A 143106-nucleotide genomic window follows, 5' to 3' on the forward strand; every position below is an offset into this window, starting at 1 on the left:
CACAATGAGGAGCTACACACACATACACAGACACGCACGCACCCCCAACCCCACCCCCTAATCATGACACACTGACCGACACCCTTTCAATGCAGGCTTATTAAACCCTGTCTGTCTCTCCCTCTTTATTTGTCTTTCTGTCTTTCTATGTTTCTCTATATATACTATCTCTCTCTCTCTCTCTCCCTCTCTCTCTCTCTCTATGTCTCTCTTTCTGTCTCTCTCTCTATGTCTCTGTATCTCTCTCTCTCTCTCTCCCTCTCTCACTGTCTCTCTGTCTTTCTCTGGCCTTTCCTCTGTCTGGTTGTAAAGCCTGCTGTACATGTGTTGTCCTGTAGAGTTTCAATAGAGTTGCTGCCACAGTTCACCTCTCTTTCACTGATAGTTGCCATGGTTCACTGTGAGTGTGTGTGCATGTGTGTGTGTTTTTTTTGTGTATATGTGTTTATTTGTGTGTGTGTGTGTCCGAGCAGGAACCTTGAATCTACCTTGAATCCAGAAGGGCAGTAAAGAGGGAATTTCCTGCTTCCTGCCTCCAGGTGAACGCTCAAGGTGACGTCTCCATGACAGTTTGTCTCCTCACAACTGTGGAGGGAGGGAGGGAGAAAAAGAGGGAGGGAGAAAGTAGGGAGGGAGGGATAAAAAGAGGGAGGATTGAGGAAGTTCAGCTTCTGTTTCGACTAACAACACATACAATTGTGCATGCATACATACACACACACACACACAGACATATTAGGGAACTAAAGAGATTGTGTTGTTGGAAAATTGAGTCAGAGAGAGGAGATATTCATAGGAGATGTTTCATCAGATCAACTGACCTCTCTTATACTGTGTCTAAGAGTCTGAGTGTGTGAGCGTGTGAGTGTGTGTTTGCAAGTACTGGTGTTTTATAAGCATGGTGTGCATGTGTGTGTTGTGTTTTGTCTTGTTGGAGTGTGCTTGTGTGTGTGTGACTGAGACATTTAAGGATGTTGCTCAATAGTAACGTTTCCTTAATGCTTACTCAACCTGCTTACTGCCACACCACACACACACCCAAACACACACATACACACTCTCTTACACACACACAAGCAGACACACTTACACACCCACACACACATACATACACACACACACACCAAACACACATACCCTCAAACACACACAAAACACATACAGATACACACCCCTATAACCTTTTAGTGAGGTAAACAAAAGAAGCATCTTCACAATACAACAACACAACTCTGGCCACACCCTGACACAAACACCCTGCCACACACACCCTGCCACACACACACACACCCTGCCACACACACACACACCCTGCCACACACACACACACCCTGCCACACACACAAACACCCTGACACACACACAAACACCCTGCCACACACACCCTGCCACACACACACACACCCTGCCACACACACAAACACCCTGCCACACACACACACACCCTGCCACACACACAAACACCCTGACACACACACAAACACCCTGCCACACACACACACACCCTGCCACACACACACACCCTGCCACACACACACACCCTGCCACACACACCCTGCCACACACACACACACCCTGCCACACACACACACCCTGCCACACACACACACACCCTGCCACACACACACACCCTGCCACACACACAAACACCCTGCCACACACACACACACCCTGCCACACACACAAACACCCTGCCACACACACAAACACCCTGCCACACACACACACACCCTGCCACACACACAAACACCCTGCCACACACACACACACCCTGCCACACACACACACACCCTGCCACACACACAAACACCCTGCCACACACACACACACCCTGCCACACACACACACACCCTGCCACACACACACACACCCTGCCACACACACACACACCCTGCCACACACACACACCCTGCCACACACACACACACCCTGCCACACACACACACCCTGCCACACACACACACACCCTGCCACACACACACACACCCTGCCACACACACACACACCCTGCCACACACACACACCCTGCCACACACACAAACACCCTGCCACACACACACACACCCTGCCACACACACACACACCCTGCCACACACACACACCCTGCCACACACACACACACCCTGCCACACACACACACCCTGCCACACACACACACACCCTGCCACACACACACACCCTGCCACACACACAAACACCCTGCCACACACACACACACCCTGCCACACACACACACACCCTGACACACACACACACACCCTGCCACACACACACCCTGCCACACACACACACACCCTGCCACACACACACACCCTGCCACACACACACACCCTGCCACACACACAAACACCCTGCCACACACACACACCCTGCCACACACACACACACCCTGCCACACACACACACACACACCCTGCCACACACACACACACCCTGCCACACACACACACACCCTGCCCTACACACACACACCCTGCCACACACACACACACCCTGCCACACACACACACCCTGCCACACACACACACCCTGCCACACACACACACACCCTGCCACACACACACACCCTGCCACACACACACACCCTGCCACACACACACACACCCTGCCACACACACAAAGACACAGAGAGAGTGGGGGAAGGACTCATTCAGACACAACAAGTGGCTCCAATCATCCCATCACACACAACAAGTGGCTCCAATCATCCCATCACACACAACAAGTGGCTCCAATCATCCCATCACACACAACAAGTGGCTCCAATCATCCCATCACACACAACAAGTGGCTCCAATCATCCCATCACACACAACAAGTGGCTCCAATCATCCCATCACACACAACAAGTGGCTCCAATCATCCCATCACACACAACAAGTGGCTCCAATCATCCCATCACACACAACAAGTGGCTCCAATCATCCCATCACACACAACAAGTGGCTCCAATCATCCCATCAGACACAACAAGTGGCTCCAATCATCCCATCACACACAACAAGTGGCTCCAATCATCCCATCACACACAACAAGTGGCTCCAATCATCCCATCACACACAACAAGTGGCTCCAATCATCCCATCACACACAACAAGTGGCTCCAATCATCCCATCACACACAACAAGTGGCTCCAATCATCCCATCACACACAACAAGTGGCTCCAATCATCCCATCACACACAACAAGTGGCTCCAATCATCCCATCAGACACAACAAGTGGCTCCAATCATCCCATCAGACACAACAAGTGGCTCCAATCATCCCATCACACACAACAAGTGGCTCCAATCATCCCATCACACACAACAAGTGGCTCCAATCATCCCATCAGACACAACAAGTGGCTCCAATCATCCCATCAGACACAACAAGTGGCTCCAATCATCCCATCACACACAACAAGTGGCTCCAATCATCCCATCACACACAACAAGTGGCTCCAATCATCCCATCAGACACAACAAGTGGCTCCAATCATCCCATCACACACAACAAGTGGCTCCAATCATCCCATCACACACAACAAGTGGCTCCAATCATCCCATCAGACACAACAAGTGGCTCCAATCATCCCATCAGACACAACAAGTGGCTCCAATCATCCCATCACACACAACAAGTGGCTCCAATCATCCCATCAGACACAACAAGTGGCTCCAATCATCCCATCAGACACAACAAGTGGCTCCAATCATCCCATCACACACAACAAGTGGCTCCAATCATCCCATCACACACAACAAGTGGCTCCAATCATCCCATCAGACACAACAAGTGGCTCCAATCATCCCATCACACACAACAAGTGGCTCCAATCATCCCATCACACACAACAAGTGGCTCCAATCATCCCATCAGACACAACAAGTGGCTCCAATCATCCCATCAGACACAACAAGTGGCTCCAATCATCCCATCACACACAACAAGTGGCTCCAATCATCCCATCACACACAACAAGTGGCTCCAATCATCCCATCACACACAACAAGTGGCTCCAATCATCCCATCACACACAACAAGTGGCTCCAATCATCCCATCAGACACAACAAGTGGCTCCAATCATCCCATCACACACAACAAGTGGCTCCAATCATCCCATCACACACAACAAGTGGCTCCAATCATCCCATCACACACAACAAGTGGCTCCAATCATCCCATCACACACAACATGGTGGCAGAGATAGAGAACACAATGGCTTGCTGCAGATCCTGTTACTGGTCGGCTGGTTCAGGGAATCACATTCAAGCTGCATATCTGGGAGGGGGGGGGAGTTTGGGATGAGTACAACTCAGTGGTAGAACATGGGGATGGGTATAGCTCAGTGGTAGAACATGGGGATGGGTATAGCTCAGTGGTAGAACATGGGGATGGGTATAGCTCAGTGGTAGAACATGGGGATGGGTATAGCTCAGTGGTAGAACATGGGGATGGGTATAGCTCAGTGGTAGAACATGGGGATGGGTATAGCTCAGTGATTACAGTCAACTAAAGAGCAAAATATTGCAGGTTCAATTACCAGCCTGTACTTTGCTTTGTATAAGTGTTTGCTAAATTAACACATTGTTATATAATATTTCTATATTGATTATTACATTATGTAACCGATGTGAATCGGTGAAACTCACTCCTCAGGTATATAAAGGGCCACCCGACGGGCCTGGCGGAGTAAGACCACGTCCGTTGCATACCCGTTACAATTAGATTATCATATGGATGATTGCATGAATGCATTCAACTATTATTATCGTATGGATGATTACATGAATGCATTCAACCATTATTATCATAGTGCCTTCTGGGTTTAGGCTGTTAGAGAGTCAGTTTATTGCTACAGTCAAACATCTCTGGTATGTATACAGTATATATGAAGAAAAAAAAAAGCCAGGATTGAGCAACACTAGGGTAGAGGTTAAAGTAGGGTATTTTATGGTATGGTATGGCAGTAGCGGACTGGCCATCAGGAGAATCGGTAGAATTCCAGATGGGCCGAAGCACTTTTGGGTCGAAGGGCCGCCGGGAGGCCCATCATTTTTTACTACTAATAAAAATGTTGGAAGAAGATTGAGCAACACGGTTTGCCGGCCCCCCTTTCCCCCAGGCCGGTTGGTCTATTCCAAATGAACGTCTATGCAGCCCTTAGTGCCGCTTATACACAACAGTGACACTGACAGATCGAAAGTTAGCTATAGAGACAATATAAAGATGGAAAACCAGGTTAAGAAACGTAATTACCTTCACTAGACAATGTTTTACCAATTGGACAAAAGGCTGTGTTTGTTTGTTTTACATCAAGCTCAAAAAACTACTTTTCACTCAAATCAGCCAACATAATTCGCTCGTGCGCTACGTGCGCTCGCATTAAGCGTGGAAGTCCCAAAGCATCACATCAGGCACAGAATTTGCATGTATTAGCAGGGCGCTCGCTGTGGTGGCGTATACGGGACCAGTTCTGGTAGGCTGGTCTGGATCAAAGTCCAGGGCCTATTTTTACTCCCAGGCCGTCCCTGTGGTATGGTATGGTCTGGTAGAGGTTAGGGTAGGGTCGAGGTTAGGGTAGAGTAGAGTGGAACAGGGTAGGGTCGAAGTTAGGGTTAGGTTAGATAAACCAACTAATTCCAACCATTAGTCTTGAACCCATGGTTTTTGTTGGAGCAAGATGGTAACATTTAATTTAGTTAAAAAATGAAAAGTACATTAAAATGACTGCCATGCTGGAAAATAACATGTCATGTACCAGCTGTATGTGTGTAAGTGTGTGTGGGTGTGTGTGTGGGGGGGGTATGTACATGTATGTGTGATTGTGTGTGTGTTTCTGAACATTTGGCCTCTAATGAGCATGTTTATCTCACTGCCATCTGCAGGTATGGGGGCTTTGCTTAGAATGTTTATCTGTCCAAAGCCATCATTCTCAGCATACACGCACACACACACACACACACACACACACACACTCACAAACACACACATTCACACACACATATACACACACTCCCAGTGCAGCTACAATGTTTCTAGTCTGTCCTGCTCCGGCCTTGTCCTAACAGTGGCATTGTTCTTGCTGTCATGCTGCAGTTGGCCAGATCAGACTGTGTGTGTGTGTGTGTGTGTGTGTGTGTGTGTGACTGAATGTGAGAGTGTGTGTGAGTTTGTGAATGTATGTAAGTGTGTGTGAGTGAGTGTGTACATTTATTTGTGTGATTGGGGGTGTCTGTGTGTAAGTGTGGGTGGATAAGTGTTTCACAAGGACCTGATGGGTGAGAGAAAGACCCTAACCCAGACTGGCCAGCACCCTGACCCAGACTGGCCAGCAACCTAACCCAGCACCCTAACCCAGCACCCTAACCCAGACTGGCCAGCACCCTAACCCAGACTGGCCAGCACCCTAACTCAGCACCAGGAACTGTCTTGAATGAAACATCTCACACACACAAAACACATTGAGGTTTCTGACTACTCAAGGTCACATATTCTTCTTCCTGCACTCAACCAGACTAGTCCCAACCCAGACCCAAACCCTCAAGACCCAGACCAGACCCAGAAAACAGAGAGAGAGAGAGAAAGAGAGAGCGACAGAGAGAGAGAGAGAGAGAGATCACTCATCTCTAAGGGTGCAGCCTCCTGGACAGATTAGAACTTTATTGAGAAAATTCCAGGTCAGCTTACTGACGCACAGCCAGCCGGCTCCAACCCACGATTACTGAACACGGGTCCTCCAACATCCAACACACACACACACACCACAAAAACACACAAACCAAACACACACACCACACACACACAGCAGGGCTTGAAATTAACTTTTTTACTTGGTGGCACTGGTGCTCCCAACTTTCAAAAGTTAGGAGCACCACCAAATATTAAGGAGCACCAAAACAAAAACATGTATGTGTAGATTTACAGGGCTTTCAAGTTTTATCTAAAGATTGTCGTGAGATAAACCTGCCATTGTTTGGGGGTGGTTGTTGTTTCTGGCTGTTTAACTTCAGCAGAAACACTTAACCCTAACCCTAACCTCCCTATGCCTGCGCCTCAGCCATACATTTTTGCAGGACAAGTTAACCCTTACTTCTCAGAGTGAGAAATACAAGGTGATGCGTGAGAGCATGAGAAATGGTTGAAATACGTTAGTGTCATGGCGAATATGTGAGACTTGTGAGCCCTGGATTTATTTTGTGCGCTAGTTAGCTCCTTGTCCCGTGACAACTAGGGGTGTGGTAGAGCTGGGGAGATGACGACCTCTGGTGGTGACCAGGGGAAGTTCAAGTGGTGCAGGTGAAGTGTAGCCTGGCTGCCAGCCCAACTTCTCCCCGCCCACAAAAAAATTTGGTCGGGAAGTTGAGTCTGGAGGGTCTCGTATTGGGGTACAACTACAGAAAACCAGAATCTGGGCGTACCAATGAAATTGCCAGGACGGGCTTCATACGATGATGGACAGATGATCAACAGTAACGTAATCACCCACGTCACAAAAGAGCGCTTAAGTTGAATTTGTTTTGAACAAACAACATATTACGTTGCTCTGATTGGTTGTAGGTCTATCCAATTGAGCGAAGAGGCATTTGTTTTCCAGGCTCGTTTGAAACACGCCCTGTAGTCAAAGCGCAACGTAGAGTTCTCAGACTCATATTCTGACTAGAATTATGAGTATGACAACGTCAGGCTAGCTGAAGTGGAGAGAACGCTACAAACACATTTAGACAAAAACTTGTTGATCATGTTATCAGAGATGGCAATTTACCCACATCCGTCACTCAAGTATAAGTACAGATACTCATTTTCACTCAAAACTGGTAAAGGTTGAAGTACTGACACTTTAACTCAGGGTTAAAGTGAATAAGTGTGGGCTCTGACATAGACTTAAGTAAAAAGTAGTGTAAGGCTAGTTGTCAACCTGCTTGACAGGGTCTCAACTTGATGGCTCGCACACCACATTGTGTAATTTTACTGTAGCATTGCTAGTCATATGTTGATAAGGGTCAAGAAGTGGTCTGATTGGTTGTCCTTGTTTATAAAGGGAAATGTGAAGCATTGTTCTGTGGATTCTTCCTTACTTTGACCATTCTTGCTCTGATTTAACCCATAGAGTCAAATAACTGTAATAAATTCTAATTGGTATTGGCATTATTTGGTTCATGCTAATACATTGTTCAGTTTCCCATCTTCCTTTAAACCATAGGGGAATTAGTTTTGGTTGTTAGGTCAATATTTAACCCCCTACAGTAGCCATTACTTCTACCTGTTTTTAGGGTCACACTGGTAACTGGACCTCACATCATATTAATACATTCATACAAAAAGACACTATAGACTGTAGACATTTGCCAGGAATCCATGCAAACATCTCTCTCATATATGGCCAGGGGTGATCTCTATTCTCAGTCATGTCCACATCGCTAACTCCCTCTGTCTCATCCATAACATACTTTTTTTCACACACAGTGAAAAGAGAGGAGAGAGGAGGAGAGAGGAGAACAGAGAAGCCTAAATCAGAGGAGATTAGAGCAGAGCACAATAAAGTACAGTATAGTACAGAAGATTCTTCGTCAATGATGCAAACCTTAATTTGGAAACATTTTGGGGAAAATATTTGTTCAAAATGTTCAACCTTCAAAACCTCTTTTTGAAACCAACAAAAAAAAAAAAACATTTTCAACCTTTCAAACCAGGGACTCTTTAAGCCTGACCCCTGTGACTCAGTACCCCTAACCAGAAGTAGAAACCCAAGTTTTGGGTCTAAGACAGACGGATACACACTTAACATTCACATGATGACACAGGTATCACTCGCCAGTCATGAGTTTAATCATTTAAATATACATAGACTTTCTCCCATATTAAATACCCCAGCTTCCACCCTCCTCCTCCTGCCTCCCTCCATACACTGCTTCAGCTCTGCGTCCCCCTCTCCACAGAGGGGACGTATCCAGCTGAAACCACAGGTGCAGTATATGACCATTTGCGAACAACAATTTAAATACAGCTTTGTTCCTGTATCTTTGCTGCCCCCACAGTTTTGAACAGAATGAGAACATGTAACAACATGTTCCTCTGTCTGGCTACACAAACAAATGGTTTCTTCTGTTGTTAACAACATGGTATAATCCCACGCCCTTGAGTGGTCTGTACCATGATGCTTGAGAAGAGCACGTCTATAGAGGTGTTATTTCCATTTGATAGTACTTGTTATTTCCTTCCATCACAAGTATCCCTCCCTCCAGGAAACATACAACTGTGGTTCTTATTACTGATGGATTTATTCCTTTTTGTGAATGAAACACATCGTTGAACTGTTCAAATACATCACAATATATAGAATTTGCATATGTTATCATATTAATTTACAAACATACAATGTACCATAACTACAAGCAGTGGCGGTCCTAGCACATTTGGTAGAGGCTTCTTTTTACTTGAGTATTTCAGGGCGCACACTTCTTTAACTTGAGTGAAAAAGTTTAGTCAGTACTTTCAGTTTTTTTTATATGAGAATCTGTACTTCTACTTGAGTGAAGGATGTGTGTACTTTTGCCATTTTTGATTACAAGGTGGAATGTAAACTAAAATCGATCAAATAGAAACATAATTAAAACACAAAACTATTTTAACACTGGTTATACCATGGAAATGTTCCAAGCTAAGGTTAGGTACTGTTAAAAATATAAACATTGTAGCCATATAATATTCAACTTAGGAACGACGAATCGGTAGTAGGACAGAGTTGCACGCAGGCAATGACAAGACGAAAATCCCAGCGCAAAGGGTCTTTCTATCTCCGCTGGTTCATTGGAATGACGTTTCTTATGTTTTAAATCAGCTGATTCTCTTCACAAGTCGGATCAAAAAATAACTGCCGAATCTGTCAACGTATTTTGACGGTTCGAAAAAGAATAATTTGACACTGTCATGATTTATCGAGGTAAGTTATTGTAAAAGCTAGCTGTTTTGTTTTTGAGAAGTAGCTAGCTAGCTGAACAGCTGTATTTCTGCTAAGTCAGTGACATCCCCGGCCTGCTTTGTTTCCATTCCACAAGCTAGCTAGCATTAGCCTTGATAGCTCTACAGCTTCAATACTCAGCATAGGCAGAAGCTAACGTTAGCTTGCTAACATTCACAAGTTACCCATGTTATTGATAGCGGGGAGATTTGACAACAAGGTTTCCACCTTGTTTTGAATGCTAGTGTGCTAGCTATTACAATACAGTAGAACATTCTCGTCACAGTCAAAGCAGAAAGACTAGGAAGCCGGCGATAGTGAATTGAATACTTTCAATTTTTGGGGGGATAATAATTTTTTACAAGTAAGTTTGTTTACAAAATGATTGTTGATTATGAACGGTGTCATAATTACATAATTACATCTACATAAGCTAAGCCTTGGAAAATGTAGCTAACGTTAGCCACATGTTGCTAACGTCAGCTAATATTCATTGTGCAACAGTAGTGTTGCCTCTGCTTGCACACTATGCATATCTCATCGAAAAGAAAACGAATATGCCGGAGACCACATCTGCTGACTCGCTAGCTATGTCTTGTCACTTCAAAAGCAAGCTGTTTAACTTATCTCTCTCTCTCTCTCTCTCTCTCTCTCTCTCTCTCTCTCTCTCTCTCTCTCTCTTTCTCTCTCCTTAGCTATCTATTGATGGTGTTCACCTTAGATAATTATGAAAGTGATATCGATAACGTCACTTTATATTGATCTATTGAAGGATCTAATAAAGGAACCATCATTCCTTTAACTGTTAACCTTGTTAAAAGGTTTGGATAGTTCTCTAGCTATTGTTTTATCTCCTGATTACCAGATCCATGATACTCTGTCAGCATGCAATGTCACTAAATACCTATTTTCCAACCTGCGTCTTTCTCCTCCTTAGGGCTGTATTTGCATCCAAACAACTTCACCTCTGCTCTGTAGTCCTACCTCCATGGACAAGATTCTGGAGGCCCTGGTGGGCTCCTCCCACTCGGTGCCGGTGAAGAAGGCCATCGTGAAGAAGGTGGTGGAGGCGGCAGAGAAGGAGGCCACAGAGGAGCAGTGCCAGGCGCTGTACAGCCTCACCGCTCGCCTCATCCTCCTGGGAGAGGACACCTTCCAGAAGCAGGTGGGCTTCCAGGTCCTGGAGGCCTACGGCCGCTACCACCGGCCTGCATTCGAGCGCTTCTTCACCCGAGACTTCATCCTGGGGCTCCTTCAGCAGGGCTACGGGCCCCTGGACCGCAAGGACCCATCCCTGGTGGACTACATCCACTGCTGCCTGCGCCTGCTCATCAGCTGCCCCTCAGTGCTGGAGATCTTCCGCCTGCTGCAGACGGAGGTGCTCAGGATGGTGTGTGAGAGGCCCAACCCCGCCCTCTGCGCCCGGCTGGCCACGCTGCTGTCAGACTTCGGCCAGTGCGTCCCCAGGGACAAGGCGGCCATTTTGTTCTGCCAGCAGCTGGTGAGGACCATCGGCTACTTCCACTGCCCGGCCAATCAGGAGCAGGAGCTGAGAGAGTACGTGGGTCAGGTGACCAAGGTGGGGACGCTGCTGCAGAACATCTGGAAGGCGGAGCCTACAATGCTGCTGCCCTCACTGCAGGAAGTGTTCTCCATCATCTCCACCACAGGTGAGGCCCTCGGGTGTTCTCCATCATCCCCTAGTGGAGCTGCAGGTGGACTACCACATCATAGTGTAGATGTCTCATGTCTAGGTGTCTCTCCCTGCCTGTAGACCCATCCTTCGAGCCGTCCATTGCCCTGGCCAGCCTGGTGCAGCACATCCCTCTGCAGATGATCACCGTGCTCATCAAGAGCCTCTCCACTGACCAGAACGTCAGGGACGCCAGCATGACCAAGGCCCTCTGCAGGTGTCTGTCTGCCTCTCTGTCTGCCTCTCTGTCTGCCTCTCTGTCTGCCTCTCTGTCTGCCTCTCTGTCTGCCTCTCTGTCTGCCTCTCTGTCTGCCTCTCTGTCTGCCTCTCCTGTCTGCCTCTCCTGTCTGCCTCTCCTGTCTGCCTCTCCTGTCTGCCTCTCCTGTCTGCCTCTCTGTCTGCCTCTCTGTCTGCCTCTCTGTCTGCCTCTCTGTCTGCCTCTCTGTCTGCCTCTCTGTCTGCCTCTCTGTCTGCCTCTCTGTCTGCCTCTCTGTCTGCCTCTCTGTCTGCCTCTCTGTCTGCCTCTCTGTCTGCCTCTCTGTCTGCCTCTCTGTCTGCCTCTCTGTCTGCCTCTCTGTCTGCCTCTCTGTCTGCCTCTCTGTCTGCCTCTCTGTCTGCCTCTCTGTCTGCCTCTGTGCCTGTCTGCCTCTGTGCCTGTCTGCCTCTGTGCCTGTCTGCCTCTCTGTCTGCCTCTGTGCCTGTCTTCCTCTCTGTCTTCCTCTCTGTCTTCCTCTCTTTGCCTGTCTCTATCTGCCTGTCTGTCTCTTCGCCTGTCTGTCTTCCCTGTCTCTCTCTCTCTCTCTCTCTGTCTCTCTGTCTGTCTGTCTGTGTCAGGCACGCAGATTCCTCACATTTTTAGGGGAAACTCACCTTTTTGAAACCGAAATGGGTAACCTACGTGATCCGTGTAGATCCGATGAGAAAATATTAGGGGGGAGGGGGGGGGGGTTGTGGTCAACAGAACATTGTACCCGTGCTTTGCAACTTTACAACTGGCTCTGGAACCAATTATCACTCCTAATGCCTAAACCTCACAGCCAATCAGAGGCAGAGTGGGGAGAGGTTTACAGACCCATCTTACATCATTCTAGTAGAAACCATTTTAATACAATATTAACAATTATTTGATGTGTGTTAGCTTTACAGTAAGTGATGCTTTTGACTTTAAAATAAAATATAGTATATATAAAATAAAGTAGTTCAACACAGGTAATCCCGTTTGTTTAATTGTTTTTTTTATGATGTATGCTATACAAAAAACTGTCTTTATGGTTAAAAGAACATTGTGTACAAGAGCACAGATTCTCTTGCGTTCTGCAGAGAAGGGAGACTGGCGTTGGTCACAGTTTGGAATTGAAAGGAGAAAACAGGACAACGGTGGATATCGCTTTTTTTATGACAACGTAGTTAAGGGGGCAAGCGTGTGTTGCTTAGGCGGCCGCCTTAACTGGAAAGTGCTGCGGGAAACCCTGATTGAGCCTCTTAATTTTTCTCTCAAAGTGCACCAGATTGATGCTTTTAACTTTAACATTTATAAATCTGTCTGTCTGCCTGCCTGTGTCAATATGTGTGTTTTGTCTGTCCGCTTGCCTCTCTGTGGCTGAAACCAAACAATCATCCTTCAGTAAATAAATCAACCAACACTAAACTATCCTTCCTGGTGTGTGTGCAGGATGATAGACTGGTTGTCGTGGCCACTGGCACACCATGTGGACACCTGGGTGATCGCCCTGCTGAAGGGGCTGGCCTCCGTGCAGAAGTTCACCATCCTCATAGACGTCACCTTGCTGAAGATAGAGCTGGTAAACAACACACCACACACCTCTGTTGATGTGGACTGGGCCTGGTAGCTGAGATGTTACTTTACACTGTGTCTGGTAGCTGAGATGTTACTTTACACTGTGTCTGGTAGCTGAGATGTTACTTTACACTGTGTCTGGTAGCTGAGATGTTACTTTACACTGTGTCTGGTAGCTGAGATGTTACTTTACACTGTGTCTGGTAGCTGAGATGTTACTGGTAGCTTTGTCTGGTAGCTGAGATGTTACTTGTAGCTGTGTCTGGTAGCTGTGTCTGGTAGCTGAGATGGTACTTTACACTGTGTCTGGTAGCTGAGATGTTACTGGTAGCTGTGTCTGGTAGCTGAGATGGTACTTTACACTGTGTCTGGTAGCTGAGATGGTACTTTACACTGTGTCTGGTAGCTGAGATGGTACTGGTAGCTGTGTCTGGTAGCTGAGATGGTACTGGTAGCTGTGTCTGGTAGCTGAGATGGTACTTTACACTGTGTCTGGTAGGGATGGGCATTTTAAATTGTCTTAATCAATCGTCGGGAGAATTAACAATCGATTTTCGATTAATTATTAACATTTTTATATTAAAATTCACTATTTATAGGCTATATTAAATTGCAGTGAAAAAAAAAAAAACACAACGTGTTTCCGCATTGAGATCTGTATTACAAAAAGAAGAACTATTTCTGTAACTCCTAGAAGCGGAGCCGACAGCTAGAAGCCGGTGCTCAAACACAACTGACCCTAGTTTTTTTCCGGCTAGTTAACAAAGCTTCATAAAAACCTTCGCCCTCAACAATACTTAAGGGTAGCATATCCATCTCGATGGACTTGCAGATCAGTTGGGTAATTTTCTCTGCTCGTTGTGCATCGCAGCTCCTCCGTGCTAACACCGAGAGCAGGATGCACCGCCACTAACCAGGGTCGGATGTACGTTCTTCATGTGGTACAGCATTTGAGTCGTGGAGGAGTTGTATTTATACTCAGCTTTGCAGTGTTGGCAGAGAACAAAGTAATTTTTAAGTCAGAATGGTCTCACGCTACACTTCGCCGTGACCTCTTCATGTTTTCTTTTGAAATACATGGAAACTCGCCGGTAACTGAGTAGGCTTGTGGCGTTTTTTTCCAAACATTGGCTTTGTTTGGTAAAATGTGTAATTGCTGCCACATAGCATTGCATTCCTTCAAGACACACACTACGCAACGGAACACGCATTAGTTTTATCGATGAACAAATAATGTCATCTACGAAATTCTTAATGATCGATCGTCAATTAATTATGCCTGGTAGCTGGTATGTCTGGTAGCTGAGATGGTACTGGCAGCTGTGTCTGGTAGCTGAAATGCTACTGGTAGCTGAGATGGTACTTTACACTGTGTCTGGTAGCTGAGATGGTTCTTTACACTGTGTCTAGTAGCTGAGATGGTACTTTACTCTGTGTCTGGTAGCTGAGATGTTACTGGTAGCTGTGTCTGGTAGCTGAGATGGTACTTTACACTGTGTGTGGTAGCTGAGATGGTACTTTACACTGTGTCTGGTAGCTGAGATGGTACTTTACACTGTGTGTGGTAGCTGAGATGGTACTTTACACTGTGTCTGGTAGCTGAGATGGTTCTTTACACTGTGTCTAGTAGCTGAGATGGTACTTTACTCTGTGTCTGGTAGCTGAGATGTTACTGGTAGCTGTGTGTGGTAGCTGAGATGGTACTTTACACTGTGTCTGGTAGCTGAGATGGTACTTTACACTGTGTGTGGTAGCTGAGATGGTACTTTACACTGTGTGTGGTAGCTGAGATGGTACTTTACACTGTGTGTGGTAGCTGAGATGGTACTTTACACTGTGTCTGGTAGCTGAGATGGTACTTTACACTGTGTGTGGTAGCTGAGATGGTACTTTACACTGTGTCTGGTAGCTGAGATGGAATGGAATGCATTTATGTTACTTTACACTAGGGGTGGGCGATATGGCCAAAATCTTCTATCACGGTATGAGTAATTTTATATCACGGTTACGGTATATATCACGGTATAGTAATTGTTCTGTAAATTCAATTAAGAAATGGTACAAAGTAACCATAGCGTACTTCATCATCGCACTCGATTATTTATTACGAACAAAAACAACTGCCTCACGAGACAACACTTGAGTTAAAAACAAAAGACTCAAAAAAGTTACGGTATGAGTACGAGTACGAGTGTTACGATTGGCTGATGCCAGTCATGCCATCCGCGTGGTGACCTACTCACAGCTCAATACGGATCCGTAATGCCCTCTGACGAAAATGTAAAAATGAGCGAAAGCGATCAGTCTGAGTTTTACTATCCATATAACTTGGGTTTCGGTGTATCAACCTCGTTAAAGCTTGGTCGATACGTTAAAGCCTCAGTTTGATATATCCCGGCTTGACCTCACTCTCAGTTACTGTAGTAAGTAGTTCAAATCAAATCAAATCAAATCAAATGTATTTGTATAGCCCTTTTTACACGCAAGCATGTCACAGAGGGCTTCACATACGCCCATAGAACTGCCCCTCAACCAACCTAAACCCTCAAGGAAGACAAGGAAAAACTCCCAGAAAAACTCCCAACGGGAGAAAAAATGGAAGAAACCTTGGGAGGAGCAATTCAGAGAGGGATCCCCTCCTCCAGAGACGGTTGGCAAGAGAGAGGAGCAGAACACAAGCTAAACATAGTCATACAGTGTCAATGGGTTTTGAAACACCAAAAATCCATTGTTCGGCTTTATAGACGTTGGATGGGACCTGGAAACTCGCTGTTGGCCGTCATGGAGGCTGGTTTCCGGTTGACGACCTGGTCCAGCGTTGGTAGACCGACGACCAGGCAGGTCCTGACAGCTCAGACCCCCCACACCACAAGGGATGTGTGGGGGGGACAGAGAGGAGAACAGGGATTAGAGAATGCCAGGAGCAGCTAACAGTTTCAGTCGTAATAGAATGAGATCCCCACCGGTCAAGTGTGGACTAGTGCAGCAATTTAACAAAGCTAAGAGGGTATTTGATGCAGCCCCACACACCAAGACAGCGACAGCCCCCCTTGGTTGGAACATGAAATCTGTTCCAGGGGAACAACTCTAAAATAGGTTATATTTATACAAATAAGGATGAAAACAACCAGCCCCCCGTTGTCTCCAACTAGTAAACTATAACAATTAAAATATACAGCAACGGAACTATTACAGTAACAATATACAATAACAGGTTTACTTTATTTGTAACATTTAAATGGGCAGTGTGAACATAAGCTAAAATTACAATTTAAAAGTTACATGTGATACACACATAGGCAAACGCACACCCCAGGTTTACATAGAAAGTACACACATTTAACAATCATAGGATTGACTAAACAGGAACGTTTTTAATCTAGTTTTAAATGTCGAAACAGTATCAGCCTCCCTAATCCCTAGTTAGTCTTCACTAGTCATCCTAGATAAGAATGCTAGCAACGCCACCAGTGTAATTTTACAACAATAATTTTACAGCACGAGACATAACTTGAACAACAAATCGAATTGGTTACCTGCAGAATGGGTCCTCAAATATATAATTAATTAGCATTGGCATGAATGTGGTCTGCTTAGACAAAATACACTCCACATCAAAAATTCCTGTCAGACCAACACAAATGTGCTTCAAGGTCAAATGAAAATAGAAAATCAAATAAAAGTTTGACTACAATTCTAAATATCGCAAGAAAGCGATTTATATGATGGCTTATAAGCCATCATATAAATCTTGCGATTACAATACAACAACCAGACATTTAATTGACACGTGTAATACAAAAATATAGTATTAGAGTATACCGCGGTTGAAACGGTATAGCCAAATGTCTCCCGGTAGACACATTTCTACCGTCGCACGGTATATACCGTCATACCGCCCAGCCCTACTTTACACTGTGTCTGGTAGCTGAGATGTTACTGGTAGCTGTGTCTGGTAGCTGAGATGGTACTTTACACTGTGTCTGGTAGCTGAGATGGTACTTTACACTGTGTCTGGTAGCTGAGATGGTACTGGTAGCTGTGTCTGGTAGCTGAGATGGTACTGGCAGCTGTGTCTGGTAGCTGAGCTGGTACTGGTAGCTGAGATGGTACTTTACACTGTGTGTGGTAGCTGAGATGTTACTTTACACTGTGTCTTGTAGCTGAGAGGTTACTTTACACTGTGTCTGGTAGCTCAGATGTTACTTTACACTGTGTCTAGTAGCTGAGATGTTACTTTACACTGTGTGTTGTAGCTGAGATGGTACTTTACACTGTGTCTGGTAGCTCAGATGTTACTTTACACTGTGTCTAGTAGCTGAGATGTTACTTTACACTGTGTGTGGTAGCTGAGATGGTACTTTACACTGTGTCTTGTAGCTGAGAGGTTACTTTACACTGTGTCTGGTAGCTGAGATGTTACTGTACACTGTGTCTGGTAGCTGAGATGGTACTTTACACTGTGTCTGGTAGCTGAGATGGTACTTTACACTGTGTCTTGTAGCTGAGATGGTACTTTACACTGTGTGTGGTAGCTCAGATGTTACTTTACACTGTTACTGGTAGCTGTGTCTGGTAGCTGAGATGGTACTGGTAGCTGTGTATGGTAGCTGAGATGTTACTGGTATCTGTGTCTGGATAGCTGAGATGGTACTTTACATTGTCTGGTAGCTGAGATGGTACTGGTAGTTGAAATGGTACTGGTAGCTGTGTATGGTAGCTGAGATGTTACTGGTATCTGTGTCTGGATAGCTGAGATGGTACTTTACATTGTCTGGTAGCTGAGATGGTACTGGTAGTTGAAATGGTACTGGTAGCTGTGTCTGGATAGCTGAGATGGTACTTTACATTGTCTGGTAGCTGAGATGGTACTGGTAGTTGAAATGGTACTGGTAGTTGAGATGGTACTGGTAGTTGAAATGGTACTGGTAGCTGTGTATGGTAGCTTAGATGTTACTGGTATCTGTGTCTGGATAGCTGAGATGGTACTTTACATTGTCTGGTAGCTGAGATGGTACTTTACATTGTCTGGTAGTTGAGATGGTACTGGTAGTTGAAATGGTACTGGTAGCTGAGATGGTACTGGTAGTTGAAATGGTACTGGTAGCTGAGATGGTACTGGTAGCTGAGATGGTACTGGTAGCTGAGATGGTACTGGTAGTTGAGATGGTACTGGTAGCTGAGATGGTACTGGTAGCTGAGATGGTACTGGTAGTTGAAATGGTACTGGTAGCTGTGTATGGTAGCTTAGATGTTACTGGTATCTGTGTCTGGATAGCTGAGATGGTACTTTACATTGTCTGGTAGCTGAGATGGTACTGGTAGTTGAGATGGTACTGGTAGTTGAAATGGTACTGGTAGCTGAGATGGTACTGGTAGTTGAAATGGTACTGGTAGTTGAAATGGTACTGGTAGCTGAGATGGTACTGGTAGCTGAGATGGTACTGGTAGTTGAGATGGTACTGGTAGCTGAGATGGTACTGGTAGCTGAGATGGTACTGGTAGTTGAAATGGTACTGGTAGTTGAGATGGTACTGGTAGTTGAGATGGTACTGGTAGTTGAAATGGTACTGGTAGCTGAGATGGTACTGGTAGTTGAAATGGTACTGGTAGCTGAGATGGTACTGGTAGTTGAAATGGTACTGGTAGTTGAGATGGTACTGGTAGTTGAAATGGTACTGGTAGCTGAGATGGTACTGGTAGTTGAAATGGTACTGGTAGTTGAAATGGTACTGGTAGCTGAGATGGTACTGGTAGCTGAGATGGTACTGGTAGTTGAGATGGTACTGGTAGCTGAGATGGTACTGGTAGCTGAGATGGTACTGGTAGTTGAAATGGTACTGGTAGCTGAGATGGTACTTTACATTGTCTGGTAGCTGAGATGGTACTGGTAGCTGAGATGGTACTGGTAGCTGAGATGGTACTGGTAGCTGAGATGGTACTGGTAGTTGAAATGGTACTGGTAGTTGAAATGGTACTGGTAGTTGAAATGGTACTGGTAGTTGAGATGGTACTGGTAGCTGAGATGGTACTGGTAGTTGAGATGGTACTGGTAGTTGAGATGGTACTGGTAGCTGAGATGGTACTGGTAGCTGAGATGGTACTGGTAGTTGAAATGGTACTGGTAGTTGAAATGGTACTGGTAGTTGAAATGGTACTGGTAGTTGAAATGGTACTGGTAGTTGAGATGGTACTGGTAGTTGAAATGGTACTGGTAGTTGAGATGGTACTGGTAGTTGAGATGGTACTGGTAGTTGAAATGGTACTGGTAGTTGAGATGGTACTGGTAGTTGAAATGGTACTGGTAGTTGAGATGGTACTGGTAGTTGAGATGGTACTGGTAGTTGAGATGGTACTGGTAGTTGAAATGGTACTGGTAGCTGAGATGGTACTGGTAGTTGAGATGGTACTGGTAGTTGAGATGGTACTGGTAGTTGAAATGGTACTGGTAGCTGAGATGGTACTGGTAGTTGAGATGGTACTGGTAGCTGTGGATAGGTGATACTCAGTGGTGGAGTTGTTGACAGCAGATCAACCCTGCGCCTAACCCTAACCCTAACCCTAACCCTAACCCTAACCCTAACCCTAACCCTAACCCTAACCCTAACCCTAACCCAACCCTGCGCTTGTCACTGTGGATCAGAGTGTCTTCTGAATGAATAAATTACAGCTGTGTAGCTGGACCTGTAAAGAGTTTGTTAGTTGGTGTGTATGTGAGCTTGTTTGTGATGTGTGTGTGTGTGTGTGTGACCCTGTTGTTGTGGTGTGTGTGTGTGTGTGAGCTTGTTGGTGTGTCCTGTGTGTGCAGGTGCTGAACCGGCTGTGGTACCCCATCGTGAGGCAGGGGGCGCTAGAGGTCCTCGCTCACATGCTGCTCAGCTTCCAGCATTCTCCTGAGGCCTTCCACCTGGTACCTTCCTATACACACACCCTAACCCACCTGGTACCTCCTGCACTCACCCCAACCCACCTGGTACCTCCTATACACACACCCTAACCCACTTGGTACCTCCTTCACATATCCTAACCCACTTGGAACCCGTTGCACACAAACCCTAACCCACCTGGTACCTCCTGCACACAAACCCTAACCCACCTGCTACCTCCTGCACTCACCCTAACCCACCTGGTACCTCCTGCACACAAACCCTAACCCACCTGGTACCTCCTACACACACCCCCTAATCCACCTGGTACTCCCCCAGGTGCTTCCTCATGTGCTGCCTCTGGTCCAGTCTCTGAGGAGTGACGGGCTGCCTAGCAGCAGTGCCTTCCTGCTGCAGTTCACTGAGCTGGTCCACTGCATGATGTACCAGTACTCTGGCTTCCCAGACCTCTACGACTGCATCCTGGACGCCATCAAGGTGAGGTCCACACAGGCACAGCTCTTGTTAATATGGAGGCCATCAAGGTGAAGTCACAAGGAAGTAATAAACACAGTAGCTAAGGGTTAACAACCTGAGTGTAGGATTGAGAGAGCAGTAGCTAAGGGTTAACAACCTGAGTGTAGGATTGAGAGAGCAGTAGCTAAGGGTTAACAACCTGAGTGTAGGTTTAAGAGAGCAGTAGCTAAGGGTTAACCTGAGTGTAGGGTTAAGAGAGCAGTAGCTAAGGGTTAACAACCTGAGTGTAGGTTTAAGAGAGCAGTAGCTAAGGGTTAACCTGAGTGTAGGATTGAGAGAGCAGTAGCTAAGGGTTAACCTGAGTGTAGGGTTAAGAGAGCAGTAGCTAAGGGTTAACAACCTGAGTGTAGGTTTAAGAGAGCAGTAGCTAAGGGTTAACCTGAGTGTAGGATTGAGAGAGCAGTAGCTAAGGGTTAACCTGAGTGTAGGCTTAAGAGAGCAGTAGCTAAGGGTTAACAACCTGAATGTAGGGTTAAGAGAGCAGTAGCTAAGGGTTAACAACCTGAATGTAGGGTTAAGAGAGCTGTAGCTGAGGGTTAACAACCTAAGTGTAGGCTTAAGAGAGCAGTAGCTAAGGGTTAACCTGAGTGTAGGCTTAAGAGAGCAGTAGCTAAGGGTTAACCTGAGTGTAGGCTTAAGAGAGCAGTAGCTAAGGGTTAACCTGAGTGTAGGGTTAAGAGAGCAGTAGCTAAGGGTTAACAACCTGAGTGTTGGGTTAAGAGAGCAGTAGCTAAGGGTCAACCTGAGTGTAGGCTTAAGAGAGCAGTAGCTAAGGGTTAACAACCTGAGTGTAGGGTTAAGAAAGCAGTAGCTAAGGATTAACAACCTGTTCTGGTTGTTAAACTTCTCCGGAAGTTCTAGACCTGGGCTATTTTTTCACGGAAATATGTATCACTGTCGTGTGCATATAAGCGTAAGCAAGCGTTTTGTAACAATTACAACTTGTCGCACCATAACGATTTGCACAAATGCTCTCAAATATATTTTGAGGTTGCACAGATATAATTTCAAGAGCATATTAGACCAAAATGGTCACAATTTCGAGCCCAGCAGTTAATGGTGTGTGTCTGCTGTGTGTGTGTGGTGCCTGTGCTGTATGTGTGTGTGGTGCTTGTGCTGTGTGTCTCCAGGACCTGCCCAGGCCCAGTGAGGAGCAGATGAAGCTGGTTCTTGACCAGGCAGCCTGGACGTCTCAGCCCAGCTCATCTGGAGTGGTGCAGCTGGCAGGGCGCTCTGAGACTGGACACACCGGCCTGGTTAACCTGGGCAACACCTGCTACATGAACAGCATCATCCAGACCTTGTTCATGGCCACAGAGTCAGTCACACATACACACACACTCTCTCACTGCCACACACACACTCTAATGGTCAACCAACCTCACCTCCCTCCATCTCTCAGTTTCAGGAGGCAGGTTCTGTCGCTACGTCTGAACGACGCCCACACACTGATGAAGAAACTACAGCTGCTCTTCGCTTTTCTGGCCCACACTCAGGTCTGCTCCCTCCCTCCACCCTCCATCCCTCCCTCCATCCCTCTCTCCCTCCCTCCCTCCCTCCATCCCTCTCTCCCTCCCTCCCTCCCACTCTCTCTCTCTCTCTCTCCCTCCCTCCCTCCCTCCCTCCCACTCTCTTTCCCTCCCTCCCTCCCCCCCTCTCTCTCTCTCTCTCTCTCTCTCTCTCTCTCTCTCTCTCTCTCTGTCTATCCATCTATCCATCTATCCATCCATCCATCCATCCATCCCACTCTCCCTGCACCCCCCCAGGGCTCCAGACTAACCTTTTTTACCAGGAGCACAGTAGCCCCTGATTGAAAATTTTAGGAGCGCAAGAGGAGAATTTAGGGGCACACCTTATATTGACCTGCAATGCATTTATTAATGTAACTAGAGATGGTACAATTCAGTGGCAATTTTCGACCCTTTTTTAGGAGTGCTCAAGCACCCTTAAATTTAATCTCACCACCCCTAAAAATAATGTTTTTTTTATATTGTTTATTATAAATTGATGCTGGTAGTTCATGAAGAATGTGACATCCTTAGTTATTTAATTCATTCAATATTTTGCATAATAATACATAAATGTATTAATTGTCATCCAGCGAAATTAGGGATTTATATTAGCAAAGGGGTTTATGTCTAGCACTTTTGCAAGGCACTGTATTCATGTCACATTCTCATTGGGGACTGAGCACCCCTAAAGGTCTGATCCTAGAATCGCCCCTGGTACAATTTCTGGGGAAATTGTGTGGTGTGCCTGCGTCGGATGCAGATGGGTCCGTTTTGTACTGTCATTTTTACAACTGACAGTGACACACCATATAAGCTTGAGTTTAAGTACATTATTTAATGTGACATAACGTACTGTATGGAAGTCTTAGCTAAATGACTTAAATGTATGATGCACTTTTCGATCAGTCCTCTGACACAACAAAACGATACTTGCTGAGTATAACAGCGCAACAGCTCAAACACAGGCAGGGATACAGTAGCAACGCTAGTGCTAAATAAGTATTTAGCTAGCTGGTAGGCTCCATGAAGCCATGCAAGTAGGGCTTGTGAAACTGCTCACCAAAAGAACGAAGGGTTACCCACTTGTCTGGCAGATTAAGACATGTTCGTAGGAACCTAGCGAAAAATAGCCTAAACCTTCCAAGACTTTTAGCTAGGTTTATAGCTACCTAACGAAAAATAGCCTCAACTTTTCTAGACTTTTAGCTACGGTACTAATGCTGAGGGCACGCTGATATCGCTGCCTTACTAGAACGTCGTATCTATGCGTCGTGGCTAACGTGTGTTGACATTGTGCAAACCCAACAAATTCCAAATTTGTAGGTCACGCGAGTGCTTGTAAAAAAATGCTCGCACTGTCTCAAAAACTGGGCGCAAAATGCGACCATTTGGTCGCAGTCTGGAGCACTGCCCCCTCTCCCTCCACCCTCCATCCCTCTCTCTTTCCCTCCATCCCTCCACCTCCATCCTCCCTCCCCTCTTTTAAAGGGTGTATGTGTGTGTCCTCCAGAGGGCAGCGTTCTCTCCCAGGAGCTTCCTGGAGGTGTCCCGCCCCCCCTGGTTTAACTCTGGCTCCCAGCAGGACTGTTCTGAGTACCTCCGCTTCCTCCTGGACAGGTAACTGTCTGTCTGTCTGTCTGTCTGTTTGTCTGTCTCTCTCTCCTGGACAGGTACCTGTCTGTTTGTCTGTCTCTCTCCTGGACAGGTACCTGTCTGTCTGTCTGTCTCTCTCTCCTGGACAGGTAACTGTCTGTCTGTCCGTCTGTCTGTCTCTTTCTCCTGGACAGGTACCTGTCTGTCTGTCTTTCTCTCTCTCCTGGACAGGTACCTGTCTGTCTGTCTCTATCTCTCTCTCTCCTAGACAGGTACCTGTCTGTCTCTCTATCTCTCTCCTGGACAGGTACCTGTCTGTCTGTCTCTATATCTCTCTCTCCTAGACAGGTGTCTGTCTGTCTTTCTCTCTGTTTCCTTCTTTCGGTCCTTCCTTCTCTTTAGAACAGCTGTACTAACTCCAACCCATTATAGCCTCCTCCCTCACACCAGTGACACACACCTGTTTCCTGTCACCAAGGTTACACGAGGAGGAGAAAACCCTCCAGGCCCTCCTGCCGGCCAAGCCAGATGTCGTCTCCCCCAACGGTGACCCTGGTGGTGAGGAAGAGGGGGGCAGGGCCACACTAATCGAGCGGATGTTTGGCGGGCGTGTGAGCACAGAGGTGCGCTGTCTGACCTGCCACAGCGTGTCAGAGAACCAGGAGCCCTTCACAGACCTGTCCCTGGCCTTCAGGCCCTCAGACGAGCCCCGCTGCCCAGCCCAGGGGTCCGTTAACGGGGGTGGCGAGGAGAGAGCCGCCTCGCCCGCCCACACTCCTACACCCGCCTTCTCCGCCGGCCAGGTTGGGGCTGCAGCCGGCGAGCAGCCCGCACTGTCTGTCCCCGACCTTGTGAACTACTTCCTGGCCCCGGAGATCCTGGACGAGGACAACGCCTACTTTTGCGAGCGCTGCGGCGCGCTGCGGCGTGCAGAGCGGGGGATGAGGGTGGTTGCGGCGCCCGAGTACCTCATCCTCACGCTGCTCCGCTTCTCTTACGACTCCTCCTGCCACATCCGACGCAAGATCCTGGACAACGTGTCCATCCCTCCTCTCATGAGGCTGCCTGTCCATGCCCCCCTACCCCGACACGCCTCTTCCCCCTCCTCACCTCTGCAGTTGGACTCTCCAGAGAGCAGCGAGAACCTGGCCAAGAAGCTGAAGCCGTCGCGGAGAGAGGAGGAGGAGGAGGGGAGGAGAGAGGTAGAGGAGAGGATAGAGAGGGGAGAGGAGAGGGGAGAGGAGAGGGGAGAGGAGAGGGGAGAGGAGAGGAGAGAGGAGAGGAGAGAGGAAAAGAAAGAGGGAGAGGAGTGGAGAGGGGGAGAAGGAGAGGGGGGAAGAGAGGGAGAGGAGGGAGGGGGTGTCCAGTCCATACCGTATGTCCTCAGCTCAGTGGTGATGCATTCTGGGATGTCGTCGGAAAGCGGTCACTACTACTCCTACGGACGCAACCTCACGGGGGCGGAGCCGCAGATGGCTAATCACTGCTCCCTGGGGGCGGAGCATGCTGACGGGGAAGCAGAGTTGAGCTTAGCCCCACCCAGACAGGAAGTTGGAGTCTTAGGGGCTGGCCACGAGGCCAAGGATTGGCTGCTGTTCAATGACAGCAGAGTGACATTTACGTCGTTCCATTCGGTGCAGAATGTGACGAGTCGTTTTCCCAAGGACACGGCGTACGTGCTGGTGTACCGCCGGCAGCACACCCCGGCCTCGCACGGTAACGGGGGAGGGGCCAACGGCTTGAGGCTGGGGGCGGAGCCACCACTGCAAAAGGAGCTGATGGACGCCATCACCAAGGACAACAAGTTGTACCTGCAGGTGTGTCTCACCTATTGTGACTCTCTATTCTCTCTCTCCCTCCACCTGTAGGTGGGTCTCACCTGTAGTCTCTCCCTCTCTCTCCCTCTCCACCTGCAGGTGTGTCTCACCTGTAGACTCTCAATTCTCTCTCTCCCTCTCCACCTGCAGGTGTGTCTCACCTGTAGTCTCTCTCTATTCACTCTCTCCCTCTACCTGTAGGTGGGTCTCACCTCTATTCACTCTCTCCCTCTACCTGTAGGTGGGTCTCACCTGTAGTTTCTCTCTCCCTCCACCTGTAAGTGGGTCTCACCTCTAGTCACTCTCTCCCTCTACCTGTAGGTGGGTCTCACCTGTAGTTTCTCTCTCCCTCCACCTGTAAGTGGGTCTCACCTGTAGTCTCTCTCTCTCCTTCTGTGTGTGTGTGTGTCTTAGAGGTCTGTCTGATCTATCTGTAAAGCTTGTGTTCATGAGTCAGTCTGCTGTAATGAACTCCTGAGTCATTGAGCGGTGCTGCCATCCCTCCACCAGGGGCGCTCACTAAACTGGGACTGGGACACAGTCAGGTTAAGGTTTATGTGTGTAATCAAGTACACTGGCAGTCTTAGGCCCTGCTCTTGTCAGTTCAATCTAAACCTCTAATTATAATTTCAAACTAGCATAAACACATTGTAATCCTTAATGAGCTACTTTTACACTAACATCCCCCAGCGTCTGCAGTCACGTGTGGACACTGCTCTTGCTTCGGCTGCTGCCTCACCTATGACCTGTGCACTCATTGGCTGACCTCTTGTTTGCGTCCATTAGGAGCAGGAGCTGACCTCTTGTTTGCATCCAATAGGAGCAGGAGCTGACCTCTTGTTTGCGTCCAATAGGAGCAGGAGCTGAGCGCTCGGACCCGGGCCCTCCAGGCGTCCTCGGCATCCTGCTCGTCCCGCCCCCACGGCCCCGATGACAACGACCCCCCTGGCAGCTGTGGGCCCTCGGGGGGAGGAGGGGGAGGGGGAGGAGGCTTCAACACCGTCAGTAGACTGGTGTTCTGAGGGAGGGAGGGAGGGAGGGAATGGGAGGAGGAGAGAGAGGGGAGACAGAGAGAGGGGATGTGAGGAGGAGAGAGAGGGGAGACAGAGAGGGGATGTGAGGAGGAGAGGGGAGACAGAGAGGGGGGGGGATGGAGAGAGAGAGGGGAAGGGAGGAGGAGAGAGAGGGGAGTCAGAGAGAGGGGAGTCAGAGAGAGGGGAGACAGAGGGAGAGAGAGGAGAGAGGAGAGAGGGAGAGGGAGACAGAATGGAGGGATTCTGCCTTTTCTTAGCTGTAATGGTTTCTATCTTTGGGGATAAGAGAACATGTTTTCCAATATGAAACATTTGTATGCAATAAATGTACAGACAACATTGAAAATCTGCTTTCAATAATCATGGAATTTAAACCAGTTTCTGTGAGTACTGTGTACAGTGGCTATTGGTATGAAAATACAATTGTTATTCATCGTTTAATACAAAGATGTTTTCCAAGCTGTTTTCCAAGATGTATTTGCAGGTATGATGATTTGCAGGCTAACATAATATAATTTACGTTTGAGGTTATTCTTGACAACATTGATTCTGATACCATAACTGATTACTAACTGTTAAGTTATTCATTCAGGGAGATTTTTCTTTGTGTAGATTTGATGTGCCTTTTTGATACATAATGCAGATTTTACCAACTGAATTGGACTGGAAGTGTACCTCATTCTTGCTGTACAATGTTCATAGTATAAAATGTTTCTGACATTTTAAACTGTAAAAACATGTTGTTGAAAGTGTCTTTTTTTTGTTTGTTTCTTGTCACAGACCAGCTGCTAACCCTGCTCGCCCTAACCCTGCTAACCCTGCTTACTCTACTAACTTGCTAACCCTGCTTAACCCTGCTAACTCTGCTAACGCTAACAACCCTAACCCTGCTCACCCCTCGCAGGCTAATGCAGGGCAAACTAATGCAGCGCAGGGTAATGTAGCCTAGTGTACTTTGCAAATGGGATGATCTTTTTTTTTTTAACTTGTTTCCGCTTCTGTATTGGAGATTCTGTCTCCCTTCTACTCAATCTAAAAGCATTTGGTCCAATCAATGCCACTCAATAATTCATCCTCGCATCCATTAGAGTTCCAGTTGATTGGTGTGTGGGTTAGGGGTAGGGTTAACTGTTACAATGAGCGTTTGGTAGAGACGCTGTTGCACTGAACAATCACACTGGTATATTAATCTGTGTATCGGGGACACATCAGATTTTATCTGATTTAAATATAATGAAGTTCTGCACACTACAAGACCATGGTTAGGGTTAATCTGAACATTAATTATAGCTCATCCCAGCTTTTAGTTTTCTGATTTTGACACATGCACAGATGATAAATGATGATAAATATCTGAGAGACACAACATGATTATGACTTGGTATGGATTAGGAAGAAGGTGATATTGTAGCACTTATAGAGGCTGAAACTATTTGTAGAGGAAGCCACCACACCAAACATTAATAGTGAATGTCCCTTTGATGATTCATGTCCCACAGTGTCATGTAAAAGTATCAGGGGTTTTAATGCTTTTCTCATAAATGTTTAAGTTGATCACAAATCCATGATTTCTTGAACCAGGCATTTTAATTTGGTTTAAATAAACAAAGTGCCTCTCCCATTCTCTCTCTCTCATTCTCTCTCTCTCTTATTCTCTCTCCCACACCCTGTCACCCTCTCTCTCTCATTCTCTCTCTCTCTTATTCTCCCACACCCTGTCACCCTCTCTCTCTCATTCTGTCCCACCCTTTCCCTTTCTTCCACCCTTTCTCTTATACCCTCTCGCTCTCATTCTCTCTATCCCTCCCTCTCTCCCACCCTCTCCCTACACGAGTCTATGGGACTGTGAAGTTGTAATTTCTGCTGTTGTTCTTTCCCTAGTGACAAGCATGTCTCTGCAAAATACCACTGACAGGAGGAACTGTTTCTATGGCAATGTATCCCAGCCCTGAAAGATGTGTTTTAGTGACAAATTAGTTCACAATGAAGTACACACACACGGGTACATTTACATTTATTCATTTAGCAGACGCTTTTATCCAAAACGACTTCCAAGAGAGAGCTTTACAAAGTGCATAGGTCACTGGTAATAACAACAAGTTGGCCCCAAAGCATTGCGGGTAGCCAAAAACAAGAAGCACACATTGTGAACAACCAAAAAATAAGTGCTAAAGGGAAGAAACCATAAGAGCATGTAGTTATGCAAGTTACAATTAAACAACATTAATCTCTAAGTGCAAGTGTACCTGTAGAAAAGCAAGCAACAGTAATATAAAAATAGAAAATAGGATTAACTAAATAGAATACAACAGTTTAAATCAGCTACCACTAACCAACAAGAGCAACAGTCTAAGCGAGAGTCATTGTGATCCTTGAGGAAACTAGCATTGGGTTCAGAAAACCATTCCTAAGTACCGTTGTATTCCCGGAACAAGTGCGTCTTGAGCCTTCTATTGAAGGTGGGGAGACAGTCTGTGTCTCTGATGGAGGTGGGGAGTTGATTCCACCACTGGGGGGCCAGGCAGGAGAAGAGCTTGTGTTGGGACCGGGCGGTTTTGAGCGGTGGGACCACCAGGCGGTTGTCTGAAGAAGACCGTAGGTGGCGGGTGGGGATGTAAGGCTGCAGGAGAGACTTGATGTAGTCGGGTGCAGTCCCGTTCACTGCTTGGAAGGTCAGTACCAGCGTCTTGAATATGATGTGGGCCTTTATGGGTAGACAGTGGAGGGAGATGAGGAGCGGGGTATACGTGGGAGTGTCTAGGTAGGTACACACACTTAGACACACAGCCTCCTGCACACAGCCTCCTCCACACAGCCTCCTCCACACAGCCTCCTTCACACAGCCTCCTCCCCACAGCCTCCTGCACACAGCCTCCTGCACAGCCTCCTCCACACAGCCTCCTCCACACAGCCTCCTTCACACAGCCTCCTCCCCACAGCCTCCTCCACACAGCCTCCTCCACACAGCCTCCTTACACAGCCTCCTCCACACAGCCTCTCCTGGATGCAGGGGAGGTTCTACATGGGGGCCTACAGGGGCCAGTGCCCCTGTATAAATGTCCCCGGCCCCCCCTGTGGCCCCCCTGAGCTGACTGAATAAAAACATTTTTGTTTTACAAAATTGCTTTGCAGCCTTTTTTGCCCCAGTGAATAAAAAAAGTGATAGAAACATCTCAAGGTATTGACAGAGCTGAGGCGCTAGAAGAGGGAGAGCCAGAGCCGTTTGTATGATTTTAATGTAAAGCAAAATTAGTAAGTTATGTTTAAATATAATTTGTTTCCGTTTTAATGTGCCCTTCTGATTAAACACTGGCCCCCCAAGTAAAATTTGTCTAGAACCACCTGGATGAGACCAGCGCTGCTTCTGAAGCATCCTGACTTCATCACGGTGGTCTGACAGGCGTAGAGAGCTTGACGTCCTTTAGGGCACTGATTACCATAACAATGCTGTTCCAAGATTCCTTATATAGCTCACCCACCCACCCCGCCCAGCATCTTAGAGGGTAGGAGTTTTGACAGACAAAAATCAAAGACCCAAAAAATCGATATTAACCATTTACTGAGGCATGCAATAATAACAGAAATAATTTGAGGTGTTATTGTTGTAAGCCTACTCTACGTTTGGTATCTCTCAGCCTAAATATGGTTGACTGGTTCGGCAGCTCGGCACCGCTGGAGGTGGTTTTCTCGAGCACATACCACTGCGTGCGCACTATGGTAAGTGTAGTTTGCACGTCTGCCATAATGGACGTGCCCTAGCTAACACAAGCAGAGTTTGTAGTTTTTGTCGGCCATCGTTGCACGTCAATTATTTTTCTTTGTATCCTGACCTTATGAAATCAAACATCATTAATAAAAAGTACGTAAGCTTATTCGGAAGCAAATGGCAAACAATTGAGAACTACATGTCCCATGGTTGACTCTCCATTTTTTCTTCCACGCCGCCTCTCCCTCCACACGGCTCCAGAGGCGGCGGAGTTTAGGAAAAGACTAAGCTGTCAATCATAATTAAGGAACCACGCGGACTGAAACTGGGAGGAAGGCCCACAGCATTCTTGGTGAAAAAGCACCGTATTCGTCGTGGGATAAATATGCGTCCGAAACAGAAGAAAATATACACCCAGTTGCGCAAAGAACGGTTGGTTCCACTCTGATTGAAATTGCAAAAACCCATAACAGAACGTGAAACTTGTCGAGTTTCACTTGCTGGCGCCAGGCTTGATTCGACTATTCTGATTGGAAAACGAAAACAAGCGTCCGGTGTTCGGCAGGAGGCACACTCCCGGAGGAAGGCAGCCGCGGAGGTTTGCTAAACGACGACAACTTGGAAATGTGTGTGACTGTTCAGGATTCTTATTAGACTATTCGTTGTTTGGTTGATACGTCTTCCCTGTCGGTGAGTCGCAGAGAGACTGTCAAGGGAAGAGTGACGGCATTATTCTTTTACCGTCTCCCGAGTCTGCTAATGCTACATTTGAACTTTTGGTACTTTGTTTGAAGGTTTTCCTGTTTATTTTCCAGAGCCCCCAACTTCGGCTTCCACAACCCAAACTTGTTGACGTAAGGAGCGAAGATGAGCGGGGGTGATGTGGTGTGTTCAGGCTGGTTGAGAAAGTCGCCTCCTGAAAAAAAGTTGCGACGTTACGTAAGTGATTTCAACTGTATCCATATTGTTGCCTCCATGCAAATGTAACCGCGGTGTAACAGCGTCCGCTCTCGCCGAATCACTGCTCATGAATGAAAGCGGCTGTTGACCCGTTTGTTTATTTGACGTTTAAACGGAGGCTGGTTTGATGAAGTCAAATTAAGTTTTTACTTGAAGTTGAAGGAAAAGCACGTAATGCAGAACACACCCAAACTATCAGCGGGATCCAATGCTTTTCCAGTCACGAGACTCACGTTCACACGTCTCAGGCACTCGCGCGATGCACCCGATACTGGGAGACATCGCCTTCATCCATCTGGAAAGTCAAATAATCTTATTTGTATTGTGATAGTTGATGCGCACGCCTCTGCTTACAAATGCCAACGGCCGCTAGCAGAACTACGCAGATCAATGTTGTGAAACTATCCCACAGAACTCATGCTGGGCAGGAATGTGTGTGGTTAGGATCCTTAGTTCCTGGTCGGCTGCTCATTAGCATATGTTGTTTCTGCTGGAGAGGAAGCGATCAAGGTCTTTATCTGTCTGAGTACAGCTCCTGCAAGAGTTGGTGACACAGAGAAATGGACAAGCACTGTTTTGCAAACTGTATATTAATGTTGACAGGCCAATATAGGTTACCTCCTGTTGAAAGTAATAACGTGTGTGTGTGTGTGTGTGTGTGTGTGTGTGTGTGTGTGTGTGTGTGTGTGTGTGTGTGTGTGTGTGTGTGTGTGTGTGTGTGTGTGTGTGTGTGTGTGTGTGTGTGTGTGTGTGTGTGTGTGTGTGTGTGTGTGTGTGTGTGTGTGTGTGTGTGTGTGTGTGTTACCTCAGCTGTATCTGAGCTGATATTTGATCTGTTATCTGGATAATTCTGTCTCATCACCATGGTGCCCAGGACACATGCTGGAGAGGAGGCTCGTAGAGCTGCCAGCCCTCCTCACCTCATCCTCCTCACCCAGCCCTCCTCACCTCACCCACCCAGCCCTCCTCACCTCATCTTCCTCACCCAGCCCTCCTCACCTTCCTCACCCAGCCCTCCTTACCTCATCGTCCTCACCCAGCCCTCATTTTCCTCACCCAGCCCTCCTCACCTCATTTTCCTCACCCAGCCCTCCTCACCTCATCTTCCTCACCCAGCCCTCCTCATCTTCCTCACCTTCCTCACCCAGCCGTCCTCACCTTCCTCACCCAGCCCTGCTCACCCTCACTCCAGGTCTTAGCTTACAGCTGGTGTGTTGTCTTAGTGGGATACTGGATCTCTGTTGATATTTGCATAAGGGCCCGTCTACTAGCAGTAAGGCTGCACGTTTTCATAGCAATCACTGTTTCCAAGAAGCGCCTGTCTCTCTAGAAGTAATCTCTGCCTGTCAATGCACCGGCCTCATGCCAGCCTATCATCAGGAAATATCAAAAGATATCCTCTCTGTTTTATTTCACACACACATTTTACAAGTTTGTGTGTCTTCTAGGGCTCCAGCACCACCCTCCAGGGTGGAGTTCTCCACAAGCGCAGACCCCAGATCCTCTCCTCTGACTGTAACACAGTTAGCTCTCTCAGTGGAAACTCCTCTGAGCCATACCAGCGTGTTGGTGTCTTGTCAGTACTTGAAGTGGTTGGTGAAAGGTAGTTGCTGTGTCAGAGGACCCGGGTTTGAATCCTGGAGGGGTGAGGGAGGGAGAGAGGACACTGTTGGGTGACGGGAAGACACCTGTAACTATGGTTAAAGGGATCTGCTCACCTGCAAGTCTGGCTCCAGGAGTGTTACTGATTGGTCTGTTGAAGGTTCAGTTTGACCAATCACAGCAGCGGCAGGAAACCAGGTAGGGCAACCAGCCAATTACATGAAGGACTTGGGTTAGGTCAGGTGACCAGCCACTGCTGAAGCTCTATTACTGGGCAGATCACAGTAGTTTCCATGTAGTTGGGATGATGATGATGATGCTACTAAGGGAAGTCCCAGTCAGGGCTCCATCCCTGTCCCACCCAACATTTTCCCTCCTTCCTTTTTTCTCCCCCCTCTCCTTTCCTCTCTTCCTCTCCCTCCTCTGTTCCTACAGCTCATGAAGGTACTGTAGATACAGTATTTCCCACCACACTGCACTCAGCAGGCCTGAAGGCCATGTAATGTGTCACACTGCGTGAAGGATCCTCTGCTTGTTGGCTGTCCTGAGCAGCCTCTCTGGGACAGACAGGCTGCGGAGGGAGCTGCAGGTCTAGTGGCTCTCTGAAGCACTCTGTGACCTTTGACTCATTCAACCAGGGAAGCCTACTGGTGTTCCTCTGAAAGACCGCTATTGTTAACTCTGTCTCTCTCTCTCTCTCTGTCTCTTTCTCTGTCTGTCTTTCTTGGTTACAACTTAACCGAAGCCCTCTCCCCTCCAAACATCAAATCTTCCATCTTTCTTTTGCTTTTTGTCAGTAAGACTATTCGAGTTCTTGTCTCAATACAAGTTAGTAGTAGGATCCAAAATGGTTGTTGTGATGTAACTGGTGTCTAGCTGGCAGTTTTGACTGCCCAATAAAGATATTTTTGAAGTCAATTTGTCTGTGTCTGTCTGTCTGTTTCTTTCTCTGTCTGTCTCTGTCTGTCTGTCTGTCACTCTGACTGTGTCTGTCTGTCTGTCTGTCTGTCTGTCACTCTGACTGTTGGACTGCCCTCTGGCTGTGTTGCTGTTCAGGCACATGTTCCTGTGAGCCTGTGTTATTTGATAGGAGTGCCGGGGGTCTTTAACAGGAGAGGCTGGAGGATATGATGTGTGTATGATCCAGGGGGAGAGAGGCCAGGGGTGGAGAAGAAGTAGGGGGATGAGAGAGAGATTGAGGCCAGGGGTGGAGAGAGGCCAGGGGTGGAGAGGGGTCAGGGGTGGAGAGGGAGGCCAGGGGTGGAGAGGGAGTGGAGAGAGGCCAGGGGTGGAGAGGGAGTGGAGAGAGGCCAGGGGTGGAGAGGGAGTGGAGAGAGGCCAGGGGTGGAGAGGGAGTGGAGAGAGGCCAGGGGTGGAGAGAGAGGCCAGGGGTGGAGAGAGAGGCCAGGGGTGGAGAGGGAGTGGAGAGAGAGGCCAGGGGTGGAGAGGGAGTGGAGAGAGGCCAGGGGTGGAGAGGGAGTGGAGAGAGGCCAGGGGTGGAGAGAGAGGCCAGGGGTGGAGAGAGAGGCCAGGGGTGGAGAGAGAGGCCAGGGGTGGAGAGAGAGGCCAGGGGTGGAGAGGGGGGCCAGGGGTGGAGAGAGAGGCCAGGGGTGGAGAGAGAGGCCAGGGGTGGAGAGAGAGGCCAGGGGTGGAGAGAGAGGCCAGGGGTGGAGAGGGGGGCCAGGGGTGGAGAGGGGTCAGGGGTGGAGAGAGAGGCCAGGGGTGGAGAGAGAGGCCAGGGGTGGAGAGAGAGGCCAGGGGTGGAGAGAGAGGCCAGGGGTGGAGAGAGAGGCCAGGGGTGGAGAGAGAGGCCAGGGGTGGAGAGGGGGGCCAGGGGTGGAGAGGGAGTGGAGAGAGAAGCCAGGGGTGGAGAGGGAGTGGAGAGAGAGGCCAGGGGTGGAGAGGGAGTGGAGAGAGAGGCCAGGGGTGGAGAGGGAGTGGAGAGATGCCAGGGGTGGAGAGAGAGGCCAGGGGTGGAGAGAGAGGCCAGGGGTGGAGAGAGAGGCCAGGGGTGGAGAGGGGTCAGGGGTGGAGAGAGAGGCCAGGGGTGGAGAGAGAGGCCAGGGGTGGAGAGGGAGTGGAGAGATGCCAGGGGTGGAGAGGGAGTGGAGAGAGGCCAGGGGTGGAGAGAGAGGCCAGGGGTGGAGAGAGAGGCCAGGGGTGGAGAGAGAGGCCAGGGGTGGAGAGAGAGGCCAGGGGTGGAGAGGGGTCAGGGGTGGAGAGAGAGGCCAGGGGTGGAGAGAGAGGCCAGGGGTGGAGAGAGAGGCCAGGGGTGGAGAGAGAGGCCAGGGGTGGAGAGAGAGGCTAGGGGTGGAGAGAGAGGCCAGGGGTGGAGAGAGAGGCCAGGGGTGGAGAGGGGGGCCAGGGGTGGAGAGGGAGTGGAGAGAGAAGCCAGGGGTGGAGAGGGAGTGGAGAGAGAGGCCAGGGGTGGAGAGGGAGTGGAGAGAGAGGCCAGGGGTGGAGAGGGAGTGGAGAGAGGCCAGGGGTGGAGAGGGAGTGGAGAGAGAGGCCAGGGGTGGAGAGAGAGGGCAGGGGTGGAGAGGGAGTGGAGAGAGAGGCCAGGGGTGGAGAGGGAGTGGAGAGAGAGGCCAGGGGTGGAGAGGGAGAGGGGAGAGAGTCTGTTTAGTTTGGTTGCTGAAGCTCTTCGGGGGTCATGGCTTGAGTCTGCTTGTAGGGGTGTGTGTTAAACCCAGTCAGGACGGTACACACGTACGGAGACTACAAAATGTATGACATTTCTCGGCAGAAACATCTTTCGACTAAGGCTTAGAGGTATTTTTGTCTATTGTTTTTGTATCAGATTTTATGTACTAACATTTAGGTTTAAGCTTATGAAAAAAAACAACAGTTGCATTTCTGTAGAACAGTGTTTTTAGTGTTCTCGCCTTCCTGCGATGGTGTGAGGTTGGCTGTACCTCCCACACAAACCCAAGCCTGAGATTCCCCAGCTAAAGAATCAAAATGTTTCTCTACAAAAAACCCAAACCCCACAGCTCTAGTTTTCCATCTGTCCTCTTTCCCTCTCGTTCTCTCATTCAGTTTCTTTTTCTAACACTTCCTCTTGCGTTTTTCTTGTCTAAGTGACAGAATGGCTCATTTAAAGAGAGGTAGGTAAGAAGGAGGGAGGTAGGGATGGAGAAGGGGGGGTAGGGAAGGAGAAGGGTGGGGGGTTAGGGGGAGGCAGGTGAAGGGGAGGCAGGTGAAGGGGGGCAGGTGAAGGGGGGGCAGGTGAAGGGGCTGTATCTCCCACAGCATCGGTTGCGTGGTGTTATCTGTCATGCTGCAGGAGGAAGTGGAAAAGGTAGAGACCTGCTTGGTTCCTACCTAGGTTCTAGGAGGAGAACCCTGAGGTCTCTGTGTGTGTGGTTTTTAGCAGGAGAACCCTGAGGTCTCTCTGTGTGTCTGGGTTTTAGCAGGAGAACCCTGAGGTCTCTATGTGTGTCTGGGTTTTAGCAAGAGAACCCTGAGGTCTCTCTGTGTGTCTGGGTTTTAGCAGGAGAACCCTGAGGTCTCTATGTGTGTCTGGGTCTTAGCGGGGAACCCTGAGGTCTCTGTGTGTGTCTGGGTTCTAGCGGGGAACCCTGAGGTCTCTGTGTGTCTAGGTTCTAGCGGGGAACCCTGAGGTCTCTGTGTCTGGGTTTTAGCGGGGAACCCTGAGGTCTCTGTGTCTGGGTTCTAGCGGGGAACCCTGAGGTCTCTGTGTCTAGGTTCTTGCGGGGAACCCTGAGGTCTCTGTGTGTCTGGGTTCTAGCGGGGAACCCTGAGGTCTCTGTGTGTGTCTGGGTTTTAGCGGGGAACCCTAAGGTCTCTGTGTCTAGGTTCTAGCGGGGAACCCTGAGGTCTCTGTGTCTGGGTTTTAGTGGGGAACCCTGAGGTTTTAGCTGAGCAGGACTGACAACAGTCTGTAGACTCAAGTGATTCCTCTCAGCTGTTAGGGTTAGCCTCTCTTCCTCCCCTCCTCTCTTCTTCTCTTTTCCCCTCTCTTTCTTCCCAAGCAGTAGTTGCCTTCCACAGGGCAGGCTCCGTGAGGAGCTGCCGGCAGTACAGGGCTGCAGCCAGGGTGGAACAACAAGCCCACTTTTCTCCCCCCTTATTTGTCAAGTTGAGGATTCGTTAAATCAGCTTAACGTGTGGTACATGGAACAGTTGTTCTAGCTAAACCCTCATGTGGACAAGGAAGGAAACAAAACAAACAAGCATTTATAATGCATTGGCTAGCACTGATATAATGCATTGGCTAGCACTGATATGTTAGTCTTCCACGCTAGCTAGCACTGCTATGTTAGTCTTCCACGCTAGCTAGCACTACTATGGTAGTCTTCCACGCTAACTAGCACAGCTACGGTAGTCTTTCACGCTAGCTAGCACCGCTACGTTAGCCTTCCAGGCTAGCTAGCACTGCTACGGTAGTCTTCCACACTAGCTAGCACTGCTACGTTAGCCTGCCCAGTGTAGTTAGCACTGCTACGGTAGTCTTCCAGGCTAGCAAGTTTCCTAAGTGAGTGCTGGTGCTATGGAAATTATGTGGGTTGGGCCATTAATTATTAAATGTCCATTACAAATAAGTGTTAAAGATATAAAATATTAATGGCCGCCTTACTGCAATGCATTGTCTGCAACTGTTCATCCTCAGCTTGTTGAGATGTAGCTGGCTAACCAGGTTAGAATCAGAATCAGAATGGGTTTTATTTGCCATGAAAGTTTGCACAAACAAGGAATTTGCTTTGGTAGGAAGGTGCATACATGAAACATATAGGAATCTTAAATTTAAATATGAGAACTAACTATTTCTGAGGGTATATAACTAGCAGTAACTAAGTGGAATTAGAATTAAAGTAAAATGTACAATAAAATATAAGTTACAACATAAAATTACAAGAAATACAAATGGTACAAGATACAATTGTGTGATGCAGTGCAAAAAGTAATGTGTTTTAGTCATGTAAGTCAGTGTGAACCCTGGCCTTGTTGAAGAGGCCAACAGCGTTATGGAAGACACTGTTTTTGTGGCGTGAGGTTTTGGTCCTGATGGACCGCAGCCTTCTGCCGGAGGGGAGGGACTGAAACAGGCAGTGTTTCCTCTAGGACTTTTTTTAGCAGTGGGTGCAGGTCTGTCCGAACCCCCCCCCCCCCACTCATAAAGTATGTTCTAAATGGCATAAATGCTGCCTATTAATAATTGAAGTAACAACTAATTGTAAATGGTCAGTAGCCTAGCCTATTGATTAAGGTACTCGAAAGCATGTACACTGTCTGCTTCATTTGATCTTGATAGGCTAAGTACGGTGGCCCTGAAGTGCAAATCACACCCCCTAATATGAGTACATCCCCCAAATGAAAACACTTCCCCCGAATACGAATCAACTCCCCCCAAATCGGATGACTTGTTCACCTCCCCCCAATACAAAAACACACTCCCCCAAATGGAAAACGACATTACATTAACTCAAAAACACATTACATTAATTACTCTGAACGGAAAGGGTAGGTACTACACTTTAGCGCTGATTGGAAGCAGTAGGCTAACAAGAAATATGAAATTGATCGACAGAAGTAGGCCTACAAAATGCAATAGCCAGGCAGAGTTACGTGCAGCAGAACATTTGTTTGGCTATCGAAGAATGTAGCAAATAGTAGGCTACTTAGGCAAAAGTTTTTCGTGTTAAATGTAAAAATCGATAGCCAAACAACTATCCAGGTCCACGTTACTCTGTCATTGTGGCATTTCGTTCTTCTGTAGTGGACTATTAGTTTGTTCTTCTGAAAAGTCCTGCCTTCAACTGCGTTTTTAGCGTGCGCATAGGCTACTTATATCGTGAAACGTTAACAGCATATCTGAGATTATTTCATAGGAATGACCCTGATTAAAATAAAGAGTAGTGTCATGACTCTGAATTGTAAACATTAATGTTTCCTCTTTCCTTCCAACCAAAACGATCAAGTTCATGATAATGACAGAGTTACGTGAACTAGTTGTTTGGCTATGTTTAACACGCAATTTATGCTTTTGCATACGTAGTCTATGCTACATCCTTCGATACCCCCCAAAAATGTCCTGGTGCACGTAACTCTGTCAGGCTATTGCATTTTTTACTTCTGTCGATCAATTTCTTAGCCTACTAGCATCCAATCAGCGCTAAAGTGTAGTACCTACCCTTTCCGTTCAGAGTTAATGTAATGTCGTTTTCCATTTGGGGGAGCGTGTTTTTGTATTTGGGGGAGGTGAACAAGTCATCCGATTTGGAGGGAGTTGACTCGTATTCGGGGGGAGCGTTTTCATTTGAGGGATGTACTTATATTAGGGGGTGTGAATTGCACTTCAGGGCCACCGTAGCTACGCATTCTGAAGCAAAAAATAACAATAAACCCAATATTTATTAATTAAAACTACTTCAGCGTAATAATGCACCTAAAATACAAATGTGAGCGAGGGCAGCAATCGCTATTGAATCAACAGACCTGCAATTTAGCTAGCAGGGGAAGAATACAAACAATGAAAATCAACAGTTAACTTAAATAAAATTTGCAAGAACTATAGACTAATACAACAGGCTTAAATGAACTGACAACATAAGCTATACGACTTACAGTTCTCAAGGACTCACACACGCGATCTCAGCTGCGTTGTGAAGCGTGTGTCCTTGCTATTTTCCTACATGCACTCTAACAATCACTGATGATAGATGGCATAACATTTTGTACAGCCCTATTTCTGATACCGTGGCGACAGAAATGTAACCGTGGCGGGCCGCCACAACAAAATCAACATGCAGCAAACACTGGAGTGTCCAGGGTGGAAAGAGTCGGCCACAATCTTCCTCGCTCACCTCAGGGTCCTCGAGGTGTGCAGGTCCTCGAGGGAAGGCAGCAGTCTCAGCAGTGCGGATGATACGCTGCAGCCTGCTCTTGTCCTTGGCAGTGGCAGCAGCGTACCAGATGGTGATGGAGGAGGTGAGGATGCAGTGCACCATCATTGTCTTTGGCAGGTTGAATTTATTCAACTATCGAAGGAAGTACATCCTCTGTTGTTTTTTCTTGATGAGGGAGCCGATGTTCAATTCCCACTTGAAGTCCTGGGAGAGGATAGTGCCCAGGAAGCGGAAGGACTCCACAGTGTTGACTGGGGAGTCACTCAGGGTGATGGGGCTGAGTGGGGCTGTATTCTTCCTGAAGTCCACAACCGTCTCCACTGTCTTAAGAGCATTGAGCTCTAAGTTGTTCTGGCTGCACCAGGTCACCAGGTTGTCAGCTTCCCACCTATAATCAGACTCATCCCCACCAGAGATGAGCCCAATGAGGGTGGTGTTGTCCGCAAACTTCAGGAGTTTGACGGACGGATGACTGGAGGTGCAGCTGTTGGTGTACAGGGAGAAGAGCAGAGGAGAAAGGAAGCAGCCCTGGAGAGAGCCGACCAGGAATCAGAGACTTGTGTTCCCAGCTTAAGGCACTGCTTCCTGTCAGACAGGAAGTCTGTGATCCACCTACTGGTGGAATCAGGCACGTTCACCTGGGAGAGCTTGGCCTGAAGCAGGGCGGGGATGATGGTGTTGAAGGCAGAGCTGAAGTCCACAAACAGGATCCTGGCGTAGGATGCTGGGGAGTCCAGGTGTTGTAGGGTGAAGTGGAGGGCCATGTTACCTGTGTCATCCACAGACCTGTTGGCTCTGTAGGCAAACTGCAGGCTAACTCCCCTCACAGTCATCACACCTGACATGAACTCATGAGGCTCAAATGACACCAGCTCAGCAGGCTGACCACCCTGTGTGTGGACACTGTACCATATCAAGTTACAGGGGCTCCCCTTTGTGTCTGGGTCTGTCTTTTTGTCTCTGTCTTATTTTTCATTTCTCTATTAAATTATAACGTCTGTCTCCAGTTTTCTGTTCTATTCTATAAACATGCTTTATTGACATGCATATTCAGGTTCAAGTGTGGCTAAAGCAGTCCACCGAATAGGGACAACATGTCTTTATTAACACGCATCTGAGGACTTTATCATCATTAATCCTAAAACAAACATCCATACAAATATTATGTAATCACAAACACTTGTTCTCATGCAAGGGCTTCTTCTCCCACGATGGTCACATTAGACGGGAAACGCTAGGTAGTCTGGCTCGGCCTGGCCCGGTTACGGGAATGTTGTTTTTACTCATCAGAGGTGGAGCTGTGCAACTCCTGCAGGAGAGGTGGAGCTGTGCAACTCCTGCAGGAGAGGTGGAGCTGTGCAACTCCTGCAGGAGAGGTGGAGCTGTGCAACTCCTGCAGGAGAGGTGGAGCTGTGCAACTCCTGCAGGAGAGGTGGAGCTGTGCAACTCCTGCAGGAGAGGTGGAGCTGTGCAACTCCTGCAGGAGAGGTGGAGCTGTGCAACTCCTGCAGGAGAGGTGGAGCTGTGCAACTCCTGCAGGAGAGGTGGAGGTGTAGTGACATTCTCTCTAGAATCTCCTCCTCAGGACTATATTTATCCTGCATTCATGCCAGGAGCAGCCATGACATCATCTGCTGAAGGACTTTTAGTGACCTTACGGCCATATGGACAGTATGTTTAGGTGAACTGACCCAGTTCATACTCTGGCTGTTAAATGTAGTGTTGTTAGTGAGTGCTGTTTCCTTGGTGAGTGTCTGGGAGCTGGAGGTGTCTGGTTCTGGTGTAGCTGTGCTCAGAAGGGCAGCAGGCTGTATTAATAGACTGCTGTTGTCATAAGGACCCAGTCTATTTCCAGAGTTGTGGCTTTGGTAGTCTGGTCTGCCCTGTCCTGGTGTACTCTAATCTACTGTGCTGTAGCATAGTGTGCTGTACTGGATTGTACTTTGCTGTGTTTGTGTTATGTTTTACTCTGCACCCAGTGTGTGTGTGTGTGAGAGAGAGAAATATAATTTAAATCAATATACCACTCCATCATGGAAGCCACTCCAGAGGGAAGAAGAGAGGGAGAAGGAGGGGAAGATGGCGGGAGAGAGAGAAGGATAGATGCAGCGGGGCTCCTTTATCAAGAGTCGACCACTCATCAGAGGGAGAGGAAGGCGTGGCTCCCTGGCGGCCCTTCTTCCTGTATGAGCCACTGATGGCAACCAGATGGCTGGAGAGATGAGGGAGGGAGAGAGACTAAGGGAAGGGTGATGGTGAGCGAGAGAGAGAGGGAGGGGGAACCCTACATACAACACAGCTGGTCTCTGGTCTCTTCCCCCCCCCCCCCACACACACACACACATGGGGGAAAGAGAATTAGAAAGATGTAGGAAAGGAGAGAGACAGGAGGAGGGGGTTGAGGGTGGGAGATGGGAGGGAAGGAGAGAGACAGGAGGAGGGGGTTGAGGGTGGGAGATGGGAGGGAAGGAGAGAGACAGGAGGAGGGGGTTGAGGGTGGGAGATGGGAGGGAAGGAGAGAGACAGGAGGAGGGGGTTGAGGGTGGGAGATGGGAGGGAAGGAGGGAGATGGGAGGAGGAGATGAACTGAGGCGAACTGTGAAATGCCGCCCCTGCCTGTGTAATTTCTCAGGTTACTGAAGGAGATGAGGGCGGAAAGGGGGAGAAGGGAAGTGAGAGACAGAAGGTCGGAGGAAGAAAGGAGGGAAGGGAGAAAGAGGAGTAGAGTGAGCGGGAGGGGAAGTCCTTTAACTGGTGGTCTCCAGTGACTCTTGCGGCCACTGTCACATCAGTGTTGTGCTGCGGGACTGGTGCATCTCTGACCAAGACTCTAGCCAGGGGTTAGGATCTCTCTCTCTCTCACACACACACACACTCACACACCCACTCTCTCTCGACTGCCCGCCACTATTAAAGGGTTATCCACGTTTATTTCTCTTCTCCCTCTGTCTTCTTCTCTTTTTCTGTCTCGCTTGTTCCTCGTGGCAGTTGGATAACAGAGCAGGTTGTGGTCGACAGACAGCGCTCAAGGTCAGTACACAGTTGAAGAATCCAACCATACTCTTGAACGCTTCCCCTTGTAGATGGTATAAAGACGTTTATGTGTTGTTGTTCTGGCTGGGGGGTTTAGCACTGTCTGGCCTGTTAACACGCTGTATCAGACACACACACACAGCAACATGCGCGCCCCACACGCGTCATCCTGGTTTGGGGGTTCATGTTATTAATGCTGCTTGTGTTGTTTGGAGTTTAGTGTGTTTTGACATTTGACCATCTGCTGTTAACCCAGAGTAAATGGAGGATTGTTCACAGTTTGATCATGTGAACACACACACTCACATACACATACACTGTGGTCATGTGACCAGGGCTGACATGCCAATGGAATGTGTTGAATTCTAGAGATGCAGATTTGACGGGCTCATGTGACTTTTAAAGAAAGGAGGGGAGGGAGCGGAGAGTGGGGGTGGGGAAGGGAAGGGGAGTGGAGAGTGGGGAGGAGAGGTTGGAGGAGGAGTGGGGGAGGTGAGGAGTGGGGGAGGAGGAGAGTGGGGGTGGAGAGGGGAGGTTGGAGGAGGAGAGTGGGGGTGGAGAGGAGAGGGGAGGTTGGAGGAGGAGAGTGGGGGTGGAGAGGAGAGGGGAGGTTGGAGGAGGAGTGGGGGAGGTGAGGAGTGGGAGAGGAGGAGAGTGGGGGTGGAGAGGGGAGGTTGGAGGAGGAGTAGGGGTGGAGAGGAGAGGTTGGAGGAGGAATGGGGGAGGTGAGGAGTGGGGGAGGAGGAGAGTGGGGGTGGAGAGGAGAGGGTGGGGGTGGAGAGGGGAGGTTGGAGGAGGAGAGTGGGGGTGGAGAGGGGAGGTTGGAGGAGAAGAGTGGGGGTGGAGAGGAGAGGGGAGGTTGGATGAGGAGAATGTAACCCAGGTCCTCATGTTGGACTCCCCAGCAAGACCAGTACAGAAATAATCAAACATTCTTCATACATCAAGAATAAATATACACACATTAGTCTTACAGACAGTGTTAGTGTTATACAAAGTCACACAGTGGTTTTCTTCACTATGATTCTGTTTCAGCACAACCATTAGTTGAAGTAAATATTGTCATTGTCCCTCCTGTCATCAGTGTTCCGCAGGCTCTCTCCCTGGCCATACCCCTGGCCTCGCCCCCCCCCTGCAGGGTTGCCAGACTTATCAAACCCCACCTGTGAGTGCCCAGGGTGGGAGACTGTCATGAGGGTCAAGCTCAGTGAGACTGGGAGCTGCATGATGGCCAGTCTTCATTGGTTAAGCTGGTAGCCATATTGTTAGGTGTGTGTGTGTGTTGGAAGGAACAGTCAGCCTTTGTTGCCTACAGCTTAACTTGTTAAAGTACAAAATCAATCAGGTGGATTTGGTCTGGAACTCTGCTAACACTTGTCCAGACTAAACACAATTAGACCCCCCCGACCCCCCCCCCCCCCCTGAACTTACTGGACAGAATTATGCAGCCTCTACACAGAGGGAGGGAGGGAGAGAGAGAGGGGGAGGGGGCTAGCAGGAAGGTAGCCAGACACGTTCGAAACAAAACAGTGTTTAGCAGCTCTCCTCACTCCTCTACCTCCAACTCTCTCGTTCAGCAGCGGACCTCAGTGCTACCAGGTAAAGCAGATTTCCCGTTCTCTACTTCCCTCTTTCTCTCCTTCCCTCTTTCTCTTTCTCCCTCCTTCTCTTTCCTTCTCTCTATATCTAAGCTGCCATGTGTGCAGGGTGTTTCTGATTGGACGAGCCTTCGTCACACTAAGGAGATCTTGTCCTTCTCAATGTGTCTGTTTACACGCATGTGAGTGTGTGTTCCTGAGACTCGTTCGCAGACACAGAAAGCTGGAGGGTGGAGGCTGCCTCCTGTTGTGGTGAGGGTTGAGGAGAGGATCTGGTGGTGGGAGGAGAGGAGCAGAGAGGAAAGCTGTTAGTCAAGGCAGGAGCAGAGAGGGAAGCTGTTAGTCAAGGCAGGAGCAGAGAGGAAAGCTGTTAGTCAAGGCAGGAGCAGAGAGGAAAGCTGTTAGTCAAGGCAGGAGCAGAGAGGAAAGCTGTTAGTCAAGGCAGGAGCAGAGAGGAAAGCTGTTAGTCAAGGCAGGAGCAGAGAGGGAAGCTGTTAGTCAAGGCAGGAGCAGAGAGGAAAGCTGTTAGTCAAGGCAGGAGCAGAGAGGGAAGCTGTTAGTCAAGGCAGGAGCAGAGAGGAAAGCTGTTAGTCAAGGCAGGAGCAGAGAGGGAAGCTGTTAGTCAAGGCAGGAGCAGAGAGGAAAGCTGTTAGTCAAGGCAGGAGCAGAGAGGGAAGCTGTTAGTCAAGGCAGGAGCAGAGAGGGAAGCTGTTAGTCCAGGCAGGAGCAGAGAGGAAGGGTTGAGATGGTGTAGAAGAGGTTCTGGTGTCTCTTGGGAACTCTGGTGTTGCTGCAGAAGTGAAACCTCAACACTCAAGGAGGTCTGGAACACTCTCACGCTCACACACTAGCACACATCCGACATAAGGGAAGTGTTTCTGCCCAGTGTAGAGAACAGACGAGCAGGAAGAGCAGAAAATGCCAACAAAGTGGAAACTTAGCAGAGAGGGATGTGTTTTGTGTGTATGTGCTGCTTCAGTTGTTCTGCTTAGTAAAAGCTGTGTTTCCTGTAGCAAAGAGCACAGCAGTTGTGTGGTGGTGTGGTTCTTCCTGACTGACCCCTGCCATGTGACCTCTGTGCTTCTGCTCAGGGCTGATGGGAGCCGTGTTCATGTTTAAGCTCCCAGTCTCTGGTTAATGCTTCACCCTGTGGGGGCGTTGTGTGTGTATGTGTGTTTGTGTGTGGGAAGGGGGGGGGGTCTGCAGGGTGTCAGGTTGCAGGTGGGCTAGACATCAGCCCACTGGGCCAGGAAGAGGGTCAGGCAGAAGGAAACGTAACATGCAGGAAGAGAGGCAATGGAGGGGGCCATCTCTGAGTCTAAACCTGGTCAGGCCAGGAGACCACTATTTAGGTATTGATCCGTCTCTCTCTCCTTCCCTGTCCCTCCCTCCCCCTCAGTCCTCTCTCTCTCTCTCTCTCTCTCTCTCTCTCTCTCTCTCTCTCTCTCTCCTTCCCTGTCCCTCCCAAATAAAGGTGTGCATCATTGATGAGGACTGCTTTAATTGACTGTTTTAGGCTTCTCTGTTCTCCTCTCCTCTCCTTTCATTGTGTGTGAAAAGGTACATTCTGGATGACACAGAGGGAGTTAGTGATGTTGACATGACTGAGAACAGAGACATTCCTGATCCCCCATGGCCATACATGAGGGAGAGGTTCAAAATGATCAGTGTCAAAAAGGATTTCCTGGTGAATTCACAGCGTGTCTAGTGTCTTTTGTATCAATGTATTCATATGATGTGAAGTCCAGTTACCTGCGTGACACTAAAACAGGTGTAGTAATGGCTACTTTTTACTTAAGTATATGTCAGAGCCCACACTTCTTTACTTTAACTTGAGTGAAAAAGTGTAGTCAGCACTTACCAGTCTTTTTAAACATGACTGTACTTCTACTAGTGAAGGACGTGTGTACTGTTAGTACTGTGTACTGTTAGGGTTAGTAGTGTGTACTGTTAGGGTTAGTACTGTGTACTGTTAGGGTTAGTAGTGTGTACTGTGAGGGTTAGTACTGTGTACTGTTAGGGTTAGTAGTGTGTACTGTTAGGGTTAGTAGTGTGTACTGTTAGGGTTAGTAGTGTGTACTGTTAGGGTTAGTACTGTGTACTGTTAGGGTTAGTAGTGTGTACTGTGAGGGTTAGTACTGTGTACTGTTAGGGTTAGTAGTGTGTACTGTTAGTACTGTGTACTGTTAGTACTGTGTACTGTTAGGGTTAGTAATGTGTACAGTGAGGGTTAATACTGTGTACTCTAGTCTTCGCCTCTGAGGGAGCGAGACAGGGAGCTGGAGAGACGGAGCTGCAGATACAGGGAGCTGGAGAGACGGGGAGCTGGAGAGAGACGGGGAGCTGGGGAGACGGGGAGCTGGGGAGACGGGGAGCTGGGGAGAGACGGGGAGCTGGGGAGACGGGGAGCTGGGGAGACGGGGAGCTGGGGAGAGACGGGGAGCTGGGGAGACGGGGAGCTGGAGAGAGACGGGGAGCTGGAGAGAGACGGGGAGCTGGGGAGACGGGGAGCTGGGGAGAGACGGGGAGCTGGGAAGACGGGGAGCTGGGGAGAGACGGGGAGCTGGGGAGACGGGGAGCTGGGGAGAGACGGGGAGCTGGGGAGATGGGGAGACGGGGAGCTGGGGAGAGACGGGGAGCTGGGGAGACGGGGAGCTGGAGAGAGACGGGGAGCTGGGGAGACGGGGAGCTGGAGAGAGACGGGGAGCTGGGGAGAGACAGGGAGCTGGGGATAGACGGGGAGACGGGGAGCTGGGGAGAGACGGGGAGCTGGAGAGAGACGGGGAGACGGGGAGCTGGGGAGACGGGGAGCTGGGGAGACGGGGAGCTGGGGAGAGCTGGGGAGACGGGGAGCTGGGGAGACGGGGAGAGACGGGGAGACGGGGAGCTGGGGAGAGACGGGGAGACGGGGAGCTGGGGAGACGGGGAGCTGGGGAGACGGGGAGCTGGGGAGACGGGGAGCTGGGGAGAGACGGGGAGACTTGGAGCTGGGGAGAGACGGGGAGCTGGGGAGAGACGGGGAGACGGGGAGCTGGGGAGACGGGGAGCTGGGGAGACGGGGAGCTGGGGAGAGACGGGGAGCTGGAGAGAGACGGGGAGCTGGAGAGAGACGGGGAGCTGGAGAGAGACGGGGAGCTGGAGAGAGACGGGGAGCTGGAGAGAGACGGGGAGCTGGAGAGAGACGGGGAGCTGGAGAGAGACGGGGAGCTGGAGAGAGACGGGGAGCTGGAGAGAGACGGGGAGCTGGAGAGAGACAGAGTAGTTATATTACACAGCAGCAGTTGCAGTACAGGTTATTTGCAGCCATGGAGGAATGCACAAATGTTCAACCCTGTACGAAACACACACTGGAACGCTGTCATGTGTGTCTCTGTGGGTCACATGCCACCACTAAGACAGAACACCCAATACTGGTGAAGGGGTGACCTGACTCTACACAGGTGAACCTGCGTGCATGTGGGCAGGCAATGGGTGGTGAGGGCACCAGTTCAGCAGATAGTTCACAAGTTCAGTGTCTTACTTTTGAATTTGTTTATAAATGACCCTCCATAGAGGTGAAGTCATTTGCCTGCTATAGATGGGGTGTAATGTGTTACGGACATGTTAGTGGTGGTGAAGAGGCATACTGGTGTGTGATTCTAGAGGTGATCATATCCCTGCTCCTGCTACGGGGGAGGGGCTGATATCAGGAAGTGTTCAGTCAGGATCTCCTGGAGAAAATGTATTGTCTACCCAAGGTGCAGAGGATATTGGTAGGAGTGTGTGTCCTTGAAGCTTTGTGGTGTGTGTGTGTGAGAAGGATGCTTGTGAGACATCCCTTATCTTCCCAGAGGCATGTGGTGGTACTAATGGTTAGGTTTAGAGTGGTAGCGGTTAGGGTGGTAGAGGTTAGGGTGGTAGAGGTTAGGGTGGTAGAGGTTAGGGTGGTAGAGGTTAGGGTGGTAGAGGTTAGGGTGGTAGAGGTTAGGGTGGTAGAGGTTAGGGTTTGGGTGGTAGAGGTTAGGGTTAGGGTGGTAGATGTTAGGGTGGTAGAGGTTAGGGTTAGGGTGGTAGAGGTAATAATAGTCAGTACTAAACATTCCTCACATGCATTTTCGTTGAAGGATTTATTATGACATTAGATTACAAGTAAACAATTTGTTGTTGAAATTATCATTGTGGTTTCAAACCAGTGTAGCTCACTGCAACACCGTAGCCTATGCAATACACTAGTACAGTAGCCAACAAAAACATCTCCACAGCTGTTTAGGAAGTCAAACGACGGCAGAACATGTTCGGCACTTCCTTTACTTAGCCTATATAAGTATTTCAGTAGGTGAAACTATCTGACTACCAACCTGAACTTTATTGCCACAGCCTAAACTTTGTCAATCTGTCATGAAAATAATTAATATCAGCCTTACAATGGAACGTTAAATCGAATTCAATCAACGCAATCGCTACCAAGACGAACACAGCAGTAGTCTAGTACTGTACTGTAGTAGTACAATTTACCGGGGCAGCTTCTCCACACGGTTCTCATTTTGCCTTGTTACTGACAATGATTGCTACCAGTGAGCTTTTTATGAATGAGCAATTTTCCACTAAATAAATGTCAAGCTTATTTACGTTTTTGGGGGCATATTTTCAGTTAGCAGATGGTACTGTTTGAATCGCGATTCCATCTGAGATAGCTACTGACAGTAACGTCGTTGTTGGAATAATCTCTCCACCTTCAAGAGAAGGCTCAAGACGCACTTGTTCCGGGAGTACAACGGTACTAGGAATGGTTTGCTAGTTTCCTCAAGGATCACAATGAGTCTTGCTTAGAGACTTGTTGCTCTTGTTGGTTAGTGGTAACCGATTTAAACTGTTGTATTTGCTGCGAAATATTCTATTTTAGTTAATCTTATTTTTGATTTTACTGTTGCTTGCTTTTCTACAGCTACACTTGCACTTTGAGGTTCATGCTTTTTAATTGTTGCTTGCTTAACTACATGCTCTTATGGTTCTTCCCTTTGGCACTTATTTTTGGTTGTTCACAATGTGTGCTTCTTGTTTTGGCTACCCGCAATGTTTTGGGGCTTGTTCTTGTTGTTATTATCAGTGACCTATGCACTTTGTAAAGCTCTCTCTTGGAAGTTGCTTTGGATAAAAGCGTCTGCTAAATGAATAAATGTAAATAATCTTCAAAGGGGGTTGTTTATTAATGAATGAATGCAATATAAGTAGGCCTAGGCTAAATGCCTGAAAATATAATGAGAAATGAAAAACTTAAAAGGACATTTAAGTCATAGAGATTAGGTAAATCTTTACACCGGTCTGCCACATGTATTCGGTTTGATTCAACTATGAGGCTGCTCATCACCATTCCCTCTTGCAGGGGAAATGCGAAGACTACTATTTAATTCTACACTTTACTCTTAGTATTTTGAGTTGTAAATGAGCAGCAAAAAAATGCTTTTAAATCTATGTAATCTTTATAAATAACGTATGCATTTTTATATTAAATATACTGAAATATCAGTTGTAAAAATGTCATTAAAAAACGGCCCAAACGGTCATTAACAATTTCCCCAGAGATTATACCCTCTAGTTATTATTATTCTTCCGCCATGGATTCCTATGGCAGGCCCTAGAAGCGCTTGGTCGAAAGTTGTGAAATTTGGCACACTCATTGGGGACAATCCCCTGGTCCAATTCACAAAGTTTCATGTCTCATACTCGGGAACTCTACTTCCACCAACGGGTCAAAGTTGGAGTTGCGTTTACACAAGTAACTTTTGAACCGCATGCCCAATTGTCAAAAATGATATACTCCAAGGATCAAATGCCCACCATGGCTTCAATTTCCGGTTATATAGATTTTCAGCCATTTCCGGTTTTATCAAAAACCTTTGAAAGCCTGCAGCTCCTACAATTTGACAAATCTTCAAAATTACCACATATGCTCTTCAGACCAAGCCTCACTAACGTTATGGTAAATAATTTTGATCCCCAAAACCGTTTGTCCGTGACAGCCAATCAAATTCAGCAGAAAAGCCACCAAACAGGAAGTTAAATCATATCTCAGCAGTTCTTTGAGGCAGTGACACCAAATTTGGTATGCCTACTCTGAACCTTATTCTGAGGATGCTTCCAAAAATGGTGTTGTGACTAAAAGGGGGCGTGGCCGGAAGCATAAACGTGTTTTGGCTAATAACTGTTGAAGTTTTTACCTTAATAAAGTCATTTCTTTGTCTCTTGATGTCTTGTGAGATCCCAAGCCTGACCATTGATAATGTTTCATAACAACCGAATTGACGCAGCCACCGTTTTGGATTTCATGGAAAAGTGTAAAAACCTTTTGGATGCCCCAAATTTTGTCCTATGTTTACCAAATTTGGCAAAGATTATCTTCAGACCCAGTTGCACAAAAGGTATCAGATGGATTTTCCATTTTATAAAAAGTTTTTTTCGGTAGAGCCATTTAAAGGCGGCGGCAAAGCCGCCAAACAAGACATGATAGCTTATCTCAGCAACCATTTGTCCAATTGTCACTACACTTGGGTTCCATCATTCCTACAAAGAGCAGAGGGCTGGGGTGCTATACCAGAAAAATCATTGGTATGTTGGTAACTAGGTGTTGCATGAGTGCAACAGGATGTTGTGACTTAATTGTTGCACAAGTGCTATGGAGGCTATGGTGCTATGTCCTGCTGTGGACTGCTTGGCCCCTCCATTGCTGCTTGCAGCTATATTATTCAACTTGAACTTGAAAAGAAAAATCTGTTCATCCTGCTCATTGTTTAGGGGCGTGCACGGAGAGAGGGTGGATATTATGGAAGCAAATCAGTGACATTATGTTTTGAATTGCAAAAGGCATTGGATAATTAATATTGAAATTTAAACACCACTGAATTTGTTGGTTTTGAATTCACCTTTTTAAAATTGAAATATGAATTTATATTTTTATGAATAAATATGAGCTCCACTTGTTGCTCATATTTATAATGGTTAAATAAAATAGGAGCAATTCATAATCTACTCATGTTCAGTTAATCAGAGAAATCACTTATAAAATAAATGTAGCAATTGAATTATCTCTCTAAAATTATCTCCGCTAATTTTAAAACAATAATTTTGCCAGATTAATGTTATGGAATTTGCATATTTAAAAAATATAAGCAAAGTTGGGTCCTTTCACGAGCCAGAACTGTTTGAGAATTTGTCTTGACATCCACAAGCTTGTCCTCCGCTTGAGGACCCAACAACACGCTTGATCCTCAGTTTGTCCATGTGTTTTTTACATTTCTCTTCTCCCTGGCGCTTTGCCATAATCGTTTGTTTGACTAGTCGCTATGTTGTCTTGAGCGTTGCACTAGAAGCAAAGAGTATAGCACTTCTAGTTGCTTCAGTGCTTCTATACTCTTTGCCTGAACTAGAGAGTATATAGCACTTCTAGTTACTTTAGTGCTTCTATACTCTTTGCTAGAACTAGCCGTTTGAAATTGGCCGGGTCTGTTTTGGCCGCTTCTCTGATTTCCGAGAGGCCTTTATCTTGATACACAGCAATAACACAATAGAAACGTTTATCTTTTCATAGAGCTTACCCACTATTATTACACTTGCAATAATTTGTATTTGTGGTGATGTCTAACAGTTTGTATTTATTTATTATTTATCTTTAAACCCTCAAACTAGAGTGAGCTTGGCAACCCCTCAGAAATCTTCAGCGACCCCGAGGGGGGGTTGCGACCCACATGTTGGGAATCGCTGCTCTGAAGGACGCAGCAACGTGTGTGTGTGTGTGTGTGTGAGAGGGGGAGAGGGAGATACAGCACAATATGCTGCTGTATCTGTGTAGGGAGGGGGGGTTGACAGTTGGGCTGTGGGTGTGTGGTTATCTTCTGGGGCCTGTCGCCGTGGAGACTAGGACCAGACCCAGCCAGGCCGGTCTGTGGTGCTACAGTCCAGATGTTGTAGAACAGTTAGATAACACACACACACACACCCCCCGCACACCAGAGATGGCAAAAGTACACACATCCTTCACTCAAGTAGAAGTCCAGATACTCATGTTTAAAAATACTTTTCAAGTTAAAGTAAAGAAGTGTGGGTTCTGATAAAGTAGCCAATACTGCTACCTGTTTTAGTGTCTCGCTGGTAACTGGACCTCACACCATTATATGTAATGTGCATATAAACATACATTAATACACTAGACATGCAGCTCATTCGCTAGAAATCCTTTTTGACATCTAGAATTTCAAACATCTCCCTCATATATTTAAATGGGGGATCAGGAATGTCTCTATTCTCAGTCATGTAGACATCACTAACTTCCTCTGTCTCATCCATAACGCAACTTATGGAGAGGAGAGAGAGATCATGCCACCAAATTAAAGTAACGAATCTGGTTTGAAAGAAGTAGAAAGTACAGATATTTGTGTAAAAAATGTAAGGAGTGAAAGTAAAAAAAGTTGTCCGAAAAATGTATGGTGAAGTTAAGTACTGATGCCAGAGAAAATCTACTTAAGTACAGTAACTTTGTTCCCTTCCATCTCTGCCACACACACACCCACATCACACACACCTCCCTCCAGACACGCCACACAAACCCCCTCCCTCTTAAGACTTGAAACATAAAGGCCAGTTGAGTCTCTTTCACAGTAACTGTCTACTGTCCTACACTTGTTCTTTCATTCTGGCTCCTTATTGCCCCCTCCCCTCCTTCTAGCGGGTTCACTAGGTCTCTGTCAAGAGTGACTCCACTTAGATGGCATCTTCCCCCCTCCTCCTCCTCACCCCACTCCCCCACTCATCCTCACCCCTTTTCCCCTCCCCCTCCTCTTGTCCCCCTTCAATGATGTCTCTGTCCATCCATTGGGGGGGGGGGGGGTCTTCCTGCCTATCGGCCAACGAGACCACAGTAGGGGTGGAGGGGGAGGGAGGGAGGAGGGGACAGCTGCAACGCGGGGGTATCCTGTCGTCCCTGTCCCACTCGGTCCCACTCCCCAGCCAACTAGCCACACACATACACTGGTGCCGTCTCCAGAGTGGAATTGTGACTCTCCAGGACTGTGGCATTTTTTTTTTTACATTTACAAAAACTTTTATTGGGCTGGAGCATTGAGGAAGTGGAGTCCCGTTGTTAAGGGTGTGCCGGAGAAGCGTAGCCTAGGGCATGGAGGGGAGCAGGGGGCTGGCGTGGAGCAGCTGACCCCACAGAGGCTCTCCTCTGGGCTGAGAACCACGCAGACAAGGTAGGTCCTGCAGCTGACACAATGAGGAGGAATATGAGGTGTGTTGGACCCTAACCAGCTAGCTTAGCTGTTACAGGACCTAACCCTTGGATTCACCACAGAGGCCGCTTCAACTGGGTACCACCGTTGGTCATTTTTCTGGGTTGAGTCATTTCAAGAGCAGCGTAGTGTGGTGGTTGTCACGAGACAGTAGAGCTCAGTCACGAAGGGGGGAGGTCTGACCTAACCCTAACCTGCTAGCTTAGCTGCTACAGGACCTAACCCTAACCTGCTATCCTAGCTGCTACAGGACCTAACCCTAACCTGCTAGCTTAGCTGCTACAGGACCTAACCCTAACCTGCTATCCTAGCTGCTACAGGACCTAACCCTAACCTGCTATCCTAGCTGCTACAGGACCTAACCCTAACCTGCTATCCTAGCTGCTACAGGACCTAACCCTAACCTGCTAGCTTAGCTGTTATAGGACCTAACCCTAACCTGCTAGCTTAGCTGCTACAGGACCTAACCCTAACCTGCTATCCTAGCTGCTACAGGACCTAACCTGCTAGCTTAGCTGCTACAGGACCTAACCCTAACCTGCTATCCTAGCTGCTACAGGACCTAACCCTAACCTGCTATCCTAGCTGCTACAGGACCTAACCTGCTAGACTAGCTGTTACAGGACCTAACCCTAACCTGCTAGCTTAGCTGTTACAGGACCTAACCCTAACCTGCTAGCTTAGCTGTTATAGGACCTAACCCTAACCTGCTAGCTTAGCTGTTACAGGACCTAACCCTAACCTGCTAGCCTAGCTGCTACAAGACTAAACACACGTCTGTAATGTGGTAAAAATGATGTGAATCCACCAGTGAGTGTGTCTCTGTGGCTAAACGAGGCCCCTCTACCCAGGACAGGGTGTGGCCATGGTAACCCAATCCCCTGCCCCCCCCATCCACGTCCCGGGGGGTAATTGGACCCCAGACTGCTTTGTCATGGACCACCACACTCTCCCTCTGGCACTCTCTCCCTCTCTGTCTCTCTCTCTACGTCTCCCTCTCTCTTTCAGTCTCTCTCCATCTCCCTCTCTCTCGCCGTCTCCCTCTTTCTCTATCTCACACTCACTCTCTTTAACACACACTCTCTCTCTCTGTCTCTCTTACACACGCTCACACACACACACTCACACATAGTGTATATGAGATTTTGATGTTGTTCGTTGTGTGGACTGGAACCTGACCGGTGCTTAGTATGGACTAATGGAAAATGTAGTTTTATCTTATTTGATATTGTAGTTTGATCTGGGGAAAGTCTCCAGGGCTGGTGTGGATGTGGTGTCTCCAGGATGTGGTGTCTCCAGGATGTGGTGTCTCCAGGGCTGGTGTGGATGTGGTGTCTCCAGGGCTGGTGTGGATGTGGTGTCTCCAGGATGTGGTGTCTCCAGGGCTGGTGTGGATGTGGTGTCTCCAGGGCTGGTGTGGATGTGGTGTCTCCTCAGGATGTGGTGTCTCCAGGGCTGGTGTGGATGTGGTGTCTCCAGGATGTGGTGTCTCGCAGGATGTGGTGTCTCCAGGATGTGGTGTCTCCAGGGCTGGTGTGGATGTGGTGTCTCCTCAGGATGTGGTGTCTCGCAGGATGTGGTGTCTCCAGGATGTGGTGTCTACAGTGCTGGGGTTGAGAATAGGAGCAGGATTGTGGAGGGTGATGGCATGCTGACCTTTACATTCAGTGTGTGTGCCTTCTCTGTTTCTGTATCTGTCTCTTTCTCCTGTGGTTATCTTGGGCACAGGGGGTTCCCATTCGCTTGTTAATTATTTTGGCGATAATTTGAGAGACGGAGAGCCAGTCTAACAATGTTATGGTGTGGGTGTGGCCTGTCTAACAATGTTATGGTGTGGCCCGTCTAACAATTGATGCGTTTGACATGGACTGACTTCATGCAGCGCTGCAGGCGGCTGACTAGAAACAGTGAATTCTGGTTAGACTTTTTGTCCGACTTGAGACAGCGCCGAGGATACGTCACTGTGACGTCGCCATCAAAGTACCGTGAGATCTATACGAGAACTGCCGGCTGTGTAGCCGAGCGCATTTTTTCAAGAGCAACTGCACGGGTTCTAGTGATGACACAGGTATTTCATGATTGGCCAGACTCACACACGACAACTTTGACGCGTGTTTTGTAATTATTCTGACAGCTTCCGTTTCGCCAATGCTCAAAGCCGCAGTCCATGTCGAATGCACCTATTGTTATGGTGTGGGTGTGGCCCGTTTAACATTAGGTGCGTTCGACATGGACTGCGGCTGCATGAAACGACCGGCGAGAGTAGCTGCTTGCAGTCGGGGAGGAGTTGAAAACGGCTCTGTGAAGTCGGACATTACAGCTTCTCAAGGTTTGCTGCGTTGACGTCAGTCATGGCCGATCAAGCGCTGTTTGCTTACTTTACTTTATTTATAATTAGGGTTCCACTGGTAGGAGGTAACCTATTTTATTTGTCAATATTCCTATTAATATTATATTTCTCCATGAAATGTCTCAATAGCTCAAAAAGTCCTTGGCCCGATTTTTTTCTAATTTGGCCCAATGATACAACAGGTCACTCACTACTTCCAGATCGCTAATGGCCCACGGTCACCATAGGTGAACACCATAGGTGTTGCTATAAGCCATGCCCAAAGTCTACGTGATTTCCCCTGCCATCGCCTCAATATTTTTGTTTTACTTATGGTTTTTCAAACCTAATAGGGTTCAAGATGACATCACTCTCAAGTACCATAAACAATTTCACCTGGGTATGTCAAAATATGATTGAATTAGAGCTGTTTAATTAAAAATCCTGTTAAATTTGCTGGAAAACTCCTAAACAGCATACCCAAAGTAAATTGAAAACTGTTCATGAACCATTTGGAGTACATGCATGACTGTGGTCTATTTTGAAAGATGAGACTCTGATGTTATTTCCCCTGTTGTCAGGACCCCGGTAAGTCCTACTGGTGTTGAGTAATAGAAGCTTGAACACAAGGAAATTGAAAGTTTCTATTTCCGCCTAGATTTTGTTTTGAAAACAGAGGCCTGAAGAGGCCTAGAGGTGGTAGGTATTAGCTGGATGACAGCATTGGACCACAGCTTGAAGCCTTAGCCAATTCAGCTCAAAAGTTGAATATAAAACCACAAAAAATGAATGTTATACACATGTTTTTCTAAGGGTACATCCAGGCATTGTCTAGAAGTGCCCTTTGGAGACTCCAAAAGGACCCTTGGTAACCATGGCCACATACCTAGCATAAAAAGGCTACAACTTTTGAACTCTTTCAGCTACAGTCATAGGTTTGGGCTCTAATGAAAGGTGACACTCAGAGCTATCATATCCTATATTCAGATTCACCATTAGTGTTGCTGAAACAGAGTAATGAAGCATAAGAGTGCTTTTTACATCCTTGAAACTAAACTTTGTGCACATAAGAGTCAAAACAAGTGTTATTGTGGAAAAGCAGTTTATATAAGAAAAGCACACCAAACTATTTACATACAGTGAACATTATTTACAAACTATTTCACAAAATGTTTTGAGCAACATGCCATGCCAGTCATTGTAGCTGTCACGTTTGGGGACAAAGCACAAAGCCACATCACAGGTTGAGCACTTCACTGGTGTTCACTGTACACCACAGTGCCTGCACTCCAGCCAAACAGCGGTTCTGTCTCCACTGATATGCACTGGCCTGTGACTAGCTGTGAGTTGAGGCACGATGGAAGATGAGGGGCCGGGTGAGAGGTGAGACCCCAACGCTGCCACCTCAACAACAAGGATCTCTCTAAAGGCATCTTGGGTCAGAGGCACCTGTCTTTTTCCTTTTGCAATGTATTTGTGAAGGAGGAAGGCCTTCACAATCCCAATGTCCAGGAAATGATAGAAGAAGGTCTTGTACCATCTCTGGGTCTTGTGGAGTACTTTATAGTATCTTATCAGTGCATCACAAAGGTCCACTCCACCCATGCACTGGTTGTAGTCCTTTATCACAGGTGGAACTGGGATGTCTTTCAGTACCCTGTGCTGATCTGCACCTTTGACCCTCCTCTGCACCGTGTCCTGTGCATGTGCCGCGTGGAGCGTTGAACACAGGAAGACGTCCCATGTGTCTTGCCACTGGACAAAGAGGAGGGAGTCGTTCCTTATCCAACAAATGCTGCCGTGGGAGATTTTGCGTCCAAACTGTTGACTTTTTTTCTCGGGAATCCAATTCTGTTTGTGCAGATGGTTCCACATGCCCAGATCCTCTTCTGAAGGAGGTCTTGGAAAAGGGTGGGACTCGTGTAGAAATGGTCAACAAAGAGCTTGTACCCGGTGCCCATCAACTGTGTGTCAATTAGCTCCATCACTGACTCAACTGAGTCCCTTGCCACTGTTTCCCTGGAGCTTTCCCTCGTATACTAAAAAGTCCCATGTGTATCCGCTCTTGGAGTCAGCCAGAACAAACAGTTTGTATCCCCAGCAAACAGGCTTATTTTTCATATATTGTTTTAGTCCAATGCGAGCTTTGGAGGCAACCATCCTCTGGTCAATGGCAATATCCTGGCCTGGGTGATAGTTCCTTTTGCAGGCCTCTCTAATCTCCTGGTAAACTGGGTTGATCTTGCAAAAACGGTTAAAGGCTGCTGTGCCTCTCCTCTGCTCATTAATAGCGAGTCTTGAGTTCAAATCTCCATTCAGCCTAATGCCTAATTCACCTAATGTTATGGTGTGTGTCTGGCCAGAGAAGGTCAACAGCAGCAGCAGGAGCAGGAGCAGCAGCTTTTAGCCACCATGTTTGTAGTCTGGGGGGGCTTCGATGTTTTTTATATGACTCATGTCTGTCCCTTCTCTACCTCCCTCCTCCTCCTCTCTGTCCTCCCCTCTCTCCTATTCCTCCTCCCTCTCCCCCTCGCCCCTACTCCTCCCTCTTTCCAGGCATGGAAGAAGCGCTGGTTCATTCTTCGGAGTGGCCGTCTGACAGGTGACCCAGACGTGCTGGAGTACTATAAGAATGACCACGCCAAGAAGCCCATCAGAGTGATCGACCTCAACCTGTGTGAACAGGTACACAGATCTACATATTTAGCCATAACACTATGAGCTAAATGCTAAATCCTGCCTCTTTTTTTACTGTTTCTCTACATGCCAATGCTACAAAATAAATGCTAAAAACTTGTCTCATTTACACTGTAGAGCTCCATGCTAATGCTAGTTTCCACCCCTAGGTGGATGCAGGTCTGACGTTCAACAAGAAAGACCTGGAGCACAGCTTCATCTTTGACATCAAGACCATCGACCGCGTGTTCTATCTGGTGGCAGACACGGAGGACGACATGAACAAGTGGGTCCGCTGCATCTGCGACATCTGTGGCTTTAACCCCACCGACGACGGTAAGGGGGAGAGGGGGAGGGGGAGAGGGGGAGGGGGAGGGGGAGGGGGAGGGGGGAGGGGGAGGGGGAGGGGGAGGGGGGGACTGGGAGGGGGGAGACTGGGAGGGGGAGACTGGGAGGGGGGAGACTGGGAGGGGGAGACTGGGAGGGGGAGACTGGGAGGGGGAGACTGGGAGGGGGAGACTGGGAGGGGGAGACTGGGAGGGGGAGACTGAGGCATCAACAGTCAAAGGCAGAGATGGTCAAAATGAATGAGAGCTCTGTATGTAGACGAGAGAGAGGGGGAGAGAGAGAGACTTTTGTACAATGCTCACACACACACACACCTCTCGCTCACTCTCTCCCTCTCCATTCCTCTCTCCCTCACTCTTTCTCTCTCTTTCCCCTTTCTCCCCCCTCCCTCTTTGTCTAGAAGCTGTGAAGGCAGCCCACCAATCAGGCGGTAGCAGCAGCTCGGTGGTGGACACGCCCCCCCCGCTAGGGGTAGGTGGGGTGCTGGCCGGCGTGCCCCCCCCGTACCATCCCGTCAGTGTGCGTCACCTGGACTCCCAGTCCAGCCTGGACGAGCCCCAGGACTACCTCTGGCTGGCTAACTGTGAGAGCAAGAAGCCAGAGCCCAACAGGTGTGTGTGAGGGTGGAAGGGGTGTGTGTGTGTGGTCTTACTGTGGCTTAATCATCTTTAATCTTGTCTTTTGTGTTTGTGTGGTATACCTCAGTGATGGTCTCTTGCGCTCTCTCTTCTTCAAACTGGCCTTTCTAAATGTCTGATGTTTATGTTGATGTTAATGTTTTTTGCGCATTATTGTTTTATTCAGGTTTGCCATCTTCAGTCAGCTGGACTCTAGTCTTTTCCCAAACGTCTCAGCATGTCTCATGCTGCTAGCTCCACAAGTCTGCCACTCTGTCAACTCCCTCTCTCACTGTCTCACTCCGTTTCCCATCTCTCCCTGCGTTGTAGTCCAGTACGGGGTGGCCCCTCCCCAGTGGAGTACTTGCTCCTAGAGGAGTGTGAGAGCAGGACTCCTCCTCCTAGTCTGTGAGTGGCTAGCTAGCCAGCTAGTTCTGCCTGCTGGTGTGGACTGACACACATTCATAGATGAGGCGCTCATACACACGCACACACACACACACTTATATACACAGCTACACACACTCACACACACACACGCAGCCACAGACATTTTAGGATTAATACTAACTAATCCCAGCCCGCACAAGTGCGTGTGGGTGTGTATTTGTGTGTGTGTGAGACCATGTTCCGTTGACCCCTCACCTCCCAAACTGTGTGTATGTATGACCACGTGACTCCTCACCTCCTAAACAGTGTGTGTGTGTGTGTGTCTGACTCCTCACCTCCTAAACAGTGTGTGTGTGTGTGTCTGACCCCTCACCTCCTAAACAGTTTGTGTGTGTGATCCCTCACCTCCCAAACAGCAGTCACTGGGAAAACTCCAGCTAACTCGTTTTCCTGTTGATCTGTAAAACTCAACCCTCCGCCTCCTGCTGTTCCTCCTCCTCCTCCTGCTGTTCTTCCTCCTCCTCCTCCTCCTGTTTCTCCTCCCCCTCCTCCTCCTCCTCCTGCTGTTCCTCCTCCTCCACCACCTCCTGCTGTTCCTCCTCCTGCTGTTCCTCCTCCTCCTCCTGCTGTTCCTCCTCCACCTCCTGCTGTTCCTCCTCCTCCTGCTGTTCCTCCTCAACCTCCTGCTGTTCCTCCTTCTCCCGCTGTTCCTCCTCCTCCTCCTGCTGTTCCTCCTCCACCTCCTGCTGTTCCTCCTCCACCTCCGGCTGTTCCTCCTCCACCTCCGGCTGTTCCTCCTCCACCTCCGGCTGTTCCTCCTCCTCCGGCTGTTCCTCCTCCTCCTGCTGTTCCTCCTCCTCCACCACCTCCTGCTGTTCCTCCTCCTTCTCCTGCTGTTCCTCCTCCACCTCCTGCTGTTCCTCCTCCACCTCCTGCTGTTCCTCCTCCTCCTCCTGCTGTTCCTCCTCAACCTCCTGCTGTTCCTCCTTCTCCCGCTGTTCCTCCTCCTCCTCCGGCTGTTCCTCCTCCTCCTGCTGCTGTTCCTCCTCCACCTCCTGCTGTTCCTCCTCCACCTCCTGCTGTTCCTCCTTCTCCCGCTGTTCCTCCTCCTCCTCCGGCTGTTCCTCCTCCTCCTGCTGCTGTTCCTCCTCCTCCTCCTGCTGTTCCTCCTCAACCTCCTGCTGTTCCTCCTGCTGTTCCTCCTCCTCCTCCTGCTGTTCCTCCTCAACCTCCTGCTGTTCCTCCTTCTCCCGCTGTTCCTCCTCCTCCTCCGGCTGTTCCTCCTCCTCCTGCTGCTGTTCCTCCTGCTGTTCTGTGTGTTCCCAGCAGTCAGCTGTGAACCTCAACAGATGTTACCCAGCAGGACAATATGTCGTCACCAGTAGACCTCCTGGTCTGAACTCACCCTGGTCATGTGACTGTCTGCAGAGCAACACTGCTGTGTGTGCGTGTGTTGAATAAGAGGGTTACCACCCTAACCTGTGTCTCCCCCCCCCCCTCCCCAGGGCTCATGACTGTTCCAAATCCACCTCCTCAGAGACTGACCTGAACGACAACCTCCCCTCCCGCCGCACCCCCCCCTCCTCCTCCAAACACACGTCCTCCCACAACGGTGTCCCGTCCCTGTACGACTCCCCCCCCTCCCGTGGGCCCTCGATAGACTCCGCCTCCCTCTACCACCTCCCCCGCAGCTTCTCCCAGGACACAGTCCTCACCGGCCCCGCCCCCTCGCCCTCCCAGGACCCCGGGGAGGTGGAGCTTTACGTCTTCAACACACCGTCACGGAAACCCTCCATGGAGACGCAGATACGGAACCTGTCAGTCAGCTACGACATCCCGCCCACCCCTGGGAGCAACTGCACCTATCAGGTCCCTCGTAGCTCCTCCGTGGGGGCGGGGGGGTCAGAGGGCGCGGGGCACGTGCCCCCTCCACGGCCCCCCAAGCCCTCCCTCAGCTCCCTGTCAGGGGGGAACCCCCCGGGGGCCCCGGCTGAGCGCTCCCCCTCAGACGTGTACTGTACACCGCGCTCCGTGTCCGAGACGGACGGGACCTACTGTGTTCCCAGCAGTGTTGGGAGCAAAGCATCGCGTAGCAACACCATCGGCACCATGGACTCCTCCCGCATCCGGAAAGGTATGTTAGGCAGACTTCCTGTGCAGTTCAGCAGACTTCATGTCCACACAGCCCCCTCCAGTGGTGACAAGTGAGATTACACCTACCAGAGTTCTCTTACGGTTGAGGCTCATCAATAAACCAGAAACATGATGCTGCTCTGAGAGGGTGCCATAGCTTGGTTGGGTTTAGGATGGGTCAGTGTGGGTTAGGATGGGTCAGTGTGGGTTAGGATGGGTCAGTGTGGGTTAGGATGGGTCAGTGTGGGTTAGGATTAGGATGGGTCAGTGTGGGTTAGGGTTAGGGTTAGGATGGGTCAGTGTGGGTTAGGATGGGTCAGTGTGGGTTAGGGTTAGGATTAGGATGGGTCAGTGTGGGTTAGGATGGGTCAGTGTGGGTTAGGATGGGTCAGTGTGGGTTAGGATGGGTCAGTGTGGGTTAGGGTTAGGATGGGTCAGTGTGGGTTAGGGTTAGGATGGGTCAGTGTGGGTTAGGATGGGTCAGGGTTAGGGTTAGGATGGGTCAGTGTGGGTTAGGATGGGTCAGTGTGGGTTAGGATGGGTCAGTGTGGGTTAGGATGGGTCAGTGTGGGTTAGGGTTAGGGTTAGGATGGGTCAGTGTGGGTTAGGGTTAGGGTTAGGATGGGTCAGTGTGGGTTAGGATGGGTCAGTGTGGGTTAGGATGGGTCAGTGTGGGTTAGGATGGGTCAGTGTGGGTTAGGATGGGTCAGTGTGGGTTAGGATGGGTCAGTGTGGGTTAGGGTTAGGGTTAGGATGGGTCAGTGTGGGTTAGGGTTAGGGTTAGGATGGGTCAGTGTGGGTTAGGATGGGTCAGTGTGGGTTAGGATGGGTCAGTGTGGGTTAGGATGGGTCAAGGTTAGGGTTAGGATGGGTCAGTGTGGGTTAGGATGGGTCAGGGTTAGGGTTAGGATGGGTCAGTGTGGGTTAGGATGGGTCAGTGTGGGTTAGGATGGGTCAGTGTGGGTTAGGATGGGTCAGTGTGGGTTAGGATGGGTCAGTGTGGGTTAGGATGGGTCAGTGTGGGTTAGGATGGGTCAGGGTTAGGGTTAGGGTTAGGATGGGTCAGTGTGGGTTAGGATGGGTCAGTGTGGGTTAGGATGGGTCAGTGTGGGTTAGGATGGGTCAGTGTGGGTTAGGATGGGTCAGTGTGGGTTAGGGTTAGGGTTAGGGTTAGGATGGGTCAGTGTGGGTTAGGGTTAGGGTTAGGATGGGTCAGTGTGGGTTAGGATGGGTCAGTGTGGGTTAGGATGGGTCAGTGTGGGTTAGGATGGGTCAGTGTGGGTTAGAGTTAGGATGGGGTTGAATCTGACTTTGTAAAAACATGATCTCTTTCATAGCATGATAACTGGATGGTAGTCATGTTTGTGTGCATGTGGATCTCTCATCCAGCAGATTTCGGCTCGCAGGAATGCTATTCCATTCCCAGATCTTTTCCTTCAGACAAAACCTGCTCCTTCGACTTCAACGAGAGCTTCAACAGCTACTTTGTGAGTAGCTCTCTCTCTCTCTCACACACACACATGCATGCATGCACACTCCCATATACACACCACACAATGTATCCTCTCAATGTGCCAGAGGCCTGAATCATCTGTCCAACGAGTAATTGTGGTCACTGTATAACCACTCAGAGAAATGCAGGCTTTTTGATATGCATAATAAAGTATAATAAAATATATTTTGAAGGTTAAGGGTTAGGGTTAGTATAAAGGTATAGTATAGGTATATGAAGATAAAGGGTTAGGGTTAGTATAGTAGGTATGTGAAGGTATAGTATCAAATGAAAGGGTTCCAGCTTTGCTATCTGTAATCAAAATGTTCAAACAATTCACCTGTGGGTGTTCACCTGTGTGTGTGTGTGTGTGTGTTTCCCCTCCCTGCTTGTGTTCTACCCCCCCCCCCCCCCCCCCAGATGAACAAGGGCATGATGCCAGTGTGTGGGAGCCAGTCCACCGAGGAGGTGGACCAGAACTACGTGCCCATGAACCCTAACTCCCCGTCCCAGCTAACCCTAACCCTGGGCCCCTCAGAAGGGCCCCAGGAGACCAACTACGTCCCCATGACCCCCGGCACCCTGGAGTTCTCCTCTCTGGGGAAGCAGGTCCCCCCCCCGGCCCACATGGGGTTCCGCTCCAGCCCCAAGACCCCCCCGCGAAGACCCACGCTCATCAGCGACTGTCAGCCCCCCCCTGTAGATCGCCACCTCAAACCTGACCGCAAAGGTGAGGGGGGTTGGGAGGAAGGACTGTGTGTGTTGGGGATGGAGGAGTGTGTGTGTATAAAGTGTGTGTGTGTGTATGAAGGGTGTGTGTGTACTACTCTGTTTAACTCAACCTTGCTTCTGTTCGAGCCTCTAACCTACTCCAGAGCTGAAGCACAGTTATGTGTGGAGGGGGTGTGTGGAGGGGGTGTGTAGCAGCAGTGATGGGCAGTAGCTTCGCTACTTGTAGTGACGCTACTAGCTAAACTACATTTGTCAGTAGCTTGGCTGTAACGTCACTATTTACAAAACCAAGTAACTTTTCAGTAGCTAAGCTCTTGTATTGATCCAGTAGTGCAGTAGCGTCTTGAAAGCTAATTTCTCCTGGACACATCTGAAAAGCAAAGCATGGAAAAAGCATCTCACATATCCTGTTCTGCAGTTCACGTTACGACTGATCTCACAAGAGCTGAGTACAGCGAGGGCCATGATCGTCTCATCTCCACTCACACTGCCTGCGCGGCCAGTCCGACTAGATAACAGCAATTGTGTATTAGCATTTTGGATTAGGCTATTGTTCAATAACTACATCTAAACATATTTTAGCCTTTATCCGGCTGACATTTGCGTTGATCACTAAAATTGCATTGACTTGGCATGCAGTTTTTTTTTACCGAAAGTAGCTGCTAATGTATCAAGCTACTTTTGACAGATTTTTGTAACTTAGCTTGCTACATTTTTATGAGTAGTAGCTTCTGTGTAGTGAAGCTGAATTTATTGTTGAGTAGCTAGTAGCCTAGCTCACTACACATATCAAGTAGCTTGCCCATCACTGTGTAGCAGGGTATGTGTGGGGGGTGTGTGTGGAGGGTGTGTGTGGAGGGTATGTGTGGGGGGTATGTGTGGAGGGTATGTGTGGAGGGTGTGTGTGGGGGGTATGTGTGGGGGGTATGTGTGGAGGGTGTGTGTGGAGGGTGTGTGTGTGGAGGGTATGTGTGGAGGGTATGTGTGTGGAGGGTATGTGTGGAGGGTGTGTGTGGGGGGTATGTGTGGAGGGTGTGTGTGGAGGGTATGTGTGGAGGGTGTGTGTGCGGGGTGTGTGTGGGGGGTGTGTGTGGAGGGTATGTGTGGAGGGTGTGTGGGGGTGTGTGTGGGGGGTGTGTGTGCGGGGTGTGTGTGGAGGGTGTGTGGGGGTGTGTGTGGGGGGTGTGTGTGCGGGGTGTGTGGGGGGTGTGTGTGGGGGGTGTGTGTGCGGGGTGTGTGTGGAGGGTGTGTGGGGGTGTGTGTGTGTGGGGTGTGTGTGGGGGGTATGTGTGGGGGGTGTGTGTGGGGGGTGTGTGTGGGGGGTGTGTGTGGAGGGTGTGTGTGGAGGGTGTGTGTGGAGGGTGTGTGTGGAGGGTGTGTGTGGAGGGTGTGTGTGGGGGGTGTGTGTGGGGGGTGTGAAACTAAAAGAGCAGCGTTGGTCTCCAGCCGTCCCCTAATCCTAACCATCCCTGCTGTGTCCCAGACAAGCACCCGTCCCCTCTTCTACTCTCTCATCCTAGCTTTTTAGCCTCCCCCCATCTCCCTCCTCCACCCCCTTCCCAGTCAAAGGGCCATTTGTGCCCAGGGTGAAGGGGCCATTCTGGGGCTGTGGGAGAGGGCCGGGGCCCTGGCCCAGAGGAGCTGCAGGCCAGAGCTGTCACCTTGCTGCCCTTTGTGTCCCGATTGAAAGAGAGGCTTTGATGGGGGAGGAGCAGGGGGAGGATATGGAAACTTGCCTGGAGGAGGAGGGAAAGAGGGGGAGGAAGAGGAGATGCAGGGGAAAGGGAGATGGAGGGGAAAGGGAGACTGAGAGGGAAAAGTGAGGGAGATAGGGAGGTAGAAGGTGGGTAGGGGGGCTTGGAGGGACCCTGCACATACTGTCCTCCCTACTCCATAACTCCTGCTGGCTGGCTCCCAGCCTCTCTCTCTCTCTGTACCTCTCTCTCTCTCTGTATCTCTCTCCCGGTACCCCTCTCTCTCTCTCGGTACCCCTCTCTCTCTCTCTCTCTCTGTACCCCTCTCTCTCTCTCTCTCTCTCTCTCTCTCTCTCTCTCTCTCTCTCTCTGTACCCCTCTCTCTCTCTCTCTCTCTCTGTACCCCCCTCTCTCTCTCTCTCTCTCTCTCTGTACCCCTCTCTCTCTCTTTACCTTTCTCTCTCTCTCTGTACCCTTCTCTCTTTCTCTCTCTCTCTCTCTCTCTCTCTGTACCCCTCTCTCTCTTTACCTCTCTCTCTCTCTCTCTGTACCCCTCTCTCTCTCTTTACCTCTCTCTCTCTCTCTCTCTCTGTACCCCTCTCTCTCTCTTTACCTCTCTCTCTCTCTCTGTACCCCTCTCTCTCTCTCTCTCTCTCTCTCTGTACCCCTCTCTCTCTCTCTCTCTCTCTCTGTACCTCTCTCTCTCTGTACCTCTCTCTCTCTCTGTACCTCTCTCTCTCTCTCTCTGTACCTCTCTCTCTCTCTGTACTCTCTCTCTCTCTCTCTCTCTCTCTCTCTGTACCCCTCTCTCTCTCTCTCTCTCTCTGTACCCCTCTCTCTCTCTCTCTCTCTCTCTCTCTCTCTGTACCCCTCTCTCTCTCTTTGCTTAACATTCTCCCTTTAACTCTTTCTTTCTATTCCCTCTCTGTACCTTCTATCACTCTCTCAATTGCGGGGATTGAATTGCATGCAGGTGCATGATGGGATACGTTTGCTCTACCGTTGCAGCAACGCTGGTGTCTGTGCATTTATAAGCTGATGATGTCTGGCGGAGGCATGATGGATGGATGTGTGGCTGTGTTTGCGCTGCTTGCATGGCAGGGTTAGTTAGGAGGGATGGATGGAGCGGACGGATGGGTGTCTGGTTCGTTAGGAGGACGCTGTAAGGTTGTGGAGGTCCTGTGTGTCTGAGCCCAGTCTTCTCCCACCAATCAGGTCAGAGCCCCAAGGTAATCAGGGCTAAGGGGGCGGGGCTAGAGCGCACCGACTCCCACACTGTGGGGGACTTCATGAGGCAACGCAAGGGTACGTACACCAGCCGCCATCTTGGTACGCCAGCAGCCATCTTGGACCAAACAACAACTGTCTCTCTCTTTCTCTCTCTCTGTCTCTCTCTCTGTCGTTTTGTAATTTGTGGCATGGTGGAACTTGGTGCATTGTGTGATAGCTGATGTCTGTCCTGAGGTCCATCACTGATCTGTCGTGACGTGACATTTTTAGGGCAATATCTTTTTCAGACTGTGTGTGATCAGACTGTATTGGGATTTAAACTGTTGACTTTTTTTACTCATGAATGTCTAAATACCCTACTCCTCACCTACCTAACCTCTAAACCTAAACCCAACACCTAACCTGCCCTGATAAAGACCCAAGTATGCGCTGATATGCATTTCTTCATTGAAGCTAACCTGTGGTACCTCATGTTGAAGCTAACCTGTGGTACCTCATGTTGAAGCTAACCTGTGGTACCTCATGTTGAAGCTAACCTGTGGTACCTGTGAGTTCAGATTTGGGGGCAGGCCTCTCTTTGCACCCAAGGAATACTGAACACAAAATCATTCTTATACAGGATAACAGTTACATCTTTAACTTTTCTAACAGTACCCCATGTTGAAGCTAAACTGTGGTACCTCATGTTGACGGTGAAGGATTAGCTTCAACATGAGGTTCCACAGGATATCTTGAACATGAGGTAACCCAGGAACACACACTCTGTACTGTAGCACTGTACACACACAGTAGCATATGGGCTGAGCTCTCCTCAGTAACACACACACTCACTCTGTACTGCGGGGTCAGATGGCTGAGCAGTTAGGGAGTTAGGCTATTAATCAGAAGGTTGCTGGTTCGATTCCAGGCCATGCAAAATGACGTTGTGTCCTTGGGCAAGGCACTTCACCCTACTTGCCTTGGGGAGAATGTCCCTGTACTTACTGTAAGTTGCTCTGGATAAGAGCGTCTGCTAAATGAATAAATGTAAATGTACTGTAGCACTGTACACACACAGCAGCATATGGGCTGAGCTCTCCTCAGTAACACACACACACACTCTGTACTGTAGCACTGTACATACTACAGCCATGCTGGGTTGCCAGGTTTGGTCCTCTGTCAACCATGCTGGAACGTTTGGCTTACATGATATCTCAGAACATCTAGCAGAGAAATACCATAATGGTGATTGCACATAGCTCAATGGCTCTCCCTCATGGTCAAATACTGTACCTGCAACTCCAAGCCATTTTCTTGGGAGTATCCTTCCGTGTTGTGGTTTTCTCATGGTGATGAGGTGATTGATGGATGGTTGCTCCTATCACAGCTAAACCCGCCCCACTGGACATCAAGCCTCTTCCAGAGTGGGAGGAGCCGTGTGCGCCCGTTCGCTCGCCCGTCACCAGGTCGTTCGCCCGGGAGTAAGTGTCTACCTCTGTCTATCTCTCCCTCTCTCTCTCTATGTCCTGGCATGAGCTAGGGTCCCATTTGATTCCTTCAAAAATACATCCTCCCTTCCTCTCTCACTCTCCCTCTATCCCTACCTACCCCAAGATAACGAAGGAAGGAAGGTTGTATTTTAGTGAATTCAAATGAGGCCCAAGGATATTAGAAGTGTGTTCTAACCTTGCATTTATTGTAGTCAAAGCCAAGCATGGTGTGTGTTTGTCTTGCTGTGGATTTTCTGTGGACTCATTTTAATCTGCAGTCTTCATACACCATGTGCTGCTCTGTGTGTGTGTATGTGTGTGTGAAAGTGAACATATCTTGGAGAGATACCTGTGTGTTTGCACCAGTGCGTGTGTGTGTGTGGTTGTGTGTGTGGTTGTGTGTGTGGTTGTGTGTGTGTGTAACAGCTGTGGCTCTCCCCAGCTCCTCCAGGTTCCAGCTCCCCCCTCGGCCCCCCTCCCTCCAGAGTGGCTCCAGCTCAGACTCTGACGACTGTGATGAGAACTATGTTCCCATGGTCCCTAGCATGCCCTCAGACGAGCCCGTACGTAGCATGCACAGCAAACACGCACACTCATGCACATGCGCACACCTCATAAGGCTTGGCACATAAGTTGATCCAAAAAGGACACAACTAAGTCCATGTAGAGATGCGGTTTGTGGTAAATAACCAGACAGTTCAAATAGTATTACAGTGCCTAGTGTCAAGGAAGACACACTGCAACAACATCATCTCAAATGCAACATCACGATAAAAGGTCCTTTTCACAGTAATATTACAGATACCAACTAGGTAAACAGTCCTTCTCACAGTAACCACCTAGTCCACATGCAGAGAGGTGCTGGGTGAGGTTCCTTTTAAACATCAGTGAAAGTTAGATTCCTGTGTAGAAATACCTTAATGACATCTCCAATATGTTTTAGATGTCATCTCTAATGTTCTATGGTGACAGGCCCAGCTCCAGTAGACAGTATCTCTCTTCAGTAGAGGACTCATCTCTTAAGCTCTCCTCCTCTCTCCCCCCACAGCATTTCATCTTATCTTTGCTCCTCTTTTTCCCCCCCCCCCCGCAAACGATTCCCTTCTTTGGAAATATCGCTCTCCTGGTCTTGGATTTCTCAGCATGTTGTTTGTGATTGGTTACTCGTCATCAAGGACTCATTTTTGTTGCTGCCCCGTACAGTTTGTCCTTCACATCAAACTATTTTCAGCAGGGTGTACTGACTACCTGGAAGTCTTCCAGTTTCTTTAAGATTATACTTCTCCCATCGAATAGGTTTAACATAAAATATAACTCACAGAAATGGGTCCATTTCTTGTGTGTGTGTGTGTGTGTGTGTGTGATGTTTTGACGTGGTGGTTCTGCTCCTACTGGGGTCCTGCACTCGTCTCCTTTTCCTCCAGTCCTCTCCTACATCTTTTCAGTTTTCCCTGTGTTCTTTCTGACCATCCGTTTCCTCCCCTCCTGCCCTCCTCCTCTCCCTCACCTCTCCTCCTCTCCCCTCCTCCCCTCCTGCCCTCCTCCTCTCCACCTCACCTCTCCTCCTCTCCCCTCCTCTCCTCTTGGCCTCCTCCTCTCCACCTCACCTCTCCTCTCCTCTTGGCCTCCTCTCCTCCTGCCTTCCTCTCATCCTGCCCTCCTCCCCTCCTCTCCGTGCCTGTAGAGAAGAGTCCTTCTACTGCTCTGTCCCCATCACCCCTGTTAGGAGGGAGATGGAGGGCCTTGACGCCATAGAGGTGAGCTGGGTTGCCAGGTTTGACAAACGCAGGTTGCCAGGTTTGATTACCTAAACCCCCAAACACACTAAAACCCTCCACTTCAAGCATGTTCCACAGGCTGTTTGTTGTGGTCTAATAAGAAGGAGATGCTGCTGAGAAGTGAAGGAGTAGTTTTTCCTGGGAGCCAACCTCAGATGAAAGGATGTTTTGTTGTTACGTGTTCTAGTTCTGACCTCAGTTAGCTTCTCCCAGAGCAACTTGACCATACCTGCATGCTGGTGGTTATTATTCCCCCTGTAGGAACCGTTGCACGTTATTTTTTGTTCTCTAGCCACAGAAAAGCAGCTCTGGGTCTTAAACCCTGTGAGGTTTAAGCCATTTGAGCCATTTACCTGGGACTTTGCAGTTTGCGTGGTTTTTGCCCTGGGGTAACTTAACCGTGCCTGACCACCTCCCCCCCTCATACTTGGTACGTTCTTTCCCTGCAGCAGGGCATGAAGCTGTCCGCTCCCATGGCAGCAGATGGGGGGAGTAGCCCACTGGTGAAGCCTAAAGGAGACAAGCAGGTGGAGTACCTGGACCTTGACCTGGACCCTGGCAAGGCCACTCCACCTAAGAAGGTCAGCACGCGAGCACACACACACACACGCACTAAGGTACAAAGGTACAAACACATACATATACACAAACACACATCTTATATTCTTCTCATTGACATGAGCGTCTGTATTAAGGAATTCACTTGCCTTGTGTGTGTGTCCCTGTGTGTGTGTGTGTGTGTGTCCCTGTGTGTGTGTGTCCCTGTGTGTTGTGTGTGTCCCTGTGTGTGTGTGTCCCTGTGTGTTGTGTGTGTCCCTGTGTGTTGTGTGTGTCCCTGTGTGTTGTGTGTGTCCCTGTGTGTGTGTGTCCCTGTGTGTGTGTGTGTGTGTCCCTGTGTGTGTGTGTCCCTGTGCGTGTGTCCCTGTGTGTGTGTGTGTGTGTGTGTCCCTGTGTGTGTGTGTCCCTGTGTGTGTGTCCCTGTGTGTGTGTGTGTGTCCCTGTGTGTGTGTGTCCCTGTGTGTGTGTCCCTGTGTGTGTGTGTGTGTGTCCCTGTGTGTGTGTGTGTGTCCCTGTGTGTGTGTGTGTGTGTGTGTCCCTGTGTGTGTGTGTGTCCCTGTGTGTGTGTGTGTCCCTGTGTGTGTGTGTCCCTGTGTGTGTGTGTCCCTGTGTGTGTGTCCCTGTGTGTGTGTGTCCCTGTGTGTGTGTGTCCCTGTGTGTGTGTGTGTGTGTGTGTCCCTGTGTGTGTGTGTGTGTGTCCCTGTGTGTGTGTGTCCCTGTGTGTGTGTGTCCCTGTGTGTGTGTGTGTGTGTGTGTCCCTGTGTGTGTGTGTCCCTGTGTGTTGTGTGTGTGTGTCCCTGCAGAAGAGTACCGGCCCGGGGCAGGTTTGCTCAGACGAGCGTGTGGACTATGTGGTGGTGGACCAGCAGAGGACCCAGGCTCTGAAGAGCACCCGCGAGGCCTGGAACGACGGCCGCCAGTCCACCGAGACAGACACCACCCTCAAGGGTCCCAAGTGACCCTGCCTCCTCCACCCTGCCTCCTCCACCCTGCCTCCTCCACCCTATCTCCCCCACCCTATCTCCCCCACCCTATCTCCCCCACCCTATCTCCCCCACCCTATCTCCCCCACCCTATCTCCCCCACCCTATCTCCCCCACCCTGCCTCCCCCACCCTGCCTCCCCCACCCTGCCTCCCCCACCCTGCCTCCCCCACCCTGCCTCCCCCACCCTGCCTCCTCCACCCTGCCTCCTCCACCCTGCCTCCTCCACCCTGCTTCAGCCCCAGCCCCCCTCCCCCAGGCTGCAGACCCTACCCCAGCCCTAGTGCCAGCAGTCTGGGTGTTTCATCCTCTGCTGGCCTGACACCACATGCCCCCTCTAGTGGACTTGAGGGGCAGCGGGCTGGAATAATAATAAGCTGCATGATGAAGGGGTGGAGGGATGGGGATGTCCTCTTGATTGGCAAGAGACTAAGACTGGATCTCTGTCTCAAATCTAACCCTGCCTCCTGGCTGTCAGCTCTCAGTCCTGGTGTCTGGTGGGATGTGTGTGCTCTGTGAAGAGGAGCAGAGTGAGAACCAGGGGGCAGGGGGAGCAGGCGAACACTATCACATACTGCCAAGTCTGCCTGTGTCTGGCTCTCGCTGGTAGAAATTGTGATTTCTCCCCTGAAGGTCTACTACTTATCCAAAATAATGTACGGATCATCTTTAAAATCCAGATTTCTAGATGTAAGTTTAATACTTCAATGCAAAAGTTTTGTGATGAAATGCAACCAATCAGGGGTCTGGATGGAGTAAACCCCTCCCCTCATCCAGGAAGTGGGAGGGGCTCTTGGGTTGATCTTAACAGGAGGAGAGAGATGAGACGGACTGTATAAAAGTGTTATGTAAATAAATGGAAAAAGTGTCCTTTATTTGTTCACCACAGCCAGTGTGTTCAATGCTGAGGTGTGTGTAGGGGTGCACACGGAAGTGTGTGTGTGTGGATTCTGCAGGGTAGAATCCTGTGCCTTCGGGTGTGTGTGTGTGTGTGTGTGTCAGGACTGGTTAGAAAACATGAACGAATCAATTACTGTGACAGCTTTTAATAGAGCGCTGGTTTTCTGTGATTAATGCAAAGGTATCAAAGTTAGACGGGCAGCGCAGAGAATTAAAATCAGGTACTTGTGGAAAATTCTTTTTTTTATTAATCTATCCATCTAACTTATTGTTGTAGTTATATGGAGTTGGTATCTTCAAGACGCTTTATGACCCAGTTCTCGTATTAATCCAGATCTGATCGAAGCAAATAAATTAATAGAAAGTAGAAAGTTCTATTTGTAAAGTTCCTTCTTGACAACATTCACAGTAGTTGAGATGACTCATTCCAGAAGTAACTCTGACATGTCAACGCTGTTTTCTGATTTTAATTTATTTTAAATGGATCTATCTTTACACACTTTCCAGGGAATTGATTGATTGCCTTATGTAGACAACTTGGTCTTGTGTAAATAGAGAATGTTTGACTTCAGAGTGGCAAGTTTAATGAACTGTGACGCTCTTGTCCTGGCCCTTGCATGTGCTCCTGTCTGAAGAGAAGCTTGGCTGTATAAATTTTGCACCTGCTATTCTTGCATATATTATTTTTTATTGAATCCTGCGCCTAAACTTTCCTCTTAACGACCCCCCCCCCTCCCCTCTCATTGCGTTCAAGTCATGACGAGTCACGATGTAAACCTGTCAATGCTTTCTTTTTTAATGAATCAAAGAATACAATTGTGATTTTAAAGTAAACTAAATAAATAACTACTTTTATGCATCATCTGTGTGCGCCTGCGTAGTGTTTTCCCTTCAGAACTTTCTCGTCAGAGCTGTGTTCAGTCTGAGGATGAGTGCTGGTTGAGACGCAGGCCATGTTTGCTAAAGTGGCACAATTACAACATTCTCAATGGATAATGACTCCACCTGTCCACCGCTTATCACCGCCTTCTCGTTTGAGTGTTCACTCTCGTTCACCAACCGTGGAGTTGCTCTTCCTGTGTTCTAAATGTTAAAATGTACATAATCCCCCCACAATTTCTAGATATTTAACATTAAGTCTTGACATATAAGCCTATGTCATGGGTGAAAAGAAAACGCCCAGATTGAGGACGCGGATCGTGAAACGGAAAGTCTGCTATCAGACTCGAGACTTGAGAGGATTAGGAGCCGGGAGCTGAAGGCAAGTGCGACGTGCCACTGTTCCTGCATGTCTTTCACAACATACTCGTATCTATCTAGTAATGTTTATTTTATGACTTCGTATTACTTTCGACACATGTTTTGAGCGTCAGAATGAGTTGCGGTCTCGGAGGACTATTGTTCTGGGGTCTTATTCGGACGTGTAACTTTCACATTTTGCACAAAGCGAGTCCCCCGTATTGTTTTTCAGAAATAAAACTATCAAAACACCACCAGGCGTTCATCAATGTCGGGCTGCTGTAGTTTTATTTATTTTGATCAGTTTTACCGTTAAGTGGCGCTAGTGATGCGAAGTTCGGTTCATTTTACTGATTCGGTTCTTTGAATCTCGTTCACTAAAATGAACGATTTTTTTTTCGAGTCATTCGTTCATTTCAACGGGTTAGGGGGGGGGGGGGGGGCTCTACGTCCACTGCAAACACGTATGCTATTCTCATGTAGGTTAATGCATGACATGTGCACCAGCAGATACTATTTCAAAAGAAATCCCTGCATTAAAATAATGTATCATGAGTTTGTATGATTTGGTCATGTATTATCACACTAGCATTTAATTATCACGTCAAACAATTACAGTGCACTAAACTGTAAGTGTAAATGTAAAGTGAAAATAACAAAACCAGTCAGTATGATGATTTGAGCGAATATCATTCACGTCCTACTAAAACAGCGGCCACGCGAAAGGGAATAAGGAAACTGTTTCCTCTACTAAAAAACACAATGCGGGTCACGTGAAAAAAGGATCCAAAGACTCGTAGAAAGGCCGAGTCGGGAAATGAACGAATCGTTCGTTTCCTTTAACTACAGAGCCTATGCAGGTCACGTGAAAAATAATCCAAAGACTCGTAGAAAGACCGAGTCGGGAAATGAACGAATCACTCGTTGAGAGGACTCGTTACTCCCGAGTCCTTATAAGGATTCGTTCAAAATGAATGAATCGTTCACGAACGACACATCACTAAGTGGCGCTGTTGTTTGACAAACACGTTCCTGTTTCTGTCGAGGCGCATTTCTAAAGATAAGCAATGCAGAGGTAGCCTGGTCCCAACCTGATTCTCGTACATTTCATTTGTACATAGAGTCTGGCCTTGCTCCATTGACAAGCGTTGACTTCCTTGTAGGCGGGTACTCTGTTGAAGTTTAAAACTATTGGATCTGCCCAGAGCCACTCTGATCTGCCATAACCAATCGCTAGCGTTCACCTTAGCCAATTCCTTCACTTCTACTGTAACAGAGCTAGCGGCCGTAGCTGGAAAATTAAACTGTTCCCGAACCCTGTGGGGAGGAGGACCACAACATCATGGCCACCTACAAAACTTGGCTTTAGCTGTTGTATATTCGGCAGTGTTGCCACACGGACCGAATGGCTTTGATCGCATCTTTCTCGAAAACCCCCTTACCTGTTCTGAAATCAAAAATAGTTTTGAGCCTTGTTTAAAATAAAAATGGCTGATTTTTAATTGGTAAAACCTTGTGTAGTGAAAGTGATGTCTTTTTTGCTATTTATTTTTCAGCCCCACCCTTACGTTTCTTATCCTCGTTTTCCATCGTTATTCTTCTCCTGGTGTTCCCGATGGCCAGTCCGCTACTGCGGGGTTATTCCACGGTGGTGGATTTTAAAGTCATATCATTTAAAATTCTCGTGCTGTCAGGGGGTGCTGCAGCACCCTCAGCACCCCTAGTTCCCGCAGCCATGCATAAATGTATGTATTTATGTAAACAAGTTTGAAGCTCATGATTTGTAGCCTACCCGATGTTTGGACTTGGACCTCTGTTGACGTGTCTGGCTCTGGCACATGCGTTCTTTTGGTGCCTTTTCTGAAGCCAGGCTAACATAATTACTTACAAACGAAAGTCGTTTAGTTTCTAGTTTTGCAAGCAGCAGTGAAAAGTCTGTTTTACTCAGGCATCAGTTGACGCTGTAGAGGTGCTCTAAAGGTGCTGTAGAGGTGCCAGTACTGCATACCGGTGAGTACCGGCCCACTTCGAGCACTGCCGATACCTTTAAATAGCCTGACCAAGTGGTCGGGCAAAATTTGCCTGGCTAATGGAGGTCGCTTTCTCAGGCAAATGACGAATGAAACCGGCTCGGTTAAAGAAATCCGAGATGCTGGCTATCTTCAGCAGGCTCGTATCTACAACAGGCAGTCCTCTCTGATGTTTTTAGGGTGGAATGGAGTGAACGGGCCAAAGTATCCTGGCTAACAGAGGTCGCTTTCTCAGGCAAATGATGAATGAAACAGGTTTGGTAAAAGTAATCCGAGATGCTGGCTAGCAGGCTCGTATCTAAAATAGGCAGTCCACCCAGACGTTTCTGGTGTAGAATGGAGTGAAATACAACATTGTGCACACTGCCAGTGAGCGACCCGAGTCTGACTAATGCTAACGTCAAAACGGGGAAGCAGTCTCACTCAGATTGCCAGTTTTAAACAAATCACAAAAATAATCGGACCAGCTGGCTAAAAGCAGAATTCTCATATCTCTTGAAAGCTGCCCTGCTTGATATTTTAGATGTAGAATTGACAGTAAAACTGTAAAATTATGAACTTTGTGACATGACGTGAAGACATTGCTGCCGCCCGACTATGCGGTCTACCGGGCGACATTCTCACTAAAATGTCAAGACTTTCGTGATCCAAATCAAAATTCTGATGTGACAGATCACTGGGGAATCGCTTTCTCTCTTAAAGGCTGTCCTCCTCAACCTTTTTGGCTTTTTAAAATCTAACTATTTGTATGATCCGTGTGAACCTTTTGCCGTTTTAAATGCTATTCTTTCCCGGTTTTCTGCAACTACATTGCGCGCGCATCCCGAATGTTCACAAACAAATAATTGGTCTATACACAAGTTTACGCGCCAAAACCAGGGGGTCGCCATAACTCTACAGGTTTGCACAGTGTCTGCCGGTGTAAACAGCGATGTCTATGCTAGCTTGGGATCACGGTTCTACTACTTTAACCTTTAGAGGAGTGAGTTCTAAATATTACCGACGCTGCCACCAGAGTGAGTTATTTTTTCAAAATGAAAGCTAGCTAGCTTTTAGTTAGCTTCCGTTACCTAGCAACCTAGCATAATACTCGTAGCAATGATACTACCTGCTAGTGTTACTTGTTAGCCTCCTAATTGTACATTTTGAAGCCATACTATAGCGTTTGTCATATAGTTTTTGTCTATCGGAAAATAGTCGGTTGGAATGTTCAGAATCACATATGTTTGACGGTACTCTGTGAGGCCCGCTTTCGAACGATCACATATACGTGACGCTACTAATTAACGGGTTAATATACTTGTCGCTTGACATGTACTACTCGATAAGCTGCCAACGTTGTCGCATGTACTTGTGGATAACGTTGTCGCCATACTTTCGAGTACATTTTTGAGTAGATTTATAGTTATAAAGCTTTTGCCAGTCCATAATTTTTGGAGCTTTTAACATGGAGCAAAGGCAATGTCAGAAGATGACTAGTCGGTGATTCATTAGAACATTTGTTGTCTAGCTCTTCAACCTCTCAGCAAAATGTAGGCTAATTATTTGGCTGAAGGATGCCACACGTATCAGACAGAAGTTGTTCTATAAATTTGTAGCCCAACATTAAAAACTGTTATAGTCGGTTGACTGATCGCGTTGTTGTACCCAGTCAAAGGAATAAACACACAGGAACATCATGAACATTCAATGGTCTAGCCAGTTATCCTGGCAAAACATGTAGCATGTTCTTTATTTATTGCATGTTCTTTATTTATTGCCAGGACACGGTCCAAGTAGTCTAGGCATACGTAAAATTGAAAGCTAATTAGTTTGGAATTTCTAGGCTATACTTGATGTTACAGGTTGATGTTCAGCCTATTCAATTTAACAACTTCAGAAGGACAAGACAGGCAGTACACTGTTATCCTTATTTATGTGGCTTGTCACTGCCTGAAGTGCCTATGTATCTATCTATTCTTCCTATGAACCCGGTTATGACTGCTTTAAACAAGTATTGGTTGGCTACACACCTCATGCCGGGCTTATACAGATGTGTAAATTGGCACTTTGAAAGGTTTGAATTATTATATTCACATATCAATGTATAATTATTAAATCCACTGCAACAATATGACAAAGGAACACCAACAAAATGTGAATAGCCTACAAACAATAAGAATACTACTATAGTATTTTTTGTAGTATAACTGTAACAGGCTAGAGGCGATTCTAGAGGCTATTCTAGGTTTTACTAGCCTGGTCCTAACCAGACCCTCGTACATTTCATTTGTACATAGCGTCTAGGATCTCTCCATTGACAATCTCTCCATTGACCCCAAAAATCCTTATCAGAGCACCCCTAGTTGACTTGAGTTAATAGAGTAAAATCGACTGGACGAGTCGGGTACCAAATGGGAAATGCAATACCACCAACATCCACCGGGCCGTGGCCTCAAGCCGAGGAGCGAGGGGTGGGGGTCTGGCAGTAGCAGGTCTTTAATGTAGTCAGAGAGATGTTTCTGCAGAGCTGTGATTATAAAACCCTCCAGGTGGGTGTCTATCCTTTTGAACGCTCCTCAGACCTGACTGGTGGACCTGGTCTGGGCCTGTGCCAGACCCATTGTTCTCTTGTGATTTTGCCCTCATTCATTCTGTCTCTCTTTCTCTCTCTGTCAGGCTCTTTCTCTGTCTCTCTCTGTCTCTGGGCCCTTCCCTTGGCGTGCCGCAAGTTGTTAAAACCCTGACAGGGAAGTACAGCGTTTGTGGTCCCCTCATTCTGACATCCATCATGCATCCCTGGCACAGCGTACACAGGGAGAGGAGGGGTCCTGATGATGGAGGAGAGGGAAGAGTGTGAGAATAAAGGAGAGATTAGCTCACTGTGGAGACAACCTCAACAGATATAATAGACCCTAACCCTCTCATCAGTCATCCCTCCTCCTGTCAGTATGGAGCACGACTCTGCCTCCTCTCCCCAAGACACCCAGAGTTCACTTGTTTCCACTGTTTGTCACTAATGCCCTCATCAGGAAACCGTCTCAGCACTACTGCTAGCTCTCTGGGGCTAGCTCTCTGGGGCTAGCTCTCTGGGGCTAGCTCTCTGGGGCTAGCTCTCTGGGGCTAGCTCTCTGGGGCTAGCTCTCTGGGGCTAGCTCTCTGGGGCTAGCTCTCTGGGGCTAGCTCTCTGGGGCTAGCTCTCTGGGGCTAGCTCTCTGGGGCTAGCTCTCTGGGGCTAGCTCTCTAGGACTAGCTCTCTAGGACTAGCTCTAGTGAGCTAGACTGACTGCTAGCTAGCACTAACAGTCACAAATACACATGTTTTTATGTATTTTGAAGGAAATAAAAAACAAATTCATATTCCTCACAATATTACAAATTGGAGCAGATCAGATGAAAAGAAATGGATAGAAGTAGTTTGTTTGACGTGAAAAAGTCAGAATTTAATTATTCGTAATGATTTTGCTCTTCAATTCAAGACAACCTCTTGCTGGTTGGTCTTTGATTAAATATTCCGGTTACCATGGCAATATTATAGTAAATTGTATCTGTTAAATCTTAAAATATGCTGTGCTGGTTTAAGTTTTAAAACTGCTAAAGTGTTAGCATGTTTCATACAGGATCTGCTTCCGTATAATTATTACTTAGGAACTATTGCCATAGCCTTTGCCCAACTCATTACAATAATAATGAATTATTTATCTTCATAGACAGCTTTAATTAGGGCACACATTGGCCATCTCACAGATGAGCATTGGGAATATTCGAAATTAATTTTAAATTATTATTACACATATTGCTACTTTGTAATGGTTCTGTGGTGTGAAGCTGTCACTAAGCATGATCAGCCTGCTGAAACCTGTAGAACCTGTGTGTGTCCGTGTCCATGTGTGGTGTGTGTGTGTGTGTGTGTGTGTGTTGGCCTCAGGGAAAACAATCAGACTGTAGGGCTCTTCACAGCTCTCAGGCCTTTGATAGGAAATGAGAGGGGGAGAAAGGAAAGTGGGGAGGGAGATGGGGGGTCTGATCCCATGTGAAGTTTAAAGCGAACCTCTGTTTTTCATCATGCTGTAGGATAGCCATTCACAGCCAATCATGTTCCAGCGCCATCCAGACATGCACGTCATCTAACCCTGGGACTTGTTCTATCAGAGCTACAACACTCTCCTCTGTCCTCTCCCCTTATCTCCTCCTCTCCTCAGTCCTCCTCTCTCCTCCTGTATCCGCTCCTCCTTCCTTCTCCTCTCTTCTACTCCCTGAGAGAAGGAGGAGCGAGGGGGGAGGGGGAGAGAAAGAGAGGGAGAGAGAGGGGAGAGTGTTCTTTCCCGCCTTTAAAGCCCTCTTCCTCCTGAGTCTTCTGTACCCTTGCCAATATGCGACAGTGATTTTTTTTTTGCCATATCAAAAGCAATTTGATCCTATTTGAATGATCAGCTGTAGGAGAGTGAGGGCTCTGAGATGGGAGTTTGTCTCCTCAGCCTGTTTTATCTATCTTTAGCTCCACAGACTTTTAGTCGACTGAAACTTTACTAGACTAAAAAGAGTATTAACGTGACTAAAAATAATAAAAACTAAAATTACAGCTTGACACAAAGACTAGACTAAAACTAAACTTGAAACAGGCTGCCAAAACAACACTAGTTATAACAGGCTAGCAGAGTTAGAGGGTTAGTACATTCCTTCATTGGGTTCTGTTCAACCTGAGGGTCTGTCCTGGTTTAAACCAGCCAGAAGTGGGGCCACCCTTGATGTAATCTCTTTCTCTCTTTCTCTCTCTCTCAGCTGAGCAGCCCACCACCAGATCCTAGCTCCAAGATCAAAACCAGATTTGTCTGAGCTTCAAGCCTGAACCCAACAGCCTCCTGGGAACTATATATACATTTGTACAATCTTTCTCTGAATCCAGTGTGTGATAAAAAGCTAGGAGGGTTTATCTTCTGTGTGCTCAAATTGCTCCCACGGAAGGCCTGGCTCAAACAATAACCAGCAGAAATATTAAACTGATTATCAGCAGAAACACTACTGATAACCTCCAGAAACTCTACTGATAACATCCAGAAACACTAATATCCCCCGGAAACACTACACTGACAACCTCCAGAAACACTGAATACTTTGTATGCTTATAAAGTACTTTAAGAGAGACTTGCAGAGCTAGCCTGGCAGAGTTAGCCTGGCAGAGTTAGCCTGGCAGAGTTAGCCTGGCAGAGTTAGCCTGGCAGAGTTAGCCTGGCAGAGTTAGCCTGGCAGAGTTAGCCTGGCAGAGTTAGCCTAGCATTAGCCTGGCATTAGCTCACCAGCTGTAGTTTTCTGACAGCTGTAGAGTTTCAGTCTCTTCTTTCGGGTTAGGGTTACCACACATGCGCTCTACACACACACACATACCTGCTGCCAAACACACACACAAACCAGCAACCACACTCACACACGCTCTCCTCTCTCTGATGTTGGGAATGCACCCTCTCTTCTCTTCCTCTCTCTTTTCCTCTCTCTCTCTGATCTCTCTCTATCCCACTTTATCTCTCTACTCATCTCGTCACACACACACCCATAGCAACACCTACACACCCATAGCAACAGATACACCCATAGCAACACATACACACCCATAGCAACACACACACAACCATAGCAACACCTGTTTAATCCTGTTTCAACTCTGCATGTGGTCGGCGCCTCTGGCTTGGACCGGACGTCAACGTTAACACTGTGTGGTCTGGCACTCAAACACACACACACAGACTGCTAGATCACATTTCTCCATGTTTCTTCCTGAGCTCATTGCATTCCCCTGCAGACTGGCCTACAGCACCGGGCGTTGTGGGAGATGGAGTTTTTGCCCCCCTGGGAAATGTAGTCTAAGTGGTGCAGAGAGAAACGGGGGAGTGAGTAGGCTGGCTTGTCTAGGGTAGCGATGCTAAGCATTTCATCAACAGTTCTATATTAGTTCTATAATAATGCTTGTTCCAGAGGAAACTGTCTTGGGGGAAGCTCTCAAATTATACTTCAATCAATGAGACTCAGGAAGAATAATATTGGCAATGTTTAGTAAACTATTGTTGTAACAGAACTTGGGAGGGAATGGTTTCCACAACCACAGTCATACTGAGACAATATTATATTGTACAGGTCACTTGGTAACCAAAACCATCCAACAAAAACAAGTGTCTCCCTGACCCATGACCCTGAGGGAGCAGGGTTGGAAGATATGGCGAGTAGCACATTATTAGCTCCTCAGCTTGACATCATGTTACAAGGCAGGAGAGGCTAAGGCCGGTGTATCGTTGAGACAATGAACAAAAAATACTTGATTCTTGACGACCAGTCAGGTCAGCCAATAGCATCTCAAGAACCGTCCATCTCCTAGCAACCGTGGCCCAAGTCCGAGAGCATTTTGTTTACAAACCTCACGCAAGGGTTAGGGTTAGCTAACCAACTCTTTATGAACATACTCACGCAAGGACATCACTCACTCTCTCTCTCTGCCTCATACACCGTTCAAACAAAGACAGTTTCTGGTTCAGATATGATCGACTCTACACTTTTACTAAATGAAAAGGACTCGTTCCACCGAGCTGGGAAACAGCAGGTTTCAGATGAAGCAGCCACATGCTGGTCAGACTACTGAGTCTGTGTGTGTGTGTGGTTACTGGTCTGTGTGTGTGTGTGGTTACTGGTCTGTGTGTGTGCGTGGTTACTGGTTTGTGTGTGTGTGTGTGGTTACTGGTCTGTGTGTGTGTGTGTGGTTACTGGTCTGTGTGTGTGCGTGGTTACTGGTCTGTGTGTGTGAGTGGTTACTGGTGTGTGTGTGTGTGGTTACTGGTTTGTGTGTGTGTGTGTGGTTACTGGTCTGTGTGTGTGTGTGGTTACTGGTCTGTGTGTGTGTGTGGTTACTGGTTTGTGTGTGTTTGCCTCCGTAAATTGGGTTAACAATGCTGACTTAAGGTCAGTATAGCTTTAAACCGAATAGTCCTGCACATGTATCATGTAGAAAAGGTTAATCAGGTGAGATAAGAACACACACCAGTACCGGTTCTAGCACATTTGGCGCCCTAGGCAAGATTCTACACCAGAACCCCCCCTCCCCCCGGGAGCGCAAATCAGGATGCCGCCCCCCACAACACAGCCATATGATGTGGCGCGGTTAGCGCCCTCTGCTGGTAATGCGGGAGGGTTAATTAATGGATGCACTTCCAAAAATGCCGCCACCCTAGGCAGCTGCCTATGTCGCCTACAGGAAGGACCGGCCCTGACACACACACACACACTCCCCTCTCCCCCTCCCCCCTGGGGGAGACCAGGCAAAGCCCAGAGTCATCACTTCTCCTTGGGAGAAACACACGCACACTCAGAGGCTCTGACACACACTCACTCCACACACCACACACACACATCATCAGGAGAGGGGGAGGGAGCGGGGGGGAAGGCAGGGGGGAGGAGGAGGGAGGGTATGAACCCCTCAGCTTAATACTCATGTTGTCCACCGTGATGCTCAGGACTGACACGTGTATTTCCTGTTGGACCCATCTTGAAAATGTCCTGACAAAGACATCAAGAGTGATGAAAAAGACATGAAACTGTGTTCAGCACACACACTCCACACCAGGCCAGCTGACAGTCTTGCCTGGGCCCGGGACTAGAATCTTAGATGCCCCCCCCACCGCACCCAGATCTCTCTCCTTTTCCCTTGCTCTTCCTCTGCTCCAGTTCTGCCCCCCCCCCCACCCTGGGCCCAGGACAACAGACCCCCCCCCCCACCCTGGGCCCAGGACAACAGACCCCCCCCCCCCCCACCCTGGGCCCAGGACAACAGACCCCCCCCCCACCCTGGGCCCAGGACAACAGACCCCCCCCCCCCCCCACCCTGGGCCCAGGACAACAGACCCGTTTGTCCCTCCCTATCGGTGGGCCTGCTCCACACACACACACACACACACACAGGTGTACAGTACAGCATGGCTCTGTCAGAGCTGGCTGTGTGTGTGTGTCAGTGGAAAGGCTGAAGGAGAGGACTACTGAAGGAGAGGACTACTGAAGGAGAGGACAACTGAAGGAGAGGACTACTGAAGGAGAGGACAACTGAAGGAGAGGACAACTGAAGGAGAGGACAACTGAAGGAGAGGACTACTGAAGGAGAGGACAACTGAAGGAGAGGACTACTGAAGGAGAGGACTACTGTAGGAGAGGACTACTGTAGGAGAGGACAACTGAAGGAGAGGACAACTGAAGGAGAGGACTACTGTAGGAGAGGGACACTTGGACAAGTGTTTTTACCACTGATTGAAAACAAACTCAGTATTTCCAGTTTGGGTTAAAGAGTTACAGAAGGTGACGCAATTGAAAATCCGTATGCCTGCTAGGGTCTCTAACATTCCAACGTTCCACACACAGCTCTCTCCCAAACGCAATGCCTTTGTCGAGTAGGTATTCACTTCCTAATTGACACAGGTGAGGCGATACCAATCAAGCATTCCAGGTGTCAATACATGGTTCTGCCAGCAGGGTCATAGGCTTGACCTTCAATTCAAAGAAATTCTAACTAAAGCACAAATGGCTCCTACAAACCGGCCCCCTTATTGCTACTGGCTAAACAGGTACAATAACAAATAAACAACAATATGGAGCCATGTCAAGCCATTTCCACATCAATACATTGTATTTCATTGTTTAGAGTCCATCTTCTGTTCAGTGTAACTTAACAGTCCATTGTGCCAAGAGGCCATGTGCAATTCAATGTCCAGTGCTGCACTTGTATGTGGTGTACGATGTATTTACACGTATGTGCGCATATGTGCACAAAACAAAGTCTTCTTCCAGGGCATGTATTGATCCAGGATGTCAGTATACATGTATCAGTTCATTCATGCAGGTAGGTAGCGTCACATAAACATATCGAACATTCATATTCACATCTTTACATGTCATTTTCCAACAGAAAACAAACCTTTGTAATAGGTCTATCCAAAACACTTGTCGTTGTTTTCAGACTCAAACTATGAACAATTCCCTTTGAATCTTTCTTTGTGTCAATAACCCTCCCCAACATCCAAGATACCCTAGGGGCAATAGGGTCTGCAATTAGCACAATATCTCCACACATGAAATTCATTTTCTATTTGAACCATTTTTGTCTTTCCTGCAGAGTAGAAAGATATTCCCTAATCCATCTTTTCCAGAAAATGTCAGCTAAATACTGTACTTGTTTCCATCTGCGTTTAGTGTACAAGTCTGACTTCTGAAATAAACCAGGGGCTAAAGCTGGTTGACCTTGAAGAAGCAAAAGGTGGTTGGGCATTAAAGGTTTAAGTCATTGGGACTATCTGACATAGAAGTAAGTGGGCGACTATTAATGATCGCTTACACTTCACACATAAAGGTATGAAGAGATTCATCGTCTAATGCACAATGACACCCTGCACATTGCAATTTGCACTATTGTATCGTTCTCTTGCACTATCTGTTTTTTTAGGTTAAATTGTAAATTGACTACTTATATTTAATTTTTTTTTTCCCTTAGTAATAGCTAAACCCCCCTTAGTAATAGCTAGACTTTGCTCCTTTTGTATAGTTAGTCCACATATTTAAGTTTCAATATTCATATATGTTTAATGTTTAAAGTAAATTCCTTGTTTGTGCAAACATTCATGGCGGATAAAATCCCTTCTGATTCTGATTCTAATGTTTGTTGCTTTGTAAGTGCGATAAGTGTTTGTTTGACTTGTTTAATAAGTCATTCCCATACATCACAAAAGTGAGGTGCTGCAGGTGGGTTGTAAGGTGCTGCAGGTGGGTTGTAAGGTGCTGCAGGTGGGTTGTAAGGTGCTGCAGGTGGGTTGTAAGGTGCTGCAGGTGGGCTGTAAGGTGCTGCAGGTGGGTTGTAAGGTGCTGCAGGTGGGTTGTAAGGTGCTGCAGGTGGGTTGTAAGGTGCTGCAGGTGGGTTGTAAGGTGCTGCAGGTGGGTTGTAAGGTGCTGCAGGTGGGTTGTAAGGTGCTGCAGGTGTAAATCCATTCTATGCCTTTCTGTTGCACTGCAGTTTGGAGTTTGCTGCTTTGATTCCATCCTCTAATGGCATATTTAAGTTCACGGTCAACTGAGGTTAAGTTGGTTCCATTGTCAGACCTTATTTGCTTCACCTGGCTTCGTCTGCTTATAAACCTGTGGATTGCATTGACACGAGTCAGTATCAAGTGAGTTTGCTAAATGACTAAATGTGAGTTGGCAATTTTCAAATGTACTGCTCTTGTTGTGAAGCATGTAAAATGACACCATATCACTTCACTACGTCCTCTTTGACTGTTATTGATCCAAAGTATTCTGCTCCAACATAAGTGAACGGTGGTAAGTCTTGTGTTATTCTCTCTTTTGGCAAGTCTGCCATCTTTTGCTCTCCTAGGTGGGAATGTAGGCGTCTGAAGAACACACACTCAGGGCCTCATTTGCTAACAGGATTGCGCCCATTTCAGGTGTGAAATGGTGGGTAAAGACATAACGCCGTATTTACAAAGGCAGCGCACTTGAGTAATAACGCAGATTACCACCGCTGGGAGGGTATAAGGAAAAATGGGAGTGTATATAATACTAGCTCCAGTTTGCTTAACTTTTTTCCTTTTCCTCGAATCAGTAACATGCAGGCAATTTTTCCCATCTTTTAATGGCACGCTAATTAACACTAATGGGCGCTGATTGCCCGACAAGGATCTGGTTTGATAAATACCATGCAAAATGTGGAAATACACCGTCCACTATTTGCGGTTGGGCAAAGGGGCAGATTAAGCTGCAGTCGCAATGTTAGTATTGAGGCCCTCAGAGCGATCTTTTTAACCCTAACCCAGGGAGTTTGCTGTAGAAATCCAGTAGTGCTGTCGTAGTTTGGACAACATATGGTTTCTCCCACAATGGCCTCGTTGTTCATGGATGTGTTTCAATACCAGTTTGGGTTGCCACACGTGGTGGCACTTTGGAAGAACCACGGGATCTTTCTGGTCCTCTGTCACAGACAGTCTGCTTCATCTCCCTCCTGTACGAAGAAGTTTACCCTGCAGAACAGGATCCAGCTTATGAATATGGCTCTGATGACTTACACGAGCACTTCCCTTTTGCAATGTTTCAATTTCATCTGAAAATTCTTCCATTTGAACGAAGCGTGCGACTCATTTCTCTGCTCTTTTGGCGTCGTCCAGTGTGAGGGTTTGTACCTTCGTGCATTTTTTAACTGTTTGCATTTTTCTGTTCACCAAGTATTGTGTCTCTGCATCCGAGTTCTTAACACTCATGTTGGTAAGTATTTCTTTCCTTTTCTGACTCAGGTGCATGAGTATATCTTTGAGCTTAAGAAGCCTAGCTACTGCTCTAGAGTGCGTTTCCCAAAAGCATCGTAAGCCTAGGTTGATCGTAGAATCCATCGTATGACGAATCTTAGTTTTACTGCCAGTTCGCAAAGACATCGTAGCTAATGTGTCTCTTGAAGATTCGTAGCTCTTGAAAGCACATATATTAGCCTACTCCTTACGAGCATGTTTGGGAAACGCATGTAAGAAATATTGATGGTTTAGTTTTTTGCTACGATCCATTGTTATCGGGAAACACAGCCCAGGTGAGTTTGTTCCACTTTAAGTGATGGTGTATGAATTCATGGGGTGGATTGTGTGGTGACTCAACTAACACATTTATGATGAGAGCATCCTTTTTTCACTTCTGCATTGTCATCTTCGTCACATGTTTGTAAAACTAGGTCAGAATTGCAATTCTGACCTAGTTTTGACCCATGGGCCATTCTGGTTTGTTATCTTTGAGAAACTCTGGGCCATTCAGCCAAGTGTGTGAGTTCAGAAGTGTGCTAGCCTTAAGACCACGCGATGCACAATCTTCTGGGTTTCGTTTAGTGCAGATGTATCTCCAATGTTTGATTTGTGTTGTTTCTCTGATTGTGTTCACCCTGTTTGCCACAAATGTTTTGAACCTTTTGTTCTCATTCTGAATGTACTTCAATGTTGATGTACTGTCAGTCCAAAACACTGAAATCTCCAGTGTAAGCTGCAATGCTGCTTTCAACAGTCCATCCATGCGAGCTGCTAGCATCGCTGCAGTTAGTTCCATTCTTGGCATTGTGGTTTGTTTCAATGATGCACCTCGTGATTTCCCATTAGAAATGCGGTGTGCACTTCATTCTTTGCATTTTTGAGTCTGAGGTTTGTGACACATCCATAGCCACTTTCAGAGGCGTCACTAAAATGGTGAAGTTAGGCCGATGGCCCTTTGGTTTAAAGCATCGGTCTACACCAGGAATGCCAGGGTGTAGGGGCCATATTTTTTTCAAGTGAGACCTCGAGGGGCCGGACTACACTTTTGGCCAAACACTGACTCAACACATGGATAGGTAGGCTATTTGAAACTATTCATGAAGACCTACACATCAATAAGAAATTGCATTGGCACCAAAATATTCTCACAATGAGGCCTACAATTACACATATATCGGGCGACAGTTTCTGGGCAGTGACTTTTTTCATGACATCATTCAGATGTCCATGAGTCAGGCGATTGCGCACTTTCGACTTATTAATGTTCATAACAGAAAAAGCCTGCTCACATAAATATGTTGTCCCAAACATACAAAGTATTTTACCTGCAAAGGCCGTGAGCATTGGATACTGTGGTGGCAAGGATTGATAGAATGAATCGATCGCAAGAGATGCGTAGTTAAGCTTTTGAGTCCGAAGTTGCACTTTGTACTCGCCGTATTTCTCGGCGTGGGTCTCGTATCGTTTGATGTTGTACTCTTTTGCTACAACCACTTGTTGAGAACAAATGAGACACATGGGTTTGCCTCCTACTTCCCAAAAGAAATACTTTTCTTTCCATTCATCCTGAAAGATGCGACTTTCAGTGTCGACCTTCCTCTTTTTGATAACATCTCGATCACTGATCGGATCAGCACTACTGGCGCTGCTTCAGCTGAGGCGGTAAGCAGCAACAGACCAACTAATGGATTCCACCGAAAATTTAAATAACATTTAACATTTAAAAAAACATTTATCACCTGCGGGTCAGATGTGATGTACAGTCGACAGATTCCACCATATATATTTTTTTTTTTTACAAATTAGATAAAAATACAATTAAAAAATTAATTCTACCCATATCACCCGAGGGCCAGATGAGAGGTACAGTCGGCCGGGTCCGGCCCGCGGGCCGTAACTCTAGCATCCCTGGTCTACACTGAGCTCTTTGATGTGACTTGATGGAGGTGGGGAGCTGGTTCCACCATTGGGGGGCCAGGCAGGAGAAGAGCTTGTGTTGGGACCGGGCAGTCTTGAGCGGTTGGACCACCAGGCGGTTGTCTGAAGAAGACTGTAGGTGACGGGTGGGGGTGTAAGGTTGCAGGAGAGACTTGATGTAGACGGGTGCAGTCCCGTTCACTGCTCGGAAGGTCAGTACCAGGGTCTTGAATCTGATACGGGCGTTGATGGGTAGCCAGTGGAGAGAGATGAGGAGCGGGGTAACATGGGAGCGTCTGGGTAGATTGTAGACCAGGCGGGCCGCCGCGTTCTGAATCCTCTGAAGAGGGCGGGTTGCACATGCTGGGAGACCAGCGAGCAATGAGTTGCAGTAGTCCAACTTGGAGAGGACCAGTGCTTGGACTAGCAGCTGGGTGGAGTGCTCAGACAGGTATCTCCTGATCTTCCGGATGTTGTAGAGGGTAAATCTACAAGACCGGGAGACTGCGGCGATGTGGCCCGTGAGGGAGAGCTCGTCATCCATGGTAACCCCGAGGTTCCTGGCAGAGGATGAGGGGGTCACCGTCGCAGATCCCAGGGTGATTGACATACCGTGGGAGATGGAGGGTTTAGCCGGGATGATGAGAAGTTCAGTTTTGGCGAGGTTTAGCTGGAGGTGGTGCTCGGTCATCCAGGCGGAGATGTCAGCGAGGCAGGCTTCAATCCTAGTTGAGATCCCCGGATCGGTCGGGGGGAACGACAGGTACAGCTGGGTGTCGTCGGCGTAGCAGTGGTAGGAGAAGCCATGGGAGGTGATGATTGGTCCAAGTGAGGTGGTGTACAGAGAGAAGAGGAGGGGTCCAAGGACGGAGCCCTGTGGGACACCGGTGGAGAGCTGGTGAGGGTCAGACAGTTTGCCTCCCCAGGAGACCTGGTAGGATCTTCCCGAGAGGTAGGATGAGATCCACTGGAGTGCAGTGCCAGTGATGCCCATCTCAGAAAGTCTGTAGAGCAGGATCTGGTGGTTAACCGTGTCAAACGCTGCAGAAAGGTCCAGCAGAATGATGACGGATGACCTCGAAGCCGCTCTGGCAGACTGGAGGGCAGTGGTGACTGAAAGGAGGGCAGTCTCTGTGGAGTGGCCGGTCTTGAAGCCCGATTGTTTGGGGTCAAGCAGGTTGTTCTGAGAGAGAAAGTTAGACAGTTGGTTAGATACAGCACGTTCAATTGTTTTAGAAAAGAAGGGTAGCAGTGATACCGGTCTGTAGTTCTAGAGGACAGCAGGGTTAAGGGAGGGTTAAATGATGTGGAATGCACCACTTCTTTACACTTTGTGTTTCCAACTCATCACATGGCACCACTTCTGTATGTCCCTTTCCATTACCGACATAAACTGTTTGTCTTCAACCAAAATCTCTGATTTTTCATCAGCTGCCAGTTCCGGGAAATCATGGTAATACCGTTTTACCAACAAGTCGTTCAAGTATGCCACAGATGAACGATTTGCGGTACAGGAGTGGCTTCCTTCCATTTGACAAGTCAATTCTTGCATGAGCCCATTGAAGACCCATCCTAAAGGCATTTGAACAGCATATGGTCCATTACCTCTACTGTTTATTACCTTCTAAGGCTCCATAAGCTTTGCAGCATTTATGCCAATCAACAACTCAATGTTGGCATCCAATTGTGGAATTTTCACTTCCTGTAAATCTCCACTTGTTTATGGAGTTTTGAGTGGGTGTGTGCTGTTTTGAAACAGGTAACTTTGACCGTGTGTAGACCTCTGGGAGCTTATGATAAAGACGGCCTTCCATACCACTGACTTCGAGACCAGAGACTATACTGCTGTGGACCCTTCTCTCCTGTCCCATTGTGAACAATAGAATTGAGACATGTTTACTAGTGGGAAATTAAGGATGTCTTGAAGACACAATTCTGGCAGAAGCTGATATAATAACCCTAACTTTGGTTCTAACTGCTTCTATCTGCTTCTTTCCCCTGAAAAGGCTTGAGTTTACGTAATCTCCAGACCTTTCTTTCTTCTTTTTTTTTGTTTTGAGGGAAGACTTGAACCACTTCAGGGGAGACACTAGGATTAGGGTGACCACTTTAGGAGTTAGAGGGTTAGGGTTACACTGAGCACTGGAGGAGTGGAGCGTGCTTTCCCTCACCCCTCCTCTGTCTCACCATCATCTCTCTCTCTCTCTCTCTCTCTCTCTCTCTCTCTCTCTCTCTCTCACCCTCTCTCTCTCTCTCACTCTCAGTTCAGAATGCTTTATTAGCATGACAGTTCGAGTTGAGCAGTATTGCCAAAGCAGTCCATATTGAATGGACATTTTAATATATATATCATAACATTTTACAAGGAGTCTAACAATAATAATATGGCAAAATAACAGTAACAGTAAGTTGGGGACAACAGATAACCATACATTTACATTTAGTCATTAAGCAGACGCTCTCATCCAGAGCGACCTACAGTAAGTACAGGGACATTCCCCCCGAGGCAAGTAGGGTGAAGTGCTTTACCCAAGGACACAACGTCATTTTGCACAGCTTGGAATCGAACCGGTAACCTTCTGATTACTTGCCCAATTCTCTAACCGTTTAGCCACCTGACTCCCGCCATAAGTCAACAATACCAGTCAAAAACCACATAAGGAACGACAGACAGTATTGTTTGAAATATGTGGCAAAAACTAAATGCTCAGGTGAACAAAAAGTGCCAACAAATACATCACAGTCAGCACAACGACACAGTTATAATTCCAGTCATAAGTGTTAAGAACAGAAAATAATCATATGGAAGACACAGTGACAACAAAATCTAAACTAAATCAAAATTAAATCAGAACTAGATCAAAACAAAAATAACTAAAGTGAATAGAACACAGTGAAATGGACAATACATTTAATAAATATAAGGCAAATTGTCTTTCTCTGTCTCCTTCTCCCCTCTCTCCCTCCTTCCCCCAAGGTTTATCTCTCTCCTTCTGCTTCCATCGTCAGGAAGCAGAGCGTTCCTCCACTCTGTAGTGATCAGAAACAAGATGGACTGTAAAGGATGTGATGGGTTAGTTATGGGATGTTCTCATACATCTGAGTGGCCCTGCAGGGCCCTTCCAGCCTCAGCGAGGTGGAGATCACCTCGCTCTGCCAATCCGAACCAACCAAACCTTCCCTCTCAGTTCACCAGCCTTCCTGACAGCAGTGCTGTTCTGCTCGGGTCGTAATATTTGAACAGCTTGTTCAATCCAGAACAATCTCCCCTCCCAGATCTTGCACAGTCCAGCATCATCTCTCTCTGCCTTCAGTTGTCCTGCATACTGAAGTGCAGGATATTGTTTTCCATTGAAATGCAAATGAACAAAATGTGCTGAGTGGGGTTCCTGTCCATGTACAGCTCTCCCTCTTTTCTCCTCTCTAGATCTCCTCTCCCTCTCCTCTTCTCCTACTCTCCTCCTCTCCCTCTCCTCTTCTCCTGCTCTCCTCCTCTCCTGCTCTCCTGGTTGAGACATACAGCTGTCCTCAGATTTTTTTTCACGTAAACATATTCATAGGGTTAGTTATTCATGTGTTTTTATGAATATATTTTTTGAGCAGTCAGTGTTGTCCCCCCCACTCCTCAGAGGAGTAGCCAGGGGCGCAGATGGAAGTTTTGAACTGGGGGGGACCAAGCTGTCAGCAAATGATTCCAACTCCATTTGTTATTTTGTGTAATATATATGTACATATATGCAATGTTTATTGCAGCTTCAGTATATATAGGCCTACTGAAGTGCAATACTGAGGTAACAAAATGAGAACGATACTGCAATCCCCCGACCCTGTAGGGGGGTCCGGGGGCATGCTCCCCCGGAATTTTTTTTCTTAAAATGTAAAGTTAAACAAATCAATCTAGTGCACTTTGAGAGCAAAATTAAGAGGCTAGATCAGTGTAGAATCTGTGCTCTTCTAAACAATATCATGTTATTTTAACCAGCCCCTGATTGGCTGTGAGGTTTAGGCATTAGGTGAGGAGTTTGCATGCATGTAACATATTATTGATATATAGTATAGCAATAGTCCATATTTCATTTCAATTTCGCAAAACAAAGAAGACATTCTCAATTTAAAAATGAAATATAACGTAACTCATTTGAAACAGACCAGCAATATTTACCTTCATAAATTCTTGTTCACGTCCTCTGCCTCGGTAGAGCTAGTCGCCTGGCTAGAACTAGCTGTTGCTAGTGCCATATTTTCTGATTCTAAATCTGCATCTAGTACGTCCCGTAGTAGCCTATAATTTAATTTAACGTCTTTAATGGTAATAGACCGCAGCGCACAGGGATGGGTAATGAGCGTTGTTTAAGATCAAAATAACAATGCAACATACGGCAGACACCTTAGATATGAGAGACCCCCTCAGATTTTTGACTTTGTTGCTTTCATGGGAGCCAGTCCTCACTCTATGGGAGCTCGGCTCCCTCTGGCTACCACGTAATTCGAGCACTTAATGAAAAGGAGCGAGCCAAACAATACAATTTTAAGCAGCCAAAAGAACGGGCCTACTAACGTCACCTCCATGACAACCAGGAAGACGCCAAGCCTAAAAGCACAAACGCCGGCTCCAAAAATACTTTAAAATAAGCATAATATACTTTTTCTTTTCAAGTGTTCTAGTACTTTTGTGTGGCCAACGTTACACACGCTAACATTGCCTTATCAGCTGTGCAGTTATAACTGATTCTTGTCGCCTTACGTAGGGAGAGTGGTGGGGACGGATCGGGGTCGCTAGGAATCTGGGGGGGACATGTCCCCCCCGTCCCCAGTGCCATCTGCGCGCATGGGAGTAGCTAGTTTGAGTCTGAGGCCTGTGTGCTGAGTGAGGTCGGTGCTGAGTGAGGTCTGTGCTGAGTAAGGTCTGTGCTGAGTGAGGTCTGTGCTGAGTGAGGTCTGTGCTGAGTGAGGTCTGTGCTGAGTGAGGTCTGTGTGCTGAGTGAGGTCTGTGTGCTGAGTGAGGTCTGTGCTGAGTGAGGTCTGTGCTGAGTGAGGTCTGTGTGCTGAGTGAGGTCTGTGCTGAGTGAGGTCTGTGCTGAGTGAGGTCTGTGTGCTGAGTGAGGTCTGTGCTGAGTGAGGTCTGTGCTGAGTGAGGTCTGTGCTGAGTGAGGTCTGTGTGCTGAGTGAGGTCTGTGCTGAGTGAGGTCTGTGCTGAGTGAGGTCTGTGCTGAGTGAGGTCTGTGTGCTGAGTGAGGTCTGTGTGCTGAGTGAGGTCTGTGCTGAGTGAGGTCTATGTGCTGAGTGAGGTCTGTGCTGAGTGAGGTCTGTGCGCTGAGTGAGGTCTGTGCTGAGTGAGGTCTGTGTGCTGAGTGAGGTCTGTGCTGAGTGAGGTCTGTGCTGAGTGAGGTCTGTGCTGAAGGAGGCCTGTGTGCTGAGTGAGGTCTATGTGCTGAGTGAGGTCTGTGCTGAGTGAGGTCTGTGTGCTGAGTGATTGATTGTCAGGTAGAAAGACCTTTCTTTAAATAGCCTCCGTGCATCAGTCACCTTGCCGCCCTCAAGCAAAGGACCCACTCTCTCTGGCTCTGAGTGTCTGTGTGTGTGTGTGTGTGTGTGTGTGTGTGTGTGTGAATGCACTTTCCAAGTCTGCCATTCAATCACTCCAGAGGCTTATCAAGCCTCTTGCATGCACAAGTGTGTATGTGAGAGTGTGTGTGTATGAAAATGAGTGTGTGTGTGTTTAATGGAGTGTGTGTATTCATGCAGCAGCAGAATTTTTACTCTCACAGAGTAACACACACGTTAATGGTACTGTGCACAAACACACACACAGACACACACACTGTCAGACTCACTATACACTTGATTCACACACTTGGAAAGGGCAGTATCGCCATCGGCAGAAAATATTGATGAACACAGCAAATGGAACAATGATTTAGACTCCTGTGTATGTGAGACCACCACACTTTTATCACAGCACTATATTTCCATATTGATTAAATAACATTTATTTGAGCTACACCCTAACATGTGCTAAATCCTTGAGTGAAGATTTTCGAGGTAATGTGTTTAGCTTGATAGGAAATCAATACTCAAAGAGGATGAAAAAGAATGAATTGTAGAAGGCTGTTGGTAACTTTTAAATTCAAACTTGATAAATGATCCTTAAAGAACCCTGTTGTGTTTATTTTTCAAATGACTCTACTTTTCTGTTTGAAATCTTTTAGCTTTTCTTGAATTATGGAATTTTTTTCCGAATCCTGTCAAGGGAGACTATTATAACTTGTTGGGTTCACAAAGGTGGAGGCCAAATTTGCAGTTGGCATTTTTAAGAGGAATACAAATGTTTGGCGAGGAACCAATCATCTTCTAAGGCAAGGGGGAGGATATATGTGGAGCACCCTGGCTGTTGATAATGGCCTATAAACAGGGAAGTGTGTGTGTGTTCCAAAGGTTTCATATATATTTTTTGGGGGGGCTGGAAGGTTGAAAAAACTTAGTTGGGGGAAAAAAGTTTCTAAATATTTACAAAAAAAGCTTCTAAACAAAAGTTTTGAAAGGTTGAAAAAGTTAATATTTTGAAAAGTTTTTTTTTTTCTTCAAAAGGTTGATAAAAAAGACTCTACTATACTCTATTGTTCTCTGACTATACTCTAGACTTCTCACCTCATCTACTCCTTTCTCTCCCCCCCCCCTCACCTCATCCTCTCCTCCCTCCTCACCTCATCTACTCCTTTCTCTCCCCCCCCCTCCCCTCATCCTCTCCTCCCTCCTCACCTCATCTACTCCTTTCTCTCTTCCCCCCTCCCCTCATCCTCTCCTCCCTCCTCACCTCATCTACTCCTTTCTCTCCTCCCCCCTCCCCTCATCCTCTCCTCCCTCCTCACCTCATCTACTCCTTTCTCTGCTCCCCTCCTCCCCTCATCCTCTCCTCCCTCCTCCCCTCATCCTCTCCTCCCTCCTCACCTCATCTACTCTTCCCTTCTCTCTTTTCCCCCGCACTTAATCCTCTCCTCCCTCCTTTCCAAATATCCAACACTGACATTTAACAATATTTAATTTATTTTCTTCTAACAACGCAATTAAATGTCCGTCCCCAACCCTGACCCCTCACCTCCCCTGAAAGGTGAAAGGTTAAAGACTCTCACCAGGAACACTACGTAATACCAACCTAGACACTGCTATTCTCAACGTGCTTAACCTGAATGATGCAGCAGCTCAGATGCACTTTTACCGTTGATTCTTTTAGCAGATGCTTTTCAACACACATGTAGTGTCGTACATGTAGTGTCGTACATGTAGTGTCGTACATGTAGTGTCGTACATGTAGTGTCGTACATGTAGTGTCGTACATGTAGTGTCATACATGTAGTGTCATACATGTAGTGTCGAACATGTAGTGTCATACATGTAGTGTCGAACATGTAGTGTCATACATGAAGTGTCATACATGTAGTGTCGAACATGTAGTGTCATACATGTAGTGTCATACATGTAGTGTCGAACATGTAGTGTCGTACATGTAGTGTCATACATGTAGTGTCATACATGTAGTGTCGAACATGTAGTGTCGTACATGTAGTGTCATACATGTAGTGTCATACATGTAGTGTCGAACATGTAGTGTCATACATGTAGTGTCGAACATGTAGTGTCGAACATGTAGTGTCATACATGTAGTGTCGAACATGTAGTGTCATACATGTAGTGTCATGCAGAAACCCAGTAGGAGACGGAGGAGTGCTAGTTGGGGTGTGCTTGCCTTCGGCGAGCACAAACCATTGTTATCTCACATATATATTATTATTATTTATTATTGTTTATTTTCGCGCCCCTAAGGCTCAGTCAATATTTGGACTACATAGACAACATCAATGTCAAAAGGTTCGTCTTGGTCGCAATTGCGTTGGTTATATTGGGATTTATGTTCCGTTGCACAGTTTAGGTTTTAAATACGTTTTTGTGGCAAAAGTGAAGCTAACGGTGGCTAACTTGCTAGCCACAGTCACTGACGCTACTGACGTCACAAAATATCGCGTGACTACCTCTAGCAGAACATTAGTTTAGCAGCTCGTTTCTGGGAGATAGCTAGGCTAACTGCTTTACTGCAAGGGAGCTGCAGAAACGCCACAAGTAAATAGGCCAGGGTGATAACTATTTACTCATTTTACTTTGTAATATGAAACACAATTGTGAAGTGTAATGTACAATATAAGCTGATATAAGGAAGTAGTTATATCTACTTTCGGAAACAATAGTGTACTATTTCACTGAAGCATTAGCATCATGATATTAGCCTCTGTTGCCCGGGCAACACATACTACAGCGGTCTATGATGCATCTGTTTTCAATCGTTAAAATAAACATTCCTCACAATTACATTTTCGTTGTAGGATTTATTATGACATTAGAATACAAGTAAACGATTTGTTGGTGAAATTATCATTACTTGTGGTATCAAACCAGTGTAGCTCATGCAACACTGTAGCTACTGTAGCATTATAGTCTAGTAGCTAAAAAAAACATCTCCACTGCTGTTTACAGTAGTCTACTTAGGAAGTCAAACGGCGGCACATATTCGGCACTACCCTTACTTAAATCAAAAGTCTTTCAATAGGTGAAACTATCTAACTAGTGACTACTAACCTGAACTCCATTGCCACAGCCTAAACTCCAATCGGTTCATGAACATAATTCATTTCAGCCTAGACCGTACAACGGAAGTAACGTTAAATCGAATTCAACCAACGCAATCGCTACCAAGACGGTCTAGAAGTAGTTGTAGCCTACAATTTACCGGGGCAGCTTCTCCACACAGCAGGGATATATTGCATTTTGCCTTGTTACTGACAATGATCGCTACTACTGACATTTTTATGAATGAGGGATTTAAGCTTATTTACGTTTTTGGGGGCATATTTTCAGTTAGCAGATGGTATTCTACTGTTTGAATCACGATTCCATCTGACATAGCTACTGCTGGTAACGTCGTTGTTAAAATAATCTTCAACGGGGGTTTATTGAAAATTGGGGGTTCATAATGAATAAATGCAATATGAGTAGGCTAAATGCCTGACAATATCACGAGAAGGTAAAATCTTACAATGACGTTTAAATCAAAGAGATTAGGTCAATTTTTACACCGGTCTGCCACATGTATTCGTTTTGATCCAACTATGAGGTTGCTGATCACCATTCCCTCTTGCACTGGAAATGAGAAGACAACTATCTCATTCTACTCTTCACTCTAGTATTTTGAGTTGTAAATGAGCAGAAAAAAATATGCTTTTAAATCTATGTAATCTTTATAAATAATAAGTAGGCTATACATTTTTATATAAAATATACAGATATATCAGTTGTAAAATGTAATGTGCAAGCAACGTAAGCAAGCACACCCTACAATTTCCCCATAAATTGTACCCTCTCTAGTTCTAACATTATTTCTGTGTTCAGTCACGGTTGTGTTTATCAGCTGATGCAGCAACAGCACTTCATCCAGTACCGAAAGAACACAAAATACCTTTTAACACAGACACACGCACACAAACACCTCTGGACAAGCAAACAGACATCTGTATGTTTTCACACACACACACACACCTACCTGTTTGTGCACTGCACCATTCACGGAACTGCAAACATACTTCCAGGCGTGAAACTAGTTTAAGTGAGTTTATAGTGGCATCATATACACACACACTCTCACAACCTGACACATACACACACAATCTCTCTCTCAGGCCCAGTTTATGAGTCTTTTGAGTGTATGGACACATACTCGTGTCCACAGACAGATTGTTGTGTGTTTTCCCTCCTCCAGGCAGCAGGGGCGTGAGCACACTCCGTCTGAACACTTTAGAGGCACAGATACAGGACTCTGGTGATGTTATTACCATGCAGTGTGTGTGTGTAGCATCCACCCTCCTCCTCCTTCCTAAGTCCCAGTACATTCATTAGCTTTGTCAACTTAGAAAAATTACCCCCATCCAGCCTCTCTCTAACCCCCCAATCCATTACCCTCCCTCCCTCACCCTGTCTTTGCCCCCCCATGGAGGTGTGTGATAGATGGAAGAGATGTGCTGGATATTTCGGAAGAACCAAGGAAGGAGGGGAGGGATAGACAGTATGGTCAGGAAGAGGGGGTGCGGGCACACCTCATTTCCCTCAGTCATCCCCTTTGGGGCTTGGCACAAACACAGATACACACACACACACACACACGAATACACACTCACGGATACATACACAGATACACACACTCATCTCCAGTCTGCATCCCTCGCCTGCTGCCTCTCCAGGATGATTTCCATATTTAGGACGCTGGAGGATATCAGTTATAAATACCCACCTGCCCAGGTGCTGCACAAACACACATAAAGGACCCACACACTCACACGCACAGACCCTCTCCTCAGTAGTCCCTGGAGGTGAGGTGACATAGGTGCTGATAGAGGCTGAACAGCTGGCTCCCCAATCTCTCCCCCCCGCCTCTCCCCCCTCACACACTCACACACACACACACACACCCATTGCCTCCCCTGACAGAGCAGTCTTCTATGTGCTGGATGGTTCATCTATACTTTATAAGTCTGAGATGAGAAAAGTCTATTTTGGGAATGTATTGTTGCCAGTAACTACACTGAGTGTGTGTGTGTGTGTGTGTGAGTGTGTGTGTTCAAGCCCAAAAGAGCTAGTATAACTGTATAATCTAAAAAATGACTTTCCTCAATAAAGATATCGTAACATTAATTCATTTTCAATAATATCGATAATGTCGATAGAGAATAATTAGGAACAGCAGTCCATTTAATTTCTGTGATGAAGCAGGAAGTTGTGGAGAAATGGTAGCCTACGCTCACTAAAATATACTGAGCACCTCGAGTGGAGTAGCTAATGTTAACGGCGGAAAATTAGTCTTATTGCCGAAAACAGTGGCAGCGATAACCATGGCGAGGGAGCAACTTCCAATGAAGAAATTATTGATAAAAAGGGTTCGTCTTCTTCAGTTATTTGGAAGTTGTTTGGCTTTTTGAAACCCGACAAAGAGCAGAGTAATGTTCGGTGCAAATTGGTGTAGTAAACAAACAGGTAGCTACCAAGTTTGGTAATACGACAAACTGCAAATGTGGACTTCTTGTCGACCTCAACCTACGCCTCGGTTAACAAACGTTTTAACAAATCTCTGCTTACAAAGGTGTTTCTTATAGACTAGTGTAATAATTTGACTAATATGCTGTTCCTATTGGTCCAGAGACGTTCTCAAAATTCAATAAATCCGTTTATTGACCTCCCGAATGTTCGCAGAGGTAAATAAACGTTTTTAACCAACCAAAGAGTTGTTCGGTTCAGTTGTTGATATGTTGCCTTGGAGATGTAGTGACATCACCAGTGCAAGTGCAGCTGATTGCTCTGACAACATGGCGTCTGCTCCAGATTCGACGTGTTTGATTGGAATCTTCCCACGTATTGTTATAGTATATAAGAAACCAAATGTTTACTCTTCGACAGGTCAGCAAACGTTTTGTCGCCTCGATTTGTTAAAACGATTTGTTTGTAAACCTCGACCTACGGTCTCGGTTAACAAACGTTTTAACAAATCTCAATATTCAAAGGCGTTTGCAGACCTTTCGAGGAGTAAACATTTGCTGTTTGTAGATCTGTCAAAAAGTTCATATTAGTTTGTTTATATAATACAACAACACGTAGGAAAGTCCCAAATCAAACACGACGAATCTGGAGCAGACGCCATGTTGTCAACATCTCCAAAGCAACCGCTTGCTAGGTCTGTAAATCGTTTGCGGACCTCTGGAGAGGTCTGGAAACGGTTTTGCGGACTTCTTAGAACGTCTCTAGACCAATAAGAACAGCGTATTGGTCCAATTATAAAATTAGCTTAGAAGAAACCTTTTTTACCACCTGAAGCAAAATCACTCGTTGGAACATGCAGAAAGTGTGAGTTTGCGCCAAGGTGTTGATAGGTAGGCTATTGCTAAAAAGCAAGGTTTTAAAAAGCTGCAGTTACTTGACCCCAGGTAGGCTACGTGCTCCCAGGCCGCAAACATTTCTCTCACACTGATCTGCCTAAACTTTATGCGGAGTATAGGGAAAAAGTTGAGGAAGATAATTATTTTGCTACTACTACAGATCTGTGGTCTATCGTATTAATTATCATTATTGAATCTAAATATAAATATCTATAACAATAATTTTTTACCCATATCGCCCAGCCGTAATGAAGACTCTTGTGTTTTTCCAAATGTGTGGACTTTGATAAGAGTTTAAACAGGTTTGGAGGTGATACAGTCCAAACCGCTCCAGCTGCAGTGGCAGCAAGCACACCTCACTACTTCCCCAGGAATGGTCCCCTCTCTGGGATAGAACTGCAATATTACAATCTCTAAAACAGGCTGTCTGCCTGTCTAGACAGAACATGAGGGTGTGTGTTTGTTGGCAAACAAGACAGCAGCTCAGCACGGTCACCTTGACGATGGAGTTGCTCTGGTGATGCAGTCGCCCTGGTGATGCAGTAGCCTTGGTGATGCAGTACCTGATACCTGGTGTTTACACACCCAGAACAGACTCATGTAAACAAGCGTGAGTGTGTGTGTATATGTGTGTGTGTGTATATGTGTGTGTGAGTGTGTATGTGTATGTGTGTATGCATGCATCCACGCGTGTGTCCTCTGAGAGCCATTGTCATAGCCAGTTTCAGGCATATTATTTGTTGTTCCAGAGTCTTTTCCCTTAACAAACACCAGTGATCACGTGTTCCTGTTTTACTTCATGTCTCTCCTCCCACACTGGTTTCTGTGTACAGCGTTTCTATGACGTTTCCACGGAGACCATCCTTCTCATCGGCTCCTTGTTGACATCCTTGTCTCCGGGGCAACTGGTGCGTCCGAGTGTCCGTGGTTACCCATGGAGACAGGAAGTGTCAGTTTCCTCTCAGGAGAGGGGAGAGAGAGAGAGGGGAGAGAGAGAGAGAGTGTGGGGAGAGAGAGTGGAGAGAGGGGAAGAGAGTGTGGGGAGAGAGAGAGAAAGTGGGGAGATAGAGGGGGAGAGAGTGTGTGGGGAAAGAGTGTGGGGAGAGAGAAAGAGACTGACGGGAGAGAGAGAGAGAGAGAGAGAGAGAGAGAGAGAGAGAGAGAGAGAGAGAGAGAGAGAGAGAGAGAGAGAGGAAGGGTTCTTCTTCCTGTCATAGGAAGCGAGGGATGGAACGGAGTGATTAAACCGTGTGATTGATGAGCTGCTGAAGGGGGCAGGGCTTTGGGCTGTCACCAGACAGACTGTGTCGTAGTGTGGCCTGTAAAACCTCTTTCCTCCTCCTTCCCCCCCCCCCCCAGCATGCAGGGACCTGATTGGCTCAGATAGGTAGAGACAGGAAGCCCAGTGCTTCATGAACCCCAGGCAGCAGAACCTCATCTACCTCCTCTGGACCCAGGACCCTCAGCACAGGTACCTGTCTGTCTCTCTCACTAACTATCTCTCTTTCTCGGTCTCTCTTTCTCTCTGTCTACCCCATCTGTTCTCTGACAGTTGTGGTGTGACAGCACGCACACACACACACACTATCCCTCTCTCTCTCTCTCTCTCTCTCTCAACTCAATTCAACTCAATTTAGCTTTATTAGCATGACAGTCATTACAACCGTATTGCCAAAGCTAGAGGCACAACAACAGACAACCACGGGAAGGACAGCCAGAATTGTCCGGAACATGTGGCAACAACGCGTCAGGAACAGAAAACAACAAGTTGTAAAACACAGTGACAACAAAACCCCAAATCAAAACAAAAACAACCAAAGTGAATAGCTACCGTGAAATGGACACACGGTACCCTCAGGTTTTTGCTCATTTCATGGGACTCTTTAAGAAATCGTTCCAGATAGGGGGGCTGTGTCCCTCCCCTAAAAGTACTTTCATCTTTTCATCATCAGACAGTGTGGTGAACGATGGTATGACGGTTTCAAATGTATTAAAGGAAAGCTGTCTGGTATTTCTGTACCGTTGACAGTCTAGTAGAAAGTGCATCTCTGTCTCTACCTCACCTGTCGTGCAGTGACCACATACTCTGGATTCTTTTGGTAACCAGGTTTTTTTGTGTCTGCCTTTTTCAGTGGCTAGACTGTGGTCACTGATCCTGTACTTGGTCAGGATCTGTCTCTGTTTTATATCTTTGACAGTATAAAGATATTTAGCCAATTCATAATTTCTATTTAGGGCCCGATAGCAACTTAGTTTGTTTTGTCGTATGGTTTGGTTGTTCCAATGTTCCAGATAGGCCTTTGTGGTTTGTTGAACAATTTGGTTTACTCTGATTTGTCATAGGAAATCACAAATCAGAGTAAACCTAATGTCTTTCTCTTCCTCTCTCTTTCTCCCTGTCACTCTCTCTTTCTCCCTGTCACTCTCTCTTTCTCCCTGTCACTCTCTCTTTCTCCCTGTCACTCTAATTAACTCCAGCACATTCTCCTCAGCAGTCTTTCTCATCTTCTTTACTTTCCAAATCTACCTCTATTCCTACCTCTCTCCCTACCTCTCTCTCCCTGCTCTCTCCCTACCTCTCTCTACCTTTTCTCTCCTGACCAGTAGGACTTTCTCTGAGCTGGTTCATCTGAGTCAGCACTCCACTCTCCTGTGCTGTCTAGTCAAGAGGGTTCCCCTGTGTGTGTGTGTGTGTGTGTGTGTGTGTGTGTGTGTGTGTGTGTGTGTGTGTGTGTGTGTGTGTGTGTGTGTGTGCTTGCACAGGATGTGGCGGGAGACTGTATGCTGGCTCAGCTCAGGACACACACACACACACACACACTCGCCAGTGTAGCTGTGGTTTCATTGCGGAGCAGGGGCTGGTTCTGAAGGTGGATCTGGGAACAGCATGTACTGCTTTTGTAAACACAGGGTATGTAAACCTGACGTGTGTGTATATACTGTACATGCTGCCTGCATACATGACCAGCCTGTATATATACTGTACATGCTGCACTCACAGGACAGTGCATATAAGAAATAATAATGTTGCTGCCTAAGTTAGACACTCAGAACTGAACTTGTAAAGTTGTGACTTTCTTTCTTTCTCTCTCTCTCTCTCTCTCTCTCTCTCTCTCTCTCTCTCTCTCTCTCTCTCTCTCTCTCTCTCTCTCCTAATTCAATTCAATTTAATTCAGCTTTATTAGCATGACAGTCACTACAACCATATTACCAAAGCTAGAGGCACAACAACAGATAACCATACATCAACAATACCAGTCAAAAACAACATAGGGAACGACAGCCAGTATTGTGTGGAATATGTGGCAATAACAAAACACTCAGATGAACAAAAAGTGCCAACAAATATATCACAGTTAGCGCAACTATTCAGCAATAATACCAGTCATAATAGTAAGAACAGAAAATAATAATTTGTAAGACACAGTGACAACAAAACCCAAACCCCAAATACATATAATAAATAGAAGGCAACATTTTAGGGTTGGTCACAGTACACTCAGGTTTTCGCTCATTTCATGGGACTCTTTAAGAAATCGTCCAGATAGGGAGGCTGTGTCCCTCCCCTAAGAGCACTTTCATCTTTTCATCATCAGACAGTGTGGTGAACAATGGTATGACGGTTTCAAATGTATTAAAGGAAAGCTGCCTGGTATTTCTGTAATGTTGGCAGCGTAGTAGAAAGTGCATCTCTGTCTCTACCTCACCTGTTGTACAGTGACCACATACTCTGGATTCTTTTGGTAACCAGGTTTTTTTGTGTCTGCCTTTTTCAATGGCTTGACTGTGGTCACTGATCCTGTACTTGGTCAGGATCTGTCTCTGTTTTATATCTTTGACAGTATAAAGATATTTAGCCAATTCATAATCTCAGTTTTGGTGCCAGATAGCAACTCTCTCTTTCTTTCTTTTTTTCTTTCTTTCTTTCTTTCTTTCTTTCTTTCTTTCTTTCTTTCTTTCTTTCTCTCTCTCTCTCTCTCTCTCTCTCTCTCTCTCTCTCTCTCTCTCTCTCTCTCTCTCTCTCTCTCTCTCTCTCTCTCTCTCTTTCTTTCTTTCTTTCTTTTTATTTTTCTCTTTCTTTATCTGTCCAGACTGACCCTGTGTGTAGCAGGCTGTGTGTATGTGTGTAAGGAAGTATGTGTGTGTGTGAGAGGAGGCGTGTGTGTGTCAGAGAACATTTCACAGACAGACCGGCTGCCACCCTCCAAGAGGCCTGGTCTCAACAGCTGTGACTGGGTCTGCTGGACAGACACACACCCTAACAGCTGGTGCTGGGTTTGTTGGAGACAGGCTGTCTGTCTTTGGTGCGTCACACGACATAACAAACGTCTCGTGTGAAACTACATTAGCATAATGCTAACCCTGCTAATGATAATGCCATGATGAACTCACTGGGCTGTGAGCAGGGCTGGATGTAGGGGGGTTCATATTAATGTTAGCTGATAGCTAGCTAGTTTACTCTGACAGACAGACACTGTTTAACGAGGAGCGACCATGGTGACCATGCACCAGAGCTGTTTTTCATTCGATGTCTGACTGGAATGAATCCTGGACAATGAACTACGAGCAGACGATTCGTAAAATAGTCAAGTTACCTCATAATGCTTCAATGGATTAAGGTGCCTGCTCTGCCCAGGCTTAGGCTAGGCTAGCTTTGATTTGTGCACAATTAATATGAGGGCACAAGCAATATTGCATTAATTTGAGTAGAAATTATTGTTCTAAGTCCAGCACAGTGGAGTGCAAAGCCTGCTCCCGAGTTTCATTGGTCAACTCTAGCAAGTAGTCACTTGAGAAGGGTAGTTGTCTTTGTGGCACCCTGCACACACACACACCTCCTACACACACACACCCCTCCTACACACACACACACACACACACACAAACACCCCACCCCTCTAATGGCCCATGCTTAGTGAGGGTGGGGGTGGGCATCACTGTCTATTCCCCCAGCTCTCTATACAAGCTCTCTACTAGAACGCAGACATATACTGGCTGGCTGGCTTACTGGCTGGCTGACTGTATCTCTCAGAGAGAGCAGTGTTGTCTGTGTTTCTGCCGTGGTTTGCTCTGCCAGGGATGCAGGTGAGTAAGTCAAAAAAGGCTGTTGAGAGTGTCTCTACAGGGGGTGTAAGCTGTGTGTGTGTGTTTGTACATGTGTGTGTTTGTACATGTGTGTGTTTGTACATGTGTGTGTTTGTACATGTGTGTGTTTATGTGGGTTTCTGTCTGTGTGCATACAACATGCTGTTTGCGTGCCTGAATTTGTGTTGTGTGTACTGGAGGATGTGTGTGTGTGTGTGTGTCTATACAGAAGCTGTCTCTATGAGATTAGCTTCCCGCTCGGAGGTCTGTAAATATCAGGATCAATTGTTAGTTATGTTGTCACAAGGTTTGAAGCTGTGTGTGTGTGTTCTGGTGTGTGTGTGTTTGTGTGTCTATGGCTTCTCTTTTGTTTTGCGTGTGTGTATGCGAGTGAAAATGTATATCTGTTTATGTATTCATAAATGTGTTTGTACGTGTATTTGTTTGTGTGTGTGTACATCGTGTGTGAGAATGTGCAGTGTTTATGTGTGTACGGTATGTGTGTGTGTGTGTACAGGATGTGTGTACTATGTGTGTGTATGTGAAGCCCTTACTACCCCGTCACCTGGCCTTCCCAGAAGGCTGCATGCCTAAGACGCCCAGCTGGGCGGGGCACAGGAACAGGAAGTCTCTGATGTAAACACAGGCTTCTTTGAACACTCTACGCTACACTGCACTACAGCTAACCCAGACCTACTCTGCAACACTGCTTATACCACAACTGACTGTAGGGCTGTATCAGGTGATACCGTGTGTGTGTGGAGGGGGGGGGGGGAACAAGGAGAGGGTGGGTCTCTCTTTTCTTTCACACTATCCCTCTTCCTCCCTCTCTCTCTCTCTCTCTCTCTCTCTCTCTCTCTCCCTCCCTCCTTCTCTCTCTCCCTCTCTGTCTTTCTCTCCTTCTCTCCCTACTCTCTCGCTCCCTCTCTCCTTCTCTCCCTACTCTCTCCCTCCCTCCCTCCCTCTCTCTCTCTCTCTCTCTCTCTCTCTCCCTCCCTCCCTCTCTCTCTCTCTCTCTCTCTCTCTCTCTCTCTCTCTCCCTCCCTCCCTCCCTCCCTCCCTCCCTCTCTCTCTCTCTCTCTCTCTCTCTCTCTCTCTCTCTCTCTCTCTCTCTCCCTCCCTCCCTCCCTCCCTCCCTCCCTCCCTCCCTCCCTCTCTCTCTCTCTCTCTCTCTCTCTCCCTCCCTCCCTCCCTCCCTCCCTCCCTCCCTCTCTCTCTCTCTCTCTCTCTCTCTCTCTCTCTCTCTCTCTCTCTCCCAAATCGCATCATATTCAGATCAGGCTTCACACATGCCTATAAAGCTGCAGCTCTAACCCTAACCCCCCCAGGCCAACAGAGACGCTGTGTTCCTGACGGGAGGTGCCAGCCCCCTGCAGCTGCCCGTTCCCATGGAGACCCTGGTCAGGCTGACCATGCACGACGTTAAGGACAAGACCTGCGACCCGGTCAGTATGTGTGTATACTGACCTCTGACCTCTCTACAGGGGTGGTTGTGCGTGGTGTGTGTGTGTCTGTGTATTAGAGTGTTTGTGTGTGTATTATAGTGTGTGTGTATTAGAGTGTGTTGAGTGTGTGCGTGTATTAGTGTGTGTGTGTGTGCTGGAGGGTGTGTTTGTCTGCTGTGATGTGTGGTGAGTTTGTTTTCATCTTAATGTCCCTGTTGCTCTGAGATAGTTTCATGTTTTGTTATTCTATTGTTCACAGTTCTTTAACTTCTGTAAAGAGTTTTTTTAAACTACTTCAGAGTTTGTATATACATCTCCCCTTTTCTACCCGCCCTCTCTCCCCTCTATGTATCTCTCTCTATCTCTGTTTTCCTTGTCATCCTGTCTGGGTCACACACACACTAGTCTTGAGTGTGTGTATGTGGAGAGGAGGGATCATGCCACCAAATACAGATTAAAACTAAAGTAACAAAACTGGTTTGAAAATGTAAGTCAGGGCTGTGACAGGGCTGGGTCAGGGCTGTGACAGGGCTGGGTCAGGGCTGTGACAGGGCTGTGACAGGGCTGGGTCAGGGCTGTGACAGGGCTGGGTCAGGGCTGTGACAGGGCTGTGACAGGGCTGTGACAGGGCTGTGACAGGGCTGGGTCAGGGCTGTGACAGGGCTGGGTCAGGGCTGTGACAGGGCTGTGACAGGGCTGTGACAGGGCTGTGACAGGGCTGGGTCAGGGCTGGGTCAGGGCTGGGTCAGGGCTGTGACAGGGCTGGGTCAGGGCTGTGACAGGGCTGGGTCAGGGCTGTGACAGGGCTGTGACAGGGCTGTGACAGGGCTGGGTCAGGGCTGTGACAGGGCTGTGACAGGGCTGTGACAGGGCTGGGTCAGGGCTGGGTCAGGGCTGGGTCAGGGCTGTGACAGGGCTGGGTCAGGGCTGTGACAGGGCTGTGACAGGGCTGGGTCAGGGCTGTGACAGGGCTGGGTCAGGGCTGTGACAGGGCTGTGACAGGGCTGGGTCAGGGCTGGGTCAGGGCTGTGACAGGGCTGGGTCAGGGTTACTGTGTCGACTCATTTCCATAAAGAGCAGTATGTCTCACAGAGATGCATTCAGTTACATCAAAGAGATTCACGATGTACTGAGCTATTACTTTAATGGTCCTTGTAGCAACACACGCTATACAAAAAGGAAGTAAGACTTTATTTATATAGCACATTTCATACAAGAATTGGAGCTCAAGGTGCTTTACATAAAATCATGAAAAACAATAATACAAGTGATAAAAGTAATCGATCTAAAACATATAACAAATCAGACTAGCCTTACTCTATCTGCGGTCTCTTGAATCCGTCTTAGATCCAAGCTGCCACTTGCAGTTTCCACACACATCAACCCAGACAAGCCGCACTCTATCTGCGGTCTCTCGAATCTGTCTTTGATCCTGTAAAAACTATATTAACTATAAACAGTATTAAAAAATTGGCAAACATACACTCACAAGTACATCCACACACCACACACACACACACACACAGTGGATTAACGGCAGGGGTGTGATGGGGCCTGTTTGTGAGACAGGGGATATCATCAAAGCCCAGAACCAACCTAGTTCATCTGCAGACAGAAGGAACGCACACACACACACACTCTCACACACACTCACACACACTCTCACACACACTCTCACAATGTAGATGGGAAGGAGGAAGGGAAGGAGGAATGGATGGAGTGATGAAGGGAGGAGGGATGGAGGGGAAGGAGGGATGAAAGGACTGGAAGATGGTCAGGAGTGAAGAGATGGAGGGAGGGATGAAAGGGAGGAGGGGAGAGAATGAGAGGGGAGGAAGAGAGGTGATTGCTGCTTGTTGTTGCCAGAGGCAACCAGTCTGCTGAGAGTGGGGGGTAGGGAGAGGGAGAGAGAGGGGAAGGTAGACCTCAGTCCAACTATCACACACACTCCTCCACTGCACTAAAACAGATCAGTAGGACTGGCATCAGTGGCATGGTGAGGCTGGTGGAGAGTTGAGTGTCTCAGCAACACAGGAGCTGTCATGTGACAAGCTCTTTAAACACCTGACATCCTGCCTAGCTAGTATGCCCTCCCCTTTTCTCTCCTCCCCCCCTCTCCTCTCCTCTCCCATCCTTTCCTGGTTGCTGTTGTTTATGTTGCATGTTAACTTTGTTTATTCACGGGCCTGAGGGCTAGTTCACTTGTGATTGGACAAGTATTTTCTCTTGTAGTTGTGCCTCTGATTTCTTAGAAACTGTGTGCGTGCATGCATGTGTGGAAGGTGTGTGTAAGAGTGGGATATGTTTGGGAGAGGAAATAACTTGGTTATCGAATGATATTGTCACCAAATAGGGGCACCATGTTTAATATATACATTAGACGCTTTTATCTAAAGCGACTTACAGTAAGTACAGGGATATTCCCCGAGGCAAGTAGGGTGAAGGGCCTTGCCCAAGGACACAATGTCATTTTGCACATCGGGGAATCGAACCGGCAACCTTCTTATTACTAGCCCGATTCCCTAACCGCTCAGCCAAGTTCAAGCTTGTTGATGAAACACATGCCCTGTGCACACACATCAGGGGTGGTGCCAAATCATTTCTAATGCAGGTGCTGAGGGGCTGGTGGATCATTGACAGGGGGAGCTGCGCAATTATATATATTATATAGAAATACTATCAGGGCTGGAGTGGGACCCCTTTTCAGCTTGGGAGTGTAATGGCCCAAACCAGCCCATCCCCACCAGGGGCCGAGCCATACGTTGAACATTCGGGGCTTAACCCGAACCAAAGACCTAGTCAAGGTTTTGATGTGAGGTGAATTTGGAACTTCAACTTGATTTTTGATGATTTTTTGCATACATTTCAGTGGAAAATTGTTTTTGGAGCTTTATGTAATATAAACATTACGTTGGACTCATATTGTTATATTTTCCAGAAATTACAAACCAAATTTTTACCTGGAAGATTCAGGGCTTTTGAGAAAACATTTTTCCAAACCCTTGCAGGAACCTAGATTTATAAAGTGACAGATCTTCTTTTTTTTACCTGGCTTTTTCAGTTCCTCCTGGCCTCTTTTTCCCATCCATTTTATTATTTTCACATCAGCTTTATCTTGCTAACTCCCTCCACAACAATAACTGACTGTTTAGGGTTGTGTCCATGATAACAACCTTGGTACACACACTTGTGTTTGAGAAAGAGAGCATGGCAACAACTGTAAACTGCACTTTAATGCACGGTCTGATCATGCGCTTTTTTAAAGATCCTGTAAAGTAAATTCCATGTTTTGCTTCTAAGTCCATTATATACGTGTGAATTGAGTTCCTGAAAGCATGTGCAAAGCGCTAAAACTTTGTCGCACTGAAATGTGGAGTTAAACCAAAGAACAGTTTCTCTTCCGTTTTCAGATCAGGTTTTAATGGGCGGAGCCAAAAAATGCCCTATCTATGTCATTTCGCCCCATCTACGTCAGATCACTGAATGGCTCCTCCTGCGGTACTGTTATTGTAGCTTACATCAGCTAGCTAGCTAGCTTCAGGATGTTTCCCACCACCTGCAACTGCATCTTCCCTGGACACAAGAACTCCAGCTGCGCTGCAACGCCATTTAAGTTCCCTGTTGATAATGAAAGGAAAAATAGGTGGATAGATGTTGTGAAGAGCAACGCTCATGGAAAGCTTCGGATAAACTCCAATAGCCGTCTCTGCGCCAGTGACCATTTCATGTCGGACAGTTTAAACATGGACCAGAGACAGACGGGGTTCACCAACACACGGCCTCTGTTGTAGTGCTGAGCCGTACCAAGCATCGCCCCCCCGGCCATTCGTCCCCCGGTCGCACCTTGACCATCCACCGCCGCCAGCAGTTCATCACTCAGTTCTGTGTGCTTGTTATAATTATACTAGATCACTTTTCTAGAGGTATCTCTGCTATGATTAATATAAACCGCTAACTTGATATTAGGCTACTCGGTGTAGAATGATGGTATTTTGGTGAAATGGTAGTTAATGTGCTAGAAGTAGTTGGAGAGCTCACTGACTGCTGTCTCTGCTGTAAATGTTTACTCATGTGTTACAGCTCAGAATATTTCATTTATATGCATCCGTATGTTTCACTCATTGAACAAATAGGCTACAGTATAATTCTATACAGTTTTATTCGGCTTGACATAGTGTCCATTATCTGGGTCGTAGGTAGCTTACTTGAGAGAGGCGCCGAGCTTCAGCTCCTTCAGGCGACTCGCCCCCCCAGTCTCGAACAGAGAATACTGCTGATTTTCTTACGATTTCAAATTTGGATGGGTCGTTAATGACACATTATTCTGTGGTGTGGTGAACTTGAAACTTGTTTTTAATTCCACTTTACAGGATCTTTAACAAACTTAACACATATCGTTTAATTCGGCATGTGAACAAACAAAAAGAAAGCAGGCGATCGGCTGGCCCAATTTATGAGCGGGCAAAACGGCCCACCGGGAATTCTCCCGATGCCCACTCAAGTCTCCGGGCATGAATTTACTATTACTAAATGAGCAATATTTTAGGGGGTGCTATTGGGGTGCTTTGGTCTTTGTTGGGGGTGCTGAAGCACCTGCAAGCCCCTCTCTAGCCCCGCCCATGACACACACATCTACAGAGTGGATCTATCTACCCATGAGATCTTGGATGTGTGGCTCCCTCTCTCCTTCCTCCTTCATCCCTCCATCATCCTCACCTTCATTCCTTCTTCCTCTTCCTCCTTCTATAATCCCCATCCCCCCTCCAGGTGGGATGTGTCCCAATTGATTTAAAAATGCATTTTTAATTTGAAAATGTAATCAAATCCACAGTGTATCCTGCAACTGCAGACTATCAGCCCGATCAACAGGAAGTTCACAGGTGAACGGAACGCTTGGGTAGCTCTCTCTCCTTTCTTCCAGGAAGGTAGCTTAGAGGAGGTAAGAGGTTTCAGAAGGAGGAGAGAGAGCACAGGGTCTAAAGAGAGTGAGAGAGATGGGGAGAGAGAGAAACAGAGAGACGGGGAGAGAGGAGGATAGAGAGAGAAACAGAGAGACAGAGGGAGAGAGGAGGATAGAGAAACAGAGAGACCGGGGAGAGAGGAGGATAGAGAGAGAAACAGAGAGACAGAGGGAGAGAGGAGGATAGAGAAACAGAGAGACCGGGGAGAGAGGAGGATAGGTGCTTGAGAATATCCCAGCCTTTTTTGTCCTTTTTTCCTATCCTGTGTGTGTGAGTCTAAACTTGTGTGTAAGTGACTGTTGGAGATGTGCAGTTCAGGATCCAGTTTTTTTTTTCAATATCTGACAAGCTGTGCAAGACCAACCCACAGGTCACCACCTCCTTCAGCTGTACATGTTATTCACTCTGCAGGTGCCCACAGACACGCTAACAGAGCTAACAGAGCTAACAGTGCTAACAGTGCTAACAGAGCTAACAGAGCTAACAGTGCTAACAGAGCTAACAGTGCTAACAGTGCTAACAGAGCTAACAGAGCTAACAGTGCTAATAAGAGGTACAGAAGATCAAGGGTCAGAAGGGCAGAGTTCAGGGGGCAGGAAATGGTCTGGATTTACCAAAGCAAACACAACTCAGCTACCAGGCGCAGTGCAACAAAATAACATACTCTACATAACAATAAAATGCTATAACTACACAATCACATAGCATAGTGCAACAACATCTCAACCACAGGGTTAGGGTTAGTAATGCTAGTAGTAGTTGCTGTGTGTTTCCAGACAGTGGATCAACTGGATGTCAAACACACCATGCTGTGAAGGTCAGATTCACACCCATCACAGGAGCTTCTGTAAGGGCTGTTGTGTGCCACTGTTGGCTCCAGACCAGCCTGAGGTAGTGTTCGTCTGACTGACTGGAGGAATCAAGGATTCTTCAAACCCAACCCTGTTTTCCTGCCTCTTTCAAGGGGTTGAAAGCTGAGGAGGAGGAAGAGGAAGAGGAGGGAGAGGAGGAGGGGGGAGAGGAGGAGTAGGGGGGAGAGTAGGGAGAGGAGGAGAGGAGGGAAAAGAGGAGGAGAGGAAGAGGAGTAAGGAGAGGAGGAGGAGGAGGAGGGAGAGGAGGAGGAGTAGGGAGAGGAGGAGGAGAGGAAGAAGAGGAGGAGTAGTAGGGAGAGAAGGAGAGGAAGAAGATGAGGAGGAGGAGAAGGGATAGCAGGAAAGGAGGAAGAGAGGAGGAGGAGGAGGAGTAGGGAGAGGAAGAAGAGGAGGAGGAGTAGGGAGAAGAGGAGGAGGAGTAGGGAGAAGAGGAGGAGAGGAAGAAGAGGAGGAGAAGGGATAGGAGGAAAGGAGGGAGAGGAGGAGGAGGGAGATGAGGAAGAGTAGGGAGAGGAGGGGGAAAGGAGCAGGGGAGGAAGAAGAGGAGGAGGAGAGGAAGAGGAGTAGGGGGAGGAAGAGGAGGAGGAGTAGCAGTAGGGAGAGGAGAAGGAAAGGAAGAAGAGAAGGAGTAGGGAGAGGAGGAGGAGGGAGATGAGGAGAGGAGGAGTAGGGAGAGGAGGAGGAGTAGGGAGAGAAGGAGAGGAGGGGAAGAGGAGGAAAGGAAGAGGAGGAGGAGAGAGAGGAGGAGGAGAGGAAAAGGAGTAGGGAGAGGAGGAGAGGAAGAAGAGGACTAGGGAGAGGAGGAGGAGGAGGAGTAGGTAGAGGAGGAGAGGAGGAGGAGTAGGCAGAGGAAGAAGAGGAGGAGTAGTAGGGAGAGGAGGAGAGGAAGAAGATGAGTAGGGAGAGGAGGAGGAGTAGGGAGAGGAGGAGAGGAAGAAGATGAGTAGGGAGAGGAGGAGGAGGAAGAGGAGGGAGAGGAGGAGGAGGAAGAGGAGGGTGAGGAGGAGGAGTAAGGAAAGGAGGGGGAGAGGAGGAGGAAGAGGAGGGGTGTGTTGTAGATTTGTTGTTGTATTCTGTCGCAGCAGATTGAATTATGGGATAATCATGAATGACCTAATTTCTTGTTCTTGTCCACAGAGACTAGAAGACATTTACCTCAAAGCTTCATTTATGCCCATACCCCCACCCCCACCCCTTCACATAAAATACAAACAAATCTGATCTGAGCGGGGTTTTTCCTATAGGAAAACACACAGACATACATATACACACATATACACACACAGATACACACACAGATACACACATATACACACACAGATACACACATACACACACACAGATACATGCACACAAGTATAAACACACACATACACAGACACACATACATCTCATTATTACTCACTGTCACTTTCTCCCCTGACAAACACACAAACACGTCTCTCTCTCTTTCTCTCACACCCAGAGCAGGAACCACCTGTGGGTGAGACCATTGATGGCCCCCCAGGTACTTTTGAGAATGGTTTGATCCAGGCTATGCGCCTCCAGAAAGCCCTCAGCTGTAGTCTCTCATAAAAATAATTTTTCAGGCTTAAGTAAGTATGCTGTGCATGGATGTAGCTTAGCATAGCCCCTAGCATAGCTGCTGTGTATGTATGTATGTATGTATGTATGTAGCTTAGCATAGCCCATAGCTTTGCTGCTGTGTGTGGATGTAGCTTAGCATATCCCCTAGAGTAGCTGCTGTGTATGGATGTAGCCTAGCATAGCCCATGGCTTAGCTGCTGTTATGTGAGAGACAGACAGTGTTGTGATGTTGTGCAGTTATGTTACACTCTGGCAGCAAGCAGCAGGACGTTGAAACCAGACTGCATGCAAGGGGTGTTATCAGCAGTGTGTGCTTACTGACTGTGTGTGTTTACTGAGTGAGAGTGTGTGTGTAGAGTGCGTGCATGTGTGTGCCTGTGTGTGTAAATCTTTGTGTGTGTGTGTGGGTCAGTAAGAGGGTTAAACTACCTCGTCCAGTCTGGAGTTACCTATTAAAGTGTATGGACTAGAGCATAGAGAGAGAGAGAGAGAGAGAGAGAGAGAGAGAGAGAGAGAGGGAGAGGGAGAGGGAGAGGGAGAGGGAGAGGGAGAGGGAGGGGGAGGGGGAGGGGGAGGGGGAGGGGGAGGGAGAGAGAGAGAGAGAGAGAGAGAGAGAGAGAGGGAGGGGGAGGGGGAGGGGGAGGGGGAGGGGGAGGGGGAGGGGGGGGGAGGGGGAGGGGGAGGGGGAGGTAGATTCAAAGATAAAGATAGAAAGGATGGGGAGGGAGTGAGAGAGAGAGAAAAAGGCCAAAACTTTCAGATAATATTACTCTGGTAGCATCAGGACTGAGGTGACTGAGTAGTGAAGGGTGTGTGTGTGTGTGTGTGTGTGTGTGCGCGGATGGCGCAACATCTGCAGGTCTATACTTGTGCTAAATTCTGTGTGCCTACAGTAGCTGTGTGTGTATCTGTAGTAGTGTGTGCATGTGTGTAGTAGTGTGTATCTGTAGTAGTGTGTGTGTGTGTATCTGTAGTAGTGTTTGCACGGACGTACGTGTGTGTGTGTTTTCTCATCTTGTCTGAACAGAGCCCTAGTGGGAAGCTTCCTGTGTCCTGCAGCCAGAGGTCTCCTGGTCTCTGTCTCTCCTGGTCTCTGTCTCTCTTGGTCTCTCTCTCTCTCTCCTGGTCTCTCTCTCTCCTTGTCTCTCAATCTCCTGGTCTCTCTCTCCTTGTCTCTCAATCTCCTGGTCTCTCTCTCTCTCCTGGTCTCTCTCTCTCCTGGTCTCTCTCTCTCCTGGTCTCTCTCTCTCTCCTTGTCTCTCAATCTCCTGGTCTCTCTCTCCTGGTCTCTCTTTCTCTCCTGGTCTCTCTCTCCTTGTCTCTCAATTTCCTGGTCTCTCTCTCTCTCTCTCTCTCCTTGTCTCTCAATCTCCTGGTCTCTCTCTCTCTCCTGGTCTCTCTTTCTCTCCTGGTCTCTCTCTCTCCTGGTCTCTCTCTCCTGGTCTCTCTCTCCTGGCCTCCCCCTTCCTGGTCTCTCTTTCTCTCCTGGTCTCTCTCTCCTGGTCTCTCTTTCTCTCCTTGTCTCTCCTGGTCTCTCTCTCTCTCTCTCCTGGTCTCTCTCTCCTGGTCTCTCTCTCTCCTGGTATCTCTCTCTCCTGATCTATGACTCCAGGCAGATCTCAGACACAGTGGACGTGTTTCCTAACCGCAGCGGAAAGGATCAAATACGTTTATACCTTTTCTCAGCATACTGTATAAAGAAGAAGGTAGCTGCCCCCCCCCCCTCTCTCTCTCTCCCTTCTTTTGTGTGTGCTTGTGTGTGTGTGTGAAGCTATTATCAGCTCGTACTCAGCAGTCGCAGCTTCTTCTGTGTAGCGTCTCTTTATCATTCATCCTCCACGGCGCTCATCCTTCCTTTTATTCCATGTCTCTCTCTCAAACACTGTCCGTCTCTCTCTCTCTGTCTCTCTCTCTGTTTCTCTCTCTCTGCCTCTGTCTCTCTCTGTCTCTCTTTCTGTCTCTCTCTCTATCTATCTCTTTGCTTTATTGGCATGACAGTTCGGGTGGAGCAGTATTGCCAAAGCAGTCCATATTGAATTGACATTTTAACATATATATATCAGAACAATTAACAAGGAGTCTAACAATAATAATATGGCAAAATAACAGTAACATAGTAAGTTGGGGACTGTAGAAAGGTAACTAATAAATGCATGTTAAGATGACAGAAGACAGAAAGGTTTAACAGTCATACCAGGTTGATACACTGTCCCTCAGGTTGATACACTGTCCCTCAGGTTGATACACTGTCCCTCAGGTTGATACACTGTCCCTCAGGTTGATACACTGTCCCTCAGGTTGATACACTGTCCCTCAGGTTGATACACTGTCCCTCAGGTTGATACACTGTCCCTCAGGTTAATACACTGTCCCTCAGGGTGATTCACTGTCCCTCAGGTTGATACACTGTCCCTCAGGTTGATACACTGTCCCTCAGGTTGATACACTGTCCCTCAGGTTGATACACTGTCCCTCAGGTTGATACACTGTCCCTCAGGTTGATACACTGTCCCTCAGGTTGATACACTGTCCCTCAGGTTAATACACTGTCCCTCAGGGTGATTCACTGTCCCTCAGGTTGATACACTGTCCCTCAGGTTGATACACTGTCCCTCAGGTTGATACACTGTCCCTCAGGTTGATACACTGTCCCTCAGGTTGATACACTGTCCCTCAGGTTGATACACTGTCCCTCAGGTTGATACACTGTCCCTCAGGTTGTGACATTGAGATACATATCTAGCAGCAAGGCTTGCAGGGACAAATATTTTTTGTATATGATCATTTCGGACAGCGTGCGTGGTTGCCTGTCATTGCGTAGCACATTTAGATTTATATTTGTATTTACATTTTTACATCAATATATTGGGGGGGACATTTTGACCAGATTTGAATATTGGGGGGGATGTGTCCCCCCTAATATATATTATGATTATGGCCTTGGTTTAAAGGAAGTGTCTTAAGAGGAAGTGGTTTGTCGCTCTGTGATCTGTGGTGTCACTTCCTGAGTTAAGCCCACATGATTGAGTAGATCAGCCAGACAAACTAAATATCGACAAACTGTTGAGGTGTGAGACTGCGACAGTGTGTGAGGTATGTTTTTGAGATCACTACAGTGTGTGTGTGTGAGTGTGTGTGAGGTATGTTGTTGACATCACTACAGTGAGTGTGTGTGATGTATGTTGTTGAGATCCCTACAGTGTGTGTGTGTGAGTGTGTGTGATGTATGTTGTTGACATTACTACAGTGTGTGTGTGTGAGTGTGTGTGAGGTATGTCGTTGAGATCCCTACAGTGTGTGTGTGTGTGTGAGTGCGTGTGATGTATGTTGTTGACATCACTACAGTGTGTGTGTGTGTGTGATGTATGTTGTTGACATCACTACAGTGTGTGTGTGTGATGTATGTTGTTGAGATCCCTACAGTGTGTGTGTGTGAGTGTGTGTGATGTATGTTGTTGAGATCCCTACAGTGTGTGTGTGTGAGTGTGTGTTGTTGAGATCCCTACAGTGTGTGTGTGTGATGTATGTTGTTGAGATCCCTACAGGGTGTGTGTGTGAGTGTGTGTTGTTGAGATCCCTACAGTGTGTGTGTGCTTTAATTGTGTCTATCTTTCCCTCTCTGTGTTGCACTCTCTAGAAGCATTGACATCACAGTTGCATTAAGAAATTATTATTTTAATATTTTATTTCCTGATTTGTAAATTCATCAGATCTGGCTTGTTCTCATTTAAATGTCAAGGAGGGAGTCTTTTCTCATCATATTTCTCTTCAGTGTGGGTTCAGTTAAGCTCGGCCTTGCCTGAGATTAGCCACAGGCTCACTGACAGCACTGTGTGTTTGTGTGTGGAGCTGGATGGGGTTGTCAGGGGTAGGTACATGTGTGTGTGCTAATGGTCCTACGTTGTGAGGGGTAGGTACATGTGTGTGTGCTAATGGTCCTACGTTGTGAGGGGTAGGTACATGTGTGTGTGCTAATGGTCCTACGTTGTGAGGGGTAGGTACATGTGTGTGTGCTAATGGTCCTACGTTGTGAGGGGTAGGTCCTGGTAGGGGTGTTGCTGCTCCTGCAGAGAGAAAACAGAGACAAAGTGTGTGTAAATGGTCTGTACAGAAATAGACACTGTTGGGGGTACACACACGCACACACACGCACACACACTCACAGTTGCAGCCATTCTAAGTTCTTCTCTACCACAGGCTTTGTGAGTCATGAAGACCAGAGGTGTGACCCCTCCTCTCTCTTTCTCCTCCATCCTTCTCTCCCTCTGTATGTCTGTCTCTCTCTATGTCTCTCTCTCTGTCTCTCCCCTCTCTCCCCCCTCCCTCCATTACTGCTGCGCTGCACTCTGTCTGTCTGTGTGTGTGTGCTCCTTGCGTGTGTGTGCTCGCCCGCTGCACCAGAGAGAGAACGCGCCAGGCTGAAGAGACTGTGACTGAGCTTAAAGACACACAGCTCTCTCCTCCTCTCTCCTCCTCTCTCCCTTCTCTCTCCCTCATTCTCTCGCTCTCCTCTCACTCTCTCTCTCTCTCTTCCTCCCTGTTGACTCTCTCTGTGTCAAACGGTCGCTCTTTTTCCGGAAAAGACTGCAAAGAACGGTAAGCAGGCTTTCTCTTGCTGTGTCTGTGTGTGTGCATGTGTGTGTGTTGCTGGGTGGTTCATATGTGTGTTTGTGTGAGGCTGGGTGGGGTGTGTGTGTGTGTGTTCCTGTGTCTGAGTTAGTGAACACAGCGATAGATGCAGCTTCCTTGTGTTGACTGGATCACTCCTGATGTGTGTGTTACAGTCCGAATGAACTGCAATGTTGATGTTGTGTGTGTCAGTAGTTTGTGAATGAGTCTGTGTGTCAGTAGTTTGAGTGAGGAGAGAGTGTGTGTGTGTGTGTGTGTGGACTAGTAACACCTCAACTGTCAGTTCTGTCTCTGAATGTAATTAGTATGTTTAGAAGGATGCTCCTCAGTCTGTCTCGTGTGTGTGTGTGTGTGTGTGTCTGCATGTGAGGTGGATGTATGTGTGTGTGGTGTGTCTGCATGTGAGGTGGATGTCTGTGTGAAGTAGATGTGTCTGTGTGTGTGTGTGTGAGAGAGATGGATGTGTGTGTGTGTGTGTGTGTGTGTGTGAGAGGTGGATGTGTGTGTGTGTGCTCATGGCGAGTCATACATTTTATAAGGAAGGTTAGCATAGGAAGAGTAGATCAGTTTAACCTGCAACTGAGATAATAGGGAGAGAAAGACAGGGAGGAAAGGAGAGGGAGAGAGGAGAGGGAAGTATATAGAGAGAGGGAGAGTAGGGAGAAAGAGAGGGAGGGAGGGTAGGGAGAGAGAGGGGTAGAGAAGGAGGGTAAGGAAGGAGAGAAAGAGGGAGGGTAGGGAGAGAGAGAGGGAGGGAGAGAGGAAGAGAGAGTGAATGAAGTGAGACGATCAGAATCAATCTTCCCTGATGGTGGAAGGGCATCATTTGTCTTCTCCTTTATTCTCTCCTTGCCCTCTTTTCTCCTTCATCTCCTCCTCATCCCTCTCTCCCCTCATCCCTCTCTCCCTTTCATCCATCTCTCCTCTTCATCCATCTCTCCTCTCATCCATCTCTTCTCATCCATCTCTCCTCTCATCCATCTCCTTTCATCCCTCTCTACCCTCATCCTTCTCTCCTCTCATCCATCTCCTCTCATCCCTCTCTACCCTCATCCTTCTCTCCTCTCATCCATCTCCTCTCATCCATCTCCTCTCATCCATCTCTCCTCTCATCCTTCTCTCCTCTCATCCATCTCCTCTCATCCATCTCCTCTCATCCATCTCTCCTCTCATCTCTCTCTCCTCATCCCTCTCTCCCCTCATCCATACATCTCTCCTCTCAACCCTCTCTCCTCTCATCCCTCTCTCTCCTCCTCCCTCTGGGACTGTTTAACTGAAGGATGAACATAGATGCTAAATAAGGGCTCTCTACACTCATTTGAACCCTTTGTATTATGTATATGTTGTTACTGTGTATGTGCGTATGCATAAATGTGTCTGTGTATAAGTGTTTGTGTGTGTGAGAGAGATACAGAGTGTCAGACAGAGAAGTTCTACAGTACTGACCATCCTCCTGTATATAGATCTACAGTACTGACCATCCTCCTGTATATAGATCTACAGTACTGACCATCCTCCTGTATATAGTTCTACAGTACTGGCCATCCTCCTGTATATAGATCTACAGTACTGACCATCCTCCTGTATATAGATCTACAGTACTGACCATCCTCCTGTATATAGATCTACAGTACTGACCATCCTCCTGTATATAGATCTACAGTACTGACCATCCTCCTGTATATAGTTCTACAGTACTGACCATCCTCCTGTATATAGATCTACAGTACTGACCATCCTCCTGTATATAGATCTACAGTTGTGTTGGTGTGTGTGTCTGTGTGTGTGGTGGCGCAGGAAAACACTCTGGTAGGAAATTATTGGGAGAAAAGGTCAGGAGACAGGATGCCCTTTTATATCTGAAACTGGAGGGGTGGGAGGGGAGTATGAGGGGGCAGGGGGGCAGGGGGGCAGGGGGGGCAGGGGGGCAGGTGGCTAGGAAGAAAGATAGAAAGAGACAGAAAGCAAACGATTATTGTGATTGTGTCTGAAGCAATCTGAAGACGGACAGAGGGGAGAGGGGAGAGGGGAGAGGGGAGAGGGGAGAGGGGAGAGGGGAGAGGGGAGAGGGGAGAGGGGAGAGAGCAGTGAGAAAGGAATTAGAGGAGAGAGAGGCATTGGTGAGGATCAAGTTGAGGATCTAGAGGAGAAAAAGGATCTCAGGTTGTTTTGGTTCTGTGTGAAAGGTCATGTGACCCATGCTGTCACTCATTTCAATGGGAACAGATGACAGCTGCAGTTGGCATGGCAGCAGAGCCCCTGAGGTAAGAGACCCCCCCGCCTTGGTTACTGCTTAGTCTCATGACCTTTGACCCAGGCCATGTGACCTTCTCCATGGCAACAGGACCGTCTGTGATGTCATCCCTAGTTGCTGGTACTACATCTCAGAGCAGAACAGGACTGTTACTACTACTTCACGGTTGAACGTTGCTGGTGTGTTGTCTGCTGGTTCAGGTCAAGCTGTGTGTGTGTGTGTGGTCTACCCTCTTCAATGCCAGTAAAACACTTGCATATGCAGCCAAATTTCACGCTAGGCAACAAAAACTTTTCTTTAAGTAGCAATGCATTGTAAATTTCACTCACCTGTGATTGAGTTAGAGTTTAGCACAGCTTTCAATGAGGCACTGTTGCTTGATGGTCGTCCTCTGTCTCGCCTTTGATGTCTGCTCTCGGTGTCAGCAGTGTTGACACCTGTGTGTGTGTGTGTGTGTGTGTGTGTGTGTGTGTGGTGTGTGTGTGTGTGTGTGTGGTGTGTGTGTGTGTGGTGTGTGTGTGTGTGTGTGTGGTGTGTGTGTGTGGTGTGTGTGTGTGTGTGTGGTGTGTGTGGTGTGTGTGATGTGTGTGGTGTGTGTGGTGTGTGTGGTGTGTGTGGTGTGTGTGTGTGTGTGGTGTGTGTGTGTGTGTGTGCTCTCTACTCGGACACTGCTGTATGAGAGGACAACAAGAGCAGAGAGCACACACACACACACACACAGGTGTCAACACTGCTACCACGGAGAGCAGACATCAAAGGCCAGACAGTAGAGCAACACTGAGCTGAGCTGAGGACTGAATCTCAATATGAAACACAATGTGTATGTTCCTACATGTAGGTGTGTGTGTGCTTGTGTTAATTTGTTAGTGTGTGTGTGTGTGTCTGTGTGTGCTTGTCTGTGTGTAAGGGCCTCACAGAAAACAGCCATGTACATGCCCTTGGCATGGTGTGTGTGGGAGTGTGTGTGTGTGTGTGTCCTTCCCTCTGTTATTGATGGGCTGGTTCCTTTCCCCTTTCCCAGACACCCACTGTTTACATCATGCCTGTGTGCCTGCACTGACACCCACTGTTTACATCATGCCTGTGTGCCTGCACTGACACCCACTGTTTACATCATGCCTGTGTGCCTGCACTGACACCCACTGTTTACATCATGCCTGTGTGCCTAGGAGTCAGCTGAGTGTGCGTGCCCACATGCAGTCTGTGTTCATGTGTGATGGGATGTGCACGTAGGAGAGACCACCACTAATGCACTGTAGGAGAGACCAGGACTGTATAACACTAAAAATGAATATTGACCATTTATTTACATTCCTATACCTGTGTAAACCAACTATAAATGGTTGACCAATTACATGCTTTCTGAAGACTGTTTGATAAAAAAAAAACATGTATTTGATTATACATTCAAATATTTGTTTGTAATTTTTACTAGGCAGAATGTTAGAGATGGCCATCAGCATAGTGGGAGTGAACACGGTCATACAGTTGGGTGCGGTTGAATTGCACTTCAGCTATTGCTCAATTAGCAGCAATTAGCTTTGTGGCTGCCATTGAACCGAATCAAGGGATCCCAATGTAGCTTCATGCTAACCCCCCTGCTGTGCTGTGCTCCTCAGAGTGTCTTCCTGGGCAGCGCCACCTTCTCCCTTGGGGAGCTGGTGACCCACCAACAGCTTACTCTCAACTTGCGGTAAGGACACATCCTGTTTCTCACTGTCAACTTCCTCCTCTCACCTCAACCTCCTCTTTCTCTAACCCTAACCCTCTTTCTCCATCTTCTTAACTTCCTGTCTCCTCTGCAGTGGTTTTTATTGGCCAACAAAGGTTGGTGCTCAAAGTGACTGTCAGGGTTCACTGTGGAACCCAGCTGGTGTGTGTGTGTGTGTGTGTGTGTGAGAGAGAGAGTCTGTGTGTATGTGTATGTGTTCAGCTGTAGCTACATGCAGAAAAGCCTGTCTGTAACCTGGGCTACAGCAGCTGCTGTGAGAAGCAGCTGTGTACTGTCTGACTGGGATTACAGAAGAGATGTTTGTTAAACCTGCTCATGTGTTCTAACGCCTGCAACATCGTTCTGAATCTTTAGACTAACATGGATAGTAACAATGAAAACTTTATTTATATAGCACATTTCATACAAGAATTGCAGCTCAATGTGCTTTACATAAAATCTATAAAAACAATAATAATAAAAAAGTGATAAAAGTAATCAAAATAAATTTAAATTAAAAGGTCGTTGTCGTTATCTACCGCTTGTACGGGGGTTGGGTTGCGGGGGGCAGCAACCTAAGCAGGGAGGCCCAGACTTCCCTCTCCCCGGCCACTTCCACCAGCTCTTCCTGGGGGACCCCGAGGCGTTCCCAGGCCAGCCGAGTGACATAGTCCCTCCAGCGTGTCCTGGGTCCTCCCCGGGGCCTCTTCCCAGTATTCTTCTCAAATAAAAATGTAACAAAACAAAATACAAGCCGCAGTCTTTGCGGTGTCTCGAGTCCCTCTTAGACTCAAGCTGCCTTTGCAGTTTCCAAAACATATAACAACCCAGACTGCGGGGCATTCCAAATAAACATTGATTCCTAATAAACATTGATTAATATGAGACTGCAATTAAATCAGCATTATATACTTCTGCCATGGGGGTGCCCCCCCTCAAAATCTCCTGCCACCCTCTTGCCACTCCATTAATATTTTTTTAGATCCGTCCCTGGACTCATGAATAAGGAACTAGGACTAATTACAATAAACACATGAATGTCTGTACTTCAGTGAGTATTGTTTCTGTTGTAGAGGTGTTGAATAGGGAAGACATGCAGACTAGTGTTCGGGGAGAGTGCGCTGAAGGTTGTGTGTCTGTGTGTGCTGGAGGGTGGGTGTGTCTGTGTGTGTGTGCATGTGTGTGCTGGAGGGTGTGTGTGCGTGTGTGTGTGTGTGTGTGTGTTGGAGGGTGTCTGGAGGACTTTGTGCTGTAGGAGTGTTGGTTATCTTTGACTTGCACATGGGCCTGGCTGTAGAGTTGTTACTTCCTGTGTCTTACTTCCTGTGTGTGTAATCATAACATGTTGAAGCAAAACCAGGGAGAAGAGAAGAATTATAATATTCCCCCTACACACACACCCTACACACACGTACAGTACACGCACATAGGGAAAGTCCAAGTGTGCTTGAAGAGACTGAGAGGGGTAAATGCTAGTGCTGGTTTGAGATATCATCGGTTTCACCATCATTACCCAGAATCCCTTTCTGGACTGTTTCCTGTAATCCTGAGGTGCCCCAGGTACAACAGAATCAAAGAATCATCCAGCTAGCCAAGACCTGTCTCTCTGGCTGTCACTCTGGTTGTCTCTCTGTCTGTCTCTATGGCTGTCTGTCTCTCTGTCTGTCTCTCTGGCTGTCTCTATGGCTGTCTGTCTCTCTGGCTGTCTCTATGGCTGTCTGTCTCTCTGGCTGTCTCTATGGCTGTCTGTCTCTATGGCTGTCTCTATGGCTGTCTGTCTGTCTGTCTCTCTGGCTGTCTCTATGGCTGTCTGTCTCTCTGGCTGTCTCTCTGACTGTCTCTATAGCTGTCTGTCTCTCTGGCTGTCTCTCTGGCTGTCTCTATGGCTGTCTGTCCCTCTGGCTGTCTCTATGGCTGTCTGTCTCTCTGGCTGTCTCTATGGCTGTCTGTCTCTCTGGCTGTCTCTCTGACTGTCTCTATAGCTGTCTGTCTCTCTGGCTGTCTCTCTGGCTGTCTCTATGGCTGTCTGTCCCTCTGGCTGTCTCTATGGCTGTCTGTCTCTCTGGCTGTCTCTCTGACTGTCTCTATAGCTGTCTGTCTCTCTGGCTGTCTCTCTGGCTGTCTCTATGGCTGTCTGTCCCTCTGGCTGTCTCTATGGCTGTCTGTCTGTCTGTCTCTATGGCTGTCTCTGGCTGGCTGTCTCTCCGGTCTCTCCGGTCTCTGGTCTCTCTTTGATGTCTCTCAGATCTCTGAGGTTGTTCATCACCATGTGGTCTCTGGAGTCTCTACAGGGGCAGCTGTGGTCAATCTAGACTTTAACTTCTGTTAAAGACACACACACAGAGTGAGTTACACCTACAAACCTGGTTGATACTAATGAGTTTGTTAACCTGGTGATGCTGGTGTGGGGACAGCACCAGTGGAATACTAGCTATCTTCTGTCAATACTGAAGCCCACACACACACACACACACACACACATTGCTTCAGTGTGCTCACCTTTGTATGGGTGTTAGTGTGTGCGTGTGTGAGTGTGTGTATGAGAGGGTGAAGCTTCGCATGCCTACTGACACACACACACCTCAAAATATGAGAATACATCTACACACACAAACTCACACACATCCACACACATATACACACATCCACACACATATACACACACACACATCCACACACACATGCGCGCACACACAAAACCATCATGGAGAATGTCTGATTAATCATTTGTAACATTTTAATTATTTGTTTTGAAAAGCCGACACTAAGATGTCCTTGAAGTTGTTGAAGTCCCATTATCTTCCACACACACGCTCACACACACACACACACACACACACAAACTCACATTATCCCAGGCCTTTGAAGACAAAGACTTTCAAAGAAGAACTGTTTGATTGGCCTTCTGAAAAGGACCCTTATAACATGACCTTTCACCCAACAGATCTGGAAGGTTCTAGAAGACAGTGTGGTTGTGAGGTCTGAAAGGTTCTTGAAAACAGAGATTTGTGTGTGTGGGTAGGGGAGTAGTGTGTGTGGAAGAATGTGTGTGTGTCTGGGGGGGGGGGGTGGGAGTGTGTGTGTGTCTCAGACAGAAAGCTTGCTAGTCTAAAAGCCGTCTAGTGTTTATATATATCTATGATGAAAACCACCTCACGCTCTCCTCCCATACTGTTGCCTTAGCAATGCGTCGCAAATTATAATTATAAGTCAGTCGAGACAGCGGAACGGTGAAACAGTGTCACTTCTCACCAAGCTCAGGGAGGTGTGGAGGAGCAGGGAGGTGTGGAGGAGCAGGGAGGTGTGGAGGAGCAGGGAGGTGTGGAGGAGCAGGGAGGTGTGGAGGAGCAGGGAGGTGTGGAGAAGCAGGGAGGTGTGGAGAAGCAGGGAGGTGTGGAGAAGCAGGGAGGTGTGGAGGAGCAGAGACTCGGCAGAGCAGGGAAAGTCTGAGAACAATAAACAGTTCAACTATAGTACTAAAGTCTGTCTCTATAGTATAGAGTGAGCAGACAGATTAACCGGCTTCTCATTGGCTCCCAGTACCAGCGACACTTGTCACAACCAGTTGACATCAACCTCAGGTAGCTGTGTGTGTGACTGTGTGTGTGTGTGACTGTGTGTGTGTGTGACTATGTGTGTCTGCTTCTGGAGCACTAACCCATCTGTTTTTGTAAAACCCATCATCTGTTTTGCAGCGGGGGAAGGCTTGTGTTGTCAGTGTGATCACACTTTATTAAAGAAACATAATCATGTCTCAGGACTCACTATCTCTGAGTCATTCTGCTCCCCAGGCTGATACATAGCAGGGTCACACACCACCCACACACAAACATATACACACCTACACACACACATATACACTAGGGCTGCAACTAACGATTATTTTAATAATCGATTAATCTGTCGATTCTTTTTTCAATTAATCGATGAATCGGATAAGAATTGGGCTCAAGCCTTCGGCGAGCACAACCATATTTCTCTCTCATATATATTTATTATTATTATTTCCCACGCCTAAGGATCCCTCAATATTTGGACTACATAGACAACATCTGTGTCAAAATGTTCGTCTTGGTCCCGATTGCGTTGATTGTAGTTTTTGTGGCGAAAAGTGCCTTGTTTGGCAGAAGGGACCTCAGTGCTAGCTTGACGTCACAACGTCAGCACACGTTAGCACTGATGCATAGATACGCCGTTTTAGTAAGACAGACAGCTACATCAGCCAGCCCTCAGCATTAATAAACGGGTAAATGGTTCATAACGAACCATCGTTGTGTTTACCCAATTTTACTCAATACAAAAACAAATAAAAATAATTTTCTTTTATCATTCGCAATGTGGGGGGTCTGAGAGCCCAACGGTTAAAAGAAAATGCTTCACTTTGTTTTTGTATGCGGTAAAGTTGTTGCAATACGACGGTGGGTCACTATAAACATACACACACACACACACACACCTATTTACCATTTATGTAGCATTATAGTGATTAACAGAATTCTGCTTTACAGCTTGGACTGTTCACAGTGAGCAGGGGTGAAGATAAACAAAGAACTGCTCAGAGGTAGAAAGATGTGTGTGTAAGTGTTGGACTTGTCCATTGACAGCTGTTTCTGCTCTTTAGCATCATGAGTCACCCCAGGGCTTCAAATCAATCTCACCCTAATTACTGAGAGAAGCCTAAATACTGCAGTTTTAACATATGAATAAGGCAGTTTTAACAGATGAACTCCCTCCAGCTAATCCCACCTGTCACATGTACGTTGGAGGCTTCTGTCCTTATCTGGGATGATAGAGACGTGAACCACCCTGGAGTCATAATAGGATATTCATAAAGCCAACAATTTTATCCAAGCTCAACACAGAGGTGGGATTTAAACCTGCAATCTGTTGATCTGCTCTGCTCTACCTCTGAATGACACGTAGTTCATGGATGGGTTTACAATGAAACCCTTTATATTAATGTTACATAAACTTCCAACTACATAGCAATACCTGTAGTAACAACGCTGTAGTTAAGTATATACATTTACATTTACAATGTATACAAAGCGACTTCCAAGACAGAGATTTACAAAAGTGCATAGGTCAATGATCATAAACTATGAGCACCAAAACATTGTGGGTAGCCAAAACATGAAGCATACATTGTGGAAAGTTACAATTAAACAACATGAACCTCAAAAAGTGCAATAGTGTACCTGTAGGAAAGCAAGCAACATTAATATAATTCTCAGTGAGTACAAGAAGTTAAATCACTTACAACTAACCAACAAGAGCAACAAGTCCCTCAATAAGAGCCATTTTGTTCCTAGAGGAAACTAACATCAGGTCCAGCAAATCATTCCTAAATACCGCTGTACTCCCAGAACAAGTCCGCCTTTAGCCTTTTCTTGAAAGTAGGGAGACAGTCTGTGTCTCTGATGGAGATGTGGAGTTGATTCCACCACTGGGGGGCCAGACAGGAGAAGAGCTTGTGTTGGGAGCGGGCGGTCTTGAGCCGTGGGACCACCAGACGGTTGTCAGAAGAAGACCGTAGGTGGCGGGTAGGGGTGTAAGGCTGCAGGAGAGACTTGATGTAGTCGGGTGCAGTCCCGTTCACTTTCCATGTAATTTTAGAGAAGGTACAATTTCTGCGGAAATTGTGTATGGTATTGTGTATGTCAGATTTGAGTCAAAAGTCGAGAGCGCATAGACTTTACAAAATTTCACTGCGCCCGAGCAGAATTTCACTGCACGAGCAGTTGACCTATGAGAGCGTACCGGGCGCTTGCATCGGTTACGGGGGATGTTTCTGATTGGCTGGTATTTGGCATTTAACTCAGTTACTTGAGACAGCTCTCAACTAGCTGAAAATGGTGTCCTGGAGCAGGGAAACATCTAAGACATGCAGGACAGTGGCACCTGAGGACCAGGCTTGCCTACCCCTGGTGTAGGTAATCGCGCACGCTCAGAAAAAAGGCTCTCAGGTTTTGACGTTTGTGGGGAGGAGAGATGGGAGGAACCATAGTTATTGCTGTCATGTGAAAGGCTCATTTCCAATGGATGCCGGCCTGCCTCCATGCCTCTCGGCCTCCCGGCCTCTCGGCCTCCCGGCTTCTCGGCCTGCATGCCTTTCTCACTCCCTGCATGTTTCCTTCATACATATAACAGCATCTGTCCTTAGTGCTAGGCAGGCAGGGCAGAACTTCCCTGGCTATATTTAGCTGTCTTGTCCAACTTTATTTAGGTCAAGAATCCACAACTAGACTTCCTCTGTGAGGCTTATGGGGCTGGCAGCTTCAGCCAGCATTTCAGTGTTAGCTAGTATTGCTGAGTAAGCTAGCGTTGCTGAGTTCGCTGGTGTTTCTAAGTAAGCTGGTGTTGCTGACTTAGCTAGAGTTGCAGTGTTAGCTAGCAGTAGTAACCCCCCCCCCCCCCACAAGAAGTTGGCAGCCCTACTTCCTGTGTGTGTGTGTGTGTACAATCCCCTGGCCCGGCATTGTGTACAGTAGATGTCCTACAGGACTTTGCTTTAGTTGAAAAACAGCCATAAGCTCCAAGCAGACTGTTCCTCATCTTCTTTATCAGCTCTTTGTTCTGTGTATTTTCAGCTTCCCTGGGCTAAAACTTTCGTTAGGCCTCTTACAGGGGTGAGCTGATGGTGCTTTGCCAGGCTAGTCTAGCTAACTGTCGGGGTCTTTTCTCTGTTGGGGAACAAAGACTTTGAAGGTTTTTGTTGAATTTGTACCACCCCATGGGGTTATGGAAGAGGACCACTGAAGACTGGAGACAATTGGTTGTCCTCCCCTTCCAGACTCCCTTTCTCTCCCTCCCTTTCTATCTCTTTCTGTCTATCTCTCTTTCTCTCTCTCTTCCTCTCTCTTTCTGTCACTATTTCTCTCACTTCACTCATTCTGTGTCTCTGTCTTTGGCAGAAAGAGGACACACATTTCACTTTCCTTTCTTAACTGAATTTGTTATTTCCTGTTTCATTTCCTGTTTGATCTGCTAGCCGTCTCAAACTTCCTGCTGCATTACGCTGTGGCCTCTCTGCTGTGCCTGTTACACATACAGCCTTCAGATTCTTCGAGGTGCTACAGTGTTTAACACCTTCTTACCAAGCCCTTGCAATGATAGTCAAAAGCAGATACTCCACAGTGAGCAGGGTACTAGAGATACTTCTGGCTGGGGTAAGGGGTATGGGACTAGGGGTATGGGGGTTTAGGGGGTATAGGGGTATGGGACTAGGGTTATGGGACTAGGGTTATGGGGGTATGGAGGGTTAGGGGGTTAGCAGATTTGTGTCTAGTGATTGGACTCGAGCGGTCGTCCCAGAGGATCCATATGAAACTGACTCCCTGATCATGCAGACTGACTCCTTGATCATGCAGACTGACTCCCTTATCATGCAGACTGACTCCCTGATCAGGCAGACTGACTCCCCGATCAGGCAGACTGACTCCCTGATCAGGCAGACTGACTCCCCGATCTGGCAGACTGACTCCCTTATCATGCAGACTGACTCCCTGATCAGGCAGACTGACTCCCCGATCAGGCAGACTGACTCCCCGATCAGGCAGACTGACTCCCTTATCATGCAGACTGACTCCCTGATCAGGCAGACTGACTCCCCGATCAGGCAGACTGACTCCCCGATCAGGCAGACTGACTCCCCGATCAGGCAGACTGACTCCCCGATCAGGCAGACTGACTCCCTGATCAGGCAGACTGGACCCTGTGACATTAGGAAGACAACTTAAACAGAAACTCATGTTTTTTTTTATTATTTAATGTTTGAGTACATTGTCAGGTTTAAACATGATGCCTCTCATTCCCAGCAGCTGAAATCTTAGATTACACAGGTAAAGTATTAAGTATTGATTCCCTCTGGCGGTCTGTTTCCCATGCTCTTCTTGTGCTTACTCTCATCACATTTATGGATGGAAAGTGCTTCTGGTGGAAGGGAGAAGCAGGTATTTCTAGGAGGAACAAATGCAGGTATTCTCATGTGCCATATTTAATACACCTAACACCTGTTCACCGCCACTTTGATCTGGGGATCTGGGCTGTTCTGGATGTCAGATGGAGGGAGGGGAACATCCATGTTTCTTTCAAGCACACTCCTCCCTCTGTGTGTTACGTCTTTAAAACACTCCCTCCAGATATGTGCTGTGTGTTTGATACACAGAGGAAAGTCCTGCCACTTGAAACTCAAGCACTTCCTTTTGATAACTAATTGTTCTAATTCTTAAATCATGCCAAATTCTGGACGGGCGCTTTGAGCACATTTTATGCAATATGTCACTTTCACAAAGTGCCCTGATTAAGTGTTGTCATACAGGGCCGCCGGCCAATTTGATTTGAGGAGGAACAGGCGAAAAGAAATCTGCAGACGATTCCCTCAGCCAACTGCAACAGACAGAGAGAGGAGGAGAGAGTGGATGAGGTGGGGAAAGGGGGAGGCAGGAAGAAGGAGAGAGAGGAGGGAGATATGGAGGGGGAGGGAGGGTGGGAGGGAGAGAGAGAGATGGAGGGAAAGAGAGATGGAGGGGGAGGGAGGGTGGGAGGGAGAGAGAGAGAGAGATGGAGGGATAGAGAGATGGAGGGGGAGGGAGGGTGGGAGGGAGAGAGAGAGATGGAGGGATAGAGAGATGGAGGGGGAGGGAGGGTGGGAGGGAGAGAGAGAGAGAGATGGAGGGATAGAGAGATGGAGGGGGAGGGAGGGTGGGAGGGAGAGAGAGAGATGGAGGGATAGAGAGATGGAGGGGGAGGGAGGGTGGGAGGGAGAGAGAGATATGGAGGGATAGAGAGATGGAGGGGGAGGGAGAGTGGGAGGGAGAGAGAGAGAGAGAGAGAGAGAGAGATGGAGGGATAGAGAGATGGAGGGGGAGGGAGGGTGGGAGGGAGAGAGAGAGATGGAGGGATAGAGAGATGGAGGGGGAGGGATAGAGAGATGGAGGGAGAGGGGGAGATTTCTTTCTCCTCAGAGAAAAAAAAGGTTGACTGTTTAGACACGGCCTGATGACACACAAACTAAACTAACTTCGCCTGAAGGACACATGTATAAGTTTGTGTGGTGTATTCAGCATGTGTGTGTGTGTGTGTGCGTGTAGTGTATTCAGTGTGTGTGTGTGTGTCTGAACAGGAATCCAGATTGTAGGACAGAGCTGTATGTGAATTCCTCCATGTGTGCAGTCACACATCTAGTCCTGAAAGATATGAGTGAATTACCTGTCTGCTTGAAGAAGGACATTTCATTAGCAGACGAAGAGAAAAGCAATCCTAGGAGTAGGTGTTTGTAACTGTGGATCCTCCAGGGGTTGAAGACTGAATAGCCAGGTTAAATGCAAGGATGTTAATCTTTTTATCCTCCATCACAATCCCTCTGAGACTGTTGGCTCAAAGTCAGGGTGACATTCTCTCTCTCTCTCTCTCTCTCTCTCTCTCTCTCTCTCTCTCTCTCTCTCTCTCTCTCTCTCTCTCTCTCCACCCCTTTCTTCATCACTCCACCCTTCTCTTCCTCTCTACACACCCCTCTTCATCCCTCTTCCCTCCCTCCCTCCACCCCTCTCTCCTTCTCCACACCCCTCTCTCCCTCTCTCAGTAGAGTCAGTCTCCCAGAAGAGGTTTTGACTGGTACTGCTCCATCCCATAATGATCTGGTTGCTGAGAGCGTTCAGGTGTGTCTGGAGAAGGGCGACGCCCAGCTCTCTTCCTGTGAGTGTGAGAGATTTCCCATCATCCCCCACAGCAAGCCCCTCCCACAGTCTGGAGAGCAGCTGATAGGACCAGCTAGTGGGTGTTGTCAGGGTCACTGCACATTTGATCACTTCCAACCCCCCTCTCCTGTACTCCATTCTCCATCCTGTTCACTCAACACACACACACACACACACACTCACAAACACGCGCACTAAAGCCTGGTTCATGCTTCTGCGGGTCTGCTTCTTAATGTCACGCAGAGACGTGCTCAGCATTTAGAGTTGTGTGGCCTTTTTGTCCAGCCTCTGAATTTTTTTGCACTATGCAGTGCAATCGTGCAAAATGGTGGTTTGTTTGCTTGTAGCGCAGGAGCTAGCAACCGGGGCCCCCTCTCTCCTCCTTTCCTCCTCCTCCTCCTCTTCAGGCGATGGCCCCGCCTCCTCCTCCCCCTCCTCCTCTGGCTATGAGGAAAGATGGAACTTTCTGTTGCGTCTGAGAGAACCACTGAGAAGCTGAGTTGGAAGAAAGTATTTGTTGAACTAGAAACAGAGACAGAAGAGCCACCAGGCTTGTGAACATGTCTAACCCTAACCCTAAGCCTAACCCTAAGCCTAACCCTAACCCTAAGCAACCCTAACCCTAAGCAACCCTAACCCTAAGCAACCCTAACTAACCCTAACTCTCTCCAGCAAATAAGAGTGAACACTGTGCTTGTTCGGCAGATGCGAACATGGACGAAGAGATGCATTTCAAATTTAGCGGGAAGTCTAGTCATCCTCTCTCTTTTTACCTACCACTCTCTCTCTTTACCTACCACTCTCTCTCTTTACCTGACTTCCACTACAGGAGGAGGAGAGAATGACAGAACAGTCACCACCGCTGTAGTTGTGACTGTTCTCCCACTCTCCCCCCAGGTCGTCTGATGGTGTGTCTGTGGCAGGGGCGGTGGTGGTGACCCATCTGAAGATGGGAGAGATGGAGGAGGGAGACATGGAACACATCACTGGTGACATAAAGGGGCAGAAGGTAAGGAGGGGGGAGAGGGAGGGATTGGAGGAAAGATGAAGGAAAGCAAGGGATGGAGTTGGATAGGTGTCCTGTAGAGCAATGGTTCTCAACCCTGTCCTCAGGGACCCCCTATCCTGCTTGTTTTAGATGTTTCCCTGCTCCAACACACCTGATTCAAATGCATGTTCGTTACCAGGCTTCTACAGAGCTAGATAACGACCCTTTTATTTGAATCAGGTGTGTTGGAGCAGGGAAACAACTAAAACATGCAGGACAGGGGGTCCCTGAGGACAGGGTTGAGAACCACTGCTGTAGAGTATCGCTAAACCCCTGGCAGAGAGGGAGGAGGGAAGGGGTGGAGGGAGAGGGTGGGGGGTGGGGAAGTAGGCTGAACTACAGAGAATGTGAGAGAAGGTATTAAAGGGTGAGAATGTGTGTGTGTCAGTGAGTGGAAGATGGAAAGAGAGAGAGAGAAGGAGACAGAGTCTCTCTGGTTCAGATAGCTAAGCTAATGCTGACAGGATTATTCTGTCACTGTTCAAGTGACCCAGTAAGATTCATCAAGCCTCCCAATCCCTTACAAGCTCTGTGTGTGTGTGTGTGTGCGCACCTGTGTTGTAGGAGAGACTTAAAGAATTAGCTGGAGTGTGTCAGTGTGCCTCAATCTCCTCCTTTTGTCTCTCTCTCTCTCTTTCCCCCCTCCCCCCCTCTCTATCCCCTTCTCTCTCTCTCTCTCTCCTTCCTCCCTTCTCTCTCTCTCTCTCTCTCTCTCTCTCTCTCTCTCTCTCTCTCTCTCTCTCTCCTTCCTCCCTCCCTCTATATCCCCTCTCTCTCTCTCTCTCTCTCTCTCTCTCTCTCTCTCTCTCTCTCTCTCTCCTTCCTCCCTCCCTCTATATCCCCTTCTCTCTCTCTCTCTCTCTCTCTCTCTCTCTCTCTCTCTCTCTCTCTCTCTCTCTCTCTCTCTCTCTCTCTCTCTCCTCCCTCCCTCTCTATCCCCTTCTCTCTCTATCTCTCTCTCTGTCTCTCTCTCTCTCTATCCCCTTTTTGCCTCTCCATCTCTCTCTCTGTCTCCATCTCTCTCTCTTCCCTCCCTCCATCTCTTTCTCTCTCTCTCTCTCTTCCCTCTCTCTCTCTACCCTCCATCTCTCGGAGGGAGGGTTTAAGCTTGTCTTAACCACCTGGTTGGTCTGAATGTCAGATCTTTCCAGTAGGCTCCGCCCACATCCTGCCTCCTGTGAATCCCTTCTGACAGACTCACCTCCTGAGATAGAGAGGGTAGGAGAGGGAGAGAGAGACTCTACCTCCTCTGAGATAGAGAGGGTAGGAGAGGGAGAGAGAGACTCTACCTCCTCTGAGAGATAGAGGGTAGGAGAGGGAGAGAGAGACAGACAGAAACACAGAGACAGACAGAAACACAGAGAGAGAGAGACAGAGAGAGCACAGATGTCTTGCCCTGAGAATGCTGGTGAATTCTGGACTATCCCGTCATCCTCCACATGGGGTGTCTTCACACCAGGAATAAAGTAGTACGTACTCTGCCTCCCCTGCCTCTCCTGCCTCCCCTGCCTCCCCTGCCTCTCCTGCCTCCCTCGTCTGGGTGACTCACCAAACTGCTGTCTGGTTCAGATGCTGTTTGTGTCGTCAACAGAGAACGACATGCTACATGCTAAACACATTGTTCTGGTTCCACTGTAGAAGCAGCTACGTGTGATAGCCTACATACTGTGTAAGATAAAGTCTGTTCTTTTAATAGCTCCCCCCTCCCCTTCCCACAGTGCACCTTGGGGTGTGAGTCTGCGTCTCACGGAACGTCCAACGACAAAGACAGTGGCCCTCTGACTGGTCCTGGTGAGTGACGCCTCACGCACACCCGGAAACACTCACCTACACACACACACACACTCACAGACACACTCACCCACACACACACACTCACCCACACACACACACACACACACACTCCGGTCTCTACAGCAGGTCTGGTCTCTACAGCAGTAGAGTTAGTGGGTGTCTGGTCTCTACAGCAGCAGAGTTAGTGGGTGTCTGGTCTCTACAGCAGTAGAGTTAGTGGGTGTCTGGTCTCTACAGCAGTAGAGTTAGTGGGTGTCTGGTGTCTACAGCAGTAGAGTTAGTGGGTGTCTGGTCTCTATAGCAGCAGAGTTAGTGGGTGTCTGGTCTCTACAGCAGCAGAGTTAGTGGGTGTCTGGTCTCTACAGCAGCAGAGTTAGTGGGTGTCTGGTCTCTACAGCAGTAGAGTTAGTGGGTGTCTGGTCTCTATAGCAGCAGAGTTAGTGGGTGTCTGGTCTCTACAGCAGCAGAGTTAGTGTCAACTCGCTCTAGCGTGCTCTAGCGTGCTCTAGCGTGCTCTAGCGTGCTCTAGCGTGCTCCGTGGTGACACCACCAGAACACTGTTGTGCTGGGATGTTCCTGCAGCTGGTTGTCATTGGGACTTGACGAGTGGCAGAGTTAAAGACGCTGGCAGCTGTATGGTGTAGGGGTGCCACGATACCAAAAATAAAATAGTCGGTGCCGATACCAGTAAAATAACACGATTCTCTATGCCAATTTCAATACTATGGTAAAAAAAAAGGATTTTCTATGTACTTGAACTTGAAACATGAACTTATTTATAAAAATATTTGGAAAAATAGCAAAATGTCATAAGACATACAAAACATGTGAAACAGAGCATAGCCCAACATAATACAGTGCAATTAAGCCATTCAGCTAACAATATGAACATGAGTTTACCTTCCAACCAAGGTAGGCTATAGGCCTACGTTAAAACTACAGCATAGTTAACCTAAACTACGTACATAGCATAAGCCATTGTAACTCTAGTGCCCACCATCTCAAACATCGTGTAACGTGTATGACAGATTAAAAAACGGAAATAGTGCATTCTTTGGATGTATTCAGAACTTCACCGCGACCAAAACGAACATTGATTTATTTGGTATGATGCCAGTTGTTAGCATCGGTGCTGCGCCTCTTCTGGAACGGGTCACCTTGAACACTCCTGAATACTGCCCCCAATGCCAATGCTGCATGTGTCTCCAGGAAGTACCAAGCATGGTGAGAGAAGGAGAGGGTACCCAGCATGGTGAGGTGAGAGGAGGAGAGGAGGAGAGGGTACCCAGCATGGTGAGGTGAGAGGGTACCCAGCATGGTGAGAGGAGGAGAGGAGGAGAGGGTACCCAGCATGGTGAGAGGAGGAGAGGAGGAGAGGAGGAGAGGGTACCCAGCATGGTGAGAGGAGGAGAGGAGGAGAGGGTACCACTCAGCCATCGCCTGGGGAAGTAATTTCCTTAAGATGCCCCTGGAGGAGAGTATGGAGCGTTCTGATTGGATGTGAGGGAAGTGTGGCAGCAGGGTTGGAGTCAGGGGTTAATCTGCTCCTGAAGAGTGAGGAGGATGTCACTCCCCTGATAGTAGAGGTCATACCTCCGTTCCCTCTCTCCATCTGTCACCCTCTTCTTCTCTCCTCCCCTCACCTCACCTCTCCTCCTCTCTCCATCTGTCACCCTCTTCTCCTCTCCTTCCCTCATCTCTCCTCCCCTTTCCTCCTCTCTCCTCCTCACCTCACCTCTCCTCCTCTCTCCTCCTCCCCTCTCCTCCTCTCTCCTCCTCCCCTCACCTCACCTCTCCTCTTCTCCTCCTCCCTCCTCATCCCCTCTCCTCCTCTCTCCTCTCCTCTTCCCCTCACCTTTCCTCCTCCCCTCTCCTCCTCTCTTTCTCCTCCTCCTCTCTCCTCCCCTCTCCTCCTCTCTTCTCCTCTCTCCCCTCTCTCTGTATTCTCAGCTCCCTCTCGTCTCTACACTGATGAGTTCTTAGTTGTCCAGTCTGTGTCTCAACTTCTCAACTTTTTACACTTTCAACAGTTAAGGAGTTTAAAGTATGGATACTGTTTGGTGCTGTAAGCCAGCTCAGAGCTCACACAGTCACAGTTTATTATTAAAACGCTATTCAAGCTTTATTCAAGCTTTATTCAAGCTTTAATCAAGCTTTTTTCAAGCTTTGTTCATACCACCCAGCTTGGTCGCTCCTGACATCCAGCACGTTCCAGACCACCGCCGCTTGTAAGACTTGCCCCTGACATATTATTGTCCAATTAAAACGTTGCGCTCCCCGAAGCCCTTCTCCTGGCCGGTGGCCGCTCCCGAGGACGCCACTTAACTTCCTCAACGCTCCGTTGCCTTCCGGCAGGCGGTCTGTCACCATGTCGACACTCTTAGAGACGGGCGACTTTAAGGGTCATATTTGTAGCGTTGAGATAAAGAGTACGTCTGCTTGAGGATGGTGCGGAATGGAGGAGAAGGGGGGGGGGGGGGGGAGGGGAGGAGGGGGAGAGAGGAGAGGGGAGAGAGGATAGGACGGTAGGAGGGAGGGGAGAGAAGAGGGCAGAGGAGAGGTAAATGGCTCCAGTCATGCTTGTGACTTCCAGCCTGACGTTCAGTGTTAGAGGGTAGGGTTACACATCAGAGTACTTCTGAGATGCAGTTCTCTCTCTGAATGTATATTTATATTTATTCATGTTGGTTTTTAAGAGTGCCACGTCTCTACGTTATTATTTTCATTACTGATGGACTTCCCTTTGCAGAAGAGAGGCAGGGAGTGGAGGAAGGTTCTGCCTCGGCCAGTCCCACCCTGCTGGCTCGCTGATAAGAGAATGAAGCCAGTTCCTCCAGCTCCCTGCCTGCAGCCCTCAGCTGCTCTGAGGCTCCAGGTCTGAATGGCTTTTAAGGAGAGAGGGAGAGGAGGGAGGAAGTGAGGGGGATGTAGTTTGGAAGTAAAATACAGTTGATCATTTTCACCCATGCTGCTAGTTCCTAAACAAGCAATTAAACCAGAACCGCACAAGGGCATAGTAAGGTCCATATTAATGGAACTTTTTGATGTTTCAAAGTTTTGGGTGTTAAATGAGGAGGACAGAGGGAGCAATGGCAGAGGAGAGAGAGAGAAGGGGAGGAGAGAGAGAGAGGGAGAGGAGAGAGAGAGAAGGGGAGGAGAGAGAGAGAGGGGAAGGAGAGAGAGAGAGAAGGGGAGGAGAGAGAGAGAAGGGGAGAAGAGAGAGAGAAGGGGAGGAGAGAGAGAGAGAAGGGGAGGAGAGAGAGAGAAGGGGAGGAGAGAGAGAGAAGGGGAGGAGAGAGAGAGAAGGGGAGGAGAGAGAGAGAAGGGGAGGAGAGAGAGAGAAGGGGAGGAGAGAGAGAGAAGGGGAGGAGAGAGAGAGAGAAGGGGAGGAGAGAGAGAGAGGGGAAGGTAACAGTGGGGTGGAAAAAAAGAGAGAGGGTGAAGAAGGAGTGAAGGTTGCTTGGAAGATGAGAAACACCTTATCTATCACAGACATGGTTATTGATTATAGAATTTCATTTTCTCTGGTGCAGCTGGAGATCTGAGTGTTGGAGCTGTGGGGGGGTGGGGGGGGGGCTTGTGTCCTTGAGGAGAGTCGGGTGTCAAAGTTTGTATAGTTTGTATAGATCGCCGGCCAACCATCTTGTGTTGCTGTGAAAGCTGCCGGCCTCCAGAGACAAGTCTTAACAGGATCCGTGTGTCCTGGCTGCTAACACAGGATTGTTTTGTTTTTTACGCCTCATTTTTATTAATCTTCTTCCCCTTTTGTGTTCTTCTATTTTCTCCTCCTCTCCTTCCTCTCCTCTCCTCTCCTCTCCTTCCTCTCCTCTCCTCCTCTCCTTCCTCTCCTCTCCTCCTCTCCTTCCTCTCCTCTCCTCCTCTCCTTCCTCTCCTCTCCTCCTCTCCTTCCTCTCCTCTCCTTCCTCTCCTCTCCTTCCTCTCCTCTCCTCTCCTCTCCTCTCCTCTCCTCTCCTCTCCTCTCCTCTCCTCTCCTCTCCTCTCCTCTCCTTCCTCTCCTCTCCTCTCCTCTCCTCTCCTCTCCTCTCCTCCTCTCCTTCCTCTCCTCTCCTCCTCCTCTCCTCCTCTCCTTCCTCTCCTCTCCTCCTCCTCTCCCCTCCACAGTGTTTGAGAACCCTGTCTGCAGAGTGTACAGGTTCCAGACTGTGGACAGCAGGTGGATGCTGGTGAGGGAGCAAATGGAGGAGTGCACTCTGTCCTTCAGCATCCCCAAGCAGCTTCTCTCTCTCTGCATCCAGGAGGACATGAGGAGGTGAGCTAACGCTAACCTGAACCTCACTCACACATGCTAACCTGAACCTCGCTCACACATGCTAACCTGACCCTCAAACACACATGGTAACGCTCACCTGAACCTCACTCACACATGCTAACCTGACCCTCACACACACATGCTAACGCTAACTTGACCCTTACTCACACACACACATGCTAACGTTAACTTGACCTTTACTCACACACACACATGCTAACACTAACCTGACCCTCACTCACACACACGCTAACAAGCTAACACTATTTTCTAGGAGTGGGAATCTTTTGGTACCTCACGATTCAATTTGATTCGATTTGTGGGGTCACGAATCGATTAAAAATCGATTCAAGATTCTTTGCGATTTGTAATCCCCCCCAAAAAATCGATGTGAATCGCTAGGAGACTCAAACATTCATATGTGAATACATTTTTTCCCCCACCCCTACTTTTTCCCCCACCCCTACTATTTTCCTAACATTGAAGTTGAAGTAGCCAGACTCAATCCCACACACACCTCAAGTGTGTATAGGCACGTGTGTGTGTGTGAATACGCGTGTGTGTAAGGGCAGAGCCTGTCTACGGAGAGCCTGTTCACTCCTCGTTCACTTCCTATTAAGCCCCATTGGAAAAGTCGGACGTTTCCCTAGAGTGGTAGTTCTCCCCTTATTAGACATTCTCTGGTAAGGGTCTGTGGGGATGTGATCAGTATCACAGGTACCCAGAAATCTCTGGGTCATTCTCAGACCTCAGTTTCCACAAGTCTCCACTCTCTCCTTAGAAGCACTTATTTCCCTCCTCATCACCTTCAGCTGGTCCTCCTCATCACCTTCAGCTGGTCCTCCTCATCACCTTCAGCTGGTCCTCCTCATCACCTTCAGCTGGTCCTCCTCATCACCTTCAGCTGGTCCTCCTCATCACCTTCAGCTGGTCCTCCTCATCACCTTCAGCTGGTCCTCCTCATCACCTTCAGCTGGTCCTCCTCATCACCTTCAGCTGGTCCTCATCACCTTCAGCTGGTCCTCCTCATCACCTTCAGCTGGTCCTCCTCATCACCTTCAGCTGGTCCTCATCACCTTCAGCTGGTCCTCCTCATCACCTTCAGCTGGTCCTCCTCATCACCTTCAGCTGGTCCTCCTCATCACCTTCAGCTGGTCCTCCTCATCACCTTCAGCTGGTCCTCCTCATCACCTTTAGCTGGTCCTCCTCATCACCTTCAGCTGGTCCTCCTCATCACCTTCAGCTGGTCCTCCTCATCACCTTCAGCTGGTCCCTCCTCATCACCTTCAGCTGGTCCCTCCTGTCTCCTGCAGTCTGAGCAGAAGGATGAGGTCAGAGGTCAGCTAACTTATGCTGGGGATACACTAAACAACTTTTTGATCTTATAAGATCTTCAAACTGTGAGAGACAACACACATGAAGACAAAAAATCCTAGATTTAGCCGTTTTTGCTCCTACAGTGTGTGGTGTGCCATGCTTTGACAAAGACAGCACACCACACACAAACAGATTTTCAACCAGTGTCCCGACTGTTAACACAAGAAATCTGCCAACATTTCTCGAGACTTAAGAATAAGCATGGCGGACGATATGCAGGAAGAAATTGCGATAATAGTCTTTGCAATGATTTTACAGAAAATTCACAGAAAAAAAGAAAAGGGTTTGCTGTTGCCACAAATCAATTCCATTTAACTTTGTGCTGCGCCGTGACTCCGCATGTTATGCTTCCGTCTTTTCTCAGCTTGCTTTCTGATTGGATATTGTTGCGTTTCACCTGATAAACTCTGCGTTTGTCCTCGGGGTTCCCCCACACATCAGGATTTCTGATTGTTGAATATTTAGGATTCTCGATCGGGGCGCCTCCGACGTCCTTCCGAGCCGATTGGGTCACTCTCGACACACCTCACACCAAGGGAACATCTAATAAAATAATCAGTAGAACCATCAAGATAATCGGGACGTTACCTAGGATTGTCGGAAGGGGCGAAATCGGCCCGATTATCCTGTAGTGTGTCCCTAGCATTATCCTGTAGTGTGTCCCCAGCGTTACCCTGTAGTGTGTCCCCAGCATTATCCTGTAGTGTGTCCCCAGCATTACCCTGTAGTGTGTCCCCAGCGTTACCCTGTAGTGTGTCCCCAGCATTACCCTGTAGTGTGTCCCC

General features: G+C 47.7%; 3 protein-coding genes and 1 long non-coding RNA gene across 15 annotated transcripts in view; all 4 read left to right on the plus strand.

Moving 5' to 3' along the window:
* The first annotated feature begins 9772 nt into the window (after window positions 1-9772).
* usp38 (ubiquitin specific peptidase 38) lies at window positions 9773-26789 on the plus strand. 2 transcript variants are annotated; one of them, XM_084686736.1, is made up of 11 exons: window positions 9773-9929; window positions 10885-11617; window positions 11722-11857; window positions 13313-13442; window positions 20247-20348; window positions 20644-20802; window positions 21972-22159; window positions 22244-22337; window positions 23863-23969; window positions 24424-25762; window positions 26617-26789. In XM_084686736.1, exons 2-11 carry the CDS (start codon window positions 10936-10938, stop codon window positions 26782-26784), a joined length of 3105 nt encoding a protein of 1034 aa, XP_084542862.1. In that variant the 5' UTR covers window positions 9773-9929; window positions 10885-10935; the 3' UTR covers window positions 26785-26789. The 2 variants fall into 2 exon arrangements, with proteins under 2 accessions (XP_084542862.1, XP_084542863.1); XM_084686737.1 differs by lacking the exon at window positions 20247-20348.
* Window positions 26790-30582: 3793 nt separating this feature from the next.
* gab1 (GRB2-associated binding protein 1) lies at window positions 30583-72311 on the plus strand. 11 transcript variants are annotated; one of them, XM_084687340.1, is made up of 14 exons: window positions 30583-31192; window positions 31318-31441; window positions 58713-58841; window positions 59003-59168; window positions 59581-59791; window positions 60128-60205; window positions 61693-62321; window positions 63710-63807; window positions 64233-64542; window positions 67454-67543; window positions 68835-68928; window positions 69380-69500; window positions 71165-71296; window positions 72077-72311. In XM_084687340.1, exons 2-14 carry the CDS (start codon window positions 31370-31372, stop codon window positions 72230-72232), a joined length of 2286 nt encoding a protein of 761 aa, XP_084543466.1. In that variant the 5' UTR covers window positions 30583-31192; window positions 31318-31369; the 3' UTR covers window positions 72233-72311. The 11 variants fall into 11 exon arrangements, with proteins under 11 accessions (XP_084543466.1, XP_084543468.1, XP_084543469.1 ...); XM_084687342.1 differs by having other exon boundaries at window positions 30583-31128; XM_084687343.1 differs by having other exon boundaries at window positions 30583-31100.
* LOC146237084 (uncharacterized) lies at window positions 31450-33983 on the plus strand. Its single transcript, XR_014740968.1, has 2 exons — window positions 31450-33262; window positions 33500-33983. It is a non-coding gene; the product is annotated as an uncharacterized LOC146237084 (long non-coding RNA).
* Window positions 72312-106669: 34358 nt separating the features above from the next.
* inpp4b (inositol polyphosphate-4-phosphatase type II B) overlaps window positions 106670-143106 on the plus strand; it is an 83041-nt gene continuing 46604 nt past the window's right edge. Inside the window, exons 1-6 of the mRNA XM_084687082.1 lie at window positions 106670-106675; window positions 108004-108120; window positions 124043-124116; window positions 134730-134841; window positions 136599-136671; window positions 140797-140944. Coding sequence (XP_084543208.1) covers window positions 106670-106675; window positions 108004-108120; window positions 124043-124116; window positions 134730-134841; window positions 136599-136671; window positions 140797-140944 — 530 coding nt within the window. The remainder of the gene's footprint in view (window positions 106676-108003; window positions 108121-124042; window positions 124117-134729; window positions 134842-136598; window positions 136672-140796; window positions 140945-143106) is intronic.

This window comes from Hypomesus nipponensis, chromosome 22 (assembly GCF_054491055.1).
Source record: "Hypomesus nipponensis isolate SF chromosome 22, ASM5449105v1, whole genome shotgun sequence".
NCBI lineage: Eukaryota > Metazoa > Chordata > Actinopteri > Osmeriformes > Osmeridae > Hypomesus > Hypomesus nipponensis.

Coding starts and splice junctions, on each gene's coding strand:
- usp38 (XM_084686736.1), top strand. CDS start 10,936: ATGGACAAGATTCTGGAGGCCCTGGTGGGCTCCTCCCACTCGGTGCCG. Junction 20,803..21,971: donor GCATCCTGGACGCCATCAAG/GTGAGGTCCACA, acceptor GTGTGTCTCCAG/GACCTGCCCAGGCCCAGTGA. Junction 25,763..26,616: donor ACAACAAGTTGTACCTGCAG/GTGTGTCTCACC, acceptor TGCGTCCAATAG/GAGCAGGAGCTGAGCGCTCG.
- gab1 (XM_084687340.1), top strand. CDS start 31,370: ATGAGCGGGGGTGATGTGGTGTGTTCAGGCTGGTTGAGAAAGTCGCCT. Junction 59,792..60,127: donor AAGAAGCCAGAGCCCAACAG/GTGTGTGTGAGG, acceptor CCTGCGTTGTAG/TCCAGTACGGGGTGGCCCCT. Junction 60,206..61,692: donor AGGACTCCTCCTCCTAGTCT/GTGAGTGGCTAG, acceptor CCCCCTCCCCAG/GGCTCATGACTGTTCCAAAT.